This window comes from Plectropomus leopardus, chromosome 12, assembly GCF_026936395.1.
Source record: "Plectropomus leopardus strain MGB_pleo_1.0 chromosome 12, ASM2693639v1, whole genome shotgun sequence".
NCBI classification, from domain to species: Eukaryota; Metazoa; Chordata; class Actinopteri; order Perciformes; family Serranidae; genus Plectropomus; species Plectropomus leopardus.
Window position 1 is genome coordinate 22,331,684 of NC_142187.1, and position 128,148 is coordinate 22,459,831.

The window sequence follows — 128,148 nt, forward strand, 5'->3', positions numbered from 1 at the left end:
GTCAGAGAGTATTTTGAAGAAATTGTCAAACGGTTTGCGTGGTATTTATATCAAATATTCTTATCGATGTTGTTAAATATTTCTCACACTCGCGAAACATATCTTTGTCGACGAGCTGGGCCGTTTTGGAAAGATTTGTGTGCCGTAGTTGTGGTAGGGGGAGGTGGGTCTAGTTTTTGAGGAGCCTGGAGGGGCTGTGCTTCGGTGCCACTTATCATTAGATATGGCCACCGTTATAGAGTACACCGAAGCGTCATCTTCAACTTAATTTAGTAATATTCCTTAGTTACTTCGCTGATCGGTCGCTGTGGCAGGCGAGATGTTATTTTTGGCAAGCTAATGTTTGTTTTTACATGTCTTTGGAGGCGGCTGTTACTGCGTGGCAGGCTGGCTGCGAGAGTCTCCTAACTGGCCGCTTGGTCCCGCAGCTTGTCGATGCTGAAGAAAATAGAACCAGTTGCCAACCAAGCGGTCGGCACCCAACGTTTGTTTTGCACGTCTCCGTACCTTCGCTGAGGATTCACATTTAAAGTTTCATTTACGGGGTGTTGACTTTTGCAGCCGCTTGGATTCTGGCTTTGATTTGTGTGTACGTTGATGGTAAAATTGTTGGCCGTAGACTTGGGTGGCTAACACCAACTAGCTATATAACCCGAACTCGTGCGACGACAGCTGTCATTGGAGAAAGGAAAGTGATCCCCACAAATGCGTGTGCAAGTGAAGCGGTTTTCTGTTGGATTTACATCATCTGCCTTTCCATCAAATGGGCAAAGTTGGGAATAACATTGCAACGTTGGAATATAATGATATGCGTTGTGCATTTTTGAGAACTGCGGTGTTGCTTCATTGGAGAGAGGCTAGCTAGCTCAATTAGCTTGCTAGCTAGCTGGGTGATAAAAGTGCGACGTTTCATCTCCCAGTATTTTGGATATGAAGAGGATAATTCGCTATTCATAGGGCTGGAAGGTAAGACACAATGAGATGTTGAATTGTTTTTCATGCGAGGTAGATTTGTTTGGCGTTCACCTCGTGAAGTAAAGCTGAGCCAACATTATCCACCTCCAGTCTGATGTTGGGGGTTTGTCGCCGCCTTGGCTTTCATGACTCAGACTATTCAACGGAACGGAGCATTTACTAGAACGGTTCTGGGGGGCTATACAATCAGAAATGGGAGGCTAACGTTATATATCCATAGTTTAACACAATATTGGCGATCGACATTCACACACAACTAATGCTAGATTATAATAAAAAACAAAAATCGCAGCTTACGTCATTGTACAACGTATGATTTTCACTTTTTGTGGAGCATTGTAGTTCCCTAGAACATTTCCGTTTCATTGAATAGACCGAGCCTTTGTGTGTGCTGGGCACAAATGCTCATCATTGCCTTGTACCCAGTTGTAAGTTGGCTAACGGACACCGTTGTTAAAGCGAACCGTCAAGTTTGCCATCATCCCAGACTTTTATATTTTACATTGGCTGTGGCACAATAAGAGGCTGAAGCATTAACATTTTGTGTTTCGGCGTAGGCGTTAGTTACACGCTAGTATGATGAGTTGGCCAACTAACTGCAACCACAGGTAACCTGTTTGCTATGTGAACCTCTTTCAAAGTTGTCTCGCCGACTAATGTCTCTCAAAGCCGAATTCAGGCTGCTATTGCCAGTTAAATATCAAAAATTGAGTCATTTCTTAATGCATTTCTAGTCACAGTCAGACAATGGACATATTACTTTTGTGTGTGGTCGCCAAAGGAAAGGCGACAGAGTTCAACACAACAGGCTAGCTATCGCTAGCTGTATGCAACTGCTTTGTGCCCAAGCCTGAGTTAACAAAAGCTAACGTTAGCATGTCTCCAATTGTGCCTGTGGTGGTCGTGACTGCCTAGTAGTCACCGGATCCCAAACTCGGATGCCCTAACAATCAACGTTATTCTCATTACTTTAAGTTGAAGCTTACCTGGTGGTAAATATGCTTGTGAAATTGTTCTTATCCTACTATTTTTTGTTACATTATCACCACTTCACACCACAAACAGCTTAAGCCCCCGTTTCTTATCTAAGGATTTAAGTTCGTATTCATAGTTTCTGAATTATTGTTCTGACAGCCTAACCATTGTAACGAGTGATATTTCTTGTGGTGTTTGGTGTTATTGGACCGCCATCTGTCCACAGAGCCTGGAGGCCAATATAGACATAAGAGAAATAGAGTGTTTCTACAGACCGGCAGTGAGAGATGGTGTCATTTCCACAATATCTGTCAAATCACACTGAGATCTGTCCCACCTGTTTAATATCGGAGATCATTTGTGTCCATATAGTATCTCTTTAAGCCACAGCACACAGCCAGCCACCAGTAACAGTCATTTTAAATAACTGTTTAGGACAACAAAATGTGCTAAATAGGGATGCATGATTATATAAGCACATTATTGGTATCTGTGGATATTGGCTTCAAAATGAACAACATTCTGACCTAAGTTAGCATTTCTCTTATTTTGCACAATGAAGGAATATTACATAAACTGAAAAGCATTGTATTTCATGTCTCCATGATAATAGTATGCATTAGATAATGTTAATATCACTACAGAAGAGACTTAAAGATTAGCCAAATTAGCTGTGTAAAAAAGTGGATGTATTGGTATCTGTTATCAGCCAAATAAGTAGTGTGTCTGTGTGTGTGTGTGTGTGTGTGTGTGTGTATGTATACACATACTGTATGTATATTTTTAAAAAACAAAAACATAAAACAAAACAATATTGTGCATCCCTAGTGCTAAAAGCAAATTTGTGTAGTGTGGGGCTAAACAATATACTTCACTTCAATTGGCATTGCATTGTACAAAATAAATTACATTTCATAGGATGTCATGAAATGTCGAATAAGGCCCACCATTGTTTACAATCTATTTTACCTCTTTACTAAAAATGAAAATGAACAAAGTTGACTTTCTCATGACTCATCCTAAAGATTAGTCATAATGTAGTCTGATGTAATTGCGTTTTTGTACAGAAAAACAAGCTGGCAAGTCAAGTGGCTTGTGTGGATTTTTTAATCTTACTTTTTGAAATGACTGGTTGGTAACAAATATGCTGTGTCTGTTGTTAGCTTTTGAAAAGCTCTGTCTGGTCACATGAGTCAGTTAACCACAAAACTTTTTATGTTGTGTACAACAATGCTTTGGAAACAAAAGACTGAAAATGGTGAAGTTTTTCACTTCATTTGTTTATGTAGCTTTAACTTTATAATATTAATCAATTCAACATTTTTGAGCCACATTCAGAAAGGTTTGAGACTTCAGAAATCTCCCTGAAACACCACCGCGATACAGTGCTATGGGCTTATTAAACGGTGAAAACAAAAAACTGTTGTCTGCTTTCATGTTTAGTGGACACAAACTACTACAAATGTCCTTTTGGATGTTACTGACTGTATGAAGGAGGTCATTTCTGGAGTCTCTTGCCTTACTAGCTCAGTTTTTTCCACCAACTGCTAAGAAAAATATCTGGTTATTGCTTTGCTAGATGCTCAAATGTCTTCGCCAGCCACTTGTTAACTTTGTCCTTGTCTACATTAGCCTCGCACACCGAGGCCAAAGCAGCACAATGGCAGCAGCTGCAGTCAGCCATCATGGTCTACACAAAATGCATATAGCCATGGTAATGCTGTGAAATTAGAGGGTTTTTTTACAGTGCTCTCAGCCCCCAAAAAATTAAAAAATCTGTGCTAATCTTTATTTACACAAACTTTTATCATGCAACACCTTAGCTCTCAATGATGTGCAAAACACTTACTGTGCTGCACCATTTGCCTGCAGCAGAGTATAAGCCTTACCACACTGCCTAGTTGAGAGAGGCTTGATGTTCACGAGACACACATGTGGAGGCAAACACTTTTCAAAGCAGCTTGTGCAGCACATGAAGACAGGTGACAGATTAATAGAAAAATCTGAATGAATAAACAGAGAAAAGCAACAAATGTGGATGCTGTCATAAAGGGCATGAGGGGTCTGGTTTGAGGGTGAAAATTATATGAATCACACACTATGCTCTCTGGAGTTACCACATCTCAACCTACTGAATGCTGAATGCTATCATCAAAATGCCAAATGGGAAAATGGTGTTCATAGATCTGGAGGAGAGACCCATACATTTATGCAAAGGATGATTAAATCTTTTCACAACATAATTGCATAAACTTTCACAGGGAATGGCAAGTGGTCAGCATTACATTTTGATTATTATAACCAGTAGCCGAGTGGAGACCCATCATATCAGCTAGCTGATATGATGGGTGTTCTACAAGGGAAATGGGTAGGTTACTGATAGGTGGGTATACTATGAATGGACAATTAGTATACCCTGTATACCTGCGTATACCCTCCACTATACCGCTGTGCGTAACCCAACAGAAGTAGTTCAGTCTTTTCATCTGGTGTGAGTCCATGGTTAGAAACTTGGAATAATGCGTCAACACTCTCAAGTAGGAACAAAGGGTGTTTTCCCATTCTTCTTAATCTGCAGCGTATTCGGCATTGCATGGATTCAGTATTGGTACTCAATAGTCAAAAGCAAGGTGACTTTTTGGAGATGGGCTTGAAATCGATTGTGAAAAGAAAGCTGTATGTTTCCTCACCATCTATAGAATCAGCAGCTGAAAGTGCAAAGCAGTCGCATCAAGACATTTCTTTACTGAGGGGTGTGAGTTTGTTGTTTCTTTTGACCACAAGAACTTACTCATTTGGTCAACAACAACACTTCATCACAATAACATGTGTTAATGCATAAAGCTTCACAATGTTATCAGTGTATGGCAATCACACTGACATCAGGGTGTGCAAAAAAAACAAAAACCTTTCCTCTATTTTTTCTTTTTTACCCCAAAAGACCCAGTGGAAGGAAGGCCTGTTTCTCTTATGGACATCTGAATGAATCATGGTGTGTGAGAGCTGTAGATTAATTTAAAAAAATCCTAATAATAATCTTTAGTTCTATAGCACGTTTCATACATAAAATGCAGCTCAAAGTGCTTTACACGCAAGAGTGCCAAAATCTAAATCCTAACAATGTATGATATACATACATACACTTCAACATTTACACGCACATGTACACATAAATAAAACAAAACCATTATACAATCACCCCATGATGCAAGTCCATCCTGTTGGCAAACTGCAGTCACATATAAAGCAAATTAATTTGAGAGAATCTGACTGCTGGAATGTTTGTGCATCTTTTGGATGCAAGCAGCCAATGGGTATTTTCACAAAAAGTCTTTCAAATTGATTTCAGACTTTCCAGCTTTCCGCGTTCATTTCAGTGAACAAAATTGTTCACTGAAATGAAAGTTTGCCTCAGTTCATCATAGGAGTGGGTTATCTGGGGTGAATATCAAAATTTTATAACCCAAAATCAAAAATGTGATGGTACAATTTTTGGGAAATTCAATTGCAAAACTATTTCAAAATAAAATAACCAGATGGTAATGTTTGTTTTTCAAAAGTCGGGAACAGTTGAGGAAAAGGAAAAGCAGTCCTGTTTCCCTTTGTGTCTCCAATCCAGCTAAAGGGCAGCATTCACCATATTTACCATTTAGCTTTTTGTTGTAGATTTTCTTTCAGTGGGTGGGTTGCATTAAATAGAAAACTGTTAGCCGCTGGATGTCGAGTAATGACAGAACGCTTCTGATTTCTTGTAATGTCCTTTTATCTATCCACTCTATGGGGCCATCATTGTAGCAGAACTTTGTGTGAATGTGTCTTGAGACTTTTTTAACTGTATCTTAATCTGCACATGTAATCAGATTTTAAATGTGTAAAATAATCTCTAAGTGTGTTCTCAGATTTGTGAACATGTAGGCCTATAGAAATCTGCAAATGTGGATAGGTCCATGTGTCTGTATATCAGGCCTATGTGTGTGCAATCTGTAAAATAACAACAGAGTGAATTGTTGTGTTTTCAGAATCTGTCATCATATTTGTAAAGGTAGAAAAAGAGAAAAAATCTCCAATCTGTATTTAGATTTGCAATTTTATTATAATTCTTAAATGTGTTGACTAAGCATTAATTCGTTACATAGATCTGTGAATGCGTGGACAAATCTGTGGTTAGGCCTGGTGGCAAATTCTTTTGACCGGGAGCAGTGGGCCAGCAGCCAAATGTCTTTTTTGGTAAAAGTAATGCATCAACAACAGTTGGATTATTGGACAAGGCTGTTTACCCAGTAACATTAGCATTTTTTCTGAAATGCTTGCTATAGCAATCATATTACATATTCCTTTGTGGCTAGGTTAATATAAGATATCCCTGTGGATATTACCATTTTCGCGTGATCCTTTTTCAAAGCTGCCATGTTGTTTGTTATGTTTAGACTGCTGCATTTAGCAAAGCATTCTGGGAATTTTTTCTACCACTTAGTTTGGAGTTTGCATCTGAAAGCCCTCCATTTCTAGGGCCTTGTGGAGAGTTGGATGAGAACCACCCCTCGACCCCCCCAAAAGAAACTGGACACCATACCCTATGCAGTGGGTGTGGTAGGGCCAAAGGGGGAAAATTGGGAAGTTACTAAATATGTCGCTAGTCGCTTTTTTTGTAAATAAAGTTGCTGAAATTGTTTGAAAAGTTACTTAATCCAGTAAGAAAGTCACCAAGTTGGTAGTGCTAGTAGTGCTTAAAATAAACTTAAATGGGTACACCTGCAGCCCATTGGTATGTAGGCTGTATAGCTAATGAGGCACATTTGCAAATTGTCAGACGCATTTGCAGGTACAACAGAGGTGAAGCGAAACTCGTGGGTAAAAAAACCTCTAATTAAAAGGCCCGCCTGAGTCGTAATTATTGATTTATCTGCATTTACACCTGTTGGAGCAATATACTTAGGCTTTTCAGCCATTAATATATTACAGATTTGTCCACACATTTACAAAGTTATGTCCACAATTACAAATCTCAATACATTAGCAAACCTAAAAACTAATTTTTAGATGTTTTTATCGTACATTCACAAATCTGATCATGCACACACATGGATTGAAATACAGATACACAACTCTCCACACATATTTGCAAATAGGTCTAGGTCTACAATCACAGCCCTGTACCCCTCCTTGAAAGCCTGTAAATAGTCTGAAAACAACAACATGTAACATCTATCATGATTTATGCATTTATTTTTTCAGAATGTCATCAGAGGATAAGACTGTGGAACCCTCTGACCAGGGACCTTCACCGCCCTCCAGCAGTGTAGGGGCCACATCCACAGGAAGTCCTGCCCACGCAGACAAACGACCCCGTGGCAGGCCGCGTAAGGATGCTGCTGCGATCCTACCCCAGGCGCCACCCTTATCTACGTCTAAGAACAGAAAGAAGTAGGTTTTAAAGTTTGAATGCTCAAAGTAATCCTTTGTGTTTTTATGCATGAGGGAATTTAATATTCCTTGATATAGATGCATTTTGGTAGTGCTGCTGATGTAATACAGAATTAAAACTAAATTATTACTTAAGACATTTTTTTCGGTAATCGCCTGTGGCCAGGCGTCAGTTCAACCCATTTAATGTTGTCCATTTGATATAGTAGTAGTCAGTGATGCATCTTGACCCCCTGAGAAGACCCATTCACTATTGGAGTCATATAACAGTCATATAAGTGTTTTTTGGTGCAGTGGGCAAAAAACCCCAAATAACCCTTTAGTATATTGTAATTCAAGTGGTCTGGAAGAATAGTAGAATACTAGACTCCTGCACCCCGCTCTTGGTCCTGTTTTCAGGTGTTACAAAATCTAGCCTGTTATGGGAGACTTTGGGCAATCCAAAGCCATTTCTGAGACAGGGTGTTCTTATTGGCTGCTCTACAAATACAGATGCATGTGCATGTTCCAGTTGGTGAAAATCCAGTTCAGTGGTGGAAAATCATGCAGAAAATGTTGCCATGCCAGAATTGGAAACAACCGCTTACACTGCAAAGTAAACCAAAAAAGATGGTGTAAAAGAGAGTCTTGACAGTCAATGCAAAAATATGTGTCAATATGCGTAAAGTGTTTCAGAGATGGAGAGAAATTGTTGCTAATAGTTTAGCTTTCTGCTAACCGGAGCCAATGGCTCACAGCTGCGGTCGATTCAAGTTTACGTTTGTGCAGATAACTAGAGCCTGGTATGTCGTCTCAAAAGGCTTTACAGATATGGAGTGTCAGTTAGCCAGCAGACTGCTTTGACTCCCTGCTGGATCAAAAAAACTTATGTTGCTGCCGTCACAATGGAAGATATTTTTATCTTGTTTTCAACTTGCTAGTCTGTGTGTGGGTATGTCATGATGCAAATGGTTTCCCATTGACACCCATTGGAATTGAACTACCACAGAGTTGGTTTTGAGTATTTTGCCAGGTGTTTATGAGTATGTCTGTCTCTCTGTGGAGAGAATTTTTCATCACAGTAATGTCACACCCATGCAAGATGCAGTCATAAAACTTTGCAGGTGTGTACTTGAAATCAAAATGAAGGCCGAGATTAAAGATGGGTGTGGTCTGAGCAAGGGTGTCGGCAGCGGGTGGGGAAGGAACTTATTCACGGGAGCCCCCATCCCCCAACCTCATGCCCCTGCCTCAGAATGCTCTACAAGAGTCTACTTGAGATCACAACGCCGGCCAAGATCAAAGATGTGTCTGGTCCGGGTAATGGTGCTGAAAGTAGGGAGGTCGCCATTGGCGGTCCCACTTGTACACCCTTGGTTTGTTTTAAGTCACTGATTCCTGAGTTGCGCCTGGTGTGATCCCATTGCAAAAAGATCTCTAAATGAATTATCAAGAAGATATTCCTTGTGAGTAAACTAAGTCATAGCGCAGACATGGTTACGAAGCGCACCAAAACCACTTCATAAAATCTTGATAATGTAGGATTGTTTAATTTCAGCACAAAAAAGTCAACCCAACCACACCCGTTTTGAAAAAAAGTAGTAATTATATGTGCATATTTAATGTGTTTTTGGTAAAATACAAAATATTTGTTGATACTTTGGACTTCGCTGTTGGTTGTTCAGAATTGATCATGTTGTGGCCATTTAGTTGGTATCAGATTTTTGATGAAGTGTCCTGGTTGGAATTATGATTGAAGTCCTTGTCATACAGGCGTGTGTAACAGTTTTACAGCAGCTTGACTTCAGGTAAGGCCAGTACAAAAATGTGTTATGTTATGTAAGGTGCCTGGTTTCTTTGTGACTTCCATAGCAACATATAATGCAGCTTAGAGCTGCTCTGTAATGTAATGCCCACAAGGTTCTTAACTCTCCTTAGTCTGTCCTCTCAATCAATCTTAATACCCTGTTCCCAATGGATAGTTTAATCTGCAAGCATCCAGACGATACGTTAATGCCACATTGGAAGGATGACCTGGTACACACTTGAATTATTTCATGATGAAGAATTGGTAAAAAAACAAAAAAAAACAAAGTGTCAGCAGAAATGGGTTTCTTCATCTTCTGCTTTTCTTCAATTTTTCAGCTTGGACCCCATTTTCACCATTATTTTTCCTGTAACAAGCCACATCTTGCGAGATTTCAGAGCAAGACGTCTCCTTGAGTGAGAATTCATAACAATAACAAACCAGTCAAAGGTGAACAAAAAAATCATTTCTCTTTAGGTTTTTTTTTTCTGCAATGTTGTTAGACACTTCTAATAACAACAAACCCGTTAGTGGCAATAACGAACACTTTTGATAGACGTAAATTGACAGTGCACAACTGCCCATACGGATTACATTGCAGCCTCTCTTGGTTGCTTTGGCTGCAGCATTCTTGCAATACTGAACCAATTTCAAAGATTGTTGTCCCCATTAGTCACTTGGGCACAAAAACCTAGCAAAATAGGGTCAAGGTTGAAAAATATTGAAGAATCCCTTTAAGACTGTAGTTGCTGGTATAAAGGGTAGCATAGAAGTGATGTCACTGATAGATCCACTGCACCTCTAGAAAGCTCAGCTGTAAGTTAATATTCCGTAAAACGCCCCTTCACAAACTCTCACGAATGATCATAGCTTTGTGGATGGAGCTCAGTTTGTATTGCCTTTCAGTCGATTCAAAACACCCGTAATTTCCATTCTAAGTATTGGTCATAAAAACAATTGTTAATCAATGGTGGGTCTTCTCCAAGAAGTATTTCACTGATATAAAGAATGCCCTCACATAAAACCAGGCCATCTCTGCTGTAGAAAGATGCCAATACTTTTTAAACTGGTGCTACATGAGCAGAGAAATCAGAAAAAAGGGTGCTTTTGCTTAAGAGGTAGCAAACATACAACTACCAGAATGCTACACTCCCACTGGTGGGTACATAATGTTAAATGGTCCGTGTGAAATAATGGTGGCTGGCTGGATCTCGTATTACAGTCAAACAGTAAGTTGTGTGACGTAGTGTGAAGCCCACTTCCTGTTTACTAACTTTTGCCATTACAGCCAAACCAAGTCCCCAGAAAGTGAGCCAGGTTCTGATGCCAATATTACTTAGTGGCCAAAAGTGGAATTACACTGTCTGGGTTGGTCACGTGATGCCCACTGGCCCAGAAAGACTTTTCCTCATTGACTTAAGCATCAAAACCCCCGTAAAATGACTCACTATCTAGATTTAAGCCATCCAGTTCGCTAACATTTGGAAAGTCTAAAAGAGCCGCAAGATAGAATTTTTAGACTGCCATTATAGCCAGCGAAGCGCGTCAGTTGCTCTGCCGGTTGCCTGCTCGGGCAAGCTAGGCCGCTGTAAATATCTAGTGAGAATGCCTTATTGACCAGTAGATCCGGGTATTTTACACCCGGAAAAAGATCTTTTTTTTGCTTCATTCGCCAATGAGCAGCTTTATGGGTGTGTCATGACTGTCTTTATTACATCAATTGACGAAATGGGAGATTAAAATATGTTTCTGACAACATTTTTGGCAAGAAATAGGCAGTGCAGTAATGTAACCTGGATTTATATTCAGTCAGCACTGCCTAGTTTTACCGTTTGATATGATTTGTGAGTGAGTGAGTGAGTGAGTGAGTTTTGTAAGCTATGCTCAATCACATATACTTGAGAGTGAAACAACTTCAGAGCTGTGAATTATCCCCATAGCACAATCTAGTGTTCAGACCAACTGGATATAAGCACTGTGTGTATAAATATTAAAATAGCCAATGTTAAGTGTTAAAAGCCAGTTTGCTTGTGACAAAGGAGGATGTGTCAAAAATCGCTCTTGTAGACCTGGTTGTTGGAATTTACTAGATTTGCCCACGCTCCATCTGCTAGTCAGTCCACTTCAGAGCAGCATGATCCTTTTCAGGTTTTCCAGGCAGCATGCTGCTAGCTGGGACTACTTACCACAGCATTATTTTCACCTTTTCTTTTTTTTTTTCCTCTTTCTCCCTGTGGTGGGACTGTGGGGGGGATAAGTTGTGCAGGGTATGGGGTTGAATGTTAGTCTTGAGCGTTTGTCAGTGAAATAAATGGCTGTCTCAAGGCTGAAATTCGATGCCTTCAGCGTAGTTATGTATAATTACAGTAAAATGTTTTGAAGCAGGCTATATAAAGACGTCACCACCATCGACTACTTTGCGTGTAATACACAAGATTGTGGTCATAGATGAAAATGTCACACACAGTTAATTTCTGCATTTAGATTTCCCCTCAGGAATCAAAGCCTACTTAAATGGCGTTAGCTATAGATGGTAAAAGTGTTTGTTGTGAACATGTAAAGCAAAGCAGTGTGATGTATGACCAAACGATGTAACTGGTTTGTTGCTCTGCTGCTATTTTAAAAATGGTTTGCTTCTTCCTGGTGCATAGCTTTCTGCAGTTTTTCATATCTCCGGCCTCTTGTGTAATGCTGATCCGGTGAAGAATAGTTCTGAAAATGTATATAATTGCAGTCTTTTCTATCTAGATCAGGTTTTACCACATGGTGGACGGCAGTCAGGGCTCAAGACCAAATTCTGATAAATTTATGAGAATAAATAAGCATGTTTTTTTGCATTTATAGACAGTAGGCACAGCAAACCTGGTTATTACAGCAATATCTTCGGACAATTGAGCCAATCAAATTGACTGTATACAATGCTTAGACATTTGGGTAGAGAGAACAACAGCAAAAGATAGTGAGAGACAGCATGATGTAACTGACCTGTGTTGCAACACACTGTGTTATGATTGTTTCACTTGTTCTAATCAAACTAACATTATATGCCTTGATCATGTTTGGGCCTTTTTTTTTTGGCCTATGTAAATTGACTTTGAAGCCCACTGCACTTCCTGGGGCCTGGGGAAGTCACAGGTTCATTTCTCTCATTAGGGAGGGAAGTAGAAAAAATTTATTTTTCAAAAAGAGCAAGAGAGAAAGAATTGCACTTTTTCTGTGTGATTATTCAGATTCTCTCTTGTTTTACTGTAATGTAGGTCTTGACCCTTTGAAACCTTGAGCAACATCACTTGTACTGCTTTCAGATGCCTTTCACAAGAATTTAATACTTACAACCCTGAGAAAACGGGTATAAGTTATTTCAAAAATATTTTAAAAAGGCAGCAACTTGGCAAGAAATGTTCCACAATTGTCAGAAATTGGTAGATTAAGAAAATTATTTCAAAAAGCTAGGGAAACTGTCAAGGGAAAAAAAATCTAGAGAAAAACTATATGTTTAATTATCATAATTACGTGTTTAAAATTATGATGCAAAAATATTTCTTGTAACACTTTTTCAAGGCCATTTCCTTGTTTGTTTTTTATTTTAGTTTTCTTTTTTTAAAAAAACAATTTTCTTGATCATTTCATGGGTCATTTCTTCTTTCATTGCTCATTGCCTTCTTTCCATGTTTTTGAAAAAAATCTCGCTAATTTGCTCAGGTTTGAAAGGGTTAAGTTCATTGTGCAAGGACTCATTTTATTTATGGGAAAGATAGTAATTTGTTTTTTCATACATGTGTCATACAATTATGCCACGTGGTTGGAAAAGTAAGCATTGATGTCTGACAATATGGTTGATAAATATTTGAATTTGGACATCCATGTTGTTGATTTTATTTGATGGATGTAAGAGGGGTTGTAGGAAACGGTTTAAAAATGAGGTTCAGACCTTTCTCTGGGAGAAAATTTTAGTAACTGGACCTCTTAAAATTTTAATTGAATACTTCTGGGTTAGTATATTATTAGTATTATCAGTTTTTCTAGTTGAAGTAACAATAATGTTATCCTGTGTAGTTATTATAATTATCAGAAAAATATTGTTCCTTATGAGAGTTATATAACTTCAAACTCTGTCATGCACAAAATTCAGTGTGATCCAAAACTACAGCTAGGGAGCCCATCAATGGCTCAGCAATAACTGCGCACTCCTTCACAAAAACATGAAAGAGCTCTCTGTTAGAATTAGTTTCCACCTTATTAAGATATTTATGTTTGACTCAAGCTTACAGGTAATTATGTTTTTAGCCAAGGTTTGCTGGAGGCCTTCTCTGTCATTCTTGGATTTTTTATAGGGTTGTTCCTTATCTTGACATGGGAGTCATTTAGAGGGAGGGGTTGATTTGGCATCCAGCCATTTGTGATTTTTCTCTCCAGTGGCACCGAAAATTACCCCAACCCCCCCCCCCATCCCCCATCTCCTCCCTCACATCCAACCCCCTGTATCCTCCTGAGTACCCATGAGACACGCTGCTCTCATTTGGCCCACGTTCTCTCTCACCACTTAGCATGCTAACAATTGATGTTGCTATTTAATTTGTATCCATGACAATTACTCTCTCCACACGATGCTTCCAAGATTAGTTTAACAGAGCTCCCATTGGAGGATGCTGACACTGACAGATCTTTCCATACTGCATGAACGAGGGGGGTATGTGCCGGTGTTTGTGTGTGTGTATGTGTATGTGTATGTGTGTGTGTGTGTGTGTGTGTGTGTGTGTGTGCACACATCTGTATGAGTTGGCACACAGCCATATGGTTGGAAACGTAGACATGGTTGTCTGATATGCTGACATGGCATATTCAGTAAGATAGTAGAAGGTTTGCACTTTCTTTATAATGTTTTTTTCTTCTTCCTTTTATATTGCGATGACTTCTCTTAAGAGATGACAGGGGTAAGTGGGGAAAAAGGCTAAGATTACATTTGACATGGCACTCCAGAGAGAAAATCTTGAACAGGGGCAGTAATTAGATATTTCTGGGTCACTCATCAGGAGGTAGACACATGAGAAGGGATATCCTGATTAATTTTGTTTTGCCTTGGAGCTCAATCACAGTTCTGAACCAATACTTGCATTTCTACCTGCAAACTGCACGGTGCAATCCAACTCACTACAGCACAGTATGTTTGACACCTGAATTAAAATGTAATTGTGTGGATGTTGATACTGCTACTACTACTAATACTTCCACTACTACTACTACTACCACCACCACTACTAGTACTTCTGTACATTATTTGATTGACTACTATTTCTGCATATGTTCAGCTACAGAAAGTATTCAGCTGTCAAATGGTATGCTTTTTTTTTCTGCTATTGAAATGCTTGCATGAGAATCAGTGACGACAGCTTACTCATTCTTTAAATGATAAGGCTGAAAAATCTCTACAGTGCTGTCACTGACTGCTGCTGTGTTTCCATTGATGCAAAACAAAACCATGTTGCATGTTAGTCCTGGCAGTTACTAACTTGATGCTGGACAGTATTTACAGCAAACTTTTCAAAAGGCAGTAATCCATCATGGTTTGAATGATAAATTGAAATGGTAATGCTAACCATTTGGAATTTTATCGTGAAACTGATAAAAGTTTCATCCCTAGTACAAAACCCTGTCTGTCATTTAATTTGAGACGAGTTTATATGTAAAAACAGATAAAATCCATTAATATTTATTTGTGCCTATGAGCAGTGTCCATTAATATTTGTGTCAATAGTTTTTTTTGTTTTGGTCTTTTATTTGTGATTTTAGCTACCTGCTCTGGTCTGTGTGGCTCTTTGGTCAATGTGGATTGTTTTTAAATGTGCTATATTGATAAATTTGATTTGACCTGTCGTAAATAAACCAACACCAGTTTGATTGATATTACATTTCCATGTTGAACAAAAATGCATGCAGCTGTAGCAAGACGTTTGCTTTAGTAAAAATATTATAAATTGGAGAATTTTAGCCACAACACATTTTGTTTTGTGATGATAAAGTTTGAAAAATTTGTTTAGCACCTACCTATCTGTAGACAGTTTTAGCTTCATCATACTAATAAAACATGGTCATTTTAAGGTTTGGCTGATGTTTTGCACTGATTTCAACAAATGAAGACACCCCTAAAGTGATCAAAATTGTATCTGACTTCATATAACCAATTCCAATTGAATAATTAAAAACACAAGCAGTGATCAATCTGAATACTCATTAAACAGGGCAGATTAGGAAATGACTACTTTTGAATTGTGTCAGTCTTTTCATGAGTTTTCTCTTTGTTTAATGCAGTAAGGTACTCATAAATAGTGACATTTAGGCTATAGAGAGTAGTATCAATAAGTGGTCATTTAAAGGGCAGGATCTCCAGTAGACTCTACTAGCACAAGAAGTGCAATTATTTTGTTTTTAGCTTGAAAATCAGTAGAACTAGCTTAATTATATTTAAGCATGATAATGTTTTTTTTTTAATTAAGAAAAAGATTGCCATAAATGTATTAGTCCTTAAAAATAAAATTGTGGCACAGCTTTAAAGTGTAGTTTTTAATCTCAAACAGACCTTTCAGAAATTTGTTGAACATGACAATCTTTCAGGTCTCTAATGACAAATTATTTTTGCATTAGTCATTGGGAAATTAAATGGAGCATTGACCTTTTCACAAACTCGCAGCTCTGAAAATATAACCATCACATTATTACTAATGTGCGTACATACTCAGCTTGTGACTTATACCTCAAATTGAGACAAAGCAAGCCTTATTTTCCGAGGTTCAGAGTGCCATTCTCTGCACACAAAATGGCATCAGTAGTTTGTTTTCAACAGAGTAGCTGTTGATCACATATCTTATACCTCATTTCTACTGCAATTAGCATGTGTACGCGGGTTTTTTAAACACGGGTAAATGAGAAAAATGTCTGTATTCCCACTGCCACTAAATTTACCGATGGAGAACAAGTTGGACTTTCTGTCAACTGGTGTGTGTGTATGTGTGCACGTGTGTCTGCTTGTGTGCATTGACTTGTTGGTGAGACATCACGGACAGGCAGGAAAACAGGTAAACAGCAGCAGGAACAGAGGTCTGGGAAAAGTTTACAGTGGTTTCTTCTTGTTATTTTTCTCCTACTTATTAAGTCCCCCTTTCAAAGTTGGTGCAGATGTATTTGATCAGTGTTTTAGTGCTGCTTATGTGGACACGGACTATAATTCTACCTCACTAACACCACAGTTAGCGGGTGCACGTGGGTTTTTTAAACACGGGTAAACCCGCTAAATGGCTTTATTCCCACTGCCACTGAACTTACAGCTGGAGAGCAAGTCGGCCTTTCTGTCAGCTTGTGTGTGTGTGTGTATGTTTGTGTGTTTGTGTGTGTGTGTGTGTGCGCGCGCGCGCATTGTGCAGGCAGGAGAGCAGCAGACAGCAGAGGTCTTTGAAAACAGAAACAACCTTTCAGTAACAAGATAGCAGCTGCAATCACTTTTTGGCAAGTTGAAAATTGCATTTTATGCATTGCATTGGTCTTTTAAAGGTATTTACACAGGTAAAAAGGCACTGAGTGGACTATAATCTGTCAAATATATGCACTCTGAATGAAATGTAGTCATTTTGAGGCAGAAACAACCTTCCTGTGGCAAGATAGCAGCTGCAATCACTTTTTGGCAAGTTGAGAATTACATTTTATTTGCTGCATTGGTTTTTTAAAGGTAGTTAAACGGATAAAAGAGGACTGGGAGAGCTACAGTCTGTCAAATATATTCACTATGAATGAAATCAAGTCATTTTGAGGCAGAAACAACTTTTCAGTGACAAGATAGCAGCTGCAATCACTTTTTGGCAGGTAATAAATTACATTTTATGCATTGCATTTGTCTTTTGGAGGTATTTACACAAGTTAAAAAGGACTGGGTGAGCTCTAATCTGTCAAATATAACACTATGAATGAAATCATTCAGTCATTTTGAGGCAGAAACAACCTTTTAGTGACAAGGTAGGAGTTGCAATCACTTTATCCAGTGAAATGGACTGGAGTGGTTAGAATCTCGGGCACAGAGCAGGTAATATAATGCAGGCTCATAAGGAAAATAGCAGATAATAGCTTTATTTTTACATTACCCATCCATAAAGTATGATAGACTACTTTCAAAACGTAAACAAGATTTTAGACATTAAACACATACAAATAACGGGAACAACAATATTGTCTAGAATCGTGTAAAAGCCATGCCTGATCAAACTATAAATCGCAAATACGTGAAAATTGGGTTTCAAGAAATATTAAAGTTTCACAAAGACATACCTATGCTTTTACCACTGACATAAAGTTATGTGTATTTACATGTTACGACTGCTTGATCCATGTGAGAGCAGCTGAAGACATGGATACTGGGCGATACAGCTTTAACAGCTTTAACTGTTTCTGGCAGACGACCACTTTTTGGCATCTAGTTGGTTAAAGAGCTGAAATTACCGTGTTCACCTGGGTGTTGCATTCCTATCAATGCTGATCGGAGTTGGAGGCGATAAAAAACCATTTCTACTGCAGAGTCATTTGACCATTAAAAAGCCCGGTGTCAGCGGGTGTTTTTTTTGTGCAGGTTTTTATGTGCAGTGGGAATGAGGCTATAATGAGAGGTTTTAGCTGAGTTTTTTTATTGGCTGGCCTGTCCATGCATTATGAGATGTATCTTAGTATGTGAAATACATGGTAATTGTATATCCCTTGGCAGTAATCATTAAAACAGCATGGTTGTTAATGTATATATCCATGGACTTCCATTAAAGCACCATAATAAGCAAATGTGCCAGAAGTAGAATCATAGTAGATCTTGCATAAATAATAGCTTCTTTCTTTTTTAAAATTGGAATAATAACAAAAAAGACCTAAATGTGTTTAGTGTGTTGTGTATTATCTGCATCATTTGTTTTGTCAAAAGCAATTATTGACATGCCTATTTTATTGAGATTTTTTGGGATGTGATATTCATCACTGCCCTAAATGATTGCACAAACAACCCTAAGGATATGTCTGCACAGGATACCCAACATGACTCATGCACATGCATGATTAGATATTTGTTTTTGCTGTCTTAAATTACAGAGCTATTATCATATAATAAGTGATGTTTGTACTCTGATTTGAATTTCAACGAGAGCATGTTTAGTTAGACTGAGTCGTCAGCCCTCCAGGGACTGTAAATGAGAAAGACATTTGTTCCATGTTCTTCAGATAACCATGCAAATTTCAGTCTTAGTGTATGAGCAACAGTAAGGTTTAAACCATTGTCACCCTGTCATCACGCATAGTCATAGTCGTTTATTTATGGTCATTAATAGGGATGCGTGATATATATTTGGCCGAGAAATTATTGGTCGTTAATGGGACATTTTTATTGTAATGCATTATTCCAATAATGGTGGAACTATTCATAGTTTTTGGTGTGTTAAAAAAAATGATGTCAGTTAGATTTGGTTAAGCCAGGGCTGTGGAATATTAAATCCAGGGTTCCCACGGTCATTGAAAACCTAAAACATAAGTCATGGAATTTCACAGTCTCATGTGCCAAGCCTGGTAAAGTCATGGAATTAGTAAAAATCATTGAATGTTTTGGAAAAGTCATGGAATTTTTATGTGTTATTAGTTTAATTGTTACAGTTCTCTTCTGTTGATAGCCTTCCATGTAATGTAAAAAAATAACAAAAAAAACCCAATCAACTATTCGAGACTGGAAAAGGTTTATGTTTTCTGTGTAATTTTCATACAATAATTAACATTTAGAGTAAAGTATACTACACAGTTCTGCTCGTGTATTATGTTGGTCATTAAATTCTTCTTATTGTTATTGAAAAGTCATGGAAAAGTTTTCAAATTTTGTCAGTAAAATGTGTGGGAACCCTGTAAAACATCTATATTTTCTCACTACATCTTAACCTTTCTTACCCTGAGGTGTGCATGAACTACAGGTGAAAAACTTCTTAAAAGACAAAAATGTTAAATTATTGGTTATGGTAACTGTTGTCGGCCATGAGAACCAGGTAGGTATCGGTTATTGGTATTCTTGAAAAAATCCATGTCATGCATCCCTTGATGTTATTGCCATAGAGCCTCTTTATTTTAATACCCAATCTCTTTACCTTTTTAGAGGAGAGTGATCTAGATTGGCCTGCCTCCATTTTCAAACTCCACATACTACCAGTCTGTATTGTGCACCCCCCACTACCACCACTCCGCCATGCCCAGCGCCTTGAGTGCCTCCATTAAAAATCAGTGACAGCTGTGACTATATTTAACTAATTCATGACCGCACCGCTACACCCCCTCCTGCTGGGGCAAACCGGGGCACTTTTTCTTGTCTTGTTCTTTTTTTTCACCACCTCTGTTTATTTGTTTGTGTCTCTTCCTCACCCTAGGGGTCGCACCAGAGGGAGGGTTGTTGTGGATGAGGAGGACAGCATGGATGGGACTGAGATAACAGAGTCCATCGGCCCTCAGGACACAGGTGAGACTTTGCAGTCCCCCTTTTTGATCCATTATGTACACGCTGGTTACATCAGGGAGTGATATGAGACTTGAACTTGCACATCCAGCCAGCCTCATGCGGAGAGTGCTTCAAAAGGGTATTTCAGTCAAGGTAGAAGAGGAGTCTCCCTCTCCTGGAGAAGGATGGATGAGAGCTTTTTCTTGGCGCCCCATGCTTCTACTTCAGGGCTATAATTGAAAGGGTTTAGCTTGAGCTGTGAAGCTGCAGTGGGTGTGTATTTTTTTCTCCCCTTACTGCTTCCATCTCTCCACTTGCTTCAAGATTGGCATTGAGGTGCAGTGGGAAAGAGCCCTAGGCTAATGCCCTCTAAAAGCTTTTTAAAATCCCATCAGTCTCTCCAGACCCATTTATGTGCTTTTTTATGTGTGTACATCACATCATGTGACCAAGCGTCTCATTCTCATACATCTCAGTGCTGCCCTGTTGCTGTGCTGGAAACATTGGGGAATACAATTCTGCCAGTGACTAGCTTTTCTTTTATTAGCTGTGTTTTTACATTTCAGAGACAAAAGGTAATTATTAGGCATTTTAAAACATTTCAGTAGTATAACTGAGTATGTTTGCATCCACTTTAATATTTCACCATTTTTCAGAATATGACAATTTTCTGAATTTGATATTCAATTCAGTATTCATTTATATATTTTGTAAACAGCATATTCTCCATGGATAATTTGAATTGTTCTAAATTTAGCATTTTCTGATCAACATGTGGGATATGCTGGAATTATTTAGGTTTCAATGACATTATTTGGGCTTGTATACAGCACATTCAAAATATGCTTCTCAATTTGGGGTTTTTACTGCTGTTTGCGACACACGGCCTCTTGTCTGTTTATGGCACTGTGCATTATCATGGAGATGTTGTATACAAACTAATTTGCCAATAGTTTGCAGGGCTGGTGTAGAAATGCATGCTCAAATTAAAAAAACGAAAAACGCATACTTTTCAATATAATAAATTAATTGGATTGTAAACATATTTTTAGATATGTGCAAATGTCGCAACAACAACCTTTTCAAAAAGGTGGTTGAAGGAATAAAACGTGAAGGCTGAGTTCACATGGTCCAAAACGTCTACCACTGGTAGGGAACGTACAAAAAAATCCAATTTTGATGCTAAAAAGCAAACATCAATATTTTGACCCAACAAATGACATGTTAGGACACTTCAATCTGAGTATGCACGGCTGCATGTAAATGGGAAATATTCATTTTCATTAGCCTTGTTAACTGTAGTTGGAATATTATCTTTTTCAGAATAATGGCAAAAATCTAGATATTTTGTGCACGGAAACATAGTCATTTTTTTCTGTTTTGGTTGTTATGTTTGTTTCGCGGGGAAAAAAAGAGCATGCTCTTGAGTTTTGTTCGATGTCCACTAAAACCTCAGTGTTTCCAGCAGTGGCTCTCTTGCCCCCAGGCGTCAAAAAGAAATGTACAATTTCCATACAGTCCTGTCCCTAAAGTGATGTGCGTGCAGCTGAGGTCAAGCATTATATATGTGTGCTTTGAAAAAGTCAAGATATGGGCTACATTTGCCTGCATTTATCTTACGTATAACCCTTGCTTTACTTGCACAATGTAACTTGAATGCTTTATGAAACCGACAAAAAAATTTAAATATATTTGAAGCTATAACAAGCCACATACTTGCACACATATATCATATTGGCATATTAAATGCTTAATAGAATAATGAGAGGATTTTATTGTTAAATATTATGAAAAGCTTTAAAACTGTAAGTCTGTGATGCGTCTTCCACAGGTGCATTCAGTGCATTAGTCCTTGTGTAATTCTATTGGATGACACTGAATCATTGCAGTGTTAGCCTAATTACATCTCAATGAAATGTTAATAAAAATTCTGCATGGCCCAAAGTCTCAGAGAGAGAGAGAGAGAGAGAGGTACTTTTGGGATTTGTTATGTATGATTAGCACAGTGAATTGAGCCTGTTTTTTTTTGTTTTTTTTTTTTTTTGAAACAAAAATATAATTGAGTTTAGTTGTATAACAGGCATATTTGCCATTAATATTTAACCTCACTTCTTGAGACATTTTACCCTCCATGATTCTTGTTTTTTCCCTGCCCCCGTTGTTATTGCTATTCTGTACAAGAGCTTGATGTTCCCAGAGGGTTTACTGTAATCAGTGCGAGAGCATATGGTCCCCATATTTTACCATCCATCTCACTAATAAAGGCTGTGTTTTTGACCTGGAGGAAACTGACTAGAATGCAGTCAACCTGCCCTGTGACAGCTTGTACCTGTCAGAAGCTGCATGCTGAATTTACCATCATAATTGGCAATGAAGTGAGGAGCAGGCAGCTAATAGCATAGAGGCCAGTGTTGAATGGGCTGCGGTGCTCAGAAATGCTCAGAAAAAAACCCCAAAAAACTGACTTTGATGAGGTAACATCAACGAGTTGTTGTCTTCATTGTTTAAATCCGAGTAAAGGGAATTCAGAGATTTGTTTCAATACATATTCTAAATGTTGGAAACTGATTGTTGAAAACCTGTCACAAAGACCCTTTACTACATGGTACTAAATTGTTGAATTAGACGGTTGACTGTTTTTTCACCATTTTCCTGTTTTAAAATTTTTTGGGCAGACATAAAACCATAGCTAGGTGATGCAGTAGAGCTATACTCAGCATAACCCGGCCCCTGACAATGTAGCAGTAAAAAATGAGAAGCATCATTAGTATAGTCCCACGATTGGGCGAGGCCTCTGCTCCTCCAGTGGGCACGCCCCCAGAGTTTCAGATCAGAGAAAACTGCATTTTTTCATGATTATGAGACCTTCTTTTACATACTTAGCGATTTTTTTAGTCATTCACACTTGGTCAGGTGTTTAATAACATCTTTATGTGATGTGACAAACTCAGACCACATTTTAATCATCACTTTACACGGACTTTAAACAATGAAAATGAAACATTTTTATATCTATGCAAACAACGAAATCTACCTGACGTGACTCATGTAGATGACTTCTACATGAGTCACGTCAGGTAGATTTCATGGCTAACTTGCACAGTAGCCTCAGTCACGAGTGTATGAATGTTTGTGTGAACGTAACAAGTAGTGAGAAAGCGCTTTCAGTGGTTGTAGTAAAGTGCTATATAAGTGCAAGTCCATTTAACATTTACCATTGATTACAGTTTTATTCTTGTTATGTTTATGTTATGTCATATCATTTCAGTGAAATAGCCACGAACATGCTAGCGTACCTTTAGCATTGAATGGAACGAGGACCCATACACTGTACAGCTGCTGTACTAACGATGTGTGGCGGATTCAATGGTTGGGTATACCAGCGCTATACCAGCACAAATAAACAAAATAAGCAAGACAGTGGTAGACCACCCAAATATACTATGTGGCAGAAAAAATGCTGCATTATTGGTAATAAGTCAAATTCTGTGACACTGTGTGATTCACAGTGAGGTGTCCTCCAGTGTTTCCCATAAAAATAAATAAATAATAAATAAAATGCATTTATTGAATAATTTTTCTCTTAGTTTGAACACTGTTGGATATATTTTGGATGATGTTAGCACATAACTCAAGAAAATATATAAATCTGGTCTAGTCACTTTTAAACCTGTTGCATATTATATCGTAAATGCTTAGTTATTTCTTACTAACTGATATTTTCATTTTTTTCACAACCACCAGAAACACCAGTCCAGCCAGTGGAAACTTTGGAAGTGGTGGCCACTGAGGTGCCAGAGGAGGACAAGCCCTCTTCCCCTCTGGCCCAGAGCCCTCCAGCCGAGAATTCAGCAGGACCATCTGTCCCAGCAAGTAGAGAAGTCAAAAGCAGGTTAGAAACACTAAACTTCCCATGAACCATAACTGTTTGACAAATGAGGACCCTTGTGCTTTTATAAATGTTTATATGAATGTTAGATGTACAAGCAGTAGTTTGCAATTGTGCAAATGCATAGCAATGTGACATGCTGTTTGCCTCGCTGTGTTCACATGCATAGATGAATTGAAATGGAGTCATCAGCTTTTCGAGGCAGCGCTCCCTTCCCAGGTGTCACTCTGTTAAAGGTTGTAATCAATCTTCTGGCCTGTCTCTGCTATCGATGTTAGTGATGGAGGGCAGAGCAGCAGCATCTCCTGGGATCTTATTAACAAGGCCATCTCATCCCCTAAAAATGTGATAAATATTTACCCCCTGTTTAGTCCTTAACTTTCCAGCTCTTGGCTGCTGTCCTCTCTTTTTGTCTCTTTACCACTTTGTGTCCTGACACCTTTCTCACATGCAGTCTGCAACACTTTCATGTGCAGTTACACTTTTCTTTTTAAGTTCTTGGTAAAAAATTAAAAATCATAATCACAGTTACTTTAGGTCACAATTATCTAACAAGATTACTCAATGACTTTGGAAATATGATGCATTTATTGAACTTAAGCAAAAAAGACTTTTATTATAGAATTTAATAATAATTTCGAGAGAAGATCTTTATTGTCACTCTTAAAAAATAATGAAAGTCAGTTTCACGACTCTTAAGCGATGCACAAGAAAAACACAATGCAAATAAATTAAGACTGCAAACACAATGAAAAGTGGTCTGTGCGGTTCAACTGTAGGCGGCTCATTGGTCAGAATAGTTAAGGCACTCATATACTGGCATATTAATTTAAAAAATGAATAACATATGTCAGTAATGTAATTCACCATCATAAGATTCTGACCTGCTGATAAGTCTGAACTGAGTTGTAGCTTGTGCTAGTTTATACAGAGAGGGCACAATGGACTGACAGAAATGTGTGTAAAGGCACATCTTTGTGGAGCTCAAACGCTTTGGCCATCTGCTTTAATTTGGCATTCTCTACGATGTTCAATATATGCGATTACAATCTGATAGCCACAGTGATAACAGTGTTAAACACTTGCTTTGCTTGTGGTCCACGTTTGCAAAATGACAGGAGGCCAAGGGCCAGTCACAGCGGCCCGACTCAGGTCAGGTGTATGCAGGGGGTTACTAAGATTTTAGAACATTCGGGGCTTAGCCCAGACCTCTGTCAGGGGGTGCTGGAATCCTCACTTGGCAATTTTTCAGATAAACAAGCTGTATTTTGATGCTTGTTTTGCACTCGGCCCCTTATGTACATTAAAAGTACCAAAAAATTCCTAGTGTGAATCTATTTATTTTTAATTGTGCATTAAAAGATGTTGGGGAGCCCAACCGGCACCCAATTGCATTATTGCAGTCATGCTGTCATAAATTAAATTTAAGCAGCCATCCTGAGGTTTCTGCTTAATAATGCAATGAGTGGCTAATAGGCTGCACAGACGGTTGTTGTTGCAGCGACTATTTTTTTTTGGAAAGAGGTCACTGTAGGTTTTGAAAAAGTCGCTAAAATCTAGTGAGAAAGCAGCCAAGATGACAACACTGAGCACACTGCTGTAAAGGAAAGGGGTGCGCTGGATTCATAACACAAGACAAAATAAGGGCATCATTGCAAATAGAATGCAGCGCAATGATCATTTTGTCTGTATCTTATTTTCATAATGAAAATTGTAAGTGAAAATGGAATTTTCACTTTCAATTTGCCCATTTATAAAAAAGTAAAACATATCTTTTTACTGTTACACTGACTCAAAGTTACAGGTTAAAGTGCATGTGAGACAGAGTCCGGCTTGATTTTCATAACATTGTGGATTTCTCTAGTGGTTCATATTTGAAGTGTATGGATATGTGTGTATGGAGACTGTGTGTGCGCAGGCCTCGCAAATGTCAGCATTATGTGTTTATACTGGTAAGTATGTTGCGACCCAGACAGTCCCATTGCCAGAAGAGGGAGGCCTTAATTCATGGTGACATGCGTGGCACTGTATTAAGTCACAGTAGGTATATATAATTAAACAGCCCCCTACCACCCATTTTCTTTGTTTCAGTGAGCGTCTCTGTGCCTTCTGTTACTGCGGTGGCCGTAGCCTGCTGGGTCAGGGGAATCTGCAAGCATTCAGCACCACGCCTCAGCTAGAAGCACTCTTCAGCCACAAGGGTGGAGGAGGCACAACGAGCGAAAGCAGTGATGGTGATAAAACCACTCAGCCAAAAATGGCCGGAGAGACCACCTCAGGACAGAGGGAAAAGACGAAGTAAGTAGGCCTGGCTGACACTGTTGAGACAAACGGTTTGGTTGTCAGTGTTGGTCAAGATAACAAAATCATCAGTTATGAGTTAATTAGCTGCAGGAAATCAGAATGCTGCTCCTGGCCTTACTTTAGTGATACTTTGTCCCTGTTGAAACTGGACAGTGCTGGGGAATTAACCATCACTTGCCCCTACCTCTTTGCCCTTACCCCTCCGTTTTGGTTGTTCACGCCCAGAAGTAGGGTGTCCCAGTTCTTGGGGGACAATAAGGTGACGTGGTTTTTCAGAGGCACCAAGTGTTATGAGAAGTTGTCGGCAAGTGGCAAGCAACAGAAGAAACCCACAATGTTTCAATGTATTCGGTGCTTTTCTATGGAACAAGCATAACAAAACAAATGGCTAGTAGTATGCTGATGTCTCAGTAGCTAACTAGCTAGCTAGCTAGCTAACATTACATCGTTATTGCTGATATGTGCGTGGCTGTCCCACGCTTTGACATATTTCCGTGTTTCATCCCAACATTTGATGACTTGTTTGATCTATTGACAGTGTTAAACTTATGTTGTGAATGAATTGCAAGCATCCACGCTTTTCTATCTCCAAGAGATAGATGGCCGATGTTATTGTGATAGTACTGTTATTGCCATAGTTGCCTGTTTACATAAACGCCATCAGTGACTTCAGTTTTCAACGTTTTAACCACTATTCTGATCTCAATTCTGCACGTTGCTATGTTTGCACATCCATCTTCACTTTTTGCACACTTATTTGCAATTTTTTTCTTTTGTATTGCTTTTTTAATCTTCCTGGCTTTTTTTGTTTGTTTTTTTTTGTTCTCTGTACATACTGTACATATCTTTATTATTACTATTGTTATTTTATTTTATTCTATTCTATTTTATTCAGTTGCTCCTCTCTTATTTGCTGCTGTCACGAAACAATTTCCCTGACGGGATTAATATCTTATTTCTATTCTACTCTACCCCTTGTAACTGTTTTAAGGAGCATTCAGGGCACTCAAAAACTCAAAAAAGAGTAATAGTAAAAATGAGAAATGGGATTCGGGCAAAGTCTTTTTTCTGGCTAAAAATTTTTACTTCGTGTTTGTTTGGGAAATCTTTGTGAAGATTGAATCTTTTATTTTGGATGAAATTACCTATTATCTTTTCCCCAGAAAGCATTATTGATCAGTGGATTATCCTGGTGAAAGAGAGCAATCATGGCAGTTAATAAATGGCTACACCTCCTCATGTTCACTAATATACACATTAACTTATACACACAAAGGAGCATGCACACAAAACAAACACACAAGCCTCACAGGCTAAAGGGCCTCTCACAGTTAGCAGGTTGTGTTGTCACCGTCCATTTGAAGGCTAAATTAGGAGCCGAAGTCCCTGGGCTCAGGGATGCCACATCAGGTGAAGGGTTCACATTAGCCACTCCCGTGTGTGTATGAGCGTTACATATTTGTGCAGTGTTGCAACAAAAGACCCTCCTCGGACTCTTTTGGACAGCTGCCTAATTTGTTTTGGTCCTTTTGGAACCAGTTGGGCGTCTCTCCGGGTTCCCAGTGACGTAATGGGCAGTTGGAGCAGTATGGGTCTGGCTGTGTGCCAAACCAACCAGGAGCTGTTGTGTTGCTGTTTTGTGATTGGTTGTTGGGGCCAATCCTCGGTTGTGCCACACTGAGGCACAGGAGGAAGCGCAGGGCCAGAGGAGAAATTATATATTGATTTGTCAGAGGAGCAGAGGTGGTGGACAGAGGGCAAAACTGTGGAAATGTGAGGAGGTTTGAGACGGTTATTTCATAGTTGGTGATGAAACTTTGGTTGTAAACAATGAGCTGTCATGAGTGTGCCATCATGCTTCCAGAAACCAGTCTCTTGATTTTGGCCATTGGTTTGTTTACTGGAACCGAGGTCCTTTTTAAATGCTAATGCTCCCTCTCAACATTTTCCGCATGCTATGCAGCTCACTGGTTCAAGCCAGGGACTCGGGGAAACGCATCCTTTTCAACAGATTTTATGAGACAGAACAGCCAGCCTCTTGTGCACACGCCAAACAAGATGGCCCTCTTCCTCCTCCTACTCTCCCTCCTCCCCCACAGCTTTTTATTTGCTGTCTAACATTTTTCCCCCAGCTCATTCTCTCTTGTCTTCATCTCTCTGCTTTTGTAAAAAACTGCACATCGTCCTCTACCTTAATGTCTCTCCTCTTGTTTCATTCCTGAATTCACTCAGGCTGTCCTTCTCCTGTGTAGCATAGCACGTGTAGCATTCAAAAAGAAAAAAAAAAAAACTTGTGCTGACCTGCATTCTTTGCAAACCTCTTCCTTTGTTCCAGTGGGTCTGAAAGCTGCGAAGAAGAACCAGACCCAGCCAGTCGATTTTGGGATGAACTTTCTCATGTCGGCCTTCCAAAAGATCTCAACGTCCAGTCTCTCTTCGAGTCAGGTAAGACATTGAACATTTTTCCTCCATTTTACAAAGCACTGTTAGCACTTCTAACGGAAAAATTAACATTTATTCATGAATGCGTTATCTGAAAAGCTGAATATGTTGATGCAAAATCTGCACCAGCTATTAGACTGTGACCTTTACCTTTTCTATCATCACATACTTTACATTATGAAATTTCAGGGCAATGCTGGGCACATCAGAGTTGTGCCTTGTGGTCCGAAGGTGTTTGTGAGGGCGAGGGACAATCTCTGCTTAATGTGGACAGAGCCATTGACTCAGGGAGCACAAAGGTGAGTCAGGGGAGAACATCCATGGACTAATAGGTGTTAACACCATCTTAATGTGTTGGGGCAGCAGGGAGGGACTGCTTCAGTGATGCACGGCAAAGCTGATGGATCAGACTGGCTGGTAAAGGTCGACCCGGCAGCGTGGATCTCTCAGCTGTGAAATGGAAAAGGTCACGCCACTCAACAGGGCTGAGCTCTCATGGCAGCTTAGCTCCTAGTGTTAGCAGCCGCACAGCTCACAGCTCTTCGATTGCATTTGCAGCCCATTGGTCGTGTAGCCCATCAGCAAGTCTTGCACTTGATCTCCAGAGTGGCTATTAGTGCACACTCATAGAACGGAGAGGAAGAGGGAATGGATGAGGTTCTGTCGCGAATGTGATCATCAGGGGGCTAAAACGGGGGTTTAAACAGGAGCTGTCTTTAAGCCGAGCAACCATGTGACTATTTTGCCAAAGAGACATTAAAGGATAAAGCACTGCCCGTACATAAGCTAAGTCAGTCAAAAAAAATTTCATGGACATGTTTTAGAGTTTCTTGTTTTCTTGGCTGTTAATGGAATTAATTTATTTTAGTTGAAGACATTTTAGATACATTTTTCTCTTTCTCTGCAGCACTGTGCATACTGTAAGCGCCTTGGAGCATCCGTTAAGTGCTGTGCTGAAGGATGTGCTCAACTCTACCATTTCCCCTGTGCGGGGGCAGCTGGGACCTTTCAGGATATCAGGAGCCTCTCGCTCCTCTGCCCAGAACACATTGAACTGGCCATTCACAAATGTAAGTGTTGAGTAGTACATGCAGCTTCAGCAAAATGGTTTACTAAAAAGGGACCCTTTGTCCTTTTCCTTATTGACTGTCATATGTGTAATGGTACAATGTTTGATGTTCATATTAAACATGGCTAAAGTTTCAAATAATGACATAAACATATGTAAAGAAATCCCTGTGAGCAAAAACATCAGCCTTCAGACCTTTCTAAATACTCCGTTACCATCGTTTTTTGTTTGTTTGAGGGTTTTTTTTCAGTTTCCACCATTGCTTTTCAATTTTTGAGACAAAATGACGTCAGTTCATGACAGATTTCTTTGTATGGTCATTTGCCATTGGCACACTACTGCAAGTGTTTACTTAACATAGTCTATATTGCTACATGTAGGTACTTGCTAACGTCAGGTAATCATAATTTTGTTTGCAGATGTTTTTTATTTCGTCCCTATTTTGGATCAAATTCCTGTTGGAACTTGTAGCATTGTGAAGATGTGGGTTTAGAAGCTTTTATTGGGGATTTTTTACAGTACAAAGTGCCGCTATAGTTCATTTCAGTCACTCCCTGGCTGGAAGAAGCCCCCAGGAACAGCGCCAGCCTTTGAGGTCAATTGTGCATAGTGGCCAAACACTGAATTACAGCGCCTGTGACCTTCACCAGATTCCCTTTGGCCCAGAAATACAGTTTCCCACAGACTTACATTGTAAAAGAGATGTCCATATACCAGTAGTTATACCAGCGTCAGAACCCCTGCAAAATGACTTGTTTCACTATCGCTATCTAAATCACTCAGACAAATACAATTTAGAAAGTCTAGAAGAGCCGCATGAGTAAATATTTTGTGAAACCATTCAAGTTAGCGGAGGACTAAACCGGAAGTTCGCCGCTCAGTTAGCGGAAGTCTCTAGTAAGCTAGCTGTATTGGCCTCATGATTCGGAAGATCTGGGTAATGTTATATCACAGAAATCAATTCTTTCTTTGTTTCATTAACCACGGAATAAAGGAATAAATTCATAAGAATAAATAGGCCCCCGCCTTCAACAATGTATCCATTTTCTTTTAATGCATCCGTGGGCTGCAATAGAGTGGTGAAGTAATGAGTCCTAAAACGCGGAAGTCCGTTAGCCTTTTAGTACGTCCGGCTCCCTCGTCTTAAAGTCTATGGGTTTTTTGAATGGGTTTTTGGTAAAATGCCTTAAATAATGTCTGTTGTTAATACAGGCTAAAGATATTTATACGTCCACTTGAACTCAATTTTTCAACTTTTAAGGTTTTACTTGTCTATAAAAGGCGGTTGCTAACAAGTGGCTAAATGGGACTACAGTGTTTGTTGGGGATGTCACACGTCATCACAGCGGACATAAACTCATTAAACCCGCTTGTTCACCTTTATAGCTTTACAGAGTCACACGCGAACTTGTAGATTTATCTGTTTATAATATTTTTCGATCGCGTTTTAATGTGTTTTTACAGTGTTTGTAGTTGTAATGTTTAAGTTGTGCGACAGCAGTGTAGTTCGTGTATAGCCAAACAATAGCTTTTTGCTTCTAGCGATTTCATTTACGCTTCAAAACACACAAAAATTGTGTTCATCTGTGAATATTATCATGCTAAACAAAACTTGTAAGTCTCATAAACCTGTGTTCATCGGAGAGCTTATTTCTGGCGATAATTGCAAATCCTATTCAAAAATCCCATAAAGTTTTTGACAAGGGAACCAGTGCGATGCCAACTTCCTGGTTGGCCTACAAAAATAAGTCATCCCTTCACCACTCTATGATGGTGGGTCTTAATGGGCGGTCTTAGAGAGACAGGTGCCAAAACAGAGCTTTTCAGACAGAGGGTGAATATAGGTCTATTCAGGCAACCACATGAGAGGAAGAAAGTGTTTCTTGGGCATAAATGTATGAAAGTATTACCCTGAAGATTACCACAATAGATCACCTTCCTTAAGTGGAATTTTAAATTTAACAAGATGATATCAAATCAACTGTGCTGTCTGATATATATTTTTTTTTAAAACTGTTTTAAGATTATTTGTACTTATTAAAACCCTGTCTCTTTGATTTTCCTGCCCATAGTTGTAGATGATGTAAATTGCGCGCTATGTGATAGCCCAGGGGACTTACTGGACCAGCTCTTCTGCACCAGTTGTGGTCAGCATTACCATGGGATGTGCCTGGACATGGCCGTGACCCCTCTGAGGAGGGCAGGTTGGCAGTGCCCTGAGTGCAAAATCTGCCAGACATGCAAGTGAGTCACCTTTCCATCTACCTAAATAACACATCTCAAACTGAATGTTTTTTCCTCTGTATCTTTTCTTTCACTTTTTCTTTTTACTATATTTCTGTATGGCTACCAGGCATGGTGCTTACTGCTGTTTTGTTTACCTCTGTGGTTTGCGAGGAGCTAACTGGATGCTGTACCCTGAAGCTCAGTCTTGTAACTTCTGACCTTATTTAAACAGCAGAGAAGCTCTGTTAGCAACCAGGCCTGTTTGCCTTAGGAGAACACTGTCCATTGAGCTTTCTGAACGGTATTTACATAGAAACTCGAGTACCATGTTATTACTGCACAGCATGGTTTTTTTTAAGATGAGTTCATCGTTATTAACTGTGGATGGAATGGCTCCAAATTTTCTGGTTCTTTTGAATTGTTTAGGTTTGACAACAGAAATGCTTTTATCATTGCCTATGCAAAGAAAAGCTTTTATTGTGGATGTTACGATTACCTTAAATCTCACCTGTATTTACAGAGGTAAAAATAATTGAAATCCATCCAGTGCAGGTCAGAAAAAGGCCATCTCTTTCCTTTTTTTAACCAGTTCTTTTTGCATTACTCATCACCAACCCTACAATTAGAGATATAGCACCCCCACACACTGTGACGCACAGCTATATGCCCTGAGCTACTGTGTATCAGCTGGACTTATATTTTAGCATACTAACATTTCTGCAAGAGCAAACATTTGTATTGCATTTACTATTCTGATGCACAGCAATCGATAGTCCGTATTCATTCTAGAAACAAGCTACATTCACCACCTTTAGTGTAAATAAACACACACGCAGAAACGCGTATATAAATAAAACATACTATGTTATATAAAAAGTAATTTACTGTTGTCTAGACATACACCCTCTGGCACTGAATGCAAGATATTCATGACAGCTTGTTGTATGTCGTCACCTACAAGTGACAATCAGTGCACTCAGTGCCAGTATTCTAGCTGGTCCGGCAAAAGCACTTGTACTGCATAAAACTGAGATGCACTATCTTAAGGAATAACAGATCAGTTCAAGCAAAGGATGAAACGATCTCAAAGAACACACTTAATCTTTAACCTGGCTTTGAGAATCTCAGGGAGGCAAGTGCTCAACTGAAGACTAAAAGAGAAAATATAATTTGTCTTTTAAAGATGACATTTCCAAAGGAGAACCAAGGCGACTATGATCATCCATGTGACTACTGTACATAAAATCCTACATAGCACTGTCCCATTTCATTCAACCTTTTCTCTCTCTCTATCTCTTAAAGGAATCCAGGAGAGGACACTAAAATGCTGGTGTGTGACATGTGTGACAAAGGTTACCATACCTTTTGTCTGCAACCTGCTATAGACACTCTGCCCACCAACGGATGGAGATGTAAGGTAGGAAAAACCTAATGTGGCTGGATGGCATATTTAAAGCCTCTCTACATACGTGTATACTTATAGAAACATGTATATATATTTCATCTAAGATGTTTTTTCCACATAGTATTTTAAAAAAAAAAACAACGGGCTGGAAACAGATCTACTCTTCCTCCCTCAATGGGAAATTCTTGATCTGTCTTTTGCCCCGCCCACCACCGTCAGTTTTGGTAGATTTCGCTTTCTACTTTCTCCAGCACTGCTCACAGTGAGTTGATTGGTGAAAATGCAGTGTGTATAAACATGGCTCGTGTTAGGGGAAACATCGGAGAGATTCATACATGTTTGAGCCTTAGTCACACTCGGATGAAGAGTTTGTTGAGCACCAAAATCTGTGACTAGCAGACGTATGAAAATGGTAAATGTAGATTGCATGTTTTATTTATGTCGTTTGTTAGTTTGTAACCAGCAGTGGCTGATATTGCATTAGTTGTTGTGAAACATACAATAAGAACTGCTATGAGGGGATTTTGGTAGATGGTGGGAGGAAGCCTCACGGTCTGGTTTACATCCAAAAACTGCACACTCTACCATGTTTGCTGTCAGATCTTTGACTATGTTAATGTTAAACCCTGCTCTCTGTGCTGACACGTCTGCTCTGCGCTGGAGGTTTCAGGTTTCCTTGCAGTGCTATGTGGAAGTCTATCCCCTATCGCTGTGTGTTTCCTGTATTAGACAGCGAATGGCTTTTGTATAAATGACATACCTAATCTATCTTGCCTGAACATTTAAATCCTGGATTTTAAAGGAAGTGAACTTTCAGTCGAGAAATGTGAAAACACCTCTCTAGTGACAAACTTTGCACAGATACAAGTCAGTGTAGTCAAGGTCAGACATTTTAGGGGTCATATACATTAGAAAAACACTTTTTTACTGAAAGGGGCCTTTAAAACAAAAACGGTTTAATGTGGTTATTTATTCCACTATTGGAGTGCCAACCTATGGTTTCCACCAGTGGAATTTTACAGTTGCAACACAATATTCCCATTGTAGACATTAATATTCAATAGAAACATATTCAAGATATAAATCTTTGCTCTGGCACAGTGTAAAATGTCTACCACCTTCGAGAATATGACTTTGGTGGTTTATGTTTGCACTTCCTGTGGTACAGAAATGACTCATACCAGCTGATCTTTTAAAGGCTTCAGTTCAGCCTCTGTGCGGTTAAGATAACGTGATGTGTATGTGTGTGTACATGTGTGTGCATGTTAATCACACGCATCCCTTAGTGCAGCCCCACCCCTCATCCTCCAGCAGTGCAAATGCTATGCTTGTCACTCAGGCGGCAGGTTAACACACCAACAGCTCTCTGCAGCAGTCGGAGGAGGCTGTGGTAATAGAGCCAGCAGGTGATGAAAGGTCTTTACACTTGGCTTCTCTGTCTGACTCAGCATAGGAGGAACACAACCCACTCACATCCTTGGCACTCGCTTCTCCTGGGTGCCCGCCTCCAACCCGTCCCCTCTCACACGGTAGTTTTGTTCTGAGTCGTCTGACTGAAGTAGAGATCAATGAGGAATTAGTCATTGTTCTAGGTTCAATGCTCTGTCCTGTTCCTCCATCATGTACGAGCAGCAGAATTGCAGGCTGTGCTTGAGACAAAAGCTTACTTGAGCTGAGTGGCTAGCTAATCTACTAAGCTGCAAAATCACTATATTTGCAAAATTATTCACTTCTGCTTAAAATTTCATGAACAAGCTTTGTGACCATGTCTCGTGGAAAAGATGGAGAACAAAAATTAAGACCACTGTCACTATCTGCGTCCATGCCGGGGACAACCATGGCATTATGTTATCGGGTTATCTGTACGTATGTACGCTCATTCCTGTAAACATGATCTCAAGAACGCCTTGGGTAAATTCAAATTTGGCACAAATGTCCACTTGGACTAAAGGATGAACTGATTGGACTTGGATGGTCAAAGATCACTGTGAGCTCACAAAACATATTTTTGGCCTTAGCTCAAGAATTCAATCCTTGTTACAAAATTTCATGTAAATGTCTCATAGAATAAAACGATTAAGAGATGACATTTTATATCCAAAAGGTCAAAAGTCAGTTTCACTGGCATCATAATATTCTGGAAAAACACTTTTCTGGCAATTATTTGACATCAAAATTTAGGAACAGAAGGGGAGACATTTGGTCAGATACTGAATTGATGACACCAATCTTGGGTTCAGTGTTTAAGATTTGAAGCATTGTCAGCTGGCATGGCTACAGTTGAGTCTGATCGATGTATGGATGCAAACTGCAACTTGAGCATGAGGTGGTAATTCTAGTTTATCATAAAGACTTTAAAAAGTAGTTTTTCCAGGTATAAATGAGATTGCTTTAGTATCGAAATTGAAGCCCCATCCAGTATGTGTTTTTATAATATTTTTGATGCTGTACCAAATGTCCAAAACCTAAAAAATGGAAAAAAAATCCTTAAACAAAATCCTCAATTTTACATAAAGTGATAAGCCGCATTGTGAGATAGTCTTTTTTGCTGAGTCTGACTGCATTCAAATGTTTGTTTTGTTTTGAATGTCAACATATAAGGAACATAAGGAATTAAGCTTTAAACTATTTGGTACAACCCTAATGTTTTTGCATAATTGGGTTTCATAGAGTATTTAGCCCAAAGTAGCTGTATTTTAAAATGTGTAATACATTTTAATTGTGTTGGATAGCTGACTTTCCTAGTTAATATTTTGCAAAGTCTAATGATGTTTTGTGTTTGAAAAGCAGTTGTGAGCAGGGAGATTATGTCAAAATTTAGGCAGCCTGTTTCCATTCCTAGCATGAGCAAGATACGAAAGTCCACATGCAGTTTTAAATGAACAGCTGCACTTCTGAAGCATGCTGCTGAAATAGAAGCCAAATGGCCACTTTTTTTTTTTTTTTTTTACTCCATGCAGCTCTGCTTGCTGGTGCATGCTGTCAGTGTCGATATTTCATCAAAAATTCTGGCTGCCATTAATTTGCGTGTGCCACTCTGACATTCTGTCACTCACAAAACTGAGCTCAGTGTTTACGTGATTTTTGAAAAGCAGCGGGACTTTTGTCCACTCGTGTACCCAGAAAATAAGAGATTGCAAATGAAATGGGCTTTAAATTACTGATACCTATCCATTAAAAAAAAATATATATATGTTTATGGTGAAGCAAAAAATAAAAAGTTCATAAATATGTCCCACCCATGTTTTGATTATTGACAACCTGCTTTAAATTCAAGTGTCGGCGATTTGCATACCCAGAGCCTGATTAACATCATGCCAACATTTTAAAAGTTTTATTCTTTTTGGCATTTATTAAATACTGGTTAGTGTATATGATCCATCTGATTAGAAAATTGTCTTCTAAATCCATTTAATCGGGGCCTAAAAATACTCATGTTATTTTTTAGTCATACTCCCCGGCTCTACCTCAAAATTTTGCTGGAAAAGAGTCATGGTTAAATATACTCACATTCGTTGTAGGCCTGGACAGGTTCCATGCTTGTTTCCCATCCCTTTAGTGCCAAATTTATACAGCAGCAACACTGTATTGAGTCTGAATGGCTTTCAATGGCTTTGCTCCTCAGAACTGCAGAGTATGCATCCAATGTGGAACACGAACCAGCGGGCAATGGCACCACACCAGCCTGCTGTGTGAGAACTGCATCCAAAACCAGGACCCTGCTCTGTGCTGTTCTATGTGTGCCTGCATCCTGGACCCCGAGCATCACAAAGACTTACTCTTCTGCCAGACTTGTAAGAGGTAAGGCACATTTATTTATAACTCACTGCAAGCACTTCAAATGCACTTGCATTTTGCCTTTGTTTTAATTCCTGTGGCAATTTAATGTTCCCTGGTAACATGAAGGGAAACCACAGTAATTAATATGTCAAATTCTGGGATTTCACAGAGATCCCTGTCGAATAATCTCCTAAAATTCCTTTGCACTCCTTTCAGATGGCTACACCTGGAGTGCGAGCGTCAGAACTCAGGCCAAGCAGAAATCCACCCCAGAGAGGACTATGTTTGTTCCAACTGCAAGTCTCCTGCTGCAGAGCAGGCGCTACAGGCAGAGGATATGGACACCGGCCCAGAGCTCAGCCCTCAGCCAGCCTCCATGCACACAGACTCTGAGACTGGACTACAGCTGGCTCAAAAGCACACGGACCTAGAACCTGGCACTCAGCGGTCTCCTAAAATGCACAATGACCCCAAACCGGAATTACTTGCTGTTCCATTGCACTCAGATCCAGAGCCTGTACAGGCTACCGTCCAGGAGGAGAAGCTGGCCACGTCAGCCCCGAAGCCTGGTGGGTCTTTGTTCCAAAAAGGTTAGATTAAACACAGAAGGATGGCTGCTCTGATCTCCTTCCTTGTGTTATCTTTAAATCTTGAAGTCTTTATTTTCCTCACTGCCCAAGTCTTCCCTCCTGAGACCTAATCTACTTCATCAGCATATTAATCATGCCTTGTGTTCGCAAGGACAAGCCGAGCAATGCTACTCTTTTGATGATACAAAATCATACGCAGAAGCACCAGGTTATACTATCGAAAATGAAAGAGAATCTTTGTAGTCGAGGGTTCATTTACTCAGCCTCTAGCCATGCAAAACAGTTGAAAGTTTTGGCCGCGCAACACGAAATTGGGCCGTAGTGTGTCAGCGCTGATGAAGTTTTGAAAGTCGCAGTTGTTGCAGATGAAAGGATTTGGAGTTGTTTGGACTAAGACCAGAGAGAGGCGCCACTTCTTTTATGTGTAGGATTTTCTGAGGACTCCCCAATAACCAGATGGTGTCCTACTAGCGACAGATTAAAGTGACTCCTTTGTCTTTGTAAGTCTGTGTTTTGAAAATTAGAAGTACTTTGTTTCTCCCTCCTGTCTCCTGGGGCTGTAGCTTGGGCTACTAATCTATGTAAATGAGAAATTGATGCTTGAGAGCGCTTATTTCTTCAAAATTTCACTTTAATGCATAGCCAAGTGAAACTATGTAGAGTGACTTGAGGCAGCGATGGGCACTTGAGTTGGCTTCTTACACTACTAAGAATCAGCTTTACATTTGACTTGCAGTTTTTCTGTATCAACCTCAGTCTGAGGCAGACTTGTTAAATACCAAGCAGAGGGAGAGGTTGTGAAGTCACTGTCACGATTTCTGATGTCTGTCATATCCCTGTGTGCATGCTTGCCTGCAACAGGTGTGTGTGACACAAAATCAGAACACAGTGAGCTGTGTCAGTCATTTAGTGGCTTCAGTGAGATTCAGACTATGAATTACGGCCATTGGGTTTTTAGAGACTGTCTGCAAAATTTAGAATGATATGTTTTCTCTACCTAAAAATATTGTGATATTGCAATATCGCCCAGCCCTAGTGTTATGCTTCTGTATGAATGCTCTGAAAGTTGCATACAGAACCTTTTAATAGTGGTTCCTCGACACACTATGAGACTAATTAAAAAGCCATATTGTTTTCACTTCAGAACCAGCATGGAGATTTGAGAATTGACTCAAATTTACACCCCAAGGTTTTTTGAGCATGAGTTTTATCAAGCCAGATTACATTTAGTACAAGAAGCACCATTACCTTGGTAAACCCTGTGCTTCGCAACATCTGTCTATTGTTTCTGCTGGTCACGGTGCTCCTGTGATTCATTGTGGTGCAAGCTGTACCAACGCTTTCAATTACATGATGCTGGTATCTGCCTGCATGAAGCTCAGGGCTGCATCTCCACTTCGTGTGAGTTCTGCCAGCAGCGGAGCCGAGTGGAGTGGAGTACAAGGCAAATTAACGGTGAGCTGGGGATGCCAGTGGTAGCAACGCTGCCCACTCTGTCTAGACAGCAGACTCCACTGGCAGGAGAGAATGGATAGGAGTAGCATGATGGTGATGATATTAGATCCCCTGTCTGCAAACCTGCCTCGGAGCTACGCTGGCTCATTCATGACTGCTCAGCACAGCAGCGTGCTTGCTCTGCTCTGCATGCACATGTGCTCTTATTTTACTAGCTTTTTGCTGTGGTCATGAACTGCCTCATCATTGGATTTATCTGGCAAAGCGATGCTTCTCCCACTGTGGTTTTAAAGACTTGTTGGGTGATCTGTGTATTGATTTAAGAGAAGCTTTAGGAGATTTATGTCAAGCCCTTTAAAATAAGACTTGGTCAAGTTTTGCTTTTTTTTTTTCAGTTAACATGTTATAATGGTCTCTTACCCTTGGAGTAATTGTTAGTGATTTTTAGTTGAAGCCAGAAAACAGTTAGAATTTTATCTTATTTTTTGCATTGCATTTGATATTCCAGCCCCAAATAAAAGGAGGAAAATTATTTAAAATGCGGTGAAATTTACTTAGACGTCTTTAGATTTGTTTTATTTTTTGACTTTGTGACATCATGGCTATGCTGCCAACGACGCTTACATGTAATGTAATTAAAGTCATTAACCAGAGCTGTTTATCACCTGCCAGGATTCTCCAGCACTCAGGGTTTAACGGCAGGCTTAACGTGACTCAACTGACAGATGCTGTTAGATCCATCCTGCAACTGCAAGTTAGACCCGACTTAATGCCCCTGCTGCATTAATCAAAGCCGCGTATTTATCTTAACCATCACCTCATTCACTGTAGGAGATATAGGAAGCAGGGTGCTAATATGAATGAGAATGTGTGTTCAGCTTGGTCAATAGTTGAAGGCTGGAGATGGTTGGAGGCCCCATCTCCTAATTGACTTTCTGGCATCGGCACCGGATGAGCACCTGCAAGCTGCACAGTCATGAGCCCAGAGCACACAGACCCTGGGATGTTGGTTGTCATGGTTACTCCCTTCCCTGGCAGAGATGCTTAGCAGGTGCATGCGTGTGTCAGGATCAGTGTGACATGGGAACTTGTGGATTGAAATGGTGGGCTCCTCGTTAAGACTAGGCTATCTGTACGGTCAGAGGCTGTCTGGCAGAATATTGGCTCGATGTGTGGATGCCTGATAGCCAGGAATGACTAGTTCTATTCATGCCAGACTAGTCAAATGCATTGATGTCTTTAATACGAAAACCAAATGGAGAGAGAGAGGAAAGGAGACTCTACAAGCCCAAATGGAGAGAGAGGGTAGGAGACACTAGATTAATACTAAAATAGCGTATAAAGGCCTGCCTCATTGTCTTTTTATGCATCGTGACTGCTTGTTACTCGAAAGCCACTCCTTTTCAGTAACACTTCTGTCACATCCTTTTCAAGGCTAATGCAACATTAAATCTGAGCAGTGAAATTAATGTTGCTGCCATGCATAATGTATAACGTTTTTTACTCTTTTTAACATTGAAGCATAGAGAATTCCCTTTTCCATTTATTGGCTCAAAAGATAATTGGTGATCTGCAACACTAGGTTTTAGCAAAGGATGCCAGTTCAGATTTTTTTTGTAACAGATAGCCGTCCCTTGTTAATCACATTAGGCATTAACCAACAAAAGGTGGTGGTGAACATGACTTTTTAATTTTTTTTATTTTTGGAAATTGGTAACATCTTATTTTATTGCAGAGCTGCACACAGTGTTCAGTGCCTCCTTTCTCTCACTCTCTCTCTTCTTATTATCATGACACTACTGCTGTGGGAGTGTGAGCTCTGCGCCAGGGAAGTTCAAGGTTTAATACATTCATTTATTTTTGGTGGCCCGCCATGATTAGAACATCTGCTGCCACAAATAGATTTTCTATTTTTGGAGCTAGACCATTAATAAGGAGCGCTTTGGAAAATATCTATACCATTCCCTAATATTTCCCTATTGTCTACTTAATTTATTATCTTACCACTTCTTCTTTAATATGTTCACAATGTCTCTAGAATTAGTTATCTCTATTAAAGAACAGATATCAGTTTCTTTTTATATAATCATTTTGATAATGAATCTTCTCTCTTTTAGAAGTCTCGGTGGGAGCAGACGTTGAGAAGCAGGTTACTGAACCCTCTGTCAACAAAATCCTAACAGAATTCAAACTAGGTTTGTACACACAATCTTCATTATGGAACCTCATATAGACTTGCATTAATGTAACAGTGATTAGTGTTTTAAAGTTTGTGTTGGTGTGAATAAATTGTGAGCATAACAACTGTTATAATGCTGCGTAAACATTGTTCACAGGTAGTATTAGACAAAGCCCCGTGCCGAACGTATGGCGCATACCGAACTGAAAGCCCTGCCCCACATGTTTCGTGATGAATGCATGTACTGTTACACCCCTAGGACATGATGTTAAGCTCTGTTCTTCATACTACTGTGTATTTTCTCCTCCAGAAACGAAACCAGCAGCAAGAGCCCAGCTTACTACAGAGAGTCCTGCGTCTTCAGCGACTCTCAGCCAAGAGTCTGAGTCTTTTCCAGCCCAGCTCTCCACCGAGGCACTACAGACACAGGATACAACATCGCAGATCAAACCAGCAAAGACAGAGGCCTGCCCCGAGCAGGGCATGGCCAACCCTAGCACAAAGGATTTTAAGGCCATCATCTCAACCACCAAAGAACCAAGTACTGCATCAGTACCTTTCACGGACCAACCAATGGAAGTTTCCCTACCCCAGCCTTCAGGTATGGATGTAGTCAGGGCTTCATTCCTGGAAACTGCTCCAGAAGAACTTAACAAGGAGAGGATGGAGGGTATTTTTCACAGGAACCTGGCAGAGACTGTTAAGCCCTCAGCCTCCAGTACATCAGAGGAGATGTACGCTACACCAGAGAGCAAGCCCAATCTGTCTTTCCCCAGCCTGCCTTCAGAGGAGAAACCACTCAAGACATCTGTGGAAAGGTTGGCAGAAATGGTTTCCTCTCCTTGCCACTCCTCCCCTCTGGCCCGAGGGACCTCTCCCAGAGAGCCACCCCAGACCATACCTTCACTGGGTGACCACAACAGTGTAATACCCACCACCACCCTCATACCACTCACTCCTAAGATTGGAATGGGAAAGCCAGCCATCTCAAAGAGGAAGTTTTCTCCCGGGAGGCCACGGGTGAAACAGGTAAGAACTTGAATATCAAGTTACAGAAGCCACTGGTTCGGTTTGTGTCGGGCTTGTGGTGCTCACACTCTTAAATGGTGTGTGTGTATGTAACAGGGTTGGGTACCAAAACCTGTTCCCATATGACCGGTACCTACCAGACCAAATCATGCAGATTTCGATGCCTCATTTCAGTGCCAGATTGTGTGAGTAGCGAGACAGAGAGCGGGCGCGAGTGAGAAAGATAGAGAGCGAGCGTGCTTGTGTGACAGTGATCGAGGGACTGCAGCGAGCCGAGCAGAGAGTATGAAGTTAAGTATAAGTGCAGCGTACAAACAGTGAAGGGGGTTAGCACCAAAGTTACCAAGCTAACTTAGGCTCCCAAGCTGCCTTAAGGTGGCCTGTTAAGGTGGACCAGCTGTTTCTAGTCTCAGCCACTCCTGACAGATAATAGAGAAATGGCTTTCTGCTGAATCTCTCCCAAGTTATTGAGGCAATTGCAGATTCCAAGATCGAAATTTATTTTGCTGTTAGTAATCCTGTGTCATTTAGTGTTCAATTATTGTAGTTGGGTTCATTTTTTTCATAAACTGAATTTGATAATAACGCTTTGTATTATAGATATAATGTATATGTTTAAGTATTGTTTAAACTGTTAAGTATACTCTAACAGTTTCAAGTTTAAATTTGCCTTTGCAATAAAAAAAGGGCTTTCTTGAGTGTCATTAACTGTCTTGTGCATTATGTTTTTTTAAAAAGATTTGATTCTGGCACCATCTAGGCACCAGTATCATTTTAAAAATTATCGTCTTAGCACCAGTATTGGGGAAAAAAAAAACAAATGATACCCAACCCTAGTGTGTAAGTGTCTTGTGGGCTCTTTGCCATAAAGGTGGATTAGGTTTTTTGGAGGAACTTGGTTACTTTAAGCGGCTTATATTGTTTATGATAAGTTCTTCAGTCATATTATAATTTTTCTCTTCAGTCAAGTAATACCTTGCAAGCATAGCAGGAGGAAAACGTGGCGAAAGATGCTCTCTCTGTATTCCCTGTGCCCTTTTCACATGTTTGTGCACCATGTGACTAGTTTGTTACAGTTTTCATCCTGAGCTCAGTTTAAGTATTTATTATTTCTAGTAGGAATTGTGTTTTGTTTTGGGGTTCTTTTGCAAAAACACCCTTTCCTGAGAGTCCCCACCATATTCCATCTCAGTCACCATCAGTCATCCATGTTCATCTCATGTCCACATTACACATGTGTACCACCTTAATGTGCCATTGAGGATGAGCATTCATCAAGTCACAAATTTCAGTGATCATTTCCATTTCAACATCCCAGTTAGCTCCCTCTTACTCCATCAACGGTAGTGGGTCACTAGTGACTGTGAAAAAACTTTTAGTATCCTAATATTAGTGTCCTAATGTCATTTAAACAAATGGATTATAATAGAGACACTGAATGTAGACTCTCTCAGGCAAATAATAATGGGAATAGAATCACCCCCATGGCTATAATATATTATGAATGATGCTGATGAGGGTAGATTAATTTAGTTAGCAAAATGTGTTTTTTCCCCCAGATATAGCCCATCTTTTAAATAAACATTATATGGCTCAAACTAATTTGTTACACACGGCCTGGGGGGAATCTATTCCAGAAATTTGAATGTTGCTCCTCTTTAGTTCGGCATGCTTTTGTCTGATTGCACTCATGTGCTGCCGTGCTGACGCAATTCCTCTTGTTTTGTCAACATGCCAAGCATACGCGGTTGTCATGACGAGAGGTTGCAGGGCCTCTTTGCTGCTGTATGGTGCCGTGATGCCCCGACCAATTATGCTATGTGAAATGCAACTAACAGAATTGTGCTCTCCAGTTTTGCTTTTACAAATAGTCTATTACAAACATGCCTCTTTAACTTGTATGCATGAAAACTCTAAGGATTAGCTTTAACACAGACTGTAACCTTATAACTTGTTCATATTTTGGCACAGTAAATGCTTTCTAATCCTGTAGCCCTGCATAGATGGATGCGTATCAAGTAGTTCCCAATCGGCTACATTAGAAGCTCACTACATCTCTCTCTAACATCTTTCTTTGTATGTTTTGTTTCTTCGCTGGCTTTGTTTTTAAGTTGCTGCATTTTGTCGCCCTCCTCCCTCCCTCTCTCTCACTCTCTCACCCGCCCCCCCTTACCTTAGGGTGCATGGAGCCCCCATAGCAGTGTGAGCTCCCCCTTGTCCTGGTCGCCAGACCAGCCAGAGGGGTGGGACGTCCCAAAGACCAGGCAGTCCTCTGGCAGCCCCGGCTGGAGCATCAGAGTGGTAAATACTGTGGCGCACTAGAGACGGCAGGGCAGCAGCTGCCCTCTGTTAGCCCTCTGTTTACCCTAGTGACGCACACTCCCCGAGTGTTCCTGAATGTCACTGTGATGTATAGCGTAGCTTGCTCTAACAATTACCAGCGCCTTACAGTGAGAAGAGGAGATTCATAGAAGAATGGCCACGCTAATGACTTTATGAAGTGGAACCGAAATACATAGCTATATTGAAAATGGGCTTTGCTGTTGAATTGAGAGATCAAAGTTACGAAGCAATAAGCCTTCAACAGTCTATGTATTCGGCTAATAATTTTTACTAATGAATGAATGTGCCCCGTCTCCTCTTTGTTAGCCGTGCTCTGCTGTGCTCTCTTATTTTCTGTCATTTTAAACCTGTTCAAGTGTTTATTTATATATTTCTCTTCACTGACTATGTGAAAAGTCTGTGGCAGTTGGTTGCCATGGTGACTGTCATTACTCTTCGCAAGGCTGGGTGAGGGTTAATTTGTGGGCTGTGGCTGGCGTCCAGTCCAGGTTAAACACCACTGAACAGTGTGCCTGTCAGGGGGAACAGTGGATGGGAGGGGCCTCCGTTTGGGATCAGTGTCAAATGTGGGGTAACTGGAAAGGGATTTTGGGGGTAGGAGCTCAAAGATTCAGTTAGACTTAAGTTTGACAGTCATGATTAGACAGAAGCCTCTAGTTGGAAATGTGCTAACGGCACAATGGATCTCGCATCTCTAGAACAACAGCTTAGAGGCCTTTTCTCTCTCTTACTTACTCTTGTCTGTCAGAAATTGTAGCCTACCTCTGAAATAACAGTAATTTCCATGAACTATCAAAGTGTCAGGTTGATTGTTTTTTTTCCTCCCTCCTAAGTATTTGCACAATGTTCACATTTAAGTTTTTTTTAAAAGTAAGATTTCTAATTTAGTCTTTACCCCTTTTGCCAGGAATGAAGCCATAGAAATGTCAACATAAATATTTGAATTTATTAAGTAAATCACCTATCATGCACGTTGTACTGGTATATGAACATCACCACAGAATGACATTGCCTTTCTAAAACTGAATGAACATCGCTCTTCCTGTTGTAGAGTCAAGAATATGCAGACCTAAAAGCTAAAGTGGGAATGGTGAAAGGCTTTTTTTAAAGGAATAGTTGTTCCAAAATCAATATTGCATTTCTCCTCTTACCTGCAGTACTTCTTATCAATCTAGATTGTTTTGGTGTGAATTGTGAAGTGTGGGAGATGAATGCCTTCACTGGAATATAATGGTACTAGATGGCACTCAGCTTGTGGTTCTCAAAACGCCGAGAAAATATTTTTTTTTTAAACTGAACAGCATTGTCTCTTTTCAGAAATAATGACCTGATTCCTTAAGATAATCCACAGACCGTTTTGTAAGAGGGCTTTCACACCAGAGCTGTTTGGTCTGCTTTAAACAGACCAGAGTTCGTATCCTTGGATAGTCCGCTTCGTTTAGGGAGGTGTGAAAGCTCATCCGAATCCTGGTGCGGACCAAACAAGCGAACTCTGGTCCGCCTGAAAACGTGGGTCTTGGTTCGCTTGCAAATGAACCCTGTTGCAGTTCGCTTACACTGGGAAATGCAAACAGACGATCCAGCGAACAAAAGAGAGGAGGTGAAGTAGAATGGCAGTGCATTTTGGGTAGACAACATTACGTAACAATTAGATTTGAAAGGTTTGAGCACCAAAGTAAAAACAAAAACCCAAGACTGCAAAAATTTGGTGATGCTCCACTGTTTTGTTGTGAACAAGCTGGCTGAAGGGGATGTATTTACGTTTTTGGTCCTGGCCAATCGATGAGCCGGGTTTTCTTCTTCCTCATGCTTTTTTTCTTCCTGGTCAGTGTTTGTTTCGGGAAATACCGCCCCAAACAAGCAACTGCTGTAACTGCATGACGTTGTCCAGGAGGTTTGGTCCGCTTTCAAATGTGCGGTGTGAAAGTGAACCAAACCAAATGAATGTGTGGAATTTTTCGGCATTCCCCGCCCAATCAAACCAAGTCCCCCGAACTATCCTGGTGTCAAAGTGCCCTAAAATTACTATTTTCTTTCTACAGAACTACACCAACAACGCATTACAGCGTAGAAAGAAACGTGCATCTACTCAACGACGAGAGGCTCGTGACAGCATGAAATGTAAACATTAATGGCGTCATCCTTGGCTGAGCTGTGACGTAAGCTAGCTCAGTGGTATTCAGCGAGCTAGCAGTTTCACACGCACCTTCTGTGCAGTGATATGGTTGGCCGGTGTAACTCGGTATAAAGAAAAAAGTTCCTACATGAAACTGCTCACAACAAGGACTGTGAACTGGGTCAGAATTTCTGGAAAAAAAAACATTGCTGTTGAGTTTATTAAATAATTTTTTGGGGCGCTTTGAGCACCACAAGCTGAGTGCCATCTAGTTCTATTATATTGGAGAGAAGGCAGACGTCTCTCCTGCTGATATTTCCTGCATTCTGCAACTCAGACTAAAACAATCTAGATCAATGAATAGTGCTACACGTAAGGAAAATATGGATTTTTGTGTAAACTGTCAGCTTAGTAAACTATGACTTGAACAATTCAGCGTGTGCAAGAGAGAAACTTGCAAACAAGTGGAGCTTTCAGCTTGGTTGTCGAGGAGAGGTCATTGTCCCATTGTTCCCCTACAATGTGTCTGTATCCATTCCTTAGATGCGGTGCTGCGCATTTTCTGATTTTTATCTTTTCTCCACAGGGTCGAGGCTCAGGCTTCCCTGGGAGAAGGAGGCCCAGAGGAGCGGGTCTGTCAGGTAGAGCTGGACGTGGGAGGGCCAGAGGAAAGAATGGAGCGAGTCCCAGCATCAACCCTGGGGTATGTACTATTAGCTGGGCGAGATCTCGACATCTCTGGCAAATATTGCACTCTATGCAAAGCAGTGTTTGTTTTCCCTCCAGCTGAAGACATTGATGATGTCTTATAAGCAGCATTAATAATAACAACAGAGTAATCGGCTTACAGTTTAATTTTACGGTAAAGGCTGCATATTTTTTGTGGTCCATTTCCTCAATACATCCAAATGATGACTCAGCAACTATGAATAATAGATAGTACTAGCTGATCGTAACTGTTCTCCTATAGTTGGCGTATCCTAAAATGAGTCATATTACTTCTTTTGACTGTGGATACTGATAGTGAAAAAAATGATATTGTTTATGTCATCACAGCATTGTTTATGTTTATTTTGTGTGTTTCTTCACAGATCACCACAATAGAAACACCATATCCAGTCAAGGAGGAGGAGGAGAACGCCATGCATAACACAGTGGTTATATTCTCCAGCAATGACAGCTTCACGCTAAAACAGGTTATTGTTCATTTAATAATTATGTGTGTTGCTGCTATATTTCATTTTGAGTCTCATCTGTGATTTTTTCCATTCACTTAGATAGCCTGAAATTAAATCTGTGCTTAAAGACCTCTCCCACTGGAGATCATTAAGTCCTGTGGAGATACTGCCAACTGCCTGCAGGAAACTCAGTTGATTATTTAACACAGGAACATATTGGAATTTTATTGTTTCTTACTTTCTGCTGTGAGAGATTTTGCATTGAAATTAACTTTGTAAAGAATAACTGACATCAGGGTTCATCAAGGTTTCAAAGACAGCAGTAACTATGAAGTTAACAGTGTGGGATAGCATCAAAATACGGTATTGTTCGAGAATAATTATTCAAGGGCATGAATAGGATTTGGCTGTTCAGTGCAGTTATTGGACTATTTATGCCTCTTTTACACATAGAGTTTGAGAGTTTGAACAGCGTTGATTGAGACGTCCAGGATAAAAGGGGCATTCATTTAAAATAGGAATCACAACAATTTTGATTCACTTAGGGACTGGGAGGTTATATTTTGTGACATGGTATCAATTCTCAAAAACACGATCAATTTTTGATTTTTTCACAATTATTTTCTTAATTCCTTTACATAAAGAACCCTGCAAGCACTCTTATTTTGTTTTTTTTACTGATAGGTAACTATTTATTTGCTCCGATTGCACAAAAAGCAAGGCCTTAATGTTTGATGTTACAGGGACTGTGATAAATACAATTCAAGTTCCCACTATTCAATGGTGGTGTGTTCTTTTTTTCTATGACAGTTTTCCTAAAGTTATGTTTTTAAAAACTGCTGTGTATCCCCTTGCTCACAATACTGCAGTATATTGGTTCATATTCCCTGCATTGTGATGTGTTTCACCAGATTGTTGCCCAGTACACAGCCCTATTATTAAGGTACCAACCCCTGATTGGCCCAAGTGAAATTAAACTGCTTTATTGAAATGGGATAACTCACAATGTCTTATTTCCCTTTTAGGACATGTGTGTGGTGTGTGGGAGTTTTGGCCTCGGTGCAGAGGGCCGTCTTTTAGCTTGTGCTCAGTGTGGCCAGTGCTACCATCCATTCTGTGTTGGCATAAAGGTACATTTATTATTTAGCGATTACACTGCGCACACACACTATTCTTAAGCACATAGAAGAAATATCATCCTGTCATACGCAGGCCCACATATTAACGACTCACGGGTGCTTCCACAGATCACCAAGGTGGTGCTGAGTAAAGGTTGGCGTTGTCTGGAGTGTACAGTGTGCGAGGCCTGTGGCCAGGCCACAGATCCTGGTCGCTTGCTGCTGTGTGACGACTGTGACATCAGCTATCATACCTACTGCCTGGACCCTCCACTGCAAAACGTGCCCAAGGACAGCTGGAAGTGCAAATGGTGAGTACATTTACGATGACCTCTGCCAAATTAGCTTCAAACTTTCTTTTAAAGGCATACTAAACAGGAAATGTCTGTGACTGTTTGTAAACACAGTTTTCAAACTTGGCCCCTCCTCTCTACATGTGCATTGTACATACACTGCAAGCAACTATTTCTAGGAACGTCACGTTTGTTGTAAAGGAAAAGACGATACTTTCGCAAGCTAAGTAAGCTAACCGCCAAAACAGGAGAACTCTGAGTAGCTCCTTATCTCCATCCTCATCTGTGCTCGCCAGCGAAAGTAAAAGTGAAAGCCAAACCCAGATTTGCCCTCGTTTCCGATCAAATTTGTCTGTTTGGCATTTCGCCCAAGCGGGAATCTAAAAAATGAAGCCAGTGCAGAAGTGCCAAAAATTGCAATTCATCAAATAGCCAATTGAGACACCCATGTTAAAATGCCCAACTATATAGTAGAAATAAACATGTTTACAGCCTGGTACAAAAAACAGTTTGGGGTTTATTTACAGGTCTATGGTTTTACCTCACAAAATTCCCTTTTTTTAGCACTGTGTTTGTGATTTTTCTTTGCTTTCTCTCAAATGTATGCCGCATAAGTTCTGGCACCTGGTCTGTACCTTTTAAGAAAGTCCCGAACTCACCTTTCTACTTTTATTGACTGAGGGCCATATGGCAGAAGCATCCCGATCATAGCAAAATATAAAGAAATACAGGCAGTGGGCAGAGTCTCTGCAGATAATTACACAACCTACCTTCTAGTGGGTCATAAGCAGTGCTGTAGTGGAGGGTTTACAGGGTATGCCTACCTTTTTTTCTGGCTGTTTACGGTGTTCCCACACATCATCCGAAAAGCTACTGTAATATATAAGAGAGTATACCCACTTCCTCCCTGGTAACCTACTCATCTACTTTGTAGTACACCCACCATACCACTCCACCACTGGTCAGAAGTGTTGATTGAGAGGGATTTATTTGTATGAGTTTAAAGACAAATCTGCCACAAATAGTTGATTGAGTTTATTTATTCTGTGTGACCACTGCAACCATGACACAGTGTCTTACCCCCGGTGTTAACTTAGTTGACGTTACTTGTTTCACCATGTTAGGATGTTAGGAGCTGCATGCTAGTCTCTGTGAGACGAAAAGAGATTGACTGTAACACAAACCTATTGTGCTGTTGGTATTGGGAAGAAAGGTCCTTTCTGTTTATATTCTTGATCCACTTCTGATGAACATCTTGGTCTTCTGCACACCCAGGGAATCTATGTAAACTGTATTGTCTCAGACAACAGCACTCTGAATGAAGTCTGCCACAACTGTTGTAGCAGCTGAGAACTGCACAGGTTCTTCACAAACTCAAAGACATCGTTTTCAAAGTAGCGCTACCCAGAAAGTAAAGGCAAAAGTAGACAATTGTATACTTCTCAATACAGCTTGCATTCAAACATACTTGCAGGAGTCATAGTCCTACATACTAAACCTTTGAATTAGATTTTAATTGTTACATTTACTAAAAGCATGAAACAAAAGCATATTTTACTGTTGTTGGTTTTCAGGCAACTTGGGCAATTTACCACATTCTACCTCCTCCAGACCAATAAATATCTCTCCTCTTATTCAGTTTGAAAATCAGCCCAAAAATTTGGTATTTTTTACACTATACAAAGGCATGAAAAGTGAATGCCTTGAATATTTTTTACAGAGCAGGAACAAACTGAATTCAAGAATCCTTATAAAACTTTCAACAAACAGCAAAGAATTTCATATTTGCAGCATGTGGGCGGTGAAGCGAGTAGGCAGGAGTTTTGCAGCACAGTTAATCTGCATTATCCTCTTTGAAGTAACCTGGGTAGAATGACCTCTGTCCTCCCTGTCTCCTGCAGGTGTGTGTCCTGTACCCAGTGTGGTGCCACTACTCCAGGCCTAAGGTGTGAGTGGCAGAATAATTACACCCAGTGTGCCCCCTGTGCCAGCCTTGCAACATGCCCCATCTGCCTGGTGGACTACAGTGAAGGCACCGTAATTGTGCAGTGCCGCCAATGTGACAGGTGTGCAGTGTTTCTACAAAACCTGTCGGCTCAGGAGAACAGGTCTCTACTCATTTTTATTTTTTTTAACATAATTGGCTCTTATCTAAACCTCCTCTATCCACAGATGGTTCCATGCGTCTTGTCAGGGTCTCCATTCAGATGAAGATGTGGAAAAAGCTGCAGACAGCAGCTTCGACTGCACAATGTGCCGAGCTTTCAAGACCACTAAAGGTGGGATCACAGTGATAGTGTGTGTGTGTGTGTGTGTGTGTGTGTGTGCGCGCGCGCGTGTGTGTGCGCGTGCATGCATGTGTGTGTACATCTGTGCGTGTACGTGTGTGTGCGTGCATCAGCTGTACAGTGAATAGACTCAGCTATTGACATTTGATCCTCCTGTTTGTAATGTTTGTTTTAAATGGCTTTTGTGTTCTGTGCTGCTGCAGTTGTGACCAAGGCCAGAGACGCCATTGAGCCTGTAGTTATGACGCAGATTGTCACAAAGGCTAGAGAAATGGGTAAGTTCAGAGATTTAAAATCAGTGGATTATAAAATGGCAACATAAAAAAAAAAGTATTTCTCTTGAGAAGATGGTGATTTGATTTAAATTTATGTACATGCTTGTTCTCACTGTGATTGTTATTTTTTGGTTTTCTCAGATCTGTCAAGGACCTACACCCAGGATGGTGTTTGTTTGACAGAGTCGGGACTTTGCCAGCTCCAGAGCTTGTCCGCAACAGCGTCTCGGCGCAGGAAACCCAAGCCAAAGCTGAAGCTGAAGATCATTAACCAGAACAGTGTGGCAGTGCTTCAGGCTCCTGTAGACCCTCTCTCAGAGCACTCTCGTGATGAAGACATTGAGGACAACCGAGGTACTTGTCTCTTCTCACACAAGCTTCCTCTTTCATCTCAGGCTGTTTATTAAAGGCCTTCAGTGCAGTACTGACTGGGACTATCAGTATTGGCTTTTGTGACATTAAATGTTTTTCACCATTAAACAGCTGCACAGTTCACACTTAAAATTACTAAGGCTGATCCAGTTCTGATATGTTTGACTGCTAGCTCTGTATTAAGCCTTTAAAATTGGACATCCTGCTGACAGCTGCAGGAGATTGTTAATGGCATGATCCAGTTTAAATAGATCTAAAATAAAAACTATAATAGAGCTTTCATTCTTTTTGCAGCAGAAGGCTAAAGATTCTTTCGTGTGCGTCATCTGGTAATTACATTACATTACCTTACATGTAATGCAAACATGGTTACAACGTGCAGTGTGGCCAGTCTTTCTTTTTAAAGGTCACGGAAGATAGTTGTTTGTATAGTCCTGTATATATATTAATCAGCAGCTGGGAGGTTCATTCTTTGTGAAGCAGAAATCTAAGGTAATCTGTCTTCTGTATTAAAACGTTGTACGCTCAGGCTGAAGTCATTATGTTACCTTACATGTTTCATCTTTTGGATCAATATGTTATGTGGGTTTATGTTGAAAAAAATCATGTCGGCTTTTTAAAAAATGCAGATTTTTTTAAATCCACAATTTTAATACTTGTATCAATATATCAATTATTATGGTTTATTGGCTTACATTACCTGTTAGCTTAGGTCGTACCAATTTTGGGGATATGACTCATTTAAGGATACTCCAAGAAATGACACCACAATAAGCAAAAATACTATTGCAGAGTTCGAAGGTTAAACAGAATGCAGCCTGAGAATCACAGAACCCTTTTTAATGGTTCTCTGCAGTATTTTGTGTGTTGTGCTATATTGCTCTGTTTAATGTCTGTGGAGATTGAAGTCTGAAAGTCTGAAATGGCAGGAAATTTTGGACAAGATGAATGGACAGATAAACAGAGCAGGGACAAAACGCTGAAGAGTAAAATGCAAATTTGCTTACTATAGTATGCTTGTTGACATTTTTCGTCAGTTTGAATATTGTTATTCGAATGATAGTCACAACTTATTTGGCTTGCTTTCTGAACAGTCTAATGTTTTTTAAGCTCCACAGTATGTTTCCATAAATAAAATAAAAGAAATTAGTCCTGCTTCACATAATCAATGCCAGTTGATTAAAAAAGACTGCCATGATATGCCCCAGTATGATCCAGATGGTACGCATGGGATACTTCTAATTAGGTGAAATAACATCAGTGTATCTCTTACTTACACATATGAAATGCTTTCTCCAAGTAAGAGTTGGGGGGGAAAAAACGACTTAGTGCATTACAAAATAAAAGTCTCAGTGGAAGTGACGTCCTCTGTAATGGAACTGGTGAACTTAATTTCAATCAGGCTAATGTCCTGCCACTGAGTGCGGTTCAGATAGAATTGACCCTGGCGCTGTTGAGGGGCCTGGCCGGGGTGTTCTCTGCCGCAGGGCTGTCACTCATCATCAATGCTCTCTCCCTCCTTCAGAGGCGGAGCTCCTAGATTGTGAGGCGAAGTCTGACTCGAGCCTGGAGCGAGAGCCAGCAGAAGACGACTCCAAGGGGGCCGACGGCGGCAAGAAGAGGAAGAGGAAACCGTACCGGCCGGGTAGGGCACCTGATTGAAGGAGACAGCTCCTCTGAAGCGTAAAATGGTGCAGTACAGGCCCGACGTTGTAGCTGTAGCAAAGCACTGCCATCTCAGGGCCTCTGATGTACGCAGGGCTCTATCTAGTGTTTCTGAGCCTTCATGCTGAAAGCACAGGACAATTAATAGAACCATGTAATCAAATCAATGTATCTCAAATCACATCACCTCTGTAATTTTAATGAAAATAGTTTTTTTTTCCTGTTAGTATATTTATTAATAATTGCTGATAAATTAATGACTTCTCCTCTCAAGGAATCGGTGGGTTCATGGTCCGCCAGAGAAGCCGTCCAGGTCAAGGTCCAGGCAAAGCCAAACGATCCCTCTGCAGAAAGGATTCCACTGGCTCCGTGTCAGAGAATCCCTTTGGAAAAGATGAGGGTGTGTACACTAATAATGATAATAATGATGATAATAATACATACACATTTCTCTTACATGAGATCCTCCCCTGATCTTTCATTTTTAGTGTTTTTATGTGATGTCATATTTCTCGTATGTTAAAGGATGGACAGAGGCTCTGCCTGATACTCCTGTGGATGAGACGCCCCCTGGACCAGAGGTCCCAGAAAAAATAAAGAAACGCTACCGAAAGAAGAAAACAAAACTGGAGGAAGCTTTTCCCGCCTACCTGCAGGTCTGTCACCTTTGATAACATACCCTTACTGTTTGACATGAACAGTAAACTGACGCTGTGTATAAACAGAGCAGGAATATAAGATGACATTTTTATATCAGTGTTCAATAAGGGCGTAAATCGCAAGATGTGCCATGGAAAACTCAAAATAAAGGCATTTCTTAAAGACAATATTTATTGATGTTTTTACTTTGCATCAATAATATTGGATCATTGATCATTGAATTGATACATCAATTTAGACCAATGAAGTGTTACACCCCTAGTGTAAAACTACTATATGACCATCCCAGGGATAATCTTCATTTAAAAACATTTTTTTTCTCAGTACACAGTTATCTACATATTATTAGCTATGATAATAATCCACTTTTTTGTTAAATTTTATTTAGCTTGTTTTGCCTACACAGGTACCATATTTTAATCACTGCATAAGTGTTAGAAGATCTACTCCATACAAAATCAGATTGTCCAGTTTTCACCCTGTGAGATCGCTAGTCGCAATCGCAATCTGATCACCTGGGCGGTCAGGCTATGACAAATACAATCTACTAAATTGTTATTAATTTTCATATTAGTAGTATTAGCAAAAGTCAAAATATAATATCGTTCATGAACAATTTTGACCCCTAAGAGACAGATGCTAAAATCAGCAACATAATGCCCAACAGGGTCATGGTCATTAAGTAAAGTGTCTATCTCCTCTGCACTCCGTTCAGTACCAGGGACAGCGCTGCACTGTCTGTTGGGTTGTATCTGTGTGTGCATGTGTCAGTGTTGGTGTTATGTGAGATGCTGATGTGAAACAATGACAGTGCAAGTCAAATTTAATACAACTAATAATAATAATAATAAAACAGTAATGGAAAAAAATAGCCTTTTTTTTGCCTGGACATTGACAAAGGCATCAGCCATTGGCGATTACTCTGACCATAGTTGATCCCCAATTGCATCGTCAATCCACATTACATTTTTGAGACAAGAAAACATTTTTTTGCATCATATGAAAACAGTTTATTTCATCAGTTGTTTCCAAATCTATTTTTCTTTTATTGCTATGCAACCCTCCTGTTCATACGCACAGATTGCTTGGTCTTGTCATGCCGTATCTTCATAAAATGCCTTTTATCTCACCCTTGGGAAGGTTGGGGAATCCAAAGTACATTGCCTGGAAACCACTTACCGAACCTTGGTGCGCGGTGCCCCCTCTGTGAGCTTTTTTGAAAGAAGAACAGCCTAAAGGAAGTCGCTGTGGATGATGCTCGTCTCTGATCATGCTCTGTAAATGGCTCCTGTCTGGGCTGCGAATTGACACACAAAAGCTTAACTGGAGATGACTTCAAGGCTCCTTGTCTCTAGCCAGAATCTCAGTGTCACCTTTTGTTGGCCAAAACATAGATATGCGATGTGCATTAAGACACCGGCAGCTGTCAGCGCTACTCTTTATCCCACCACAGTCTGGGGATGCTCAGTCCAACCTAAAGGTCCAACACAGTGAAGCACATTTCATTAATTATTGAAATAGCAACACGTAGGGCTTTTAATGTCTCGGTGCAGCAGGGAACTGCAGTTACATGTCTTTGAGGATAGTGGATGACTTGTGGGTATAAGTGGTTTGGGGGTGGTAGGTGCTGACAAAAGTGAGGTCAGCAGCAACTGTTAGTTTCAGAGCTTCTCTGTTTCACTTTGGTCAGTTCTCTTGAGCCTTCAATGCGTGCCGTATGATCTCCATGTGACATGGTGTTGTGTTTCCCAAGAATGATATCGAGAAAGGTAAGCTGACAGTTCTTGTGTCAACAGAGAATTGACTGCTGATTTGTGTTGTCATGTTCAGGAGGCATTCTTTGGAAAAGACCTGCTCGACAAAAGCAAGCAGAGCAGACAGCAGGGGGTTGAATCAGGCTTACTAGAAGAGGGGCAAAGCCAAGTGGAGAGAAAACATCCCACCACCAGCTTCCTAGACCCTTCATCAGACCCCCTGCTCAGCGCCTCGGCAACATCCCTTCCCACCAGACCTGCAGCAGCACGTACGTATACACTTAAGTTCTCCAGGACAAGAGATGTAATGATGTAATGATTCACTGATTCAAAGCGGTGAAGTAAATTTTAGATTTGGCCAAATAACTGTGGCTGAAATTAGACCTGGAGAGGAATCAAAGCAGGTATTGGAAAGGGCTGACACAGCAAGGGAACCTTTTATTTTCATTTTGGCATTTTGCATAACAGTGTCTTTTATTTTTATGCATTTCTCCCCCTCATCAGTGTCATCACACAATGAGAGTATTAACCCTTTTCACACAGGAGTAAATGGGTATGACAAACTGAACACATGTTGAAACCACATTTCAACCACTCACAAAACTATGTCAAAGTGTCAAAGGTGAATCTGGTCATTAGTGTTCCCTGACTTATATCTATATCTGCAATTCATCCACTTCAAGAATTACAAAGAATTTCACTCCGTAAGTACCAAATAAAGTGAAGTGTCTGTTCTCTCTGCAAGCTTGCTCTGTCTCGCCTGCACACTCACTCTTTCTCTTGCTCTCTCAACTTTTCTCTCAATCTTACATGAAATGGCCATGCCCCTTGCATTAATCTGAATGAAGTTGTGCAATTTTGTACAGCCAAATAAAACAAGAGCCATGTGCCTGAAAGAGAATAGTAAGAGTTGTTCGATGAGGCTTTTTCTTAATGGAAATTTTATCATAGTCTTTGACAACACTTCAAAGCTGTCCAAAGATTGATTTAGAAAGTTTGCATTGAATGAAAATTGGTGGTGATTTAACATGTTCATTATGCTGATATGACTGCTACTTGTTTGTAGTATACCTACGTAGTGCAACCTCCTATAAAGAAGAAGCACACCCTCAGCCACACAACTTGTCACTGTTTAAACATCAGCTGGTTGAGATTCTACATCATACCTGCTGCCTGCTCTCATTCAAGCATTTTTGGCGCCGCATATTATGCAGCGCACCAACACAGCCAAATGGAGCACAGCCACCAAGTGTTTGACAACACAACACTAACCAACATGGAAGCACAATCAAAATCTCTTACTGAAACGATGTGTACTGTTTAGAAATCAAACTAAACCATCCTACCAGTAGCTAAACACCAACAAGTAGCACCACCCACCCAAATACCATTACGGACCAAGTTTACCCCCTCAGCTTTTCTCGGTGGCAGTGGCCCCCCGTGGCTGGATAATGTGCCATGCCCCACCGCAAAAACCTGGGTTTCTAGGTGGGGTTCCGGTACGTCCCACAGATGCTCGATCAGATTGGGTTCTGGGGAATTTTGAGGTCAGACTGACGCCTTGAGCTCTTTGTCATGTTCCTTCGGCTATTCCTAAGCAGTTTTTGATGTATTGTATGGTGCATTTTCCCTCTGGGGAGAAGCACAGGGGTGTACTTGGTCTGCAACCTTGTGAACCCAGAGTTTTCCAGCAGAACTTGACATGAATAATGTTATTCACTTTACCTGTCAGTGGTTTTAATGCTATGGCTGATGGGAGTATATCTATAATCAAGAGCTGGTCTAATCTCTGTTCTGATTCTAAGTACCTGAACTTGTTCACCTCAGTGCAACAAAACTCTTAAAAGACTTTGGACTTCCTTCTGTATTTGCAACGAGAGGCAAATTACTGAAAAAGACACCTGAATGAGTGACAGCTTAACACTTTGATTAGCAAATAAACAATGACTAAAACTCATGTTCACATATCTAAGAAACAGCATTTTTTTGTCTTAAAAATTAAGTATTACATTTTGTTTCATTTTTTAACTTAAAACAGGTACATTTACATATCAACATATTTTTTCTTTTACCGTCAATTAGCATCACAACTCAGTAAGTAATACGAGAAAAAAGCAGAGAAAAAAGTAATAAAAGAAAAAACAAGTAAAATAAATGAAATGTATCAAGTCTAATTTAAACCATCTTGATGTAAATAAATTTATTTCCATTTAGTTAGTTTTAAGTAGATTTTCTTGATAATAGGCTTGCAGCAGTATACATTGAAATCATAAGCTGTGATATGACAAGTGACAGTTATTCAGTGTACAGATGGTGTGCTGCAGAACGAACGATAGCAGATAAACCTCCATTGTAACAGTGTAAAGAAATGAAACGCTAACCTTGACGACTGTGACCTTGAGACAACAAGAGGGAAATTGTTAAGGGAAAAGACTGAAGCATTGAACTGACTGCACCATGCTGAAGTGAGGAACATCTTGCAGCAACTTTATTAAATGAATCCGCAATGTTTAAAATACAGAACAGTGTTCTCCAACTCCAATATGTTTTAGCATGTTGATATCCCGATATTACAGTTGATATCTTTGGCAGTTATTCTCTGACAGTAGCAGAAATCAGTTAAATAAAATCCTTGGAAGATGCATTTGGTGTAGTACATTTCCAGTCAGAGGCCAGTCAGTTAAGCTGTTGTTTACATACTGTTTCTTCACTTGTTTACTCAAGACTAAATTCATGTGGCATCCAAACAAATGGTTCCAAATCACATTCTCATGTCCGTTCAACATCACCATCAATTATGATTTGTGACGGTTTGGTTTTCTTTCTTTTTTTGTTTCTTCCTTTTCTTCCCATCTACAGAGACATCTGAGGAACCATTAGTTGATCTTTCTGATGTTCTGAACACTGATGCAGACATCTTGGGAATGCTCGGAAAGCCAAGCAGTGACTCTGGTGCGTCTTATATCTCACAGGCAGTCACAGTGGCAAGAATTTATCAATAGTCACCTAGCCGTGGCTGTGTAAAGATCCTTTCCTCCCGGTTCAGAAATTTCCCCAGACAGCCAGTTTATTTTCCTTTCACCACTTAATGATTTTTTTAATGTCACATTCTTTAACAATACTTTTTATTCATCTTTGGTTTTTATCTTTTGTTTGTTTGCATTGTCTGAAGCGTGTTGTGCTTGTTCTGTCTTCACTATTTTTTCACTCATTTTATCTGGTTTTGGGTCCTTGTAGGTCTTGATTTTTGCCCCTTCCAGGTTGACAGCTCACCTCCTCCTTTTGGTAAGGGTGCTATGGCCTGCTAATCCCTTGCTTTAGTGCATTCCTCTCTTAACAGTGTTTGTCTATATTTGAGTGTGCATGTTTATAAGCTGCTTCATACTTAGCTTCTTTTCTCAACCATTCCAAATTGTTTTAACACTCATGAACTGCTAAGTGCTTACCTAACCCAATGCACAGTGTTCACTCAAATGCGTATGGTGTCAGTCTTTGTTCGTGAGCCTCCTGAACCCTTTCACAGTGGTGACATTTTTTAAATGCATTAGAACAAGTTCAAAAGCTGTCTGATTGAATATGTCATCAAGTATGCAAAGAAAACCAACCAAGGACATTTTGGCATTCAAGAAATGAGCAATTTAGAATCAAAAATATTTAGATAACAGGAGCCTTTGGCCAATATCCTTCAGTTCCTAAAGACTGTGAAGGCCTTCTGTTCTCAGTCCTGTGGCTGGATGACAAAAAGCACTGCAGTACATGTTCTTTCTTTGTAAAAACTGCTTTGTTCAGCCTAAGTGCCTTTATATATTTTTTTGTTTTAGTACTAAAATTGCCAATTAATGATTGCATCCAATCTTAAGTAGGTAAAAAGTTTCGGGTTGATGAGTATGGGAGAAATTAAAAGTATAGACAAGCGTACAAATGCAGTTTTTACAGCAAGAAGGCCCAGACACACCAAAGCGACATCAAAGAACTAGTTGAAACAAAGTCTTACCACTGCATCGCCACTTGTAGTCTGTGTCTCGGCCAATAAATTGAACGTGAACACATCGCAAAGACTACAACGAATGGCCAACAAGCGCATACGTTCTGCACCAGCATGAGAGAAAATAACTCCATACCAGCAGGCGGCGGTTGTCTGCATTCACCATTCAAAAAGGGAAACGGACAGGACGCATTCAAGGCGCTAGTTTGCCAGTCAGCACATTAACCAGTCACTTCAGGATATTGCAATGTTGCAATCACATTTCAGTGGCACAGTGAAATTTAACAGACCACTTTAGAACACTGGATACAGATTATTGCATTGAGTAACTGCTGGAGCAAACAAACTATATGAAGTATAAAGTGTCAAACACTGTCAAGCTGTTGGAGGCACACTGGACTCTCCCTCACATGACAGAGAAGCTGCCAGGCACATGGTGGTCTCTGTCATCTGTGTCTGCCTCATCTGTAAAGTAGCCTATTATTCCTGTGGATCACTGTCTTTACATTCAGGTCGGCCCGTTTTACCCTCGTCAACCTCGTGGTTACCTTCTAAATCTTCCTGACTGGCTCTGATGTCTGTAACAAAGAAAACTTCGAACCAGTTTAGGATTTTTTGTAATATTTGTTTTATTTTACACAAATATTGACCCTGAAAATCCATCATATCATGATGAGTGTCCTGTGTAGTTAATTACTTTTTTTTAAATAGAAAATCTTATGATGGAAAAAAATGTCTAAAAATATTGCAATATGCGTCACAATTTTTTAGCAAAGCTGCCTTGAAATCAGGTATTTCGGGCAGCAACAATCACAAAAACAGCATGCAAAATGTTGGAGGGACAGATTGACACATCCCAATGTTGGAAGAACAAATAATATTTACTGAGCTGTGGCGAACAATAACACAATTACGAACAATTTCTGCTGAGAAGCTTAATGGCTCAAAACATAATCTTTTCTAATATAACAAGCTTAGCTTTCACGCCCTCTTGACCTTCATCATTTTTGCTCGTCTCCCTTCCGTTTCTCTTTTCTTGCACTAAGGCTGAACTGCCAGTCAGAGTGATTTCTTTCACTGATGGGCTCTTGCAGCTCCAAGGCCAATTCAACATGCTGAATTGGCCAGAAAAAGCTGTCAAGGACCCACTAGTGCCAACATTGCGGGAAACACTTCAAAAACTAGAGAAGCTCACACATAGCCAAACATTGACCAACAATCTGTAGTCAGCTTGGTGTGTCAGGGCCTATAGATAGAAAATCTATCATTACTTTGATAGAAGTTGCTAGCAGGGCACTAACCCAGATTATTGAAATGTGCTTTCTTGTGGATTGGATCAACAATTTAAAAGCTGATAAATGTTGCACTGCTTACTTCTTTTTAAAAAAAAAAAGCAATAGCACATAATTGATGGGCCAGGGTAATATTTTCTATTAAAGTGTTTGTTTACCTTTACTGAGAATTAGTGTGACATATCTGTTTCTTCACAGTTCCCAAAACACTGCTTTTAAGCAACACAGGGACCTTGAGGAGCTGTAGTCACATACTGTTCAGTTTTGATTGCACTCCTCCGGCTGTTAAGACAATAAACATGTTCTTACTTCACGTCTATATTTATAATCACGTTCTTTGTTTGGTATTGCCTTTGTCGCTTTGTGTGTATGTCTGTCTGTGTGCGTGTTATGATTTGTTTTTGCATGTCTGTGTGTGTTTTCACAGCTGGTCTGGACATCGGGCCCCTGGCAGACAGTTCCCCAGTGGCGCCCCAGTCGCAGGCCGGCCGAAGGACACCTCGAACCCTCCCTGAGGAACCCCTGGACGGCATTCTCAGTCCAGAGCTGGACAAGATGGTCACTGATGGTCAGTACAGGAGAGCAGACACGCTGACGATTTCAGCTGTTTTACACTGTTATTTTTAAACTTCATACAGAATGAATAATTATGTTTTCTCTGTTTTTTTTCATTCTTTTAGAATCAATTCTCAGCAAACTTTACAAAATTCCAGGTTTGTAATGTCCTTTTTTTTTTTTTGCAAAATTCATTTTCCTACACTAAATAATGTGACTATGAACTCTCAATGTGGTGTTGTTACAGCACTTGAACAACAGTTTAGTGTTTTCAGGGTTCCCACAGGTCCTGGAAATCCTCGAAAGATTGTGAATTTGAGTATTAAAAACAAAAGCCAAAGTTTTTGAAAATATACATAAAAAGACATGGATTGGTAAAAGTGCTTATATATATTTTGCACAAGAATAGAAATTCTAGAAGTTCTCGATTTTTTTTTTTTTTACTTGAATTAGTAAACAGGCGATGTTTAATTGCGAGTGAGGTTCTGTTAAGTGTGGTGCTTCTCATAAAAATTATCAGTTTTGTAACTCTTTAATTGGGGGTGTAAATCATGACAGATTCCTGCACAGGTCTGATTTTAAAGACCCTCTCCTGAATATCAACTACAACATGCAATACCACACCCTCCCTGCCACCTGCACGTATAACCAATTAGTTCCGCAACCTGACCCGACCCACATATACAAGATCAGCAGCCCAAGCCGAAACCGTGAGCCAAGAACCGACAGAGAAGAAATCTCAAAATGAAGGAAATCTCAATATTTTTACTTTGCATCGATAACATATTTCACCCCTGTGGTTGAAGGTATACTATGCAGGAATTCTTGGTTACTGACCATGTATTGTTTTTAGGCAAATCCTGCAGTGTCTCAAACTATGCCATGTTGGGTCCTTGAATTGTTGGAAATTTAGCCTGAAAAGTCCTTGTAAAGTCCTTGCATTGCACCCTGTGTTTAACTAAACAATGTTTACAAGTTAGTTAAATAAATTGAAGTGACGTAAAAGCAAAAACAACTGTCACATAGTCTTTCAGAATAAATAAAGGCAGCATTAGTTATTTTTTTCACTGCAGTTTGTTGATTTTACTCACCTTTATCCCTACCTTAATGCACATTATATGCTCTCACATCATTCTGTTGCACTCTCTTACAGAGCTGGAGGGCAAAGATGTGGAGGATCTCTTCACAGCAGTCCTCAGCCCCAGCACGAGCCAACCACCTCCACCACAGGTGCCTCACCCCCCGGGTCCAGGGCCCCTCCCTGCCACACCTGGCACCAGTATGCCTCACCCCAACGCAGGTAGATCATCAAACACCTTGTCGTTGTCAGAAGTAGCATTTGACTGTTGTTTGTTGAAAATATTTACACCTAATGCACCTTTTAATGTCTGTAGGGAATCCCATGTTTCCGAGGATGCCAATGATCAACGGCTTGATGGGACCAAACCAACGCTTCCCAACAAATCCAGGAGCAGGACCCTGCATCCCTGAAAATTTCTCCCCCCTTAACCGTATGCCTTTCACTGACAATCCAAGGTAATGTACTGCTTCCTGCTTTGAAGCCCAATTCAGACCAAAGATTCTTGTAAAACGAATGAGACAAAACCAGTTGAAAAGTTGCAGTGGTGTAAACTGACCAGTCTCAGCTTGACTCAAGCCTCGTATCACTTGCGACTACACTTGTCAAATCACCAGTGGCTGGTTTTAGAAGGTACCTTAGAAGGTAGCGAAGTCAGCAGGCCAAGTCGAAACGACTTCAGACAGCATGTCAGATGATGGGTTGCTGCTGCTGCTCGCTGTGTGTGCTCATTGCAGTTACACACAGACTGCTCAGTGAGTGATTAATTGTTATTTTTTTGTGGCATATTTATTCTGAATGTTGTCCAGCTGAAGCGCCAGCTTTTTTGGTAATGTTTTTTGCTGTTTCATCACTCCATAATAAAAAATGTTTTAAATAATCCTGAAAATCTGGGAATCAGAGCAGAAATACAGACGAGACTTGTTGCTCCAGAGACAATACACTTTCTTGTCTAGTCGCATTTGTGTAAACTGGCAGGTTTTTAAGATTGTAGCAGACAAAGCAGATTGCAAGAAATTACATGTTTCAACTCACCTCGTTGCAAATGTTTAGTCTGAATTGTGCTTTAAACTGTTAAATATTCCAAAATTGATTTTTCTTTCTTCTCAGCAAAACCAGAGTGTTGTGATTAAAGGTGAGCGCTTTTTCCTTTGTTGTTAAAGGGATAGAAAGTTTAATCAGATGCCTCGAGACGCAGTTGGTCCATGGCCCTCCCCTGTCCCTGTCCATGGCCCTGGCCCCACACCCCCTGGATCTCTGCCTGAGGGGGAGACTGAAGCCATGTCAAATGCCCAAAGGAGTACACTCAAGTGGGAGAAGGAGGAGACACTTGGAGAACTAGCCACTGTAGCGCCCGTCCTTTATACCAATGTCAATTTCCCCAACCTCAAAGAAGAATACCCAGGTTTGTAAATTTTAACATAATTTTTCCCCCTTTGTCATCATTGCTGTTATCTCTGTTTATCTCTGGGTATTTGTTTGGATGTGCCCTCTGCAGTGTCAGTACAAAAAAATACCTTTTATGCTATGTGAGACTTTTGGCATGACATTTCCTCTTATTCTTTCAACAGACTGGTCTACAAGAGTAAAGCAAATTGCAAAACTTTGGAGGAAAGCTAGTTCACAAGACAGGGCCCCATATGTGGTAAGATCACTCACACTGTTGAATTTGCAGATTTTCTTGAACTGTCTAAAAAAGCCCATAACACTTTGAACCCTGCCAGACATCACACTGTCACTACTAGTTGCACTGACATATTAGTATGCAGAAGGCAGACTCCTTTATCGCATCTGGCCTCTTGCCTCTTGCCAATGCAATTTGAAATCCGGCCATTCACAGATGAACTAATTAACATAGGAAGGCCTGCTCAGTGTTAGAACTCACTATGGTCTCAGTAATTAAGTTCACTAGAAGTAATTTTATCTAGCAGAGGCCAGTTTCAAATACTTAGTCTTGATTAAAAAATGTATCCTGTATTTGTGATTGTAAGGGTATTTTAACTCTGGTTACAAGGTGGAAGTTCTCTTTCATGGCTTTACTTTTGATATCCCACTTAAACATCCCAACTGTTAAGACACCTGACTTACAGTAACAGGATGACCTTCACCGTGTGATGCATATACAGTACAAAGAGGTCATGTTACTAAATGGTGTGGGTAAAAATGATAACCCTGTACCATAGAACAGCTATTCCTTTGACAATATTAGTGATATATTGCCTAATTTAGTCAAAATCAAATTTATATGTTACATTTAACATCCATGGAGTTCTTTTCCAGGCATGTTCCTATTGTAGGTTAGAAAACCACCTTAGCCTCAGAGATGGAGACCTCTTTCTCACTGTCACCACCAAGTGTCAACTGCCTGCCAATGAGGATTGAACCTCCCTTTAATTTGCTAGATTACAATTAGGATATATATGGTTAGAAAGAGAAAGAGGCAGACGTTTTCTACTCTTTGTGCATATTTGAACTTTGCAACTCACACTGCTGGTGTAACAGTGTATCAGTGTTCCCAAACCACCAACATAAAGTTATTTCCAGTGCCCTGTTTGTGTTGGGGTTTTTTTTGTCCTTTATTTGCCAATTAATTTATCCTCATTTTAGTCCTTTGTAAATGAGCTATTAGGTATTTTGTTGCTGTTTAAGTAACAAAGAAGCAAATTAAATACTTGTCCATTGTTCAGAACAAAGCAGGGCAATAAGGAGTAGGGTGTTTTTTCAGCTGAGGCACTTTTGTTGTGTCTGATTGCTATAATATGGAATAACCACCAAAGTAAAGGTGTTAGCACAAGATAGCATACCTGCTCCGGATGGCTGGCTCTTTCTCTAAGGAAGGACCCACCGGTTTGTGTGGGTTCTGTATTTATTTCTCCTCCGTTATTGTTGTCGTTCAGCACTTGTATGTGTAGAATATGAAGGCTGGTCTTTGTGGTATTAGTCCCGCCCCTCCTCCGCTGTGATTAGACAGCTAGGTAAAAAAATGACAGTGAAGAAAGCAGTGTTTTACCCAAAAAACACTCTCAAATCTCTGGTAACAAATCTCTGTTACCATAAAATAACGCCAAACATGCAGCTCAGCAAAGAATAGAGGATAAGCATCTCATCATGCAATATAATACAATGGCGTCATTAAAAAAAAAGAAAAACATGCAATGGCAGTTGTTTGCCATCAACTGCAGTTGGCTTGTCAATAGTACGGTATAGCAATATTGCAGTTATTGCAAAAGCCCTAATTTTGAGTTGTATCCATGTGGGATATTGGTGCTGAAGCTGCTTGGTCTACAATATATAAAGTAGGCGGTTGTAAAAAAAAAAAAAAAAAGAACAGTTTTTTTTTTTTAAAGATTTTTTGGGTATTTCTTCTATCATTTTGATACTGACAAAGAGAGACAGGAAAGGCAGGGAAGAGAGAGAGGATAACATGCAGCAGAGGTCCCCGGCCGAACTCGGGCTGCTACTGTATGGACTCAGCCCTAATGGTATGCACTTTACCCGGTGAGCTACCAGGGTGCTAAGAAGGTTGTAAAATTTGAATGTCAAAGCTCTTATCCATCATGCCGTATTGAGCATACAGTCCTCTGTCAGTTAGTTGGACTTGTGGGGGAAGCTAGACACCATCTTGTAATATGAACTTGCCTGCTAACTGAAGCCACCACATATTATAGTGAGATATTGAAACAAATGCCATGAAAGAGAATTAAATGTTACATACACACCTGTTTTTACAGTAGCATTAGTAACATTTCTTCACTATCACATTTGTATAAAATACTAAAAGTTGCATGTGTAAAAAAAATTCTGCAATCTTGTGTTTATTAAGTATTTATTTTTGATGTGTTTTTGTTTTGCAACTGTCATTGATTTGCTGTTTAGCAAAAGGCAAGAGATAACCGAGCAGCCCTGCGCATCAACAAAGTCCAGATGTCGAATGAGACGGTGAAGAGGCACCACCCACAGCAACAGCCCCCTGAGGTGTTTGATCCCAACATACCACTAGACACAGAACTGCTGTTTAAAGACCCTTTGAAACCAAAAGAGTCAGAGCATGAACAAGAGTGGAAGTTTAGACAGGTAAGAGTGTATGCAATGAAGTCAGGGAATGCAGCGGCAGGTCCACTTTATATTAAGACAGCTAAGAAGTGGGGGTTTAGTAAAGCTCCCTAAACATCTGCACTATCCTCCACATTAACCCTGATGACATTGGTGGTTAGTAGGTCCAGTTCATTTTTGGCATGAGGCTGATATTTGCTGCATCCTTTTTGTGATGTCTAATCCCGCTTTTTTCACTGTGTCCTTCCAACAGCAAATGAGGCAGAAAAGCAAACAGCAAGCCAAAATCGAAGCCACTCAGAAACTGGAGCAAGTTAAGAACGAGCAACTCCAGCAGCAACAGCAACAGCAGCAGCAGACCAACAGCCAGTCAGAGGGAGACGGCAACAACAGCGGCAACCAGAGCCCGGCCTCCCAGCCCAGCAATGGCAGCATGTCCCCCATGCAGCAGCTCAGTTCTAAAGACGGTTTTGCCAGGCCGCAGCTACCAGGGACGCCGACGTCAGGTCCCCCAGAGGATGTGTTCCTACGACCCCCTCCACCGCCTCCATCTGGCCCCTCCTCGCAACCTCAGTCCCCACAGGTATTCTCACCAGGTTCCTCTGGTTCCAGGCCCTCTTCACCATGGGACCCATACGCTAAGATGGTCGGGACCCCAAGGCCGCCAAATACATGTCGCAGACTGCCTGTGGAGTCTGGTAAATCTCCCACATCCTTGATGGAGCAGCAGGACAGAGGGAGGCCCTCACCTGCTCATGAATCTTTTGGTTCTCCAACATCTATGAGCAGTGACCCTTATGCCAAACCTCCTGACACCCCAAGGCCAACTGGGGATATGGACCCTTTCCTGAAGCCCATGGGTCCCCCCAGGGTCAGTCAGGCTGCTCAAGGAAGACCCCCAATGGGTTCTCCAGGCAGAGACCCATACTCAAGGCCCATGATACGAAACGAGGCCTATCAGCGCATGGCTCAGAACAGGATGATCTTGTCTGACCCGTACTCAAGGCCTTTACTAACACCAATCCCTGGAAGCAATGAATCTGGCTCGGTCCCTTTGTTCAAAACACCTATGCCCCCTCCTCAAGCTCAGGATCCCTTTAACAGACCAGGTCCACATCCTTCTGACAGGTTCTCCCAGAATCAGCAGAATGACCCTTATGCCCAGCCTCCACATACCCCAAGACCATCTGGGAATGACAACTTCACCAGTCCTCCCAGAATGGGCCAGCATCACCCTCAGGTGCACTCGTTCGCTCAGCCAGGACCAATGACTCAAATGTCTAGAAATCCATATGCTCATGCACCTTCCACTCCAAGGCCAGACCACTTCACGTATGACCCCTTCGCTCAGCCATCTGGTCCCAACAAGCCAGCTGCTGACCCTTTCTCTCAGTCTGCAGGCAGCCAACGAGCCATCAATGAACCCGGAGCTCAAACTCGCCCTTTCTTTGAGCCTTATGCCCGACCACCCGGCACCCCACGTCCACATGACAACTATGGCCAGTCCTCAAACACCCCTAACACATCATCAGACCCTTACTCACAACCTCCTTCTACTCCTCGCCCCAGTGGGATGAACCAGTTCACTCATCAGTCACACCCTGGACAGAGGATGTCGCCTTCACACTCAGTGGACCCTTATGCTCAGCCACCAGGTACTCCACGGCCCTCTGTGGGAGAGAGGTTTTCCAAGTCACCGGGTAGCCAGAGGGGGCCAATAGAGCCATTTACGAGCACACCTGGGACATCGAGGCCGGGGAGTAGTGACATGTTTTCCCAGCCTGGGGCCCCCAGACCGATGCTTAATGACCCGTACGCCCAGCCGCCAGGGACCCCACGGCCTGGTCTTGATGGACTCGGCAGACAGGGGCCAAGGCAAGGGCCAATGGGAAGCCAGGATCTTTTTTCTGTACCTCAAGGCAGACTTCAAGAGCCCTTCCCTCATCCTGGCTCTCAAACACCCAAACACCCAAGTGTTTCAGAGGATGGATTTACTCAGTCACCCGCCAGAAGACCCAGTCAGACACCTGGCCATGACCCATTCGAGCAAGCCCCAATGACCCCTCGTCCACAATCAGTAGAGAAAATGGAAATGAAAGATCAGTCATGTGTGGGTAACAATGGAACTGTCCCTCAAGACCCAGGCCAAGTGTCCAACAACCCACAGCTGCCCGGTGCTTCCTCTGAGGCTCAGGGCGTCGCTCTGGCTGAGAGTGAGGAAAGACTCAGACAGGTACATGAATATCACTGTTAATCTTCTATTATACATACAGTCCCTCATACATTACTTTGAAATGTTGTGTTTGTGCTTGTGTTTTCCTTATTTTAGCTTGTTTATATTAACGATGTTTTTAATCAATGAATCCCACTGATTTTATTTGTATAGCATCTTTCAGAGAAGTAAGTGCAGTTCAAAGTGCTTCACAGATGGCTGACAAGCCAATAATAATAGGAAAAACAACTGTCGACCGTATGAACATAACGAGACAAAAAATATTTTTACAATTTAAGACTAATGCAGGTGAAATAGTAAAAATGATGCAAATTAAATAAAATAGATTTAAAAACTATTAAAACAGGGAAAAGTAGTGAGACAGGGTAAAATGGAAATTAGTTAAACAACTAGATAAAATAAAATTTAAAGTATGCAATGGCTGTTACTGGAAAAAGGGACCTTTGACTTGCATTGCTACACATTAGCTGTGGAGTTTAAGTCGGCCAAAATGAAGTGACAATCTGATTTAACAGGTAATACTGTGTGTATGTGAGCTATAGTTGTAGTCTTAAAAAAAGGCTTACATTTGTGTGTACTTATGTTTTGTAGCGACAACGAATAAGAGAGCTAATCCTCAAGCAGCAGCAACAGAGAAGTGCTACTCGACAGGAGAGGGGCCCTCAGGAGCCTGCTGGCAACATAACCCCAGGAACACCACGACCCTGGCCCCAGGAGGGGCCAGGGCAGCAGGGGGAAATGTTCAACCGCCCTCCTCCACCTTATCCTGGGCAAGGACCCATGAGAGGGCCAATGAGGTTTCCTGGACCTTTTCCAGGCGATCAGCGTGTCCCTTTCCCTAATGAGGGACAAATCCCCAGGGGCCCACATCCTGGAGACCCTAATTTAAGACATCAGGGACCAAGGTTTGTGTGATATTATTCCTTTGTATTACATCTTTGTGTTTTAGATCTTATGTATTTATTACACAGACACATTACTCCAGGCAGAGACCCACACATTACTAGGAATTAGGGACGTCCTGATCCAGTTTTTGGCCCCCGATCCCAATCTGAATCTTTTGACATTGAGTATTTGTAGATACCTAGTCCTGGTCCGATACTTGTATTTACCTGGATGATGCAGCTGCACAATTCACACTTCAAGTACTTTAAAGTTATTAAAATCAATCCAGTGTATATGTTTTACACTTTACTAGCTCTGCAGTGCAATACAAGAAATGTCTGCATCCATACAGTTCCTTAAGAGTTGATTACTGTTTTATTTTATCTTTTACAAACTAGCAAAGTAAACAAATAAAAAATATGGCTATTATAATTACACTTAATGTAGCATTTGGAAGATTTTTTCCATGAAATAACCAAGTAAACAAACTGAAATGTCTTTATAAATTGCTCTCAAATCCACTCAGTACAGCTTTTTTTTTTTAAGTAAACACACTAAATTGTGTCTTCAGAAATTGCTCTCAAATCCACTTAGTGCAGCATTGTATTAAAGTACCGAATATTATAAATGGGTAACATAATTAGTTCTACTTCAAAATAGAGTTATAGCTGAACTTTAACATTCCCAGTCACAACAAATAAAAATCGGTCACAGTTCCACTTATTTCAGCTGTAGATTAAAACTAGTTCACTGAAAATGAAAAACAAAAAAATTAATCCCATTAATTCCAAAAAAAATCTACTTATTGGAGTAGTAGTATTACAGAAAAACCTGAATATGTGCTGCAAATCATGCTTTACGTTTAAGACACCTGCGTGATGGCGGACGTAAACAAAGGATGAGGCAGGGCACGTTCTCAGAATAACTGATAATTTTACAAATGCACTGTATGGGCCCGATACTGACTCGTTCGATCCAATCAAGACATCTCTACGAGGAATGCTTTTCCTCTCTATTCATGTATTTTTTTTTTTTTTTTTAGATTTGCATTTCCACCTGGGGTTCTTGGACCTCATGGCCAAGAGTTCTTTCCCCGGGGGCAACACCCAATGCAGGATGTCCCTCCACAAATGCGACGATCTATGTCTGCTGAAATGGCAAAGACCATGGGAGGCAACCCTATGGGGCTGCCCCAGCACTTCCCACCACGCGGTATGCCAGTGCAGCAGCACAACATCATGGGCCAGCCTTTCATTGAGCTACGACACAGAGCAGTAGAAAACAGGCCACGTATGCCGTTTCCCCCTGGTGCCATGCAAGGAGGCAATATGGATCCCAGCTTGCAGGGTCAAAGGCTACCAGGCTTTCCAGGTGCAGTGGATTCCAGGTTCCCTTTAAATCAGATGCCCAGGATGGTAGATCCCATGGCCGGCCACACTGGCCACGTACAGCTCTCCGCCAGCATGGACAATCTTCATCAGCAAGCCCAAATGCCAGGAAACAACACACTCAAACAATCTCAGTTGATGAGATCCATGAGCCAGCCAGCTTCAAATGAGACCCAGAACATGGCAGCATCTATGATCCTGACTGCACCCCCTGCTGGGCAGACTGAGCCGGTCTCAGTGTCTGGCAGTGAAGCCGTGGAGGAGAAACTGGATGCAGAAGAATCAGCAGTCAAAGATCTTGAGGATGTGGAGGTAAAAGACTTGGTGGATGCCGACTTGGAAAACCTGAATTTGGATCCTGAAGACGGCAAAGATCTGGATCTAGAGACAAATGACCTACACCTTGATGACTTCCTAACATCTGGGAAGTTTGACATCATTGCTTATACAGACCCTGAACTAGATGACATCAAGAAAGACATGTTTAATGAGGAGCTGGATCTCAGTGATCCTATGGATGATAATGCAGACACTTCAGACATTAACAAAAACTCAAGCACAGAAACTGAAGCGTCATCCACCTCAGAGTCTGCTCTTGCAAAGTCAGAGGCTTCAGGTGAGCAGTCTTCAGCTGAAGTGAAGCCTGAGGCCAATGTGAGTCAGGACTCTGCTTCTTTGGCACCTGGGCAAGAAATTAAAACAGAGGTCAAGGAGTGTCAGAAACCCCCTGATGTGGTCGACCAGCAAGCCACTGGAAACACCTTAACCTCCAACCAGCAGGGAGTGCTCTCTGACTCCACCCCAGTCCTGTCCAGTTTACTTGTTAAGCAGCAGCCTGAGGAGCAGTCATTAAATCCAATCGTTGAATCTGTCAATCAAGGAGGTAACCTCCTGGCCCAGCAGAACCAAGTCACCGACACTCAGCATACCTCCGGACTTACATTACCCGACGCCACCACCCCTGCAGGAGAGGCTTCGATGACTGGCTTTGTGGCAGACCACCAGGTGGGGCTAGCCTCCGGAGTGGACCAGAGCGGTATGACTCAGGCCCAGCAGGCAGCGATGAACCAGACACTGGGTCAACACGGCCAGCAACACCGCCCTCTTCTGCTAGAGGAGCAGCCACTTCTGTTGCAGGACCTCCTTGACCAGGAGAGGCAGGAGCAACAGCAGCAGAGGCAGATGCAGGCCATGATACGACAGCGCTCCAGTGACTCCTTCTTCCCAAACATTGGTAATTTATTTAAGCCACAACTCTCGTCATCTGCGTAGGTTAATATTTGAGTCTTTTCTGATGATGTATTTATTTGTCATTTGCAGATTTTGATGCCATCACTGACCCCATCATGAAAGCTAAAATGGTTGCCCTGAAAGGTATCAACAAAGTCATGGTTCAGAACAACATGGGAATGAGCCCAATGGTCATGAACAGGTAAAAAGTTCACTTTGGTATGGCTTGGTTTGGCATGAATACATTTTCTTAGTAGAAAATCTAATGCTCGTAGTGCAAGTGTATTTATCAGTCTTTGCTTTAAAGCTCAAGTGTGTAAGATTTAGGGTGATTTGATGGTGTCTTGTGGTGAACTGCAGGTTGCAACCAGCTTAAGCTTCTCCCGGCTAGATTTCCTTCAGTGTTCATTGTTTAGGAGGTTTTTATCGGGACCAGAATTATCCACAGATGTGCATTCTTCTCCAAAACAGACCAACTCAGTGATTTAAACTCGTGAAAAAATGAATAAAGCAGTTTCACATGACAAATCAGTATATCTCTGACATTGTTTGGCCTGTCTTTGTGGGCGGCTCGTTCATCACATGCTTATGAGTGGTCATCGTTTTTCTCCAATAACTTGAGATCCAGGCATACAGGAGGTTTTTACCGGAAGCCTAATTACCCTTCCTCTCCAAAACAAACTAACCGTGTGGTTTAAACTGGTAAAACACTGATTAAAGCAGTTTCACATTACAAATCAGTGTAACTCCGGTGCTGCTCATTGCAGCAACATGGCGGTGCAACTTGGCAATCTCCATAAACAAGGACCGGTTCCCTATGTAGATATAAACGGCCTCTTCACAATGATTAACACAGTGACTCTTATTTTCACATGATTATAGTACATTAAAAAGAACATGCTTATTATTCTTTAAAGCAGTGGTAATACCAAACTAATAGCCGAGCCACTGGGATATTATGCAAGTTTTTTGTGCAAGAATTGCTACCGTGATTTATTGAATGACACATTGGTGCGTGGTTGTGGTATTGCTCTATTAACAGATTTCCTCCTGGTCCTGCACCACCTTGTCCTGAAAGCACACCTCTTCCTCCTCAAGTTGTTGGACAGGTAATTGAATCATAAATCTGCTTTGATGTTATTTAGAACTATATAATAAAACCTATGTAAGTTTCAAATACATGTTAACATATTTATCAACGTTGCTTTCAGGATGGCAAATTGACACAAGTAGCAAGACCAAATCCTCCAAACTTTGGACCAGGATTTGTCAGTAAGTTCTCCTAAAATCTACATGCATTTTCAACTTTTTTGGTTTGAAGGTCTGTCAGGCCTTGAAATGTTAAGATGTTTGTTTTTCATGCTGTCAAGATTGCTAACAAAAGGAGCCTTTTTTCCTTCTTTCAGACAATGCTCAGAGGGCTCAGTACGAGGAGTGGCTCCAGGAGACTCAGCAACTACTTCAAATGCAGCAGAAGTTTCTGGAAGAGAAGATTGGGGCTCATAGGAAGTCGAAGAAAGCCCTGTCTGCCAAGCAGAGAACAGCTAAGAAGGCAGGGAGAGAGTTCCCCGAGGAGGACGCGGAGCAGCTCAAACATGTCACAGAGCAGCAGGGTGTAGTGCAGAAACAACTGGAGCAGGTAAATGTTCGGCCTGCCAAGCTCCACCACTGAATTCTATCCTCTAAACAATGGCCGCCCTGAGCATTATCCGTTCATTGGTTCTATCGAGCAGAGTTTAATGTTTAAAGAGGGTTTGGCAAATAACAGCCCTTAGGCCAAATCTGGCCCTCCACCAGGAGCAGATGCCCACATCCCTGGCATGCTTAGGACCATTTTATGGATGATGTGTGGTGCTGAAATAAGGCATAAGTGAGTGACAGATGGAAAAATTTTAATCAGTGTTATTTTACTACGGAGACATATTATTTTCTCAACGGCAAATTTATTTGCAGTGACACTGAAGCGCTGGTGCAAGAGCAAAAGATAAACTTATAAGATTTAAGAGAAACACGTACTTCGGGCTAGTCTTTATTTTCATTATCTTCAGTTATTTGTGCTTTTTTTAAGAGAAAGAGCAGAGGTGCTGTCTTTGACTGTATTTCAGCTTTATAGCAGTACTAATTAGTATTAAATGTTAAAGGTATAGTATGCAGGATTTTTCAGTTACTATTGTAAACATGATCGCCAGCAAAAGTGAAAGTACAACACAAACCAAAACCCATATTCCGTTATTGTTGCTACCTTTTTATAAAGCCCTGACCTCACTTGAGCGCTATGAAGGTGCATGCCCATAAACATCCCGAGCATAGAAAATAACAAGATATAGACAAAGGGCAGAGTCTCTGCAGGAAAAAATACACCACCACTCACTTCTAGTGGGTCATTAGTGATGATTCAGAAGGATTATCTTTGTATGAGTATGTTTTCTTATTAAAAATCTTGCATTTTATATTTTAACAGTGTTTCCATGGGCATGGAAAACTTGGAAAAGTCATGGAATTTCACAGTCACATTTTCCAGCCCTGTAAAAGACATAGAATTTGTAAATATTATTGATAGTTTTCTAAAAGTAATAGAATTGCGTTGTGTGTAATGAAATTGTTACAGAAATCCTTTGTAGATACCTTCCACGTAGTGTTACATACCAGCAAAATTATTTTCTGCAGCTGTTGACAGAACGCAGCTCGAATATATGTCGATGTGTGACATTTTTTTACATCACATATTCCGACTCTCCCTCCATGTGTGCCAGCTAACTGAAATTATGTTTGAAGAGATTTTGAATCTAATATGTTTGAAAAACACTAGGCAAGTGGGGCAAGATAAAAAAAATGTATGATTGGGCCTTGAAAAGTTATGGAGAAGTTTAGGAATTTGTTCCACAAAAATGTGTGGGAACCCTTTCTTTAACTAATTAGTATAATTGATCCAGGAGATTATGTAGGTATTTGTTATGTGTTTAAAGGTATACATCTCAATATTTTCTTTCAAGCAGACTTGAAAAAATAGTATTTGAACAAAATAAAGAATTCAGAGCACATCGTTTGAGCTTATGTCTGCACTGCGCCTGTCAACCTGCTCTGACTCCCTAAAAGCAGTGCTGAAAAAATGCTCTTGGCTGATTGTACTTTCCAACTCCTGCTTTAAAGTTAAAATCTTGAGTTACTGTTTGAAATTAAAATCATTCATCTCTTCCCCTCTGTAGACCCGTGTCCTCTTAAATTTGTCTTGTGAATGTGATAAAACACCTTGAAAGCAATACGTAATTTCTTTGTGAATTTCATAAAGAACCTCACTGACATTTTTTTCATGAAAATGTCTTGTGTTTTGTTTCAGATCCGCAAGCAGCAGAAGGAACACGCTGAGCTAATAGAGGAGTACCGAGTAAAACAGCAGCAGAACAATATGACACCCATAATGCCTGGGATGCACCCAATGCCAGGCCCTGCTGGCATGGTCCCCGGTGGACCACCAATTGTCCAACCTCCGATGAATCCCGTGATGCAAATGCCACTTCATCCTGGTCAGCCAAATCCACCTCAGTGTATGCCCAACCCTCCACCTGGCTGGCATCCTGGTGCTCCGATGCCGATGCCACCTATAATGCCCCCACAGGTACCTGTGGGCAATCCAGGCCAACCTCATCCAATGCCATTGGGTAACATGCCTCCACACCCACAAATGCCCGTGGATCCCCAGGCGCCACCAGCTCCACCAGGTGGTGTAAAACCCATGCAGGCAGGTGGTGTCAAGTTTGACGACAACAACCCGTTTAGTGAAGGCTTCCAGGAGCGGGAAAGGAGGGAGAGGCTTAGGGAGCAGCAGGAGAGACAGCGGGTGCAGCTGATGCAGGAAGTCGAACGACAGAGAGCCCTGAAACATCGTATGGAAATGGAGCAGCAAGGGATGATGGGGCCAGATGGGAACATGCCACCGCTCGCTCAGATGCCGTTTTTTAACGCCGAGCTGCCACAGGACTTCATGCAGCCTCAGAGGCCTCCTCTGCCACAACAGCAGCAACTTGCACCGATGTTCCCGCAGCAGCAGGGCATGCAGCCTGGTATGGGCTCACCACCTGGAGCGTTTATGCAAAGCGAAAGGAGGGCCATGATGGGCAATGGAATGATGCCCCGTGACATGGGGCCTGGATTTGGGCCTGATAATCTTGCTCTACAAGCACCCAATTTCCCCCAAGGTCAACCCAGACCGCGTCAGTTCAGTGGACCGGGAATGATGCTTCAGATGCCAGGTGAGGGTCCACCGTTTGGAGGTGACTCAGCTACGCCTCTTCCGTCTAACTTCCCGGGCTCAGGTCAGTCTTTAATCCAACTCTACTCCAACATCATCCCAGACGAGAAGGGGAAGAAGAAGAGGAACCGCAAAAAGAAGAAGGACGATGATGCAGATTCAGTCAAGACACCTTCAACTCCACATTCAGACCTGACAGCCCCTCTCACACCTTGTGTCTCAGATACCTCCTCGACTCCAACCAGAAACACCCACCTCTTCGGTGACCAGGACTTGTCAAGGTCCCCTTTACTGGGATCTTCCACCCCGAGTCACTCAGAGCTGGAGAGGCAGCTTTCTGGAGGCCAATCTGGTCACCCTGGTCTCTTATCCGAAACAGCAAGAGCGCAGGCTCAGGAACATGACCGGATCCTGAACAACATAAAGCTGGAGCAGACCGATGCGAGTGAGTGTCACGGGCCCCGGGAAGGGTCCATCGGCTCAGAGATTAGCTCTGTGAAGGAGGAGGGTAGTAAAGGGAGTGTGTCTCCCTTCCCTGCAGGGCAAAGTCCAAACAAGGGGGAGGCCGGCAATGAACTGCTGAAACACCTTCTGAAGAACAAGAGCACACCTCCACCTGGACTGTCCCAGCAGAGGTCGGAGGAGAGCATGCGCTTAGAGGAGGAGGAGCCGGCAGACTGCAAAGCCCTGCTGAGGCAAAGCTCCATGGACAGCAACGGGGTCAGTCTTTGTGTTTGTCATACAGTGAGAGAGCTCAGGGGGTTGATCAACATAGTGAGTCATATACGGGCTTAGTGATTCAGATGGGAGGTGTGTCATAGTTAAATTGGGATGAGTCATCGCTTTTGGTTTTTGAATGAGTCATAGTTCTGTGTTTGAAAACATCTAACTTGGAGACATAATGCCGCTCAAGTAATTTCAAGTTTTTTTTATGCATTTTTAGGCAACAATATCATTTTCTCATCTCCAGGCGTACTCTGATGGCACCACAGACTTCCCTGGGCCTGTGCTCCCTGAACAGGAGAAGAAGAAAGGGAGGAACAAGAGGGCTCCGAAAGGAGGAGATAAACCTGCCTCTCGCTACAAGAAAAGGAAGAAGGAAGGGGATGAGAGGCAACTAATGCACTCAGGCCCCGACACTGTAATGACCCAAATCAAACAGGTAAGAATCATTTTACCACCTCGTGACCTGTTCTTCATAAAACTGAGGCTGCAACGCTCTTTGAGAACAAAGGACGGTAAAAAGATTATAGCTGAAAATCTATAAAGCTTTTTTCTGAATTTTCCGGTATTAATTACTGCCAGGGTAGAAAACGGTCTCCACAAAGTGCACAGACACTAATTTCACATATCATAAGCATATTACTATAATTAGGTACTTGTTAGATGTCGGTTGGGCACACAGGTAGTAGAAGATTTTATTATTCAGGAGAAGGGAAGATGATTCGTGATTATATAGTAAGTCCCTCACCGATTGACGCTTGTTGATTTATATGTTATAAAGCCTACTCACTTATTAGAAATTAAGTTGAATATCATCTTATCTTTACATTGTGAGACAGCTCAGCAAAACCAAATGAGCATGCATTTTCATGCTAGTTTATTATTAACTTATTGGAAAAACTTCTATATTGGAAAGTCTGATTCTGCCCCTGTTTACCTGCCTTGTTCCTTGGTCTGCAGCAAGGTTGATAACTGAGCCAGAGATTATGCTTCCTGTTATTCTTCCAAAATTCAATTCAATACAGTCGAGGCCACATTCTCAAAGATGCCAGTTCAGGCAAGGCTGGCTATATTCTGAACTTTTGTGGGCATTTTACAGGAGGTCAAACAACTACAGTATGAAATAGCAAAATAGCCCTGCATACTGAACACATGACTAATGCTTGCATGGGCTGAAGAATGGCTTTGGTGGTGTTGGAAGGTTATTTGATATAAAAGAAAATTTAAAAATCCATCTCTCCAAGCTAAATGGGCCTGGTTATGTTAGGTCAATTATAAATATCATGTGTGCTATGTAATGTCTTGTTTTAGGTTGTTTTTAGTATTTTTGTATCATTTTTTGTATTGTGCAAGATCTTGCATAATGATTTCACTCCTATTCCTTGCCCTGATCCTGTTTCCTCTCCTGCAACACAGCAGCTCTCCCTGCTGCCCCTCATGGAGCCACTGATTGGGGTCAACTTTGCCCATTTCGCTCCGTATGGCAGCGGCCAGCTCAACGGAGAAAACCTCCTGTCTGGTACCTTTGGCAGCGCCTCACTCGATGGAGTCTCAGACTATTACTCCCAGCTGGCCTACAAGGTGAGATCTGCTTACTTTACCAAGTTGGGTAAACAGATTGATGTGTGTTAAGTCTTCAGCATGCTGTGCTGACACACTGCGTTGGTTCTGACTCCCACAGCAGAGTAACCTGAGCAATCCGCCAACACCACCGGCATCTCTTCCTCCCACCCCACCACCTGTGAACCGACAAAAGATGATCAATGGATTTGCTACAACAGAAGAGCTGGCCAGCAAAGCTGCTGCCATGGGTAAGCATTCAGCAGAGCATACCTTTTTTTAATTCCACATTTTTCCCACTTAATCTCACACTGCTGTAACCTAGAAACAAGCGCCTTGTTAACACCTGATATTGACATGCATCTGGGGACATCCAGTCATCACTGGACAACTCTAAATTTGTATGTTGGCAGCTGGCAGTAAAATGGGCCTCTACTTGCGACTCAAGTGACCACTTGTGATCAGATATTACTTTCCAGCTCTATATATGCAAATAAACACGGAAATGATTTAAATTTGTAAAGGTACATGGGACAAGGTAGATGCCACCACTATCACTGTCATCACCCTGGGTTTCAACAGGCATAGTGTTGCTTCTTTGAAATGTCCTTATAAATCGCTCGTTGTATTGTGAATCATCTTGTTTCCTTTGTACTGATTCTTCAGCCCAAACAGCAGTCGGGACAGTGTGTGCTCCCTCCTTTTTGCCTGATGTTGTGGCTTCTTCTTAAGAAGAAGTAGTAGAGGAAGAATTCCTTATTGTCACGTGTACATTGTACAGAGAAATTGTACTATATACATATAATACTTAATGGAGCAGTGAGCAGCCACGTGCAGTAATTCAAATTTGGCACAAATGTTCATTTGGACTTAACAATTAACTAATAAGATTTTTGTACATACTTACTGACTTTGTGCTCCTGTTTCACACAGTGTCCAAAGGCCTGGTCCCAAAGCCGCTCCATGTCCCATTCAGGACTGAGGAAGACCTGCTAGCCCGGGCCATTGCACAGGGACCCAAAACTGTGGATGTTCCGGCCTCCCTCCCCACCCCTCCTCACAACAACCAGGAGGAGCTCAGGTAACAGATGAATAACAGTCTGTGTTAACCACTCATGTTATCTTATTCTGATCATTGTTTTGGGCTGGATGGTGTTGTCAGAGCTGTTTGATTTACTGTTTCTCCCCATTAAATGATAACAGCAACAGAGGACAGGAGCCTTGCAAGGACAGGGACACACCTGACAGTTTCGTACCATCCTCATCTCCCGAGAGCGTGGTCGGCATGGAGATCAGTCGCTACCCAGACCTGTCTCTGGTGAAAGAAGAGCCACTGTCCCCCTGCCTGTCTCCTGTCCTCCCCATGCTTCCTGCTCCAGATGGGAAAGGTAAACACACACAACTGCAACACATTTTTTCCTGTGACTTCAGTCATAATAGATTGGGTGTTTTTGTGTTTGCAGTTTAAAACACACAACTCTATCATACCCTGAAAGTGAGATTGCAAATTTTTACGAACGTCTTTTTTCGTTCCCCAGGGTCAGAAATCAAACTGCAAGATATCAAAACAGAGCCTTCTGCTATGTTCTTCGGCGGCTCCCCCTTTGGCTCCATGTCGAATGATTCCAAACAAGGACTGGTGTCTGTAGCGATCACACTGAGACCAGCTGCAGCAGAGGTAGGAATACATGATATGTGGTTTTACAGAAATGCAGCACAGACTTTAGTCTTCCTTTGTTTTACAATAGTCCTGTCCCTCTGAGTCAGTCATCCTGTTAAACTTGATCATAATTTTTTTCAAAAAACAACAAATAAGAATAATTTTACAGAATCCCCCCTCATTTGTATTATGAAAAATATTATATGAATAATATGAAAAATATAAACATTTTTTGTGCAGGTTGTGTAACATCCATTCATATCTTGTAAATTCTTACATACATGCACCACGTTTAAAGCTTTATATTCACTCAGGGTTGCCCTTTGTGTCTGGCTTATTCATTTGCTGGCAAGTTCAGTCTCACATGGCAGAGAAAACTACCTCTTTTGTCTTTTATTTTATTTTTAACTTTACATTTTATTGCATATTACAGTAATAGAGATATTGCCATCCCAATTTTTATCTATACATTAAATCCCACTATATCCATATCCTGCATCATAAAAAAACAAAAAAAACAACAGGGATGTAAATGTAGATCACACGCCAAAAATACAGTCTTACTGGTTTTCTATAAGATTTTTGGTGAACCTAATCAACTTCTTTTCCCTCAGAACATCACGGGTGTGGTGGCAGCCATTTCAGACCTACTATGTGTGAAGATCCCCAGTAGCTATGAGGTCAGCAGCACCCCAGACAGGGGGCCCCTATCTATACTCAGTGGTCAAAGGATGGGCCCCCACGGCATGGAGCATCGACCTCCCATGCTCTTCCACGGACAAGGAGACAACGGAGGGCTTCACGGCCGGCCGGGACAGATGATACGGCCCGGTGGAGCCCAGGCGATGATGCATCAGCAGCAGGCACACCATTTCCGTTTCCATCCTAACAGCCCAGGTGAAGGAAATTTAAAGAAAGCATTTGTAATTGAAATGTCACCTCTGATTAAAGCTAAACATAATGACTTCTTGTGAAAAAGCGCAAAGGAGCAATTCTCATTTCTTTTACTTCTATAATAGGCAGTTACATTTTCCGGCTAATACTTGTTTGTTACCTTATAGTCAAGCATCATACATTTATTAAAAAAACACATTTTCTGTTACTTCAGGTGCAGCTTTAGTGCGAGGACCTGACCAGAGGACCCCAGCCAGCCCTGGATGTAAACCTCAGTGGTGCTGCCACTGTAAAGTGGTGGTTCTGGGAAATGGAGTTCAAAAATCCATCAAAGATCTCCCAGCTCACATGAAGGTGCAGAATTAATTATGTTTAAATACTCATACTTAAAGGCAGTAGGGTGATATATTAACCCTTTGAAACCTGGATCAACATCAGTTTTCTTGTGCTGCGCAAGCTATTTTACCCTTGTTTTTATTTGTTGTTTTTTTTTCAAAACATGATGGGGAAAAAAACAATGGCCAGCTTGGCAAGAAATGGTCCACAAATTGCAAGAAATTAGTAAAAGGCAACAAGAAAAATACCTAAATTAGTTTTAAAAAAGAGGGCAGGATTATAAGAAAACTATCCAAAGAAATAGGGAAAAATGTCCAGAAAACTATATTTATAATTTTATATTTAAAATTATGTTGCAGCTAAAATATATATAAAATAAATACATATATTTTATGGTTTTCAGTACTTTGTAGTTGTTGTTGTTTTTCCAGGTAATTTTCTTTTTACTAATTTTTGGCTTATTTTTAGGCCATGTCTTATTAAAATGTTCGTTGCCTTCTTGTGGTGTTTTTAAAAGAAATCAGATTAATTTGCTCAGGTTTCAAAGGGTAAAGTAATCAAGCCATCTTTCAGCCGGAGCACTCGTGATAAACGTGTGATTTGGAGACTAATGAAGTAAAGCATGCTTTAAATACACCGCACCAGTTCATAAAAAGTCATCTGTGTCAAACAATTATGGATCATCTATTATTGATTTCCCAGTGGGGCCCAAGAGCCGTGACTGGATGCTCAGATCTTACTTTAGAGGATATATGATCTCCTTTCAGCCTGGAGAGCCATACACATCTATACTGTGCGCACACAGCACCACTGTAAAACTGCCTGTATCCTCTGATTATGTAAATCCTGCCTGCTGGAGTTAAATCCATTTCAGATTAATTAGTGGGTTAAACAGCAAACCTCATGACTTCAGTGGAGAGTATTTTGGTTATTTAAATATTGTAGGTTTTTGATGTTTATTTCATAACTTCTTTTAACGTCAGTTAACTTAAGCAGTTCACGTTGGTCGGGCTTTGATTTAACACCTCATTCCTTATTCAGCCTGTTAAAACTTGGACTGACTTCTCTCATTAGGAATCCGGAGGCCGCTTGAAATCTGAGGAAGACCTGGTCTTCTGTAGTCACAGCTGCTTCCTGCTCTACTGCTCCTCATCGCCTCTGCAATCCAGATCCAACACGGAAACTAAGGTTCGTGCCGGCGTAACTATGAATGTACTGATCAGATCTCAAATATTTGTATTGAAGGCAATCAAGGCATTTTAGAAGTGTTCGGGATCGGCTGTATTGAGCCCGACCCAATCCTTTGTTTTACACTTTGATGGAGGAAGTATTCGGATCCTCTACTTATATCAAAATACTAATAACACACTGAAAATACTCTGATATAAGTTAAAGTCCTGTACTGAAAAGTATTAAGTAAAAGTAAATAAGTACATCAGGAACACTTACTTTAAGTATTAAAAGTAAAAGTACCCACTGCAGAGAAATCTTTTTTTTTTTTAATTAATACCCAAAAAGATCCAAATTATTCAGCTTAAACAACTTAAATGATTTTCATAATAATTGCCAGTCAAGTTTCAGTCTCACTGTAAGGTCATTTAATCTATTTAAAATGTAAAAGTAACACACACCAAGGGTTATAGCGAGGTGCTGATCGCTGGCAGTAGACTTAACCAAAAAGATGGTTTGTTATTTCATACTGTTTGTTTAAAAAAAAAAAAAAAAGCAAAACATTATTGTATATAGCATGTTTCATTCCAAAAAAAATTAAATGAAATAAATATGTAAATTAGACCATTAGAAGAGGGTAATACATATGAATTATTATGAATAAAGGAACTAAAAATGTAATAAAAGCCAATAATAGGTAAAATAGTTGAACAAGATTAACAGTTTGGATGAATGGTCGTTTTTCTTAATTCATTGCAGAGCTATTCAGTTGTCAAGCATAAGCATTGGATTGATTTTAATAACTTCAATAGCTTGAATTGTGCGCGTGTGCAGCTGTATTTTCTGGGGAAATAGAAGTATCAGACTGGGACACGATACCGGCAGATACTCAATATTGAGTGACTCAAACTGGGATCAGGGGCAGAAAAGCATGACCAAACACCTCCATGATGTTACACCACAGTGCAGTTGATATGATTGTTTTGTTTGTTCCTGTACATCATGACTGTTGTCTCATCTTTCCAGGAATCGGTGTCCCTCCTCCCTGCCTCAGAGCAAACAGAAAGTCTCTCTAAAACTCTGCACCAGTACAGTAACAACATGTCATCGCTGGATGTTCATTGCCTGGCTCAGCTTCAGCCCAAGCAGTCTCCTCCCTCCACTCCTCCCATCCCCTTCCCTATGGCAGGCGAGACACCCAAGACGGAGACTAAGTCTGATGCTATCAAAGTCACGGTGAAGCTGAAGGCCCGGCCGAGGTCCCATGACGGCTGGCATCAGGGAAAGAGACAGAAAGGACTCCGCTGGAGGAAGTGGACTGTCCAGGTGGTCGTGCCAAGAGGGAATTCCCAACTCCCAGATGAGGATAAGATCGATGAGCTCCTGAAGAAGCTCGGGGCCTCGCTGCGCCCTCCTGCCTCACTGCGGGACCACAGGCGGTGCTGTTTCTGTCACCAGTTTGGAGACGGGATCACTGACGGCCCTGCTCGGCTTCTTAATCTAGATCTTGATGTCTGGGTCCATCTAAACTGTGCCCTGTGGTCAACTGAGGTGTATGAGACACAAGCCGGTGCCCTTATCAACGTAGAGCTTGCGCTGCGTCGTGGCCAAACGGTACGCTGCGCCTACTGCCAGCAGACTGGAGCCACCAGCGGCTGCCACCGCCTACGCTGCACTAACGTCTACCATTTCACCTGTGCGCTGCAAGCTCAGTGCACCTTCTTCAAGGACAAGACCATGCTCTGTCATGCCCACAGGCCCCGAGGAACAGCCGGACAAGCACTAGAGCACGAGCTGCGTTGCTTTGCCGTCTTCCGACGAGTCTACGTTCAAAGAGATGAAGTGCGTCAGATCGCCACTGCCGTGCAGCAGCCGGAGTTGGGCTATACGTTTCGAGTCGGCAGCCTGGTATTGCATGCAATGGGCCAACTGACCCCTCTACAAATGGCAGCCTTCCATTCCCCAACAGCCATCTTTCCAGTTGGCTACGAGGCTTGCCGCATTTACTGGAGCATGCGCCATGGCAACCGCCGTTGCCGTTACGTCTGTTCTGTTGAGGACAGAGAGGATCAGCCAGAGTTTACCATCAGAGTCATTGAACAGGGCTACCAAGACCTGGTCCTGACTGACAACTCTGCTAAAGGTTTGTTCTTTCATATCTTTACAGAAATATTGTTGTTGTGTGTTTCAGCCTCTTCAGAGTCTGTTTTTTTTCACGTGTGCTTGTCTCACTGTACTCAGGAGTTTGGGATAAAGTTCTGGGCACTGTTGCTGAGAAAAGAAGCGAAGTCGGCACTCTGAAGCTCTTCCCTGTTTACCTGAAAGGAGAGGACTTGTTTGGACTCACGGTCCCTGCAGTCACCAAGATCTCTGAATCGGTTTGTTGCTGCTTTTTGTGGTTTTATTCATTTTAAAAGAACAGTGTGTAGGATTTAGTGCCATCTAGTGCTGAAGATTGCAGATAACACCCAGCTGAAACTTTTCCCACGAATAAAGCAGTTTCACGTGACAAAAAAGTTTTTCCAACGCTGCTTGTCACGAGGGAACTGGTCATTGCAAAACTGGCTGATGCAAGAATGCAAAAGGCCCAATCTAAAACCAGTGTTTGATATGTCTAATCTTGGCTGCTGTGGAAAATTGGCTGTACAACATGGCAGACTCAGGCTCCCAGGAACGCTGCTCAGCCTTGCAGCCCGTTTTCCCAGTGGCCACTTTCAGTTAAATTTAAAAATCCGTAACGTCATCACAGTGTTACGTCTATGAGCCGAGCAGGAACTTGCGGGTGGGGCCAGCAGGAGATACACTATTGCACATATTCAGTGGGGTACATATCACAGAAGTAAACTCGGAAGCTGGAAAACTTTTTCGACATGCACCAGGAGAGCAACTCCATTGGAATAAATAGGCGCCATCTTGAGGTTTGGTATTTAGTTATTATTAAAGTTTATGTGTTTACTCTGTGGACGTGGACCTTCTCCCCGTGTAGGTATAAACAGCTCATTCTAACAGAAATAAAATACAAAGATTCTTATTTTCAGGTTATTATACAAAGAAAATATACTTATATACCATTTCTGCCAATATACCCCCCTAAATCGTACATACTGGACCTTTAAATAATATGAAATTTAAACGACTGCATAGCTAATATTCTGCACAGGCTGCAGGACATAACCCTTCTTTACTCATTTATTCCAGCTCCCAGGAGTGGAGGCCTGCGTCAGGTACTCTTTCCGTTACGGACGCAACCCTCTTGTGGAGTTGCCTCTCATATTCAATCCAGCCGGCTGTGCGCGCGCCCAGCCGAGAACCAGCTCCTCCTACACTTCACTGGTGATAAGGTAACTTTGAGTACAGCTGATATTGTCTGTATGTTGTCTCCAATCAAAACAACAGCATCATTTAATTTTCATTGTTTTAAAAATGATATTTTTGTTACTCCTCCCTAAAGGCCGCAACCACAGGCTGTATCCAGCAGCAGTGCCAGGTCGAACCAGAATGTGGCCCAGGGAGAGGGTGGCGCCCCCCATAGCAAGCCTCCAGTAGTGCACCCCAGGTCTTCTCAGTACCGCTGGATGAAGAGTGAGTGGAGAGCCAATGTCTATCTGGCCCGCTCCCGCATCCAGGTCAGTGTTATATAGATATTTGATTTACCTCTCCGCTTTGAGACTGTGGAAAGACTGAACTTGTGTGTTGGGTTCACAGGGCCTGGGGCTGTGTGCTGCTCGAGACATTGAAAAACAAACTATGGTGATCGAGTACAATGGAACCGTCCTCCGAAATGAGGTTGCCATCAGCAAGGAGAAGATCTACAGATCTCAGGTATTCTTCTATTTTTAATACTTTCTTAGCTGAAATTCAGTTTGTCTAAAGTTACTCTTTCCAGAAAAAAACAGAAAGTAAATTCTTTTCTCTCCCGCACAGAACCGAGAAGTGTTCATGTTCCGCATCGACAGCGAACATGTTGTGGATGCCACCCGAACTGGAGGGTTAGCAAGGTACTGTGAGATTTCATTGGTGGTTGCGACATTTTTGTAAACGTGTAAGGAGAAGAGAATTACACCTTTCATGGTCCTGCAGCTCCAAATGTGCCACAGTTCAGTTCTTGTGTATTAAAACTGTTTTTCAAGGTGATGCCCTCCATTCATTCTGCTACGCCAGTATTGCTTTCCAGTGCTGCTCCTGGAGGCACAAATTAAAAGCGTTATGCAAGTAATTTTAAAGACGTCGCTTTTGCCATACCTGAATTTGTATATACAGCACGTGGCATCAATTTTAACTGCTTTTTAAAAACTTTGGGTATTTGGAGTGCTATGTATTAAAAGGGGAGAAACACAATTTGACAGGAAACATTTTTCAACATCCACCTGTATTTGCTTAATGCCCATTTTCTCGTTGCTTTTACACATTAAGATCCCGCAGTGAGTCTAACCCTTGGATCCCACAGGGCGCAGCTGCAACATGTTCCAGTAGAAAATTTCAATTAAAGTGGTATTTTAAATGTCTTAAATTTAACGTGTTTATACCTGTAATCATCTTACATGGTACAAGGTAGATTTATCAGTCATTTTTTAAACATAGTGTACAAAAAGAAAAGAAAATTTGTCTTTGATGTTGTCCTAAAAACAGATCTATATTTTAAAACGTTTTAATCTAGTTAAAGGGGCTCTGTGCGACATGTCTTTCCAGTCGTGCGCAGAACGTTGTGTGATATGTAAAAAATCTTTTTATTTCATTGTGTTTTTCAGATATATCAACCACTCTTGTGCCCCGAACTGCGTTGCTGAGGTGGTCACATTTGAGAGGGGTTACAAAATCATCATCAGCTCCAATCGCAGAGTTGAAAAAGGAGAGGAGGTGAATATCTCTTCTTTTCTTTAATCAGATACTTACACAGTTGTATGAATTTAGGTCTCAAAAAAAGAATGAATTGTGATATTTAGAAACTAGGGGTGAGAATCACCAGAGGCACCAGTATACAATATTATCACAATGCATAAGTCACAATACAGTATTATTGCGATTCCAACATATTGTGATATGCAATATGACTATCGCCATAAAATACATTGTGATATTTTTCTGTTTATTAACTTTTTTTTTAACTGCGACCTCAATTGTAAACTTTGCATCTAATAAGATAAAGTTTTCAGTCTTTTCATTTCACATTAGTCACTTTTGTTGCAGCAAAATTTATCTGGTGGACTGGAAAATAGTTGATTATATTATTCTAGTAGGCTATCAAAAGTTAAATTCTTATTTCTAATTGATAATTTGTACATTAAAAAATTGGCACTTGGCTTCCCTGTAACGATACATTATTGCCACACAAAAATATCACGGTACTACGCTACATCGATTTTTTTTCCCTTATCAGAAACTGATGTTTCCCTCTCTGTTTTCCAGCTGTGTTTCGACTACCAGTTTGACGCTGTGGAGGGTCAGCAAAAGATCGCCTGCCACTGTGGAGCTCCTGAATGCAGGAAGTGGATTAACTGAGGAAAACACAAAAAAAAAACCCCACGACAAACCTAAAAGCATTCCTTGCTATCATGTGTGGATGATGTGATCTCTGCACAGAGGAAAAAAAAGGCTTCACATTAAAGTCATTTTATGAATGAGCAGAAGGCCTGAACCCTTGGAGAGGTGAATCAATTTTTGAAATCATGGAGGAAAAAAATGGGTGGAGGAAGGGAAATGTAACACAGTAGCAGGATGTGACTCGTGCCATATGTGAGAGGCTCTGTTGTACGCGACGCCTCTGTCTGTCTGTATGTGTCTGTGCGTTTGTTTGGTGTACATGGGGTGAGGAATCCACCAGCGAATGAGAAAGCACTGTGCAGGGTGCGGCCTTATTGCTTACTAAGGGCAGGCCCTTTTGTTTCATACTGTTAATGTATACCGTATGACTAAATGTAGACATCACTGAATGAGGAATGTACAGCAATGAATATCGCGAAGGGAATATTAACTTGCACTAAAAAAAAGAAAATAAACAAAAAAACACACACACACACACACACGAAAACTTTTAAAATACTTGATTCCATGAGTCAGTTTTATCATAGGTCTCTGTCATGTGATTTGTGTGGAATTCGAGAGGTTTTGTATTTATTACTGAGTGAATGAATTTTATTCTCAACATGATGAGATTGAGTTAAAGAAGGCTAGATTGCTATTGTTTTTGAAGATTGAGGAAGACATGCTGTTACTTTTGTATAAATGTACATAAAGAAAACTATAGGAATAACCGACCAAATACTACCTTAACCTTCTTGATGTTTGGGTGTTTTTAAAATTGTTTTTGTTCTGTTTGTCATTGAAATTTATTTAAGATGGACGTTATTTCAGTTTGAGAGTATATATTATGATTATTCTGTACAGAATTTGTAATATAACCACAATAATTCACAAAGTATTTTTGTTGTATTAAAAGTAAGGTATTGTAGCGTAGTGTTTTGTGACTTACACATGCTTTGACCACTCAAAAAAAAAGAAATATTTTTGTTGACTAACGTAACGAATTATCAGTTACAGAATTTAAAAAAAAAAAAAAAAAAGACTCTTCAAATAGTAAGAGATCAGTGTGATCTGTTTGCTGTTAATCAGGTTTGATTTTAAAGAACTGTGAATTAGGTTTTGAAACCCAAAAATGACTTTTTAACTTTTTAACACAAATAGGAACACCGACATGTATTTACCTGTTTTTGTTTTTACATTGCTTTTAAAAATACGGTGCAAAACGTCTAATGATGTTGTGAGTTAGACGAACCAGTGTGTGACAGAAAGAATCGTAACGGGGAACTCTTGTTTGGAAGTGTAGGTTGTTCTACCTTTTTTTGGACAGAAATTGCATCCTCCTCAATCAGAAATATTTCTTATACTGACACTTCACAAGTCACATGCTTAGAAACGGAAGAGTTTTTGCGTGCACAATTTCAAGTCGACTGTAAAATTTTGGAGACAGTCTTAGAACTTGTAATGTATATGGCATGTATTTTTTTAACTTTCCGAAGACTCAATTGTATATATTTTCTCAATGAATGGTTGTAACAAAATTGTTTCTTGGATATTTTTCTTCTCTTGTATGATATTACATCATCCTGCCAGTGTGTTTGTGCTACATTTTCTTGGTCGTGTAGTCAGATTTTTTCTTTTTTTTTTCTTTCTTTCTTTTTTTTTGAAAATGCCTTTTGAAGTGTACAGAGTATGAGGTTTGGAGTTTGTGGAATTGAATTTAGAAACATTTACAAAAATAAACTATTTTACATGTTAGCAAGTTGTGTATGTGGGATCAATAATTGCACTTTATTTAAACTGTTAAATATAAGGAAATTATGCCATGAGAAATTTTAAATTTCCCCAACATTGGTTGTTGAAGAGTATCTCTGACTTTGTAGAAGAAGCCAAGTAAGCAAAGTATAACAATAGTTCACATTAGAAATGGTAGTTATATTTAACAGTCATTTAATAAGCAGTTTCATGTTCAGGAATACAAGCAACTAGTCATTTTCAGTCTTTCTGGCTCATGGCCACTTTATGGCTGCAACTATTGCTTATTTTTATTTTTAATTGTAGGTCTGTCTGTAAATTAGAGCTGTAATCACCTATTAAACACTGAGGAGGGACCCTTTTTTTGCAGTGTAAGAAATTATATGACATAGTAATGTCTGTGACTACAAAACAGAAAAAAAGTTAGATGAATAATATTTAGCTGGTTACATAACTATGAACTCAAGGGAGATAATTTAATTGGTTATATAAATGTCATTCCATGATATATATTTTACTGATGACTGATACATTTTCAGAGACTTCACAGCTAATCTGACCATTTTAGAGCATTTTGAAACAAAAATCTTTAATCAGGGATTCTCAAAAAACTGATGACTGAGTGATATTTTTGGAAGGCAGCAAATGATTGAGGGTCATACAGGAAAAGTGCTCTATATATTATATGTTTTTATGACCTTATGACAAACTAAGCTTTTACCAAAACTAAACAGGCAGTATTAATATAGCTTAAGTAACACTCATATTTTAGTTTTACACTTTTTATACATTTTAAAGTTATGAAACAGAGACTGTGCAGTGTGCACACAACAGTCATGTAATTTTTTCTTGATTAAGACTATGTTATTTGCACAAACCACACACAGAGCTGCAATACAGTAGTATTATTGCATACTGCAGTAGTATTAGAACTATTAGCAATAATAATTTCAATTTAAGTTTCTTTATGATTACATTTGCCAATGATTATTTCAGACTGTGGTGTTTGGTTGCCTGTCATACCATAGCAATTATTTTTCTTTATATATTTTTATCAATAAATTGTGGGGGACACTCTGAGCTTATTTGAATATTAGATTGGGATAGCCAGAATATATATTATATTTACTACCTAGCTGTAGATTCAAATGCCAATCATTATTTCCAGAGCTTAAACAGAAATATCTTGAATGTGCGTTTTCTCCAACACACAGTATACAACCCAAAAATACTACGTTCATTATCATGAAAGACTGAGAAAATCAGAAATTATTCACTTGTAAGGAGCTGGAATCAACAAATTTGGGGTATTTTTGGCTTAAAAAAAACAACTGACAAACTCAATTGACAACAATTTTAACATCTGATTAAATGTTACACAATAATTTTTTTTCTCTTTGCATCACTTCTGACCTCTCAGATTCATCTTGACGGAGGTGGAGAGTCTCAAACCCAAAGTTGCATGATCATTTTGGGTGCAAATTTAGCTGAATTGAGTTTATTCTATGTGCTTGGAGTGGATGTTTATAAAACATCCCAGGATCACCCCCGGGAGTCTCACTGCAGGTTTGACTGTGACCTAAAATATTGCTGCCTCCTGACACTTCTGATGCTGTCGGAGTAAAATGAAAATTATAGAGCATCATATATTTAGACTAGGAGAAGAATCTTAAAGAAACCTTGTCAACTTTTCTTATTTTAGTTAAGTCTGTGCATCATTAATACGTGTGTTTAATTAAATTACAACCAACCCGACACACAAATCTGATGTTAGATAATATTTTGGTAAATGAGTGCTAGTAGTTTTCTTACTTTCTATATGTACACCCCTGATCAAAGATGACTATGCATTTACCAGGATTATTTCTACTCTGTATTTTTGGTGTCTGTTTTTTTGTTTTGTTTTATCTCTTGTTGCTTTCAGTGATTAACTTGTGTTTTGAAAAGGTAAGGTATAAGGTTATTCTTTTTTTTATTATTTGTATTATTATAAAAATGTACTGTCTAATTTGATTACAGCAGGTCTACATCACATCTCATTGTCCATCAAATCACTTAAAATCTGAATCGTAGTGACATCTGTTGGTGAAGCATCTTTATACATGACACACTGTTTGATGTTACGTCGAAATTAGCTTCCTTTTTAAAAATGTGCTCTCCTGGCCGTGTGCCCTCAGCTCTGCCTTTATTTTTTTTTACAGCCCTGCTTTCTTGTAGTAGCAAATTAAAAAATCATCTCTCATTTTAAAGAAACTGTGGGCTGGTTATTGGTGTATGTGATATAAAATAAATATTAAATTTTTTTTTTAAGCGTTGTTTTGCCAGGACTCGAAAAACACGACGTGAGTGATGTTTATTTTCACTCCGGCGCGAGCGGTAAGGAGGCGGCGGACACACATTTGTCGCGGTGCAGACTGCGTCGCAACACCGGTAAACAGTTGAAGACGGTGTCCTGCCTCCTCTCCGGCCCAGCCTACTTCCTGGTGGATGAGACAGCGCCTCAGTGTTGTCGTAGTAAGTGAAGGGGCTGCTGAAGTGAAGGTGGAGGCGGCTGTTGATGGTCTGCAGTCGCGACACAGCAGTTAGTAAGCAAGCACACTTTCTTTTTTTGGTTTTTTTTTTCGCTCCTTTGAAGAGAAAATGGGAAGCACGGTGATGGAGTCCAGCAAGGAGAGCTCGAAGAAAAAGAAGAGGAGAAGTCTGCGGATTAACATGCCAGTGAGTCGGTGAAGTATCAACTAATTTGGCTTCTTACTGTGACTGTTCAAAAAAACTGGGCTCGTTGTTGACGTTTTTTGGGAGCAGGAGGGGGAACTTTTAGCCATTTTTTGTCGCCTGTACTTGCACGCGACTCAGGAGAGCGTGCATGACTGACAGCTGTCTCTGTATCACGACTTTTCAGTTCATCCGCCTCACAACAGCCAAAAAATATGTGACATTTGTTTTTTAAATCTACGTGAAGAGGACCTACAAACATTTGGTTGCTTGCAGCGTTTGAAATATAATTTGGACATTTTGCTTCTTTAAATATTTGAATCAGTATGTCCACAGTTACCCTTAAATGTGATGTCACTGTAGCAACTAACCTTAATATGAGCTAGGGCTGTGACTCATCAAATATTTTATTATTTAAATAATCTGCAGAATACTTTTATTATGTATTTTGGCTTAGGTGTTATTTGAAAAAGCAATATCAATGAAGGGACTGTTCATTATTTATCAGATAAGGGTTGTTATTTTTATTTTTAGCCTCTCCTAAGCTACAAATATTTTTCCTTGAGCCTCCAAGACTTTGACTATACATTTTTTGTTAGATTTTTAATACTTAACCTTTTTGATAGTTTAAAGGTGAAGCCATATTCAGGGGCACGTTTAATCTCAAAATAGTGTGTGCCATTTTGCTGCAGATTGAACGACATGTTTCCTTAAAGACAAAAACATTTTATTCTCTTCTGTTACGTCTTGTCGGGTATCTAGGTGTTGTTTTGTTTCTTTGTCATCTGGATGTGCATGCTTTTGTGAACTTTCAAAAAAGACATGCCTCGGGTTTGGATGGCTTTTTTCCTCGAAAAATTGTAAGTTAAAAAAACAAAACTAAATACAACCATTTATTTTTTTATGCCTCTCTTCTAAGCCAAGATTTAAAAAAATAAGTCTGTCCCTAATCCTTGAAAAATGATTTGACATACCCCCCCCCCCCCTTTTTGCACCACTCCCTCGCCCCTCATTAATCACAAACAGTCCCTAAAGGAAACATTTCAGAGGAACCAGCATGCTTCAAACCTGCAAGTCATGTTTCACTGGACGCCTTGATTTGCCTCTGTTCATCAGTCTGAGTAAATCAATATCTGGTCTTGTGCTTTTCTTTGTCTCTCATCAAAGATGTGTTACGTGAATGATATCAGTGCAGACTTTAAGCTTTATTGAGTCTTCTGTTATTCAAGGTTAAAACATCTGAGCACACTAAGATAACAACTAATTTGTTGTGTAGCGTAGATAACAGCCATGTTACTGTAGCTTACAGGCATGTGTGTTTTGGATGGCATCCATGAGATCCTCCCATTGCATGCTATACCCAACTTTGTTGTTGTTGGAAAATGACACAAAAATGCAGCTGGAGTTATTATCTGACTTTTCATGATGCATTAATGTGCAGCTCTATAGACAGCAGAAAAAATCATTTCCCCAGTAGGAAGTAAATTTGCAAATGTAACACTTTTTTGTGGTCAGTGTTCAAGCGCTGGATTTTCACCGCGTGAACCAACCTCAACTTGATGGATTCACTGATACAGTTACATAAAAGATATGAGAACAGGTTTCATGGTCACCTGATTATACAAGTAAACTTCTCCGTGCTGCAGTGAGATCTGTCTAAAGTGGAATGTAAACTCTGCCCTTGGTATGGGGAATGTGCTGTATTTATTGCAGATATTTCCGTGTTGCTGAAGCATGTCTTTCTTCTGTTTTGAAAGGCATGTTAAACGTTTTCAGATTCAATGCATTGATGAACAACAACAACAACAATGTCCAGTTTGTTGTCAAACCTGCTAAAGCAATGTCTAGCAGCTAGGAAGGTGTTAACCTGTTATGACTTGTCATTTTGTGTTTCTGCTGTGTTTCCTGGAAGTTATCCTTGACACTCAGGTCTCTTTTCTGTGCAGGACTTTGGTGCGTTTACTTCCCCGCAAGTGGAAACAAGTGGCTCAAGCAAAAGTCAAACGGTACAGAAATCATTTCGACGATCCCTTGTGTCATGATTTTTCAGTTACATGCCAGCTGTTTGTTTTCTCAAGCTTGCGTTTTTTTTCCAGCACGTTATTTATTTTGTCTCTTTGGCTCTTGTTTGTTTGGCTTTAAACACATTTAGACATTGATTAGGGAGAACAAAAATAATACTGAAGGCCATCGCTCCTATTCTGCCAACTCTCACTGGCTTACAGTAACATTACGCCCACAGTGCAGGCGTAGCAGGATCACATACAGGAAATTGATTTCTCTAAAAGAAAGCAGCCTCTTCCCTCTGTCTGCACTGACTGATTTGAATAGGAGTAATCCCTGATCATTATCCACCAGAGTGCATGTTTCATTTTCGCCTCTGTAACATTTGCGTAATAAAAACCTCCATTCTCCTGTGCCAATTTATATCCACACAATCTCCTGATAGTTGTTCACTTGCCTTAACAAGCTCTTGCACAATGACAGAGTGAGAGTTGTTGGCAAACAGAAAAGATGGGTGTGTGCTCTCGCTGCCTCAGATTTGTCACAGGATTGGTTTGCACAGAAATGTGTGCATGGAGGAGGGCCAGCCTTGAGCAAATACCAGTCTGAACTAAGAGGACCAGACAAAACAATTCCATCTTTTTTGATTTGATTTGTAATTGAGCCTCGAGTGTTGCATTGCAGTGTCTTGCTCTTCATATCATTGCGAATCATCCCTTTTGTTAATTATGCGGGCTTTCATCCGCCAGCAGTGTTATCAAAAACAATCCTGTTACATTTTACTTTTTTTGTTTTGTGTAAATACAACCTCCGAGCTGGAGCTGGTATTAGAGTGCTTCACTGTATCGGAGCCCACAAATGGTTAAAAGATCTGTTGTTGGCACATCCAGAGCAGACAGCAGTCAGTGGTGGGAGGAGGCGCTCTCTGTCTCAGGCTAGATTGGCTGCCGTCTCTCCTGTTTTGTTTTGGTATCTGCACAGCAAATAGAGAAGAATTTCAGTCTGTTTACGTGATATTGACCTTGCAAAGGCAGACTTTTTAACACAGAGTGTTCGAATGAAAAATGTGCTCACTATTGTTTAACTACGAGAAGTGCTGATTGTCTGACAGAAAGCCTGATGGTGCTGTTACTGAATTGTATCGCTAGGTGAGACCATTAAACCCGATGCCCTGTGCGTGCGTTGTATCTTAAAAGGAATATGAAGAAAGATTGGATTTGTGCAATATTTCAAAAAAATCATTTCAGTAGCTAAACATTGCAAACATTTGCTGATTTCATGCTTCTTAAATGTGATTATTTGATGCCTCAGTTTGTCATACAAGACATCCACTATGGGTTTTACGCAGGGTACATTTCATTATTTTTCTGATATTTTGCAGACAAAATGATTAATTGATAAATGGATAAATTAACAGGCAAATTATTAATTAGTGATGTAAATAATAATCTGCTCTATTTGATTGGGCCTACAGGGCACAGGCACAGTGGCTCAAAGTATCAGCACCCCCCTGCCTTCAACTGCAAAATGTCACTCAATTTTAATGGTGTAGACCAGGAAGAGACTCAGAATGACCACAAAGGCACAAAGGAACTACAGACACAAAACAATAACAAAGAGACACAAAATGACCACAAAGAGAAACGATACCACTAAACATGCAAAACAAAAACAACAAAAAGATGCAAAGCCAGCCCAAAGTCTGTGTGTTGTGCTCCTATGTAGAAGAAGTGATGGGGCATGTTTGCATGTCTGTGCCCAGAGGCTGATTGTCTCATAATCTGCCCATGGCCCTGATTGTGAATGCATGAATTGCAAAATTGTGAATATGATTTCCTCTTCAGCTCTAAGAAGTCATTTATAATGTCTAAAAACAGATATTTGTGCATGTAAGCTGAATCTAAAGCAGCAGCCAAGATTTTGAAGCATTCCACTTTCCATTTGTAGTGCAAGTAGTATTGACTAGTTATGTTTGAGCGGGCATTGGTTGCATGCAGCTGGAGCAAAAAAGACACAGCCGATGCATTGGCCAAAATGCATTTGTGCAAGTCAGCCTGTGCGCAGAGTGTCTGTTATTGTTGAATGTTTCTGTTGTTTGTACTTACAAATGATATTCCAGACATAAGACAACTTGCTTATTTGGTGCAGACTCCAGCAAAAATCACACCATCAATTTTTATTGTCATTATTTGCAGTGAAAATAAAATGCAAAAATTACCATTTTCACTAAATAGCAATTCATATTGCAATATCTGTCAAAACAATTGCAATATGTTTGTTTTTGCATATCATGCAGCCCTACTCAGAACCCATCAGCTATCATCTGTTGATGCAGCTTTTTATTAGCTTTTTTAAAAATAGATTTATTTATCTGAATTTATATGCAGATATCTTTTTCTAGACTTAGGTCAACAATGAAAGCTTCACGGAAGAGGAAGTCTTGGCGCGGACTAATAAATAATTAAATAAATAAATAAAATAAAACAAATGATTAAAAATGAAATCTGTTGTCTCCACAAGTTTGACGTCCTCAAAGCGACAGCTGATGGATTCCCATATTGACTTTTACGGCCGTGTATGCAGAAAAAATTAGATCGGTCTGCATAGAGTTTGGCTGGTTCGAATGAAATATTCTCCAGAATGCACATTGACTACAAACAAAAGTGAAAAATGTTGCGTCAAAGAGCTCTCCAGTTAAAATCAATGTTGTTGGTTTTTCATTAACTTTTATTGATCATGAAAGACCTTTATCTTTATTGCACTTTGCACACAATCCTCACACTGCTCTTTTATGAGGTACAATTAAGTGTTACAATGCGTCTGACTAAACAAAACACAATTGCACATGTGAAAAAAAGAAGAAGTAACCAAAATAGCAAGCCCCCACAAAAGTGCAATCAGCGGCTGTCATTTCACAATAAATCTCTCCTCTACAGAGTGTTTTTTTTCACAGCTCTGCCTCACACAACACTGCGGGTACACGCTGAACACAAACCACACGTCTAAAAGTGCAGGATAATAAAAACTGCCTCCTCATTGTCTCTCAGGGAGAGCGTCGCATCCGTTCAGCCAGCCCCATCAAAGGAGTGTCTGCAAGGAGCCCACCCAGCGCCACTCTGCCGCCATGTCCTCAGTCTGCTCCAGTGCAAGTGAGGACCAGCTCAGGTTCCCCCAAAACTATCTTCCCCTATCCTTCCTATCAAGACTCCCCACCCAAATCCCCCCGCCGCCTAAGCTTCAGTGGTATCTTCCGCTCCTCATCCAGCTCCTCACCTGCAAGCATCAAAATCTTCTCCAGAACAAGGAGAGGTGAGTTGGAAAAAACTAAAATCGCACTGACTGCCCTTTTAATGAATGAATGAATGAATGAATGAAAACCTTTATTGCCCGAAGGGGAATTTCTTTTGCACAAATGAGCATAAAGGCTGATAACAACAACATATAACATAAAAACATACAAGAAAATGTCACAAATAGCATCATCACTGGAAACCTGATAAGGACATAAAGTTAATTTAAGTAAGTATTAAGTTACAAAAGTGTAGTGCCAGACCTGCGATTACAGCTTGTTAAGCAGCTGAATGCTGTGTGTCACAAATTCATGACAAATACTCAAACTGCTTTAATGTTTAATGGTGTGTTGTGATAGATTTATTATTAATGTGAAATATAGTTTGCCATCTGGTAATAAAACAAACTAAAACTTATTTCGTGCAAAAGCAGGTCTAGTAAAAGAAGTAAGACACAATAGATAAAACAGTGTTATGTCAGAGATTATTTGGATTTCCTGCTCTATGAGCGAGGTAAAGCCACACACAGGAACCTGCGACTATCTGATTGAGTTCATGAGTTCAGATGCAGCCTATCACAGAGCTGACATAAAAACATGCTGTGCAGCATTTTCTCTGTCACACACATTGAACAAGATTGTACCAATAAGGAAGTAGTAGCCTAGATTTCCTCATGGTGTAAAAAAAAAAAAAAAGAAAAATCTACTGCTTTGTTTTGCAATTCTCTGCAAGCCGACATAGTCATGAGCCTCGTCAGACAGATGGGCGATCGCTCGAGTGCAGATAGATTTTCCTTCATTATCACTCATCCTATTATTGATGTCAACAATTGTCTCAGAAAAAGAAAAATGGCGAGCTTTGTTTCTTGTCAGAGTTAAAGAGGGGTTTGGTTGGGTACTTTTTTTTTTTTTAGCTCCGAGTGCATTTCAGAGCCATTTCGTGAGATTAAGTTACAGGTTTGGCATCCCACAGGTGGGAGCTCTGCCATGCATTCTCCATGTCAAAATAAAAACTCATTAATGAAATAATGGTAATACTGGACTAAGAGGTGGAAATAAGACCAGCTAGGCAGAACAAGGGCCTGTTTTATAAAGAACAGACCTAACGGGCAGATTTTCAGCTCTCATGTCTCCATGTATTTGTGCGGCTGATTATTACATAACAAAAAGCAGCCTGTTTCACATGGAAACGGCCCTGCTGGAAGCAGCATCAAACAGCACCAAGATGAGTCATATGTTTTTGGCTCGCACATATACTCATTCTTCTGTTTCCTCGCAAAGGGGTCAGTTTGGCAGCGGCTGGTGGAATAGCTCTGTTAGGGCCAGACCTCAAGAGTCAGCATGCTCCGTTTCCTCTGGAGATTGTTATTGATGGTAACCAGTAAAACACACCAAAACACACCGACGGCTATGGGCTTTTCATGCCAGCTGCTCAGGATTTTTACAGTGTGATGTGGTTGGAGATGTTATATCCTCTTGCTTTATTTCTCTGAGTAATGATGTGGTTTTTAATGGTCGGGGGCCAATGATAATATCAACAAAGTATGCTTATGAATCCATTGGTGTGGGGCTCCTGGTGGCTCATTGGATAGAGCGGGCGCCCCATGTACAGAGACTGTGTCCTCGCTGCGGCGGCTGTGGGATCGAATCCGGCCTCGGCCCTTTGCTGCATGTCATCCCCTCTCTCTCTCCCCCTTTCACACTTGTGCTGTCCCATCAATTAAAGGCAAAAAAAGCCCAAAAATATCTTTAAAAAATTAAAATAAATAAATAAATGCATTGTTGTACAGTAACAAAGTAATAATACTTTGTTACAGTACTTACTATTTTTGGGGGAGTTTCTGCACTTTACTTGAGTTTTTACTCCACTACATTTCGTCTAAGAATTTTAGTTACTACAAAATAGGGAAGGAAGGGAGCAAAGGAAAGATTTTGTCCTTTAAGTTGTTAAAAAAACAACTTGTTTTTCTTCTAGTGTAAAGTATTTATTTATTCTAGGTTTCTAGAACTAACACTGATTTAGGAAATAGTGCTTTTAGATTCGTTGCACTGTACATGCTGAACAAATTTCAGTGTACCTTGAAGCTTGACACTGTCAGTTAAAAAATATAGCGAAAATCCTGACTGATTTTAACTTGTTTGAATTGAAATTGAATTGAAAATTGAATTGTTGTATTGTTTTGCTTTATTATTATTGATTTTTAAAAATTATTTAATATTATTTTATGTACAACAATTAATATTGTACATTATATTGACGATATTGTTTCATGTCTTAATTATGTACCCAGTCTCTCTTGAAAATGATATGTGGTAAAAACAGCAGCATAAGAAAAGTTAAAAGCATCAACCACAATAAAACATAAAAGATATCCAGTAAACATGTGGGAATATTGAAATACCTACGCACAATGACCAGTACCAACTGATTCATTTACCCTTATACTTATGAGAGCTTTAAAATCAGGCAGAGAGACCAGTTCTCTTAGTTTCAATCAACGGGAGGCTTTTCCAAGTAAAAAAAGCTTTCTGTCCCAGCTCAGTCTGTGCACAAGAAGCATGAAACAAAACTAAACCTTAAGATGACTTTAGCTACAGTCAGATCAATTCTTAAGGTGTTGTATGTTACAAGTAAATCTCATTTTTCTGACCACCAATTTTTATACTTAACTACACTAAATATCATACACTTTAAGACTTGTACTCAAGTAATATTCTAATATTTGATTTTAACTTTTATGAGTACTTTTCTGTTTAGATATCTGTACTTTTACCAAAGTATGGCTTTAATGTATTTCATCCACCACTGTATAAATACAGCGACTGAGTGAGCTGCTGTTTTTAGTAGTGGGATGTTTTTGTAGTCACCCTTTTTTCGCCACAAGGGTGTGCTGAAGGTATACTGTTGATATAGTTCTCAAAGTCATGTCAGTTTTGTACAGCTACATTACTAGTAGTGGGGGTTTTTTTTTACCATTTTAGTAAGCATAAAGGTATTTTTTCAGACTTTAATGTGTTCCTGAACATCTTATTTTGTGTAATTCGCACAGTATTTATTAGCTGTTTTCTCAGGTGCACATATATCCATATTTGCAACAAATATGATCAGAATGTTTTCTCATTCCCGTCTGGTCTAAATATGTGTTTTCCCATCGCCTGGACATTGTCAGTCTCTCACTGCTGAAGGCAACTGTGGTGCTCTCATAACCTTATCTGGAAGTGACCAGACTCTCAGGAGCTCCGCATACAACCATGCAGTTTTTTTTCACCCCCTCTCTGTTGCTACTGTGTGCTGTATGTTATCAGTAAATAAAGGAACTGGGCAGTTTTGGCTGTACAGATTCACAAAACGCAGACCTTACAAGGACAGGGTGGTTTTATTTTGAGCGTGGACACTAAGCTAGAGGAGAGCTTGAGAAAATACACCAAAATCCTCTGAAACTTAGCAACCTTCAACACAAACTGAAATGATTTCGTTTAATCGGGATACTGAAAATATGATCACAGAGGATGTTTGAGGTGACTGATTGATGTTTCACCGCCTTTCTCGTATTAGCCATTGACCCACTGAGCAGAGTGGGACACTTGCATAACATGTTAATTGAGATCTGTACTGGACACGCTGTAGCGAATGTGAGCTGCAGATACTGAATGGGCCATCTGTCGCGGGTTGGGGAGGCTGGTTGGTATTGAATGGAGGCTTTCTGATCAGCTGACAAAACATGGGATGTCCCCCTGCTGTCATCTGACAGGGGCTGGCCTCAGCACTCTTAAAGGTCAGGCCCCCAAAAGTTACAGACAACCGAATGTACAAATGACAGAGCTGCTGGACTCCCAGCTCTAAAATAATTCTCTTTCTCGAAATTTTTATCTCAGAAAATGCTGAGTTTTGTTAAACGTATCTTACATTGTGTAAAGACAGAGTGAGACAGATGTGTCTGTGCTTACTTTCCTCTGTTGGAAGAAGCAGCACAGTGGAAAAGGGGGAGGCGGGAAGTTTTGCAGCCTGAGCCAATCGCTGGTGTATCCTTCACAGACAGGCCTCCTTTTACAGGCTGCTGACATGTGTGCTATATTAAAGAGACGCCACCCTCAGCTGCACCTGACAATTTACAGCACTGACACAGCTGAGAGGGGAAAAGGCGGTCCGGCCCAAGTTGTTCTTTGCATCACTTGCGTGAGGGACATTTTTCAGCTGAAGGTGTGTGGAAATTACATACTCTCTGTGACTTTTCCATCAAATCTATAAGCAGACACAGAGTGCACAGCTGGCTCCTGTGCTCAGGAGGATTTCTTTTTTGCCTGGATATGCAAGCTTAGTCCATATTGGTGACTTGCTGCGGTTGTCGTTTTCTGTTTGCAACTCACACTGCTGGCTACAAGGACAATGCTTTACTTCACGGAGTAGCCAAAATTAGTTTTTCCTCTGCAGAAGACTTTTCTATATATTCTTCATCCACCAGCTGAGGGTGACCAGTTTCCATCTCTCTCATAAAGACAGAAGAAACACCTTCAAAGACTTACTCTTCTCAAGATCATTGGACTTCAGCTGGACATACTTTTTAAATTCATTATTGTACAACTTTCTTCATGGACTGACTCTAACTTGGAACAGTTTCTGAGCTCCCCTATCGTGATGGTCAAATTCAGTTTTGAACCTACAACCCACTGTGTTTCATGAAGAGGTTTGGCAGCCTGAGGAGGAGCAAGAAACGGAAGGAGCAAGATGGGCTAGGAGGAAGGCATCAGTCCGAGTCGTCATGTCTATCTGGTAATATGGTGTGCAATTTCCGACAGCTTCCTCCAATACTCAGAGAATCTTGGATTTAGATATTTTATGTTCACAGTAAATGCAAGTTATTTGTTTTTATGGACTCTTTTAATTGTTTTTATTGCGATTGCTGTCATATATTACATCCCCTTCTAGCCCATTGAGTATGAACGCCGTGCACTGCCGTAAAAGAGCTTAATGCTCACGCAGTTTTCCCTTTATAAACATAGGTTTGATGATAAGAAATGCTTTCATCTAGTGGTGGCAGTAACATGCTAGTGCACGTTTTTAATGACATCACATTTCAAAATTTTCAAAATAATTTATTCTAAATTTCAGTAGTCCTGCATAAATGTTTTTCAGATTGAACAGTTAAATTATTCCCCTTGATGTCAAGGCCGTGTATGCATATCTGTGGGTAGTGCTGCTCGTTGTGGCCTTAGTTGCTCCATATAGTTTAGGTGCCGATTACGTGGTCTCCGGTCTCTGGTTTCACAAATGCATGCACCGACCAAAGTGGTAAAGCTATGTATGAGGGGCTGACCTGGGGCAAGAGGTCAGCTATCACTCTGCAAACCGCTAAATGCTGTACATACTGCATGATGCTTTTATGAATTGTGATTAATAATTCTGTCTTCTTACATTTAAATTTAAAAAAAATAATAGCAGCATTAATAAGCAAATTAATAAGCAGTGACAGAGATAAATGAAATTTGTTTTTAATTTGTGGTAATCCTCCTGTCATCGTGGGAAAGTAATTTTAGAGCCTCCCTGACTGATACAGTGTCAGTTCATTATTTCTGTCCCATATCCTGAGGGAGTCTCGTTGGAACGGCTGCTCTATTTAAAAAAAAAAAAAAAACTTTAAATTGACAGGAAGCATTTTAGTTTACGTAAGGACAGTCAGAACCTGCCAGGGCTCAGCACTATATCAATATTATACTGACGTCAGGATATGATACTAGATATCTTAGATTTTGGATATCGTAAGTGTTGCCTTTTCTTGGCTGCATTACAGTAAATTGATGTAATTTTCTTAGCTTAACAGATTGTTATAGCTGCTTAATTATTTGCCCATACCCACTAAGTATATATCCACATAACTGATTATTATTTATCAAAAATATCATTGTGTAAATATTTTGTGAAAGCACCAATAATCAACCCCACGTTGGAATCACGAGAGGCCCCACTATAAGATATCATGATACTCAAGTCACGATACAATGTAAGTGCCCTTTTTCTGGGTTTTTATGCCTTTTTTTAGTCATGATAGTGAGAGGGGCTGACATGCAGCAAAGGGCAGCAGATTGGAGTCGAATTTGCGGCCACTGCAGCAGGGACACATTCTTTGTACATGGGACGCCTGCTCTACCAGCTGAGCTACTGGACGACCCACTGCTGTTGATTTATTTCTTTTAGGAGGCTGCCAAAAGTTAAAAGTTAAATCTGTATTTGTAATATTAACAATTTATGTAATTAAAACCCATACTTGGCATCCGTGTATTGATATGATACTGCAAGGTAAAAATATTGCGATACGATGCTGTATCGATTTTTTTCTCTCACCTCTTCCCACAATATAGTTGCATAAATTGGTGCTGAGGTACCTTGTTGAAAATACTGTGATATTTGATTTTCTCCACATTGTCCAGCCCTAGAGTGGGGACTGTGTATACGTTCGTAATAACGCTTCAGGTTCTCATGAGCGTAAGCAGGCCACTATGAATGACAGAAAATGGATGCCAAACAAAGAGCACTCACCATGCAGACTTAAGACAGCTATCGTTAAGTGTTCGCTCACAGTGCTTGATGGAGACATGCTGTGTGGCGTTTAAGTGGCACTTTATCACAGACTTTACAGCTCCTGATTTAGAGCCAGCCTGACCTCGGTGGGGTAGATGAGAAGAGCATAGTACTGTCACACTGATGTACGTCCATATGTGGCTTTGACGTAGAAATCATTGTAAAGGCAGCGTACGATGTGGTGACACCTCACCCTAAACCACAAATCCTTTGATCCAGAGCGCCTAAATAATGCAACCGCAGCTATGTGGCTGCTGACATCTACATGAGATATTTCAGTAGCTGCCAGTAAAAGACGTCCGTGTGCTCCTCAGCAACATTTTGTATGTCAGTTCAGATTGTGACTGTTCATCTATAGTAATGTTTTGCCATGATGCAGTTTGCACATCTTTATGATAGTCAGCTCGGCATTGTTGAGCTGCTGGACAGTCCCTTGTTGCAAAGAGCCCATATCATAACAAATTAACGTAAAACCCGTGTTGCTAATTGGGGTCACTGACTGATATCAAGTGCTTCATTATCCACACACCAGTTCCAACCAGTGATTAATTGTGCTACAAGACTGGCCAGAGAACGCTGAAGCACGGCGTCCGTTGGGCTTATAGCAGCCGCGCTACTGCTCTGACGTCAACTATTGGCAATCAGGTTGCTCCCAAAGTCACTGTAGAACCACTCAACTGAAAACACCCTGTCGTCTCCTCAGGGGGCAGCCACTCTGAGAGGATCTGGTTTTATGGGTGTTATGTTAACACAGCTTGCAGTAAATTGTAACACAGTAACGACCAAGTGTGACTAGCCTCTGTTACCGTCAGAGCAGCCTCTTCCAGCCCACTTGCCAAAAAATGTCGGCATTGTACGTTTCTGCAAACCATATATGTGACATTTGTACGATTCTTACATATCAACGATTTTAAAGAGATGTAGTATGTACACAGCAGTGTTTTAGTGTTCTTTCAATATCATTTTAGCCACCTAACAAAGATGTTTTTTAGCAAGACTGCTGTTTTGGGGATACTGTCACAAAAAGCGGTTGTTTTTTACAGAGACATTGCTGCATTTCTGGCCTGGGATTGTTCCCCCCCAAAACTGTATTTTAAGCCAAAGCATTGATCTTTTATAACCAAATGATTTTTGCTTTTAAACCTAAGCAAACCATAACAAGTTTGTGTAACGTATCCATTTTGCAGAAATGCACAATGCAAACCATTTTTTTTTTTTGGCAAATCGTCACAATTACAACATTTTTGCTTGAAAAGCAATTAACAGTCAATCATTTATCAAAATAATTGCATAAAGTTCTTTGAGTCGACTACTTGTTTCATCTTTAATTTGAATCAGGATTCTCACAGTCATGAAAAACCTGGAAAGTCATGGAGTTTCACACAACACATTTCCAGGCCTAGAAAATGTATAGAATTAGTTAAAACAATTAAAAGATTTGAAAAAGTCGTGGAATTTTGTTGTGTGTAATGAAGCTGTTTCAGTAATATTCTGTGAATAATATATAACATAACAGCAGCTGTATCAGTAGCTGTCGATGTGACATTGCTACGTTTGTGATGTTGTATTTACCATCTCGTACGTTTCTTCATTTTCTCTTCGCGTTCCATCTCTCCCTTCATCTCTGCCAACTAGTTGAAATTAGGCTTGAATAGAGTTTGAATCTGATGTGTTTGAAAAACGCCAGTCAAGTGGAGCAAGAAAAAAAATTCCTTAACAAGTCATGGAAAAGCTTTGAAATTTTGTACATGGAAGTGTGTGGGAACCCTGTTAAATAATGCATGATGAAGTGATATGGAAATGGAAATTTACTCTGATAATCAGGCTATGTAGAGATTAACCTTCCCTGCTTGTGTCTCCCTGCATAGACGGAGCTGTGTCCAAAGCATGAGTGCATCTTATCAATATGTGCTGCCTTCTCAGGTGGCTTCACGATGCTGAGTCCTGCATAACTGATTTTTTTTTGTTTGTAAAGTTAGATGTACTGGACTACTTACAGTAAGGCATGCATTTCCTGTTTCCTGTGTGTTGTCTGGCTGCCTCCTATTAACCAGGCCGAGGAGAGGGCTCCTGGCCCCGCTGTTATCTCCTCCTGTGGAATGTGCCACAACAGCGTGGCTAAAATAAGAAGGCTACACTGCGGAAGCAGGGCACGCCAAAGAGGGCTGGTGCACGCCAACTAAATGTCAAGAGATAGTGTGGAGAGCACCCGGAAAGGCCAAAGAAAAATGTTAACTCGATACACAGTTCTTCATTTATGACAAATGATTTTTTATAATTCTCTTTTTGAAGATTATATTTAGATAAAAAAAAGTTTATCAGAGGGAAATTATCAAAAATCAATGTGCCATACTGATCACAATTTGAATACTTCTACGCTGGTTCATTTCGGAGTAAACAGTAGTTGTTTGAATTGAGATCCCAAATGCTTTATTTCTCAGTCATATGTCCATATTTCTTTAATAATGATCTCAGTTTGTCTCATATGACACGTTGAGTCAAGCGGGAGGTTTTACTGGAACTGACTGCATTTTCATGTCAGTGGTTTTATCCTCATGTGACATTTACATACTCCCGGCTTTACTATCACAGTGATACATGGCGTGATAAAAGTCAACTGGAAGTCTCATGGTGGAGGCCTTGTAATGTGAACCATTAGCTCCTCATCACCCATGTTACTCTTTGTCTGGCCTCAGAAATATGTCAGCGCGGTAGAGCCGGGGCAGCGCGAGTGTCACATGTCACCCTGTGTAAGACCGTGGTCCCTGATGTGAAAGAGCATGTGAAGGCTGTCATGTGACTGACACCTTCAACCTGACACTGCCGCAGGACGAGCTGCGTCACAGACAGCTGACTGCCACGCTGGAGTTTAATGCAGCTGCTTATGTTGTAATCGACCTAGTTATAGTGGAGGGACGCCAGGAACAGGGAAAAGGACAACCTGCATGATGTTTCTCTTCCAGTATTGATCCAGTATTGAATTTTATTGATTTTTGGAGCATTCTTTTAGATGAGTTGAGCTTTGGAGTGCCATCAAGGGATTTGTTTGATTATTAACACAGATTGATGCAGATGTCAACAGCTGTTACTTTGCTGTCATGTTAGTGAGGAATATAACACAGGTTTAATCATAGCCTTGAGTTAGTGCTTAAATATAATCAATTATGCTGTAAATACATTAAAAAAATTCAAATGGGATGACATTTACATTAAAATGTAAAGCAAAGGGTAGTGTAAAAATATATAAATACAACCACATAGTTCTGTTCTAAAACTCTTTTTATTAAATGAAAGGTGAATTAAAATAATTTAAATCATTTTTTAAATTAAAGTCTTGATAATTATGTTTACCATTTTGTTTTTAGGCTTATTTTAGCTTTTACAATTCGTTTTAGATTGGAGGGCACACTAGGAAATGGATTAACAAAAATGAAAAACTCTGCACATCCACACAGGTGTTTCGCCTCTGGCTAATTAAACCTCTACTCAGGTCTAATTAGCCAGAAGTGAAAACACCTGTGTTGGTTGATGTGACTGTTCCAAAATGTAAAAGCTTTTTTTATATTACCTTGTGAAACATGAGTAGAATAAGTATTTGACACATTTGTTTTTTACAGCATATGCATAATATGATATCAATGAATGTATGTATTAATTAAGAACTGGATGACAGGAAAAAAAAGTCACAATCCAGCCCGCACACAGTGTGACCATAGTGTGCTAAAGGTCTATGATCCTTCAAGAAAAGGAAGTTTAATTTTATTTTTTATTTTAATCATGGGTAAAACAATTTACTCCTTGCAGAGTAAGCGCACAGACACACGTGTTAAATATTTGCCTCCCATTCACTTCAATCCAGTGCAAGAAAGTGAGCGATTTAAACCCCTCAATAGGCAAATTTGCATCTTCCCATCACTTGGAGTTTAATTTTGACCAGCAAAGTCGGAGCCTCAATCAGTAGAAAAGAATAATGTACGGAGGAGACATTGTTTATTACTGAGTGTTACCAGCCAATATTGTTTAAATTTGGCCATGGAAAATACAAACTGCCCACATGAGACATGCTGCCTGGCTGGGAGACAGGCATAGAATGAAAGAAAATGGAAAATGTTCCAGTAAAATAATATTTTGCGACATTTATTAACAAGCCAGATTTCTGTATCATCATACCTGGCACTACTCAAATTCAGCATGAATATCATTTTAGCAGGCATGGTTGAACTATTGGTTGAGGCTGCAACTTTGGCCTAAGTTCACAAAGCTGATCTCCGCAATGTAAAGATGCAAATTTGTCTTGCCACCAGGAGCAAAGGTTTTATTTTCCCCTCTGCATGCATGAATGGAAGTGAATGGGAGCCAAATATTTACTGACGTTAGTTTTGCACATGTGTGACTGTGCCCCGAAGCCCCACAATAAATACTGACAGTAAAAATGTTAGTTACTTAGTGTTAAATGTTATTTAAGTTGATATAACTACTGGTGTGTAGCTGTCTTTCTAAAGGTGGTTTACGGAGAGCATCCCTGTCTGTCAGCGACCGGACTGAGACTTTATCTGCAGTATCTGTGTTGTTTCTCAGTACTCAGGACTCAGTCCCTGATGGATCAGATATGCATTCCTTCTCTGTTATAGCTTGTGACAGCAGTGATGGTATCTGCAGCAGTCACGATTGTAGCACCTCAGTCTTGCCAACTAAACCCATCAGTGATGTCAATCCGCACAGCGTTTCAGTGTCGCTGAAAACAAGGTATGGACTGACACTGGAAGGAACAGGAGATAAGTTGTTGGTATCTATTGTGAACTTTTTACCTCTCTGCAGCCTCTGGACTCTCCACACCGCCCGCCACCCCAACCCAGGCGGCCAGCCAACCCGTGTTCACACAGGAGGCCCAGCCGAGCGGGCCCAGCCCTGAACGCCTGGAGCCGGGCTCACGATCCCGCTCGACCTCTACGCCTCCAGACACAGGACAGCGCCTCAGCCTTCCCTCTGCCAAACCTCCGATCCCCTCCTCGAGCCCTGTGCCATCTTACTCTACCTCACAACAAGTGAGTCACACGGCAAACGTATTACTCATTCACTCACTATTTTAAGTAAGAAACTAAATGTCATCTGTTTGCCTCGGGACAGATCAGTCACCGCCTCTGAACTCTGAGCAATGAATTAAAAGGATAGTCCATATCTCTTGAAGTGGGTTTGTAGGAGATACTATTTTAAACCAAATGTATTATATAAAGTAGCTGTTGGTTAATATGTCCCCAGTTTGAAAAGCAGACAGGCGCACTGAGATGGAAGCTAAAAAATGTACTGCTGTGGATGGGAGTGGGGCAGCAAGAAAAATGGATTTTGGCCACCTGAAAAAAAAAAGAAAAGTTTTAGTGTATTTTATACTCCGAAAAATTTACCACTTTTCCTCGTCTTGAGACAGTATTTTCCAAGGGGAACTAAAAGCCATTGTAGCGCTTGCTTCAAAGCCAGTCTCCATTGAGAAAAATAGTAATTTAACATTGCTGAACACAGTAGCTGAAGTTCTTAACGCTGCCTTGATCAGTTTGTTAATGTGTATTATTTTGTGACTTTGGTGTTTAAAAGCGTGAGTTTGGATTCGCCAAAGACACACAATTACACAAACTAACTAATCGATCGAGGCAGCGGTGGGCCGGCAGCCTCTGTCTTCAGCGAGCTAAAAAGACAGTTTTTGTCAATGGAGTTTGGTGGCTTTGACAAGAGCATGTCTGACAGCAAGCTGAAACGGTGCAAAATATTCTTAATGTAGTGTAGCACTTAAACTGATATTGATTTTTATTTTTAGGAGGAACTTTTTTAGGTGGCTGAAACACATTTTGCTGCTGAACATGTCCGGGGACATACATATATAATTCACTGAGTATGGATAAGTCTACAAACAGCCCCACTTCAAACAATCTAAACTAAGGCAAAAACATTTAGGTATGACTTTACACACTAAATTTATACTGTTCTAACATTTCTGACTGGTGATTAGAGTTGTTCATGGAGCTGAGAAATTTCACATCACAGATACATATATAGTTGAAAGAACGTCTCCATAGCTTTAGGAGAAGGTGGTATGTGTTAACAAGCATTGGCTGAATTGTCCTGGGGCTCAGGAACAGCATATACGTGTGAATTCCTAGAATAGGTGAATTTTTTTTGGGGGGGTGGGGTGTTTCCTGGAAGAAAGAGGACAGGTATGCAGGTAAAATGCAGCATATTTGCCCTACTTCAGCATCAGTTATACTAGGTCATGTTTTCCAAAAGTACTTATGAATACAGTGCGGATCACAAGACATTGAAACTAATTACCATTGTTCCTCCAACACAGAAGACTGTCCATGAGTTATTTGCTGCTTCACTCAGCTTTAAAAAGGTTTACTGGTGAACAGAAAGCATGGATGACGCAAATCTCTTTAATTGAAGCCCTGGAGCATGCTGTGTGTCAACAGGGCTGTGTTTGCACTATTTGCTCTGAGAATATAAATATTGTCTCTTCATCAGAGCAATATCTCAAACGGCATCAGACATCACACTAAGCTGGCGCACAATTGACTGATTAAGTAGTTTGAGCTTTTGTCACGAGGGTTTCATTGTGGGTTTTATTTAGAAGTCACCACAGTCTGAGTCGTGATACCAGATTTCCCACAGCTAGTGTGCCCATTTAATGAATAATTATCTGAAAGTCTGCCTCGACCTGTCTGCCGTGAGTGATTGTGGATTCCAGCCAGAGCGGATAAATCAATATTTCATCACCAGCATTGTATACTGTTGATATTAACACCCAGGGACTCATGATTGTGGTGGAAGAGTGATGAGTCAGTGTCCGTCTGCCCCCTCGCCCCCCCTCCCCATCATTCATAAGGGAGGCTCACAAAATAATCTTCTGATGCTGTAGTTTACTTTTTGCTAAATCCAATTTCAAAAGCAATTAATTTAATGGATTTGTGTATGTCTGCGTCTCTGGAGTTTGTTGTAAAGTAGACTGCGTGTCCGCTGTGATGCAGCAGAGTAAGATTTATGGAAGTGCAGGAACAGGTTTTTGGCGAGAGAAGCGCTGTGTCACCATTGCAGGGCAACACTGGGGACTGTCTTAGCATCGCAGAGCAGGTATGCAGGCTTTCTCACACTGCTGCAGTGGCTTGTTGTGAATACACTTGCAAATTAGGGACCCAGGGAAATCATGTATCAACAAGCACACTTTTGAGCATGCAAATCTCTCACCATGACACAGCAGATTTCATTGTGGGAGCTCTCCTATGTTTTGTACAAGATGCAAATAGCTCAATTTGCATGCCATTTTCTCATGTTGTTGCTGAGGCTCCTCTGAATTGTTTTCGTGGAGCTCAGCCATGTTGCTCGTTTTGTCAGAAGAAATTAACTCTGAGGATGTGACAAGGCATCCCCAGCTTCTTGCTGCTAAGCAACGCAAGGGATTTCCTAATATGGTGAAGCACCCAGGTTGCTGTGCATGGAGGGGTGTGTCTTCGGCGCGCGAAGCTTCCTGCTTTTTTTTTCCTCCACGCTGTATGTGAGAGACTTTTCCTGCGGTGAGTGTTGTTTGGTAGATTACAGTTTAACAAAGAGTCCTGCTGATTTATTGTGGTGGGATTAATTCTCGCACATATGTGCAGAGGCTGTTTGAGCAGCGAGGAGACATTGGTTCCCCCTACTGCAGCAAATGGATCAGGACTGTTCCACTCTGAGTTTATAGGGGTGTTGTTCGTCTCATAATAATGTGACACTAAAGTTGCAGCTCTAGAGCACAGAGGTTTTGTCATGTTATCTGTGTATTTTTAGCGGATCTGGATGAGTTTTATGTAACCGGTGAAAGGCCGGTGGCACACGGCGTCCTTTTTGTTGTTGTTTTGGTGCTTTGCGCACTGCACTCGGTGTGATCAGAGTCTTCTGGGGCCGCTGGGGGGGAGTCGCTTCACCCAGCTGCTCACTCACAATTTACAGCAAAGTTTTGCCGTGCGCTGCCGCGTGTTGTTGTGGGTGTTTGCTGCGATCTTGACTGCGCACTTTTGCCTTTTGTCCTCTCACAGGTCTACGGTTTATTCGAAGGCATGCTGGAGAAACTTGAACTAGATGATGATGGTAAGTGTCCTGCTGCGATATCTGCTGACCCACTGCTCTCTTTTTAACGCAGTCAGTGATTGAATTTAAAGGTGACTCTATAACATCTGTTTATCAGAGGTCTTCCAGCTGTGTTTAGCCAAAATAGACCATGTCACAGATACCAGAGCCGCATGCAGCGTCTGCTCAGTCATATCCACACTGCAATTCATTCGTTATGAGAGGTGTAACAATTAGGTGGGATTTCGTCCACAGGCGGCAGACTTTATGTCATCATAACATAGGTTACTAATTTATCTAAATTAATATGTTTTTAGCACAGCAGTCCTGATAAATGAAGACACAAACCTGTGGAGTGTTAGCGAGACCAGTTCCATTTAAAATATATATTCAGCATTTTATTATGGTAAGTAGCCTTAAAAGCTGGCTTGCAGGATGTGAGGCTGAAACACGTGATTAAAAGTAATTGTTTGAAATTATCTTAATCGTTTATCTTGACAGACTTTATTGATCCCCTGAGGAAGATTTAGATAGGCCGCAATTGCTGTGATATAACAAGTATAAAAAAAGTAAAATAAAGTAAAAAATAGAGTATAAAGTATAAGAAATATAGAAATTTGTGCATCTGCTAAAGCATGTAACACTTAATATATGTCAAGTATTTAAAATGATAAAAAAAAGTTTGCATATACTAAGTATACAAATTAAATACAATAATAACAATACATGTATTAAAATAAGTATGTAAAAAAACCATAATACTTGCTATTAAGTTAAGTATGTAAACATAAAAAAATGGGCAATATGGAAAGTATATTAAGTATTAAAAATATATTTATATATTTTATATAAATGTATTTTTTGTATTTTCTAAGCATGCAAAGTATGTAAAAAATATTTTTAAAATGTGCATTAGTATAAGTATATAAAAATATACTTTTGAAATGCAGTATGCTAACTATGCAAAGGAAAAATATGCATTATGCTAAGCATGTAAAGTATATAAAAATGTATGAATATGTGCATTATGATAAGTATATAAAGAAGACATGTAATTTATGCCAAGTATCTCATCTATCTTCGATCAACAATGATATAAGCTTTACCCTTGTTAAACTTGAGCAAACAAATGTTTATTTTTCAGTAAATGATAAATATTTACACATTCATTTTATTTTGTGTTTTGCCACCAAGTGTTGGGGAAAAAATGCTGTAATCTTCAAACTGCATCTTCAGTGTAGGACCTACGGTACTTTTCTGTCTGTGTTTTTCCACTGTTTCTGTGCTTGTTGATGCTTAAAGCAGATCTTAATTATCGGTAGATGGAGCAGTAAAGTGGTCCAGTAAGTGGTCCAGACCCGTAATGGTTGTTTAGGCTCTCAGAGTGTGTTTTGTTGCCAGGCTCTCATTATTTATTCCCTGTGAGATTTCTCCTTCCTCTAAAAGTATTTTCCTTCCTTTTTGTTCTTACAGCTGCTGAACCTGAGAGTGATATTTACATGCGCTTCATGAAATCCCACAAGTGCTACGACATCATCCCCACAAGCTCCAAGCTGGTTGTGTTCGACACGGCACTCCAAGTTAGTATTGTGACAAAATTATGTTTTTTTCCCCATGCAGAGGTTGCTTGTCTTGAGAAGCAAACGAGATATTCAGTTGAAGTTAATGTTCAGTAAAATATGCGGGTGTATTTGCCTCCGAGCAGTTTCTTTGAAATGGTTGATGAAATTGTCATAAAGCTGTTAAAGAGTAATCCTGGGGAGGTCTGGCCTCTTTGATGTGTAGATCTTCAACCACTAAATCCACTAAAGCTCAGAGTGTAGAGTCCTTATCTCAAAGAAACGGAAATACTAAAACAGCACAAAGCCATCAGATGTTTAGACCATACCTCACTAAATGCATCACAACTATTTATGAAAATGTGATGGAAACAAAACAAAGGTCATCAGATGTCGAAAAGGGCTGCGAGCAAAAAATATTTGTCATTAGATATAAATTTGCCAATTGTTCTGGTCAAAAAATGTTTTAGTCTGTAAAATGTCAAGAAAATAGTGAAGCGTTCCCATCACAGGTTTGGAGAATCCAAGATGACAGCCTGAAATGTCCAAAACCTAAAGAAACAGAATTCAGAAATCAAAGAAAACACACAAATGCAGCAGATCTTCATATTTAAGCTTGGACCTGTAAATATTTGCCATTTTTGCTTAATTTAACAACTTGATTGATCGATTGATTTTTAGAATTCTTGCTGATTAACCTTCGACCAATTAATAGTGTGTGAGAGCACACAGAAGTCACGGTTTAGTTCGAGCGCACATCAGAAATAAAACACAAATGTACCAGGACACGTTTCATATCGTGTTTTTTGAACAGGCACTAGTACAGGTGTCAGTCACAGACACAATCCTCCTGCTCGGGACTGAGAGCATTTTTCCTGCTGTCAAAATTGGTAAACTATCTTCATTGTAAAAATAAGGAGAATGTCAAACATTTCTGTATTAATGTGTACAAGTACTAATGAATGAGGAATCTGTTATGATATGAAAAATACAAAACACATAGAAAAATATAAAATAACACTTTGTAATACAATTAGTTCCACCATGGCTTTATTCAATCACTCAGAGCATCCCAACATTTATTATCTTAATAATCAACACATCTGGGCAATGTTGTCGACTACTGGATAGCATGTTTTGATGTGTTTCCACTCTAATACAGCAGCGGACACACTGTCCATGTCTTAGACACAACTCTTCCTGTGTTGCTGTCATTGGCTGTGGTGCTCCATTTACACTCACCACAGTGTAGATGACTTAAATACCAATCCGCTTGTTGTGCTAACCTCAGCATGAAGCTGCGTTTAAACGAGGTTGTGTTTACCGTGTTTATGAATAGAGTCTATATAAATGCCCCTCTCTTGTGGTATTCACGACCTCGTAAGTGGAAACTCAGAGAACTCAGAGTTCTCGTCTTGGTGAGCATGACTTCCCATGTCTCAAACACAAGCTCAAAAGCCCCATTTGACTGCAGCATATGCTTTTATTGATGTACAACTTAAAATATCCAGACATAACACGTGCCTGTGAGCTCTGGTTCTGCATTACATGTACTGTATTCTGCATACGACTATGTGCACGAACCGTGATCCCTGCTCTGACTGTTGGGTAGTAATACACAAATTGTTAACAGCCCTGAGATGAAGTTTTCAGCTTCAGGAAAAGATAATCACATATCGCTGTGAAGTGTATCATCAAATTGTATTTTTAATTTTAACTGTTGCTTGGCAGGTTAAGAAAGCGTTCTTTGCCTTGGTAGCCAACGGTGTGCGAGCCGCTCCACTATGGGACACAGAGAAGCAAAGCTTTGTTGGTAAGAAACCCAAAACCCATCACACAACTAACTTCATGATCTTTTACATGTCTGCTCTCATCATGTTTTGAAACATGATTCCACAGTGTTTACAATAGTATTTTAAAGAATATTGGAAATTGCCTCCCATGTGTGATACTGTTTCCTAGTTTACTGTTTACCAGGTTTGTTTCTGATTTCGTTATTATTTATATTTATATATGTAAGTTAGGCATGTTGAACATTGTGTTTGAATTTTAAAAGAGTTGTTAAATAATGCTTGAAAATAGTTCCAACAAATAAGAGGAAGAAAGGCTTCCACTCACTTTGTACAATGCAGATTTAAATGCTTGCAAAAGAAAGATGTTTAGATGCCTTTATTCCTACTTTTTTTATAATATAAATGGACTCTAGCACCGTTTAATGAACCGTCGGTGTGCAGTCTACACATTTTTAGTCCAAAAGAGCTACATTTCTCTTGCTGTGCTGGTGCACCATTGCTAACTGAACACAGAGGCGACGCTGTGTATTAATGCTGCAGGTCATGTTTAGTCGAGTGCGATGCTGTATTGAGCAGAAGTCATTAGTGCTGTCATAAACCATTACACGCAGCAAGAACTCCTCTCTATTGACCAGCACTCTGAGAAATCGGAAATAATATTTAACAAAAAAAAAAAGTCACAGCAGTCTCTAAAAAGCCTTCTGTTGAGTCCAAAGCCAAACCAGTGGTGATTTGGCTTTGTTGTGCCTGGTTTTTTTTCCTGTGTAGACTTTATTGCAAGTCAGCCTGTGATGAATAATGAATGCCAAGTCAGCGTGAGGATAAAGCGGGGGGGGGGTCAGTCATTGATGTGTTGTTTGGACCACGCCCTTGTAAGCGCTGTCTCTTCTATCCAATCGCACAATGCCTGCAGGCACGGCACTGTATGTTTATAGTGTGTGTTTTCATGCTTGTTTTCATTGCAGGAATGCTGACAATCACAGATTTCATCATCATACTACACAGATACTATAAGTCACCAATGGTAAGTTTATCTGAGAGATACTGTTTACATATTTGCTTCTTTATCCATTGTTTTTTATCTTGAAGCAACATCAATTTCTTGTATTTCAGGTGCAAATATATGAATTAGAGGAACATAAGCTTGAGACGTGGAGAGGTAAGCATCATGATTATGCTGTCATGTTGTTGGAGCATGCATATTTCAGGATTTTATGACTGTTTTATAAGAAGAATATGAAAAAACTTTAATATTTTATTTCTTGCTGCAGAGGTTTACCTTCAAGCAACGTTCAAACCTCTGGTCAACATATCACCTGATGCAAGGTACTACGGTTTTCTGACTATAAATAATAAATATTTCTGTTTTTACATATTTTCTTATGCATGTGGGCAGATTTGTTTTGTGCTACTTGAAACAAGTCATTGTGTTTGTTGTGTTGCAGCCTATTTGATGCAGTGTACACCCTTATCAAAAACAAAATTCACCGCCTGCCTGTCATCGACCCCGTCACGGGGAATGCACTTTATATTCTCACACACAAGAGGATCCTCAAGTTCCTCCAGCTTTTTGTGAGTCAGTTACTGATGGTCTATCTGTGAATGAGTGTCTTGCTTGAACAGCAGTTTAATCTATATGATGGATTGTTATCACAGTGTCAGCAGGTCCTAAAATGTCATATTATGTCTCAAATTCAATTTTATACATTTTAGGCCTTAAAAGTCATTGAATAGTCATACTTCAATTCAATTTTTGAGTATCACAAACATTTTTTCTAATGTCATTTATCCATCTTTACTTTTCTGATGTTACAAATCTTTTAACCTACCACTGAACCTAATACTCCCTTTTTACTTTTTACTTTCCTGTTGGCAAACTAATTGAACTGTATCTAATGACTTTAATCTCACAGAAAACTTAAATCTGCACAAGACCACATATACTATTCACCTTTGTTCATAACTGCAATGCCTGAATAAGAAAAGAGTGATTTGTCTCAAAATATGTCCTATATTTGGTTAAAATCATCCTGAAAATGTCTTTAAAAACATTCAATTTAAGTGTCTGATACCTGTAGACACGCTGGTTATGATCATTTATGCTCAGAACTTTGTCATCTTGTCCCCACTTTCACTTGTCTGCTGCCCTCTAGTGGTCAATTTGGACATTAATACAATAATATAACAGGAAAGTGAAACTTATCTATGCTCTCTTGACAGCCAGACTTTATTGACTAAAACAGTAATTTTACCTCGTGGGACACAGAAGCTGCTGTTCTGCCCCGATCAGTTTGTTTGCTCATGTTATTGTTTGATTTTCGGTGAATCCATCCAACCCTATAAAACACCAAAGTCACACAATAACTCAAACAAACAAACGGATTGAAGTAGCAGCAGACCAGTGCCACCTGTGTTCAACAAGGTAAAATTACATTTTTTGTCAACAGAGTATGGCTTTGAAGTGAGCACAGACAAATTTAACTTGTAGTTCAGTTCCCTGTCAGAAAGGGCTGTCAGGTTGGGAAGTCATGACCAAATGACTGGATAAATAATACTTGGATTCAACTGCACGAGTAAGGAAAATTTGTTAATGCAAGTTTTGATACTGTTTTGCTTTTATTAGTTTAACATAATAGGGGTGAATGATTTATATACAAATGGTTTGGGGGACGAAGTTTTCCTTTAATGGGGAGACAATGATCATACTCAGCATGTCTGTGCCTCATTGTGTGTGTATTTGTGTTCCCCAGATGTGTGAAATGCCAAAGCCAGCTTTCATGAAGCAGACTCTCGGGGAGCTGGGCATCGGCTCGTACCATGACATCGCTTTCATCCACCCAAACACGCCCATCATCAAAGCTCTCAACATCTTTGTAGAGAGACGAGTGTCCGCCCTGCCTGTGGTGGATGAGTCGGGTAAGATCACAAACTTCAGTGTTAACAAAGTATAATAATAAACATAATAAGAGTATAAATTAACGTACTTACTGGAGTTCTTTATGTCCTCTTAAAGGCAAAGTTGTGGATATTTACTCCAAGTTTGACGTGATTGTAAGTTGACATTTCTACAATTTCTGTTTTTGAAGACACCGAATACCAAATAATAGAGACTGAGCTGCTCTGAGATTTATTGTCTCAAGTTGTACAATTTATTTGAATGTTTGTGTGTAGAACTTGGCCGCTGAGAAGACGTACAACAACCTGGACATTACAGTGACGCAGGCTCTGAAGCATCGCTCCCAGTACTTCGAAGGAGTCATGAAGTGCCATAAAATGGAAACAATGGAGACCATTGTGGACAGAATAGTCAAAGCTGAAGTGAGATTTTGGAAATGCAGAGACGTATACATTACTTAAGTTAACGTGAAAAACCTCAGGACCAATTTGAAATTTACCTGTGTTTGTGTGTTTCCTGTCAGGTGCATCGGTTGGTGGTGGTGGACGAGCGCTCCAGCATCGAGGGCATCGTCTCTCTTTCAGACATCCTTCAGGCCCTGGTGCTCAGCCCTGCAGGTATAGATGCTCAGAATCGTTAGCCCCAACTCCCCCTCTGTCCCGGACCCTGAGCTCTCTCCCCCTCCCTGTCCTCTAACCCTGTCCCAGGTAGGAAACGCACATGTTTGACTCCTGGCTGGTTGTAGCCTGTCGCTGGCTGTAAGGAGGCATGGCGCCTGGCGTCCTGGTTGTCCCGCTGGACGCTGCTTTGTGCAGCAGTGTTGTGTGAATTTTTGGGTGGAGGATGAAGCTGCTTTCGTCCTCTGTTATGACAAACACAAGCCCTGTGTCTGCTCTCACCAGTGCTTTGAAACATGTTTGATATTTACCTGAGGGGAAGTTGTTTTTTCATTATACTGCAGCTTCGTAGTGTGAATAGAAATTTGGCATGTCAATACTTCTGTATTTGATAAGTTCGTAGGTGCATTGAATGATTGAGGGAAATGAAGTTGGTCGACACCTCTGTTGCCTTCACATGTAGTGCAAAGGAGTAAGCATTCTCCACATTTGTCTAGAGGATGTTCTCATCAAGCATGTGCAGAGTGGATTATTGGAAAATTTAGTTCATTTATCTATACACGCAGTTATTTGTTGGTCATATTTGAGTTTGAATCAAATAACGTACTTGAGAGCAAAGCAGGAAACTAAATTCAAAGTTGTGGATGGATTTTAGGAATGAAAGCTGAGCTCAACACTATAAACTGAGGACAAAACAAAGGCAAATGTAAGTAAAAGTACTCATATCAAACTATTTCTTTCTGTTTCTAACTTAATTATCAGACAGGGTTCCAGTGCATACTGGAAAACTGTTGACATTTTTTTAAGTCATGAAAAATTATTTCAGCCTTCTCTTATTTTCCTTTAACTGAAACTGAATTACAAGGCCACCTTTCATGGCTCCCTAAAACAGACAACATAAGACAACATTGCCACCTGAAAGGTCTAAGTTACATTAACTGTCAGTTTATGGAGAGAATTTGAACAGGCTGCTCTCTGTTACGTTGTAGAACGTGCAGATTAGATGACATCAATTTAGGTGCTTGAAACTCTAAATAATGTCAGTGAAGCACGGCGTCGAGTGTTTGAATGAGCCGCTCGTGAAAAAAGTGCAAGCAGTGTCCCGGGGGCAAAGCAGTCGGCTCGTTCTGAACAGGCACGTCTTGAGCGGGCACTGCCCTCGCACTAATAAAGTGAAGTGCTGTAACATCTGCAGGTGTGTTTGCATTATTCATGCACGTAGGCGATGATTTCATAGATGAGTTATAGCCATAGACCGCACATCTTATAAATCAGACTTTCATAGAGAGAGTTTTACTGCATTGCCCGATCCCTGTCAGTCATATCAGCTGCATCATCATCGAAAATGTCCGGGAAGAGTCCTGGAAAATGATCTCTAGAGAAAAGGAAGAAACCCTGTTTACAGACTGTAAACTGCAAGAGCACAATTACATCAAACAACATCAGAGCTGCTCAATTAACCAAAATATATTCAATATTGCAATATGGCTAAGTGCAATATCCAAATCCCTTAATGACTGAATGAATGACTTTATTTTGAACTGAAAATTAAAAAAAATATTATAAACAAACAAACAAAACAAAAGTGAGGGAGCGTGCTTATCTGGTACAGACCTCGGCATCACATTGTTATCATTTTTGTATATTTTTAAAATGAAAATAAAATGCAAAAATTACCACTTAATCATAACTTATCGCAATATCCAAAATAACTCTCCTTCCTATCGTGCAGCCTGAAATAACATGTACATCTTATCACACTGAGTTTAAGTAACACTTTCTAAATTTTATTAATTGTCACTTTGGTCCTAAAGTTAAAGACATGTTACCAAAACTCTGCCCATGACACAAAATGAGTCCTTTGTTTCTATATTTAATACAGTTATGATTGGGCTTTCTGAAACAAAAACAAAATTCAAAACTGCAGCAAAGTTTTCCGCAGTGGTTTGAATCTCAAATGTTGGGTGTGAATGTAAACTAAGCTGCTTTTTACTTATTATGAATTCTGCTCATTTATGTTTGGCTTTTAGTAGATGTGATTGGGCTTTGGCAGTAGCGAGTTCCACTTTGATGTGAACATGTCTTGTATTTATACGCCTGAAAGCAAATAACAGATGCTTGCATAATTTTAGAGCCTTTACTGTTGGAGATCGCCGTGTGTTCAGACTGACCCGCCGTCAGATCAGTGAAGTGTTGTGGAGGAAATATGGCACACAAACTCTCCACTTTAAAGGATAGGCTCACTGTTTTCAGCCCAGGCTTTATTAAAAATGTTTATATCATTTATGTTTGCGTATAACACAACCTCAATTTTGTGAAGCTAACCAGTCAGATGTAATTTCTCTCTGGGTCTGAACAAAGTCCAATGGGGCAGTCGTTCAGGGCTTCAAAAAGAATAATAAATCTTGTTTTTGAAAACGGAAAGCTAAGTTTAGACAGACATGTCGGACAGATAAGTGCGCAGAATTTAGCTTACTCCATCTTTTATTGACTTTATTGCCGCCTGTTGTATCCTCATTAAAGTGGGGAGTTGTGCAAAATAAAGCCATTAAAATTTGCTAGAAATATTGATTTTATGAAAATATGTTGGTAGAACATATCAAAGTATGTCTAACTAGAGACTTACTAAGGCCTAAATGCTGATTTTTTTTTTTCTTGGGAGATATCCTGGAGCAGGCAAGTTTGCTAAAAATGAGGCCACTGGTGAGGTTGTGTTAGGCCGGAGGATATACTCATGTTTTCACTGGCATAGACAACTGGCTTTACTGTGAACGGAATAATTCGCATACCTGCCTTTGTATTACTAATGTTACAGCAGTCCACAAACCAATGGGTGATGTCACGGTAACTACGTCCACTATACAGTCTATGGAATTAGCATTATATTACACAATGAGTGTTGCCATGGTTACACCAGTCAAAGAGGTCTAAAAAATAAATCATGCCATAACATCATCTTATGAACTAAAACCACAATGCAACCATGAACTTTAAGTGTATATAAAAAGTATTTTGTTATAAATTACATCACAGCTATAACCAAAGTCCCTGAGTGTAATGGTTTCTCAAAACCTCAATAATGAACTTGCAAAAAAAGAAAAAAAGAAAAAAAAAAGACAAGCAGTGAGGCAATACACTCAATATGTCAGCTGGAGTGGGGAGGATACTATTGTTAAAAATCAGCACTCTCTTTGTCATCACCACATTAATCTCACACACGCATGGCATTTTTGGCACTTGTCAGGCATGGAAACAGACACACAACAAACAGCCCTGCTCACAGCCTCTGAGCAGAACAGACCAGCGTGGCAATCCTCTTCTATTTTAATTAGGAAAATTGATTCACATATTGTATTACTGTTACGCATTTTACTCCAATTGGCGATCCAAACAAATGTCCCTGTGACGTATTTAGGGTCGCAACACTGGTTTACATTAGGCAAATTTAGAAGTTCTGTTCAGTCTGAGCTCTCCGGTGTGCCCTCTTATGAAATCCTCCAGTAACATATTTTACATACTTTCAACAAGTATTTGAAAGTATGTGAAAACGTGGTTAAAAGTGAGTATATATCCGGCCTCGTGCACAATATTTTTTCAATGTGATTTTTATTGAAGCCTTGTCAAACTTCTGAAATGATGTAGGACAGTAGACAGAATATGATGAAGTCACAATTAACCATCTAAACAAACAACAAAAACAAATAATTTCATATGTAAGAGTATAAGTAAAAGAAGTGTTAAAAAATAAATAAAATTGAAACAGGAAAAAGGCCAACAGTGGCTGGGTTGTTACATTAAGTGAGATAAAATTATGCCACTTTAGTACGATTCCTCTTTGGATGTCGGACAACTAGAATCAGGTTTGGTGTGGACCTCTCCTAAAAAGGCAATGAAGAGGGCCCAGACTCTCTTTTTTTTCATTTATTCAGTCAAACATGAAGAAACCGACAGTATTGTCATTGGAACTCGACATAACCACAGACCCCTGGCAGCTTCACATTCTTAGACCCAGAATAGTAATTTAGCAGCCACAGTGGCACCGCTAAACCCCAAATCATTACAATTCAGCAGACATAATGAAAACAAAAAAAGCCTGCCCAAGACCTCTCAAGGCTTTCAACTTCATCGTTGACCTCACGTGTTCGTATGACACAATTTCTAACATAGCTTCTGTCCATTTTTCAAAATCTGGAGGGGATGTATTTTTCTAAAATCTTAGGATTCCTCAAGCAGCTGGGACGAGCCCTACATAAATATCACAACAAAGTCATATATTGATACATTTGGTACTTCCGCTCGGTCACCCATAAGGCATAGCCTCTGTGATTTAGGTACCGTCATACCCTGTGTGATCCACAGCTTTTTCCCAAAATGGTTTAACAAGGAGCGCACCCCTCATCCGTCTTGTCCTGAGCAAATCTGATTCCCTCCAAGTGGAGAGTATTTTGCACGTTGTTTAGCCACAGCTGTATTTCGGGGGTTTCTGGTGATTCTCCAGGACTGGAGCAAAACTTATCGAACAGAAATAATATCTGTGCTACGGTATGTTTACTCGTGCATCATGTTGTTTCATAACTCTTCCGTCTTCTCTGCAGATGCCTGTAAGGAGGAGAACCTGGCTGAGTGAGAGGGAGGAAGCGTCAGCTGGAGTGGAGACGTGCTGAGAGTAAATACGTCTGAATGTTGAGGTAGGGAGCGCGAGGCTGAGCAGAGTCGGTCCGAAGGTCCCAGAGACGCCTGCAACGGATGCACTATAGAGGCTTGGAAACCAAAGAGCTAGACAGCTGAATGAAGTGGAGTTCCTGCACTGAGGATTGATTTTCTGAGTGTTTTATTTTTGTTGTTTGTTTTGAACACTGATCAGATGCACACGCACACAGTATACTGTATTTAAACACACACATTATGGTCACCTGCCGGGGAAAAAGGTGGGGAGTCGAGGCTGGTTCTGATGGATTGGGGCTTCAGTGTTTCGGGGTGTGTGGATACGATCATGCTGCTGTCTTCAGTTGATTTTTATTTTGGAGTCGATTCTGAATGTCATCACCTTCGGGAAAACAGTATTTGATGTAGAAAGGTGATAATTCACAGATGTAACTTATTGTTTGGAAGCAAAACTACACTCCACCTATAATGTGGCCATTTTATGACTCTTTAAAAAAAAATGCCAGTGCCAATATACGTAGATGGATTAATGCCCAATCTTAATTTGTGCCTTTTTTCGCCCTGCCAACTTAAAACAGACAGTATTTGAGTCCTTTGGGCTTTTTATTGTCAAATGAATGCAATTATTTGGATTTTTTTTTTTTATTTAAACAGTTTGAAATGAGAGTGTAATGTTTGAGTAGATGGCAAATTTAACCTACTTCTAATTCAAAAAGGATTTTCCCTTATTTGGTTGCATTTTCTGTGATTTTAAACAATATCAGAAGTATCAAGAATTTCTGCAAAATAGATCCAATTCTAAAACTATCCTCAATAACATCGTAATCATTCTGGCACAAAAACACATGTTCAGATGCAAATATGACCGTAAATCAATAAGGATTCTGTCAGCCAAGAGCTACGAGTGAGCTTCTCACTCATTTTACATGCTTAGTCATTTAGAGTCATTGCGACTTATGGATGCAGTTTTTTATAATCATATTACAAGACCGAAAGAAATGTCTTTTTAGGTGTTTAAAAAGCTTCTTTTTTCTGTCTTTTTTTTTTCTCAAACATTTATTCTCAGTTCTGACGCTTCGGACACTCGCAAACATGCAAAACGACTCTGTTGTCTCAGCTTTAGCTCGACAGGACTCATCTCCATCTTTGACTGTAAATACGATCGTTTTCGGGAAATGTGTCACATAAAGCTTTATTTTTATGAATGTGTCAACATGTTTAAAGAGACTGCAGTTTTAATGTTATTTTTGTAAATATATTGTGGCAATATGTCCGGTTCAAAGAGACTTTGTATCAGATCAACATGTACTGTAAATGTGCAAGCATGAGAAACTACACTTCAGCAGTATGAATGTCTTTTGTTTTACTTTTTTCTATTTTTCTGGCTGCAGAAAAATAAATGGACACTGAATGTACTTTAAATCTCTCTCCTTAAGTTTCTATTTCACCTTGTTTTTAACTGGTCCAGGGATGTGTTTCCAACATAGACTGTAAAAATAATGTTACTGTAATGTCATCCACTGGTTTGTGGACTTTTGTTTTGAAGCTTTGAGTTCAACATTTCAGCCATCACATGTTTTTTTTATTTTTATTTTTTTTGAGCCAGAAGTGACCAGTTTTGGCAAGAGGTTGAAGTTATGGAGGAGGAGGGAGGGATGGATCTGACTCACAGACTACAGCGACCAGTAACAGACTTTCAGACAACTGGTGAGTTATAAAAGAAAAGTCCAGCATACAGATGTCAGAAAGGTTGAAATTACCCGTTTTTTTGTACCAGGTTGTCTTGTGTGTACATGATTATTTCTGCTGTAAAGTTGGGCATTTTAACATTGGTGTCTGTGGGGATTTACTCTGTTTTAGAGCCTCAAGTGGCCGTTTGATGAAATGCAGTTTTTGGCACTTTGCATTGGCTTCATTATTAGCTTGGAGGTTGCCACTTGGTTTCCAACAGCTTAGTGTTTCAAGTGGTCATAATCAGGTGGTCTCAAATACCTCTTCATCATACATGGGATGCCTTTCATGAACCTGTTTGGTAAGATGCCATTGCAGAGAGAACACAGTGCCTGTGCTGCATCCATAGCACGTGGATTCATGCACAAATCTGTTTGAGAAGATTCGATCAACTTGGCATTCATACCACCAGTCGGGGTTGCAGAAGCTTGGTATTTAAATCATTTAGCAGTTACCTTTAAATATCTATCTTGATTTTTCTGCTCGCTTTTTAACTCAGTTTTACACTCAGTTGAAGAAAAAAACTATTTTGTGACGTCACCTTGGCCTTATGAAAATTGTGATGGTCCACTGATTTCCACTGTTTTTCTTACGTTTTATAGACTCGGCAGATGAATAAATATGAAGATATTCATCTTAGATGGACATTTTAATGTACTTGCACAATGTTTAAGGCTGACATTAATTTTAACTGCAAAAATACTGTCAAAATAATGTCAATCTTTGGCTCTCTTACCTGTTTTCAACCACATTTCTCAAAGCTTTTGTTCTGTTATTACAGGTATTTGTTTTTATCATAAAAACAAGCATGGGCCAGCTAAAAATTACAAGAAGATGTAGAAGAGTATTGCATGCAAGACTCCATCCTCTAATATAAAACACCCACTGATCATCATCACCGTTCGCAATTCAGGTAAAGAATAAACCTAATTTTTGGTTCCAGGAAACAACTTTTCAGGTAAAGAACCAATTTATTTTGGGTCAAAATGCTCTGTACATTTGCTGGTGGTGACAATTGTCAGGATTGTCTTAGAAAGCATTAGCCAAGTCTGTTGAAGTGTGATGAATTTGAAAGTTTTGTTTAAAATGATACATTTAATAACATGGTATGTTTTACATGTAATATAGGTTGAAGTAGTTTTTCTTATTTTGACCATTGAAGATGTAGATTTTGAAAAGCATTGTAATTTAGGGCTGGATCCGCAGGTGGACCATTAAGACAAGAACATGTTCTCTGCAAACAGGTGGGGAAAAAGTAGTATAGTAAGTAAATCGGTAACAGCCAAAATGAGATGGAAAATATCAGCATTTGTGCAAAAACACAGTATCATGCATCCCTAATTTTCCTGATGGACTACTGTAACACTGGTGCAATACTTTCCTAATTTTGCATTTTATTTCATTACAGCCAAAACCCAGAAAAAGCGACTCTACAAACCAAACTCAAAAGCAGTATTATGGTATGTGTACTAACCTTTAGTACTATCATTTAACATTAAAGAGTTTTACTTTAGATTATTTGGGGGCATTTCTTTCCTTTAACCATAGGACAGATGATAGTTGGGAAAC

The 128,148-nt window shown here is 40.2% G+C and overlaps 2 protein-coding genes across 12 annotated transcripts; both read left to right on the forward strand.

Moving 5' to 3' along the window:
* The first annotated feature begins 233 nt into the window (after positions 1 to 233).
* On the forward strand, positions 234 to 90,648 carry kmt2cb (lysine (K)-specific methyltransferase 2Cb). 9 transcript variants are annotated; one of them, XM_088085533.1, is made up of 62 exons: positions 234 to 966; positions 7,186 to 7,374; positions 19,585 to 19,673; positions 23,397 to 23,544; positions 25,633 to 25,839; positions 28,181 to 28,290; positions 28,477 to 28,586; positions 29,195 to 29,357; positions 31,429 to 31,600; positions 32,885 to 32,999; positions 36,613 to 36,788; positions 36,984 to 37,357; positions 40,930 to 41,007; positions 41,302 to 42,020; positions 44,199 to 44,321; positions 47,066 to 47,182; positions 47,571 to 47,675; positions 48,683 to 48,787; positions 48,905 to 49,086; positions 50,970 to 51,134; positions 51,241 to 51,347; positions 51,560 to 51,631; positions 51,773 to 51,985; positions 53,529 to 53,648; positions 53,943 to 54,068; positions 54,194 to 54,324; positions 56,159 to 56,351; positions 58,942 to 59,034; positions 59,320 to 59,367; positions 61,787 to 61,927; positions 62,040 to 62,072; positions 63,068 to 63,214; positions 63,309 to 63,450; positions 64,156 to 64,397; positions 64,564 to 64,637; positions 66,869 to 67,066; positions 67,299 to 69,278; positions 69,870 to 70,183; positions 71,206 to 72,785; positions 72,872 to 72,983; positions 73,824 to 73,890; positions 73,993 to 74,053; positions 74,188 to 74,420; positions 76,119 to 77,475; positions 77,572 to 77,750; positions 78,001 to 78,192; positions 79,170 to 79,334; positions 79,435 to 79,564; positions 80,247 to 80,394; positions 80,517 to 80,701; positions 80,852 to 80,991; positions 81,588 to 81,870; positions 82,082 to 82,221; positions 83,278 to 83,391; positions 84,400 to 85,516; positions 85,615 to 85,751; positions 86,572 to 86,714; positions 86,825 to 86,999; positions 87,079 to 87,195; positions 87,298 to 87,371; positions 88,122 to 88,230; positions 88,780 to 90,648. In XM_088085533.1, exons 2-62 carry the CDS (start codon positions 7,187 to 7,189, stop codon positions 88,870 to 88,872), a joined length of 14,871 nt encoding a protein of 4,956 aa, XP_087941659.1. In that variant the 5' UTR covers positions 234 to 966; position 7,186; the 3' UTR covers positions 88,873 to 90,648. The 9 variants fall into 9 exon arrangements, with proteins under 9 accessions (XP_087941659.1, XP_042353300.2, XP_087941657.1 ...); XM_042497366.2 differs by having other exon boundaries at positions 76,119 to 77,750; XM_088085531.1 differs by having other exon boundaries at positions 76,119 to 77,750; positions 79,438 to 79,564.
* Positions 90,649 to 93,115: 2,467 nt separating this feature from the next.
* On the forward strand, positions 93,116 to 126,270 carry prkag2b (protein kinase, AMP-activated, gamma 2 non-catalytic subunit b). 3 transcript variants are annotated; one of them, XR_015778162.1, is made up of 16 exons: positions 93,116 to 93,363; positions 95,307 to 95,366; positions 98,412 to 98,673; positions 110,049 to 110,275; positions 113,288 to 113,339; positions 114,792 to 114,898; positions 116,609 to 116,690; positions 117,636 to 117,694; positions 117,784 to 117,829; positions 117,942 to 117,996; positions 118,116 to 118,242; positions 119,421 to 119,586; positions 119,684 to 119,721; positions 119,842 to 119,988; positions 120,090 to 120,273; positions 124,779 to 126,270. XR_015778162.1 is itself a non-coding variant. In XM_042497302.2 (16 exons), exons 1-16 carry the CDS (start codon positions 93,286 to 93,288, stop codon positions 124,808 to 124,810), a joined length of 1,632 nt encoding a protein of 543 aa, XP_042353236.1. In that variant the 5' UTR covers positions 93,118 to 93,285; the 3' UTR covers positions 124,811 to 126,270. The 3 variants fall into 3 exon arrangements, 2 of the variants coding, with proteins under 2 accessions (XP_042353236.1, XP_042353238.1); XM_042497302.2 differs by having other exon boundaries at positions 93,118 to 93,363; positions 120,090 to 120,183; XM_042497304.2 differs by lacking the exons at positions 93,116 to 93,363; positions 95,307 to 95,366; positions 98,412 to 98,673 and adding an exon at positions 102,750 to 103,424 and having other exon boundaries at positions 120,090 to 120,183.
* Positions 126,271 to 128,148: the final 1,878 nt, after the last annotated feature.

Coding starts and splice junctions, on each gene's coding strand:
- kmt2cb (XM_042497366.2), top strand. CDS start 7,187: ATGTCATCAGAGGATAAGACTGTGGAACCCTCTGACCAGGGACCTTCA. Junction 36,789..36,983: donor TTCTGCCAGACTTGTAAGAG/GTAAGGCACATT, acceptor CACTCCTTTCAG/ATGGCTACACCTGGAGTGCG. Junction 74,054..74,187: donor CTTTGGACCAGGATTTGTCA/GTAAGTTCTCCT, acceptor TCCTTCTTTCAG/ACAATGCTCAGAGGGCTCAG.
- prkag2b (XM_042497302.2), top strand. CDS start 93,286: ATGGGAAGCACGGTGATGGAGTCCAGCAAGGAGAGCTCGAAGAAAAAG. Junction 114,899..116,608: donor TGTTCGACACGGCACTCCAA/GTTAGTATTGTG, acceptor GTTGCTTGGCAG/GTTAAGAAAGCGTTCTTTGC. Junction 116,691..117,635: donor AGAGAAGCAAAGCTTTGTTG/GTAAGAAACCCA, acceptor TTTTCATTGCAG/GAATGCTGACAATCACAGAT.